The sequence below is a fragment of the Notothenia rossii genome (genome assembly GCF_949606895.1).
Source record: "Notothenia rossii genome assembly, chromosome: 7".
Lineage (NCBI taxonomy): Eukaryota > Metazoa > Chordata > Actinopteri > Perciformes > Nototheniidae > Notothenia > Notothenia rossii.
In genome coordinates, this window is record NC_136905.1 from 38,814,594 (window position 1) to 38,958,772 (window position 144,179).

Genomic DNA, 144,179 nt, shown 5'->3' on the forward strand with positions numbered 1-144,179 from the left:
CCTCCTAGATGGAGAAAATAACCAACATCCCACGCTTTTTGAGACAAATATGCAACTGCGTGTGTTAATAATTGCACGTTTTCACTGCTCATATATATATGCGGGTTCGGGTCGGGTGGCGGATCCTGTGCCGACGGGTCGGGTCGGGTTGCGGAACTAATTGGTAATATGTGCGGGTAGCGGGGCGGGTTCGGTATTGCACGTCGCGGATGCGGAGCGGGAGCGGGTCTTGAAAATCAGACCCGTGCAGGACTCTGGTGCAGATATCACTCTAAAATCAATTGACAGTAAGGGGAATACTTACTTCCGGGTGTACAATTCTCCGTTATCCAATGGGAATGGACGCTCACATTGCCTTTTAAGTGCAGCCGACACAAACGAATGCCGTGCTTCCATGAGCGTCAAACCCCGCAGCAGATGGGAATACATTGCAATCAGTTGAAAGCTATTTTCGTCCCTTTATGAAGCTGAAGGAGCCTAGGAGCGTCACAACCGCACGCCACGGGACCCTGACCAAACATCACTCCTGGACGATTATGGAGTGAGAGTGTGTTGGTCTGCAATGTGGTCTCTTGTCTTCCTTGTATTATTTTTCATGTCCACTAGATGGCGATCGGTAGGATTAAAGCACTGATATTCAGGATCTAGTCATCTTGAAAAATCGTAATCTGGATCAGGCTGATCCTATCCTGAATTGCTTTGAACTCCAGGGACAAAATCTGGCCGATTTGTCTGATCCTTGATCACAAAAAATTGGATTTCAAAATCTGATCGGATCTGATTGAGATTAAAAGTTTTGAACTCCTGGGCCCTGAATATCAATCCCAAGGGAAAACACCCCCATTGAAACCTGTTGCTTTGTAATACATGACTGTAGACTGATTGTATTGTTGACTCAAACAGACTCAATTGAATATGATTAGATAAGATATACCTTTTGATCCCTATTTGGGAAAATGTTTTTGTCACAGCAGCATAGATAAGACATTGCACATGAATACAAAAACATAAAGTGTATATATATACACATATCAGGAAGATAAACAAAATATGCAAATCAGTGAATATCAATGAGGATATAGTTTATATATAAGTATATTGATATAAATAATATTAATATATAAATATACAGAAAAGACAATATAAATATACAAATATACAGAATATTATTCTAATACTAAACAGACCTCAAGCAGTATGAACATATAGAAACGGTTGGGTGTCCCAGCACGTATATAATATTACTGCATGGTATAATGAATGCAGTGAGAACACCTGCTAAACATAGTGTGTGTGTGTGTGTGTGTGTGTGTGTGTGTGTGTGTGTGTGTGTGTGTGTGTGTGTGTGTGTGTGTGTGTGTGTGTGTGTGTGTGTGTGTGTGTGTGTGTGTGTGTGTGTGTGTGTGTCAGCGATCAGCAGGAGAAGTGAGCCTGCTCTCCCGTGGCACAGACCAGCTGAGGGCAGGAACTCTGCCAAGTGTACTCTTTCTCATTTACATGCATAGATGGCATAGTATTAGCATAGTAATAGCGTGAGAAAAAAAGAGGCGCAGAGAACTAACAGGAGATATTTGGCAGCTGATACTCAGGGCCCAATTACAAGCTCTGCCTGCATTCTCTTTTACTCAGGGGCTTTCTCATCTCACAGCTCTGCGCTCGGCTCGGCACAGTGGGCCTATCTTCAGACTGTCAGCCTGTTTAGAGCTGGAGATTGTGTGCGCTTGGAAATATACATATTTATATATATATAGAAAGAGAGTGGAGGCAGCTCTGCGCTAATGAGGACAGGGACACAGACAGGATCCTCGCCTATGCAGCTCTTCCTGCAGGTGGGAGGAATGATTTATTTTCACATTCTGAATAAATGGGCAGGCTGAGGTCCTGGAAGGTGATCCAGGGAGGAGGTACCAAAGAGAGGAAGCTAATGTGGAAGGTCAAACTTCAGGTAACCTGTAGGTCGTTTTCAACAGTTTCAGCGCTGAAACAAACATCTAATCCCAGGGGTTACAGTGAAGAGGACCGATCTGAAGGAACTTTAACACAGAGCACTCAAGCTAAAGCCTACTGATCGACATGGTGACACACTGAATCTGTAGCTTGGATATTTAAAGTTCCCTCTCATAGCAAACTAGTAAACTGCAACTAGTGTGTGTGCAGTTCAGCTGGCAGAGGTGTTCACACACAGGCTTAACGACTACCGCCCAGTAGCACTCACCTCCATCATCATGAAGTGCTTTGAGCGGTTAGTCAAAACCTTCATCACCTCCTCCCTCCCTGACTCTCTGGACCCCCTGCAGTTTGCCTACAGAGCAAACCGGTCCACAGACGACGCCATAGCCCTCACCATCCACACTGCCCTCTCACACCTGGTCCAGAGGACCTATGTGAGAATGCTGTTCATTGATTACAGTTCAGCCTTCAATACCATTGTGCCCTCCAAGCTGGCCATCAAGCTCAGAGACCTCGGGCTCAACAGCGCCCTCTGTGACTGTATCCTGAACTTCCTGACGGGCAGACCCCGGGCAGTGCGGGTGGGAAACATCCCATCCTCCACCCTGATCCTCAGCACCGGAGCCCCGGAAGGCTGCGTGCTCAGCCCTCTCCTCTACTCCCTGTTCACTCACGACTGCGTGGCCACACACAGCTCCAACACCATCGTGAAGTTTGCTGACGACACGACCGTCATCGGCAAGATCACCGACGGCGACGAGACGGCGTACAGAGGAGGCAGAAAACTTGACATCTTGGTGCCAGGATAACAACCTCCATCTCAACGTCAGCAAAACCAAGGAGTTGATTGTGGATTACAGGAAGTAGCAGAGAGAGGGACACGCCCCCATCACCATCAATGGGACTACGGAGGAGAGAGTCAGCAGCTTCAGGTTCATCTGTGTCCTCATCACTGAGGACCTGACATGGACTCTTCACACCATCACCATCACCAAAAGAGCTCGACAGCAGCTCTTCTTCCTCCGCAGGCTGAGGAGGTTCAACATGGACTCCAGGATACTCTGCCACTTTAGGTGCACCATAGAGAGTATCCTGACCTTCTACAGGTGCTCCATAGAGAGTATCCTGACCTTCTAGGTGCACCATAGAGAGCATCCTGACCTTCTACAGGTGCTCCATAGAGAGTATCCTGACCTTCTAGGTGCACCATAGAGAGCATCCTGACCTTCTACAGGTGCTCCATAAAGAGTATCCTGACCTTCTACAGGTTCACCATAGAGAGCATCCTGACCTTCTACAGGTGCACCATAGAGAGCATCCTGACCTTCTACAGGTTCACCATAGAGAGGATCCTGATCTTCTACAGGTGCACCATAGAGAGCATCCTGACCTTCTACAGGTGCACCATAGAGAGCATCCGGTGGAACGGGTGTTGGCAAGATTCTCCACGGAAGAGGACAAGGAGTTGGCAGGACCCCCGGCGATACAGGTGATGTCGGGGCCTCCAACGAGACAGGACATGGGATTGGCAGGGCCCCCAGTAGAAGATCAGTCGGTGGGCCCTCCAGTGGCACAGGACATAGGGCTGGCAGGACCCCCGGCAGGAGAGTAGTCGGCAGGACCTCCAGTGGCACAGGACATAGGACTGGCAGGACCCCCGGCAGGAGAGTAGTCGGCGGGGCCTCCAACGGCACAGGACATAGGGTTGGCAGGACCCCCGGCAGAAGAGTAGTCGGCGGGGCCTCCAAAGGCACAGGACATAGAGTTTGCAGGACCCCCGGCAGAAGAGAAGTCGGCGGGGCCTCCAACGGCACAAGAGTAGGGACTTGACCGGAGACTCAAGAGGAAACTTGAGAGATGACTTGAGCGGGAACTTGAATGGAGACTTGAGAGGGAACTCGAGAAGAGACTCGAGAGGGGACTCGAGAGGGGACTCGAGAGGTGACTCGAGAGGGAACTCGAGAGGGGACTCGAGAGGGAACTCGAGAGGAGACTCGAGAGGGGACTCGAGAGGAAACTTGAGAGGAGACTCGAGAGGTGACTCGAGAGGTGACTTGAGAGGGGACTCGATAAGGAACTCGAGAGGTGACTTGAGAGGGGACTCGATAAGGAACTCGAGAGGTGACTTGAGAGGGAACTCGAGAGGTGACTTGAGAGGGAACTCGAGAGGAGACTTGAGAGGAGACTTGAGACGGTTAGTTCGCCAACAGAACACGAGGGGCTGGAGTCGGCTGGAGAGCCAACAGGAGACGAGGTGCTGGAGTTGGCCGGTACGCCGACAGGACTCGGGGAGCTGGCGTCGGCTGAACAGCCAACAGGAGACGAGGTGCTGGAGTCGGCCGGTATGTCGACAGGACTCGGGGAGCTGGCGTCGGCTGAACAGCCAACTGGAGACGAGGAGCTGGAGTCGGCCGGTATGCTGACAGGACTCGGGGAGCTGGCGTTGGTCGGTACACCGACAGGACTCGGGGAGCTGGCGTTGGCCGGTAAGCCAGTCCTGGAGCCGAAACTGGAGTCGGAACCATGGGTACTGGGGCCGGTACTGAAGCCAGAACCATGGCTGTAAGGTCCGGTTCTGGAGCCGGAAACATGGCTGTAAGGTCCGGTTCTGGAGCCGGAAACATGATTGCTGGGGCCGGCACTGGAGCCGGGACCATGGCTGTAAGGTCCGGTTCTGGAGCCGGAAACATGGCTGTTAGGTCTGGTTCTGCAGCTGGAAACATGACTGCTGGGGCCGGCACTGGAGCCGGAAACATGGCTGTATGGTCCGGTTCTGGAGCCGGAAACATTGCTGTAAGGAACGGAGCTGAAGCAGGGGCCATGGCTGCTGGGGCCGGCACTGGAGCCGGAACCATGGCTGCTGGGCACGGAGCGGAAGCCTGGACCCTGGCTGTGTAAGCCAGGTAATGGAGTATGGAAGCATGGATGCGTGGGCCAGTACTGGTGCACGGATCAGTGGCCTTGTGTGCCGGTTCTGGAGCAGGGACCATGGCTGCTGGGGCCGGCACTGGAGCCGGAACCATGACAGCTGGGCAAGGAACCGGAACACGGGTCCATGGCTGTGTGGGATGGTACTGGAGCCGGAACCATGGCTGTTGGGCGCGGAACCCTGGCCTTGCGTCTCTTAGGAGTTTTTTGGAGGCTTCGTGGAACTCCAAACGCCACACCAGACCCCAAGAAAGGGTTAGAAAATGAGGACTGGCTCTCAGGGCTATGTGAAAAAATCCTAAGCCACTCGGGCAACAAGCTCCAGAGCCAGGGCTTGCGAGCAACCTCCTGACGTGCCTCCTTCAACGCAGCCTCTCTACCCCGTCTAGATGAGGCGCCTTTCCACGTATAAAAAATATACTCCAGAGAGTATCCAAGACGTTCCGCCTGTAGCATCAAAAGGTCTGCTGAGTCCATTTTTGGTCAGTTCGTTCTGTTACGATTCCAGGCACTTAGTATGTAGTACCCATATGCAGACAGGGAGGCAGAGGTAAAGTATTATGAGATACTTTATTTTCCCATGATTTAGCAAAAATGAACAAACAGGTAATCACCAAAACTCCAGTCGAGATGACAAAACAAAACAGAGGACAAAAAATGAAGGCGCTCACGCAGTGAGGAATCAAAAACCAAAGAGTTCCAAAAGCATAGACCTGATATTACAATAGACAAGACGAACTGACACTGAACACTGGGAGACAGGGGAATTTAAACACAGGGTAACAAGGCACAGGTGGGAACAATCACGGGCGGGGCTGACACTGATGGGCACAGGAGACACACGAGGAGTGACAGGTGAAAACAATCAGGGAATTAGACACACCAGGGAACTAACGACAGACATGAAAAACACAGGGAAAAGGACCAGACAATAACCCAGGAGGAAAAACATGACAGCAAACACCCAAACCTAGACAGACAACACTAAAACCCGTGACATAAACCTGTGGGTGTGACATTCTTTCCTTTACACGGATCAGTCGTCCTGGTCCCTTTGCAGAAAAACAGCCCCAAAGCATGATGTTTCCACCCCCATGTTTCACAGTAGGTATGGTGTTCTTTGGATGCAACTCAGCATTCTTTCTCCTCCAAAAACGTCTAGTTGAGTTTTTACCAAAAAGTTATATTTTGGTTTCATCTGACCATATGACATTATGACATTCTCCCAATCCACTTCTGGATAATCTAAATGCTCTCTAGCAAACTTCAGACGGGCCTGGACATGTACTGGCTTAAGCAGGGGGACACGTCTGGCACTGCAGGATTTGAGTCCCTGGCGGCGTAGTGTGTTACTGATGGTAGCCTTTGTTACTTTGGTCCCAGCTCCCTGCAGGTCATTGACTAGGTCCCCCCGTGTGGTTCTGTAATTTTTGCTCACCGTTGTTGTGATCATTTTGACCCCACGGGGTGAGATCTTGCGTGGAGCCCCAGATCGAGGGAGATTATCAGTGGTCTTGTATTTCTTCCATTTTCTAATAATTGCTCCCACAGTTGATTTCTTCACACCAAGCTGCTTACCTATTGCAGAATCAGTCTTCCCAGCCTGGTGCAGGTCTAACATTTTGTTTCTGGTGTCCTTTGACAGCTCTTTGGTCTTGGCCATAGTGGAGTTTGGAGTGTGACTGTTTGAGGTTGTGGACAGGTGTCTTTTATACTGATAACAAGTTCAAACAGGTGCCATTAATACAGTTAACATCTTTTTTTTTTAAGTGGGAGAACTTGCACAATTGGTGGCTGACTAAATACTTTTTTGCCCCACTGTATATATAAATCGCAAAATACATTTGTGAATCCTTCTGTGAGCATTTATTAATATTGAGACTGATCTGACTCCATACGGATGTTAAGTTCATCTAGGAATGGTATCATTGACTTAAATGTTCAAAAAATTGTTGCTCTTCTGTCTATATTGGTCATATGATGCCCCTTGACTGAAATGTTTCCTGTTCAATATCCCCACTGATTTCCTTAGAATTCTGGGATGAGAGTCCACATCACAATTTACTCTAAACTGTCATTTCCCTTTCATCACTCACCTCAGCAATGGACCTCTCTCCACTGTCCCTGTGTTCTGTCTCTGACTCACTCTCAAGCGCCTAGATGTCAAGAGAGGTGGTGAAGTGATCATTTTTTATTGAGCAGTATACTCTTTCACATTGAATCATAACAAGTCATACTGAATGTAAATACAACTGACTCTAAAGTAAGTCCCAGTCTGTGACATTGGACATTTTGAAGACTCAAAGTCCCAAGCAGTAGGTAGAATATTAGCTAGTCTATGTAATGTGCACAGAAAATAAATAGTTAACTGAATACTGGAATGGAAACTGCCTATAAGCACTCAGTAAAACATAAACACACACAAAAAGCTTCTGAATGATAAGGAGTATAACTAGAGAGTGCAATTCCTGAAGAAATTGCTAGTGGGAATGCTTTATGCTGAAAATCTGACGCTAAACTGCTATGATGAAATGTAATGTGTAAGAAGAAAGTGAAGAATTTAGATTGAAATGATACATGAACACAGGGGGCTTGAATGTGTGATGAGAGAAGAAAATAAAGTAAAAAGGCTTGGAAAAGCAGCAGAATATTTGAACAGCAAACTTGTGAACTAACTTGATGGCGAATGATCTGTAGCCATGGCAACGGCATTTGACGACACCCCATAATACGCTTAGATGCGTTGATGGCTGCATCGTTATCAAACCTGTGAAGTTCTGGGCTGTTTGGAGTATTTTCACTGAAGTGTTTTGAAAACCGTGTTTCAATGCGAGCATTGTGTTGCAATGGCAACGGCATTTGAAGAAATCACAAAATTGTCCCGTAGATGTCTTCACGGCTGGACTGTTAGTACACATGTGAAGTTTGAGCACTTTTTGAACATGTTCATAGGAGTTATAGTGACATCATGTTTTATGGCCAGGGATACGCATCCCTGGCCATAAAACATGGTGTCACTATAACTCCTGGAAACGGCATATGGTGAAATCTCAGATTTGGCGTAGAGCTGTTGAGGCATGGACCGGTGATATACAAGTGAAGATTGGGGGACGATTGGACCGTGTCGATGGGACTTACAGCCACATCGTGTTTCATGGCGAGTGGTCCGTCGCCATGGACACAGCATTTGATGACACCCCATACTACGCTTAGATGCGTTGATGGCTGCATCGTTACCAAACCTGTGAAGTTCTGGGCTGTTTGGAGTATTTTCACTGAAGTTATGAGAAAACCGTGTTTCAAGGCGAGCATTGTGTTGCCATGGCAACGGCATTTGAAGAAATCTCAAAACTGTCCCGTAGATGTCTTCACGGCTGGACTGTTAGCACACTTGTGAAGTTTGAGCACTTTTTGAACATTTGCATAGGAGTTATAGCGACATCATGTTTTATGGCGAGGGATGCGTTTCCATGGAAACGGCATATGGTGAGATCTCAAATTTGGCGTAGAGCTGTTGAGGCATGGACCGGTGATATACAAGTGAAGATTGGGGGACGATTGGACCGTGTCCATTGGACTTATAGCGACATCATGTTTTATGGCAAGGGATGCGTTTCCATGGAAACGGCATATGGTGAGATCTCAGATTTGGCGTAGAGCTGTTGAGGCATGCTACCAGCTGATGACTTACTTTCCTCTTCTTTGACATTTTTTTTCTTATGTCCATGTTGTCTGGGGGAGAAAACATATCAAACCAAGAGATCGTCAGCTTTGATTTTCGCTGTATTAACCATTTCCTGAACATTTGGTGTGTGTGCCTTACAGTGTTGGGACTAACAAAGTAACGCGTTACTGTAACGCAACTACTTTTTGGGGTAACTAATAGCGTTACTAGTTACCTATTCCCATTAAGTAACGCCGTTATAGTTACTGTGATTTAAATGGGTGCGTTACTGCGTTACATTATGTGATGGCACTGAACCGAATCTCCCTGCGGATGTAACTTACAGGCAAATACAGTGATGTCTTCTCACAGTACCATGGAAAAGTGAAAGTAACCAGAGAGGAGTGATGATTGTTTAACGTGGGGTAACATTTCAGGGTAAGCCAATCAGAGACAGAGTTGGGCGGGTCTTGCCTTATGGGGAAAATACACACACACACACACACGCACGCACGCACGCACGCACGCACGCACACGGCAACGCTCACCACCAGCACACACACACACAATGGCAGATGCAAGTATCAGTGAGAGCAGCAGCGCATTTGCAACTTGGAAATATAACCACTATTTTCAATTTGTGGGGATAAAGGACGCAAAAATATTACGGTAAAACTTTGCCATTTAAAGAAACATGTCAGTGGCCCTGCTCACAAATGCCTTGAATGAACATTCTATCGAAACGATGAACAGGCATACATAGATGCATGGAATAAGCTCAATCAACGCTTTGGGCAGCCATTTGTGATCCAAATAGCTCTCAGGGAGAAGCTGTCAAAATGGCAGAAAATAGAACCCAAAGACGCTGAAGGGTTAAGAACATTCTCTGACTTCCTAAATGCCTGCCAGCAAAGCATGCCCCATGTGAAGGGTCTATATATTCTAAATGACTACGAAGAAAACCAAAAGCTAATCCAGAAAATTCCTGATTGGCTAGCAGCACGTTGGAATCGCCAGGTTACAATCGCTATCATGGAAGGTAAAGAGTTTCCCACCTTTGAGGATTTCACTCACTTTGTGTCATTAGAGTCAGAGATAGTATGCAACCCAGTCACTTCTCTACATGCTCTCTACTCATCGAACTCATATGACAAAAGAGGCATTAAGGAAACAAGGGGAAATAAAGCAAATGTCTTCAGCACGCAAACGGCCATAAACAGTGAAAACCCAAGGACCCCTGCATGTGGTGCAAAGATGATAAGCATCAACTGCCCAAGTGTACAACCTTCATGGAAAGGTCCCTGGAGGATCGACGAACATATGTAAAAGATAATAAGCTGTGTTACGGCTGCATGAAGCCAGGTCACGGTGCAAAGGAATGTCGTCACCGCCACACTTGTGATGTATGTCAGAGAAGGCACCCTACCTGTCTCCACGATGAGAACTTCAGAAGACATGGAAATCAAGAAAGATCTGTTTTCACTTTGAACACAGCTCTTAATAGTGAACATGAAACCAAAGCAGCTACGGTACTCAACGTCACTGGAGGCGGTCAGACCGGCAGCACTTCCATGATCGTTCCTGTGTGGGTGTCCTCAGCTAAAAACCCATCCAAAGAACAGCTTGTCTATGCATTATTAGATACTCAAAGTAACAGTACCTTCATAGACCAAGAGGTAAGCAAGGAACTACAAGCCGACACCTATCCTGTGAAACTGAAACTTACCACCATGCTTGGAAAGAACATGATCACGACGAGTGAAAGAGTGTCTGGACTCCGTGTGCGAGGCTTTAATTCCTGCTTGCACATCGACCTTCCTCATTGTTACACAAGAGACTGTATTCCTGCAAATTGTGATCATATTCCCACTCATGACACAGCAAAGCCATGGTCTCACTTAACAGCAATCACAGATAACATGCCACCTCTCCTCAGCTGTGATGTCGGATTCCTAATCGGGTACAACTGTCCCAGAGCACTGACACCCAGAAAGGTGTTAACAGGAAAAGACAAAGAGCCCTTTGCTATCCTGACAGATTTGGGGTGGAGCATTGTAGGCTGCTCAACACCGTCTCACGAGAAATCTGAATCCAGCCTGTGTCACAGAGTTAAGGTAAAGGAACTCCCTCCAGTTACGCCGATGGATGTGATAGGCGCCCTGGAGTCAGAATTTAAGGACACAAAAGGAGATGAGAAAACTGTCTCACAAGAGGATCTTGTTTTCCTTGGAAATTTCAAAGACGGCATAAGGAAAAATGACAAGGGACATTATGAGATGCCTCTGCCCTTTAAGCAACGGCCACAATTACCTGATAACAAAAAACTTGCTGAAATCAGGCTCTGTCATCGACAAAAGTTCTGCAGAGATGAGAAATACAGAAAAGACTACACAACATTCATGAAAGAAATCATTGAGAGAGATGATGTCGAAGAAGTAAACGAAAACGGAAATCATGGTGAAAAATGGTACATTCCCCATCATGGCATCTATCACCCTAAAAAGGCACAGGCGCTGCAAACAAAGACCACAGAAACGATGAGTCTTGTCGTCCGTCTGTCAAAGTTTTCGTCATGGTCCCGAGCCATCAAAGCTGTTGCCCGCCTTCTGCGACAAGCTAAAAACATCAGGTCAGGTGGTCATGTTGCAGTGAGCGAACTGGAAATGGCTGAACGTGTCATAATCCAAGATCTGCAAAGTCAAACATATGAGAAAGAAATAAGACTGTTAAAGAAAGGAAGTCAACTACAGTGTTGCAACAAATTAAACAACCTTGATGTTTTTCTGGACACAGATGGTATCCTCAAGGTGGGAGGAAGACTCCGCCATTCATCCCTCGCTGACTCATTCAAGCACCCAAAGGTCATCCCTAAAGAGCACCACGTGACGAAGCTGATAATAGCTCACAACAATGAGAAAACAAAGCACCAGATAAAGACTGTCAGTAGTGTTTTGAACACTACTCTGTCACTTTCCCATGATAGACTCAATGACGCTTCACTACCGACTCTACTCTATGAAGCCATGGCCATAGTCAACAGTCGTCCTCTCACTGTGGATAACTTAAACAGTCCCGACAGCTTAGAATCACTCACCCCAAATCACTTGATCAACATGAAATCCGGCACAGCACTGCCCCCACCTGGTGAGTTCTCAAGAGAGGACTTGTACGGAGCAAAAAGACGGCGTTGTGTACAGTATCTGGCAGAGCAGTTCTGGAGTTGCTGGAAACAGAAATATCTTTACAACATCACCACAAGACAGCGCTGGCACACGCCAAAGAGAAATCTACTAGTCGGTGATATAGTGATGGACATGGATGAACTGTCACCAAGAGGTGAATGGAGACTAGCAAGAGTCTTAGAGACTGTCAGCGGTAAGGATGGACTTGTGAGGAGAGTGAAAATCTCAGTTGGAGATAAGAGACTGAACAAGAAGGGTGAGCGCCTTGGTAAACCTTCCATATTGGAGCGCCCAGTGCAGAAGCTGGTTCTTTTGTAAGAAGCTTCTTAAGCTGATGACGGCAAAGACACATTGACATTCTTAAATGTGAAAATTCTTCATAGTTAATGTTTTGAAAATGAAACATTCATAATTTTGGTGGGAGTGTAGATAACCCAATTTGTGTTATTTGAGACTGAAGGGGATGTTGCATTTTTTTTTGTTGCTTTTTTGTTGCAGTTTTATATATATATCTTATAATGTAATTTAGGTGAACTTCCTTTTTCATTTGTATGCTTTTATTTTGAAGGCGAGTTAACAAGGCTGACAGGAAGTGGTTGTAGCTTTTGAAAACAACGTGACGGAGAAAGTAATATCTTCTATGTAACGGCGGAGAAAGAGAAGAACGGACTGTATATTTAAATGTTGGCACCCCCCGAAGAGGCACAAGCTCTTACGTTGGGTCTGGAGTTTGAATAAATTCTGGTTCATCAGTAAAGTCTACGACCATTATTCGGAGGGAAATGCTACACAGATGACTTGTATTTCAAAATGACGCATTTATTTATTTCAGGTGACTTGTATTTCATGATGAGACATTTCATGATGAGACATTTCCATTCCTTATATGCAAATGAACGGGGCGTGGTTAGCTCACAGATCCAGAGACCCAGAACAAAGCAACAGCACCACACTGACTACTCGATAAGAGGAAGAAAATGGAGGAGAAGGACTATAACGCAAACTACTAAATTCTCAGAGTCAGACATTGCATGTAATCTGATACTCTAAATTTCGACGCCAGAAATGTTCGCTTCTTCTTCTTTGGTGTAAATTGTCCGTTGGCAAACCAGTTGACTTCTTCTTCTCTCGGTTTTTTGGCGGATTGCAAACAACTTTAAGGTGCATACCGCCACCTACTGTACATGAGTGTGAATAATCATATCATTCCATCTCTTAACTCATGGACGTATCTATGATCTAATCCAAAAATAAATAAATAAATAAAATAATAAATAAAACAAAACAAAACAACAATCTATGATCTTTCCTGACCTAATGTTAGATAATAGTACCTACCCCAGTTTCACTAAAGGTAAACAGTGCCTTTCTGGTAGCTCTTTCTCCCTCTCCTTTTGTTCCCAAAATACCAACCACACTCCATTCCCTCTCTGCCTCTAAAACGTTATCCTTTAGTTTTTGTCTCTCAGCTTTATAGATGTTCCACATTTTCTTTTACTCCACAGTTCCTACACGTGTCACTGTTACTTTTCCCCGTGACATGCATCGTACCATTCAAAGCTGTGTGATTTATTCTGAGTGTAGCTATCATCATTTCCTCCCTTTTTGTTTCTTTCTTTATAAATATTTGTCTGCTGGCATACCAGCAGACCAGCATTTATCTATCACCAGCTTATGTTAGTATTACATATACAATGTATTCCGGTAACTATCAAAAATAAAGACATTGTATAGTGTTCATAACAGTATTTTTATTTAATAAATTATACTTAATACAATAATATTACAAAAAAAACCTACATCTAAATAAATATATCATCTAAAATAGATGCATTTGATTTAGAAATAACAAATATAATTCAAAATGTAAACAGCAACAAAGAAATTATAAACATTATTTTTCTTTTTCTTGTTAATATCCATTATCTTCTCTGTTATGTATCTTCCGGTCTTTGCCAGCATTTTTGGTCCTCCATGTCTTTCTCGTACAGCCACTGCTTGAAGCAAACTGAAAATAAGAAACAACAATGTTTTAACAAATTGTATTAAATTATGTGATGATAGAACTGCAAACAGAATAGCTGTAACTTTAACAAAATAAATAACTCAGTTACCTCTAATCATTAACCCATGTTTGTATCATTGAGTTAACTCCGTGTGTTGCTGCTAGCATACATAACACCTGACGTGGAAACGTTACTCAAGGTGCATTTCTCCGTCTGAATGTGGTGCACTTTTGCTAAATGTTTAGACAAATAGCTCGTGTTACCGCCCTTACATGCTAAATTCTTATTGCACTTTTGGCAACGAGCATTTTCCACCTCAAGACCAAGCCCCCAGGAAGTGCGCCGGACTCTGAGGAAAATATTCGTTGTGTCCAAACGGCGGTACTACAATTTCCTTATCAGTCTATGACGTCGACCGGCCCAGAAATACTTTTCCCCCTTGACTAACATTGGGAAAGAGACGTCTGTAAATCGGTGGATACTTTTTTTGAAACTAAATAAACTACCCAGTATGAACTATTGTAAAGCCCTAGAATCATGAAGTCCTTAAAGTTGTAAAATGCACTAAAAGCCGAATCTAGATTTATTCTCTCTCTCCATTCTTTCTAGTGAGCCGAGAGTGTGTGCTCGGGGGGCGGGGCTTAAGGGGCGCATGCTCTGTGAGCGCACAAACGGGTTCTTCTGCTCTGACAGCCAGGCATGCTGGGTAATCTGTGACATTTCGCTCTCTCAAAAGTTGGGCCATTTTGACTTAATGCGCCAATGAGCAGCTCTCATAGGAAAGAACGGGACCCCTCCTCCGACGCTGTATCCAGTTCTTATTATACATCCGTGCTCAAGACGGGTAACATAACTACCCTCGGGACGCTTAGTTCTCTCCGCCATGTGTTTGTGTGTGTGTGTGTGTGTGTGTGTGTGTGTGTGTGTGTGTGTGTGTGTGTGTGTGTGTGTGTGTGTGTGTGTGTGTGTGTGTGTGTGTGTGTGTGTGTGTGTGTGTGTGTGTGTGTGTGTGTGTGTGTGTGTGTGTGTGTGTGTGTGTGTGTGTGTGTGTGTGTGTGTGTGTGTGTGTGTGTGTTGCATGCATGTAGCAGGTTCTGTGTGTAAACTGCCCCACCCCCTCGAACACCGACCGGGGAGAGAGATCTCTCGTCTGGATTGGAAAGATCGAAAATAAATCATAGACTTTGTAGTCTTATTGCATATTAGAAACTGAGTTGGCGACAGTAAGACTGCGATATAATGTTTATGTAGATATAATACATATGACATCTATTTTTTAAATGTCTCCAGTACCGATAAAAAGATTGATAACGTTGGACCTTAACTGTACCACGGTCTTTAATAATTCAGCCCCGGGGCCCGTTAATACTGGGGCTCGGTACCCATCCCTAGTTTTAATTATTACATCATCAATATTACATTTCAAATAACCAAGTACTTGGTATCTCACAAAGAGCAAGTTGCTAGTGATGCTAAGAACATACCTGGTGATGCTGATGATGGTGGCTCTTCGCTGCAGGATCTGGTCGATGTCCTCCTAGCAGAAGCGATTGCCTTCGTCGTTCTCATCCATGATGGCGGCGTAGGCTCCTTTCCTCAGGAGGTCCTCGATATCGTTCTTGGAGAACTGCTGGACCGGCTAAAGGCGACGCAGAGAGACATTTACACAAGTGGATTTAGAAAACTCTTTTCGAAAATAAACTAAGCGTACTGCAACAGCGACTGACCCAAAAATGACTTGGCATCTAGAAATATGACAGATTTTCTTTTTCTCACCCCGTTGTTGTTGCCTTCTTTGTTCCCACTCATGCTCTGCAGGACGGCACGGTCCAGCCCGAGCTTCAGACTAGCTTTATCCAGCATTTCCCTCTCATAATTTCTAGTGATCAGACGGTACACCTCCACCGCCTTAGACTGGCCAAAACGATGACACCGAGCTTGAGCCTGAAATAAAAAATTAAAAGAGGGGTCAAAAGAGCATCATGTGAAGCTGCTGTTCAACGTTTTTAAGCATTAAATGGAAAAATATACACTTAAAGAACCGAGGGAATAAACGGAAAGACTATTGTTGTTGTAGCCCGATAGAGAACCGCAGTGACGCGTCGTAAAACCCGGAAGTAAGTTAGCATTTTTAGCACTTCCGGTTCCTTCCTCAAAAAGCAATGCATTTTTTCCATAGGGTTTTGGAAAATAGCTCGAAATAAGGTCTGTGGTTGACACAAATTTAAGAGGTAATTGACGTTTTGTTCTACGACATTAAATACATCAGCAGTGACCCCACTGGGGATTTTTGAAGAGTTTACGTGTCTGAAAAACGATGGTTGTTACCGAATGGCTGAATAGGACGACAGAAATTGTCGAGGCCGTTGTACGTCATTACGCCGAACACGTAAACACTCCCGCTAAGTTTGTTTTCCCCTGTGTTCTGCTTAAAAGCAAGTACCTGCCTATCTTTAGTATCTGTATATCTATATCTGACCATTAGAATCTGTATTTTTGAAATTGTCGTTTTTAACACCGTAGTTTTACAAATTATAGAATAATTAATTACCAGTGTTTTCCAATTTTACTCGGCAGTTCGTTTCGTTGGCTAACGTTAGCTAAAGCTAGCGCTACTAGTTGGCTACGCAATGGTTTGTTGCTTTGCTCCTGGTTGCAGCCACAGGTCCTCGCATGAAACGTGCTTGTTCTATCGTTTCCCGGCCAATGTTTTCCAAAGGAGAGTCTGGATTCGTTCCATGAGGTAAGCTGACATTACATTTTTGTCCATGTCACGTGAAATGTAAATAATGGGTAGTGACTGTATCGCCGTTATAGAGATGGCGCTGCTGAAAAGACCGCAACATAAGTAAAGATAATGAATACATCCTATTAAAACCTGTGTGGCTTATATGATAAGTCTTATTAGTACAAGCAGCATAACGTTTCACCATGTAACTAAAGATTGTAGTCAGGGAAATCAATTCGACATATTGAACTAATAACAAATCACCTCTGGCTGGCAGAGAACTCTCTGCTCCATAGCTTCTCTTGGACGTAAAATCACATGTACATTTTACATTTATATTCAATTTAATATTCCATCCCTCACATACTTTTGTATATATAATAACTTATATTTTGTTTTTCTTGTTATGCTGCTGCAACACAAACATTTCCCAAATTGGGATCAATACAGTAATATCTTATCTTAATTCATTAGGAAAAATATAACTATTATAATTAGTGTAGCAGCTGACACCTATTTTCAATATGGATTAATCTACCATTTATTTCTTTAGTTCAATTTTCATCTATAAAAATGTCAAAATAGTGAAAATGTTCACGAGACTTATCAAAGTGCAAGGTTATATCTTTAGATGTTTTGTTTTAGCCTATGTACTGTATGTCTTAATGCTCTTACAGTATATGTGACGGTGTGACTTCCATGAAACTATATTTTATATCTTCCCAACAGACGAGCTGACAGGAAACCTAACTCTCTAACAACCACAACATTGCAAAGGCGAGTAAATGTAAATTAAAAACAATTCACCATTTTTTTATTTCTTCTTCCTTGCAGTGAGGTGAAGCTGACCTTGCACTTGGTGCCAGTAAGGATGTTCCTCACGCAGGCTGAATGTTTCTCCTTCCTTACTGACAAAGAAGCCCTTGATTTGCAATGCTTCACTAATTGTCATTTCCCTGGCTCTGTAGGGACACTTTACCTCCAGCACAGCGGAAGACCCTACCAGACCATCCGGAGATGTCCCCAACAATCCTGATAGGGAGAGCCACAAATCTGACTCATGGACCTGCATCTGAGTTGCAGTGGTGAATGCCCTGGCGCCCTAACATTCATTCATAGTCCCCCACTGTACAGACAAAACACCATCAAGGGCCTGTTGTTGTCTTAGCACCCTGGAAATAAAGGAAGCAGTCACACGCTTTGACCTCAGGACAGCTCCAAAGTTGCTGGCAGTAAACCTTCTTTTCCTGAACAAATGCCAGTTTGGGTTGGTTCGCTGACCAGTGGTAGCCACCTGAATTGCCCTCTGTTGCTCTTCAGACAATGCCATGCTTGCCACAATTGCCTCAGGTCCCTGATGCCCAACAGATTTGATAATTTCAGGAACAGTAAGTGTTTCCAAGCTGTAGTGTTCCTCTTCTGGCTCAGGGGAGAGAAGCCAAGAAATTCCTGAAAACCTGCCCCCGAGTCTGTCCCTCAGCCAGTCACGATCTTCGGACGTGGGCTCTCTTGTCAGCGGGTTAAATTAGTTATTGGTTTCAACAGTCACATTAAAACAGTTACTACATCAGATTACTATCACCTAAAGAACATATCTAGGATTAAAAGACTAATGTCACAGCAGGATTTGGAAAAACGTGTCCATGCTTATATCTTCAGTAGACTGGACTACTGCAATGGTGTCTTCGGTCTCACTAAAAAATCTATTAGAAAGCTGCAGCTGATTCAGAACACCGCTGCTCGAGTCCTTACCAACACTAAGAAATTGGATCACATCGCTCCAGTTCTGAAGTGTTTACACTGGCTTCCTGTGTGTCAAAGAATAGATTTCAAAATACTGCTGCTGTTTATAAAGCACTGAATGGTTTAGGACCAAAATGCATTTCTGACCTCCTGCTAAATTATGAACCATCCAGATCTCTCAGGTCTTCAGGGACTGGTCAGCTTTCTGTCCCCAGAGTCAGAACTAAACATGGTAAAGCAGCGTACAGTTATTATGCTCCAAATATCTGGAACAAACTCCCAGAAACCTGCAGGTCCGCTGCAACTCTGACTACTTTTAAATCCAGGCTGAAGACTTTTCTTTTTGTCGCTGCTTTTAATTGAACTATTCATATCTTCGACTGCACTGTAACTTTTATCCATGTATTTTTTCTTTTAATGTTTATTTTATTAGCTTTTCTTTTTAATGACTGATTTTAAATGCCATTTTCTTAATGTCTTTCATTTTTTGTAAAGCACTTTGAATTGCCTTGTGTTGAAAAGTGCTATATAAATAAACTTGCCTTGCCTAATAAAGATTTCATGTGACACATACAATTGATTTGTTGATGGGAATTAATGTGAATAAATTAACTCGGTCTTAAAAGGTTAACGGTACTCTTGCTATCACTACTCACCGACACTATAAACCTTGTCCCTCATGCTAGCCCTGACAAACCCGGTAAGCACACCTTCATCTAGGCTGCACTGTAACGTGTCCTGACTTGTAGTGGTTCTCTCCTCTATCTACACTCTTCTTGTCATCTTTGTAAAACGAAATCAGACTGGTAAGTAACACAGCCATGACTTCTAGTTAAATTCAGTGTGGCTAAAATGAAAATCTTTGTTAAAATATGCAAGCACGCGAAAGTCAAATTCAGCTTTATTGTCAAAAATTCTACATGTGTTATACATCCAGAAATATCGAAATATCGTTTCCCACAGTGTGACATGTATACATAAAACAAAAAGGGCCTAGATAAACGTGGTATACATTAAACAAAACGGGCCTAGATAACCGGGGTATACAGTTTAAAATGTTCAAAGTGCAGTTTCAGTGCAAGTCAGTTAAAACGATCTTAAGTTGGCGTGACGTTGAAGTCGTGCGACCCTGCTGCTGTAGTGGCTTGTAGTTCGTTTATAGCATAACATTAGCATTTTGCTTCTGCCGACTAGATTTATTATTCAAAAATTATAAAAGTAGGGTTGACATGTGGATATTATCCGGCTGAACAAAACGTGATCCATCTCTTAAATATGTGTCAACCACAGATCTTATTTCGAGCTATTTTCCAAAATCCTATGGAGAAATTGCATTGCGTTTTAGACGAAGGAACCGGAAGGAGTTTACTTCTGGGTTTAAGGACGCGTCACTGCGGCTCTCTATTGAACTATCTTTAGGACAGACAGAGCAGATATATATATATCGTACCTGCAGGTCATTTTGAGGGTTCCAATCAGAGTCGAATATCACACAGGTGTCCGCAGCAGTGAGGTTCACAAGCTCTTGATCAGGTGTTTGATGTGGGCTGGCATGATCCTTTCTGCAGCGATAAATAAAGAAAACAAAGAAGACATTATTAATAATAGTAATGATGGTAACAACAATAATATTAGCATAACTATTTATATGGCACTTACACAATTGCAAAGTGATTCTCACAACAAAAATAAAGAACAAAACAATATCAACAATAAAAAAACTAATGATTATAGGAATGGTACGGAGCCCCTAAAGGGACATGAAAAAAAAAAAAAAAAACAGAGAAAAAAAAAAGTCAGGATAACGGGTTAGTATCTCGTGCGCACGAGATACTTTCTCGTGCGCACGAGATACTAACCCGTTATCCTGACTTTTTTTTGGGGAGAAAGTTACCGGTGCGCCAAGGAGGAAGTGAAGCGCACAGGACACAACCATTTCATTGCAGACTGTTATGTTTACGTGGGGAAATGTTTGAGATATATTTCTTACTCAGACTTCACTTTAAGGACATTCGGCCAGGGATGTGTGGTCACTCCAGGAGGCAGCGGGACGTGTAACTCAGAGAAGAGCAGCACCAGCGCTCAAAGAGCTTTTAAGCACCACCTTCTGTGTTTACCTTCATTGAACAGCTATAAAGAGTGACCACAGGCCGTTTTAACCACACACACCTCTACACACACACACATTGTTTCCCTATAAAAAAGCTGCGGGGGAAGCAGGTACTCTGCGAGTCACGGACATTAATTCATAGATCAAAGCAGACTGGTTTACAAACTCTCCTGTTTTGCCAATCCGGTGCTTAAACCAATAGCTCTACACACCTGGCCGAAATGTCCATAAAATTAAGTCTGACCTCAAAATATAGTCTATCTCAAATAATGTATGCTCTGTCATTTCCCCACCTAAACATAACAGTCTGCAATGAAATGGTTGTCTAATGTGTGTTCCACTTCCTCCTTGGTGCATCGGTAACTTTCTCAAAAAAAATAAAGTCAGGAAAACGGATTTGTTTCTCGTGCGCACGAGAAACGAATCCGTTTTCCTGACTTTATTTTTTTCTCTCTCCATTTTTTTTTGCAGGGCTCTCGACTAACTTTTTTCACCATCCTCCCGGAACCTCCCGAAATACAATCTAATCCGTCCCAAAATTAATGTGGACCGTCCCGAATTTAAAATATAAATTTTTCTACATTATCATTAGTTAAAATCATTCAAAGTGACCTTAAACATAAATAAAACATCATACAAATCATTAGATGATAATTCATCAACCTTTTTATTTGAGTAAATCAGTCAATCACATGAACGAAGGCCAAATATATTTAAACAAACACACAAACGAGAAAATTACTCTAATATTGAATCAAATCAAGTCCCATCCAATTAACAAAAAAATCCAACACTCTGTCCTGAAGACAGAACCCAGAGTAACCACTAACCAGGATACACTGTAACACAGTCAGGAGACCTTTACAAACTTCCCCGCCCCCTCGCTCACAGACGGGAGAGAGAGATCTCGTCTGGATTGGAAAGCTCGAAAATACATCATAGACGCATTTTGCATATTATTGCATATTAGAAACGAAGTTGGCTAAACTAAAAATGCGATATAATGTTTATGTAGCAATAATACATATGACATATTTTTTAAATGTCTCCAGTACCGATAAAAAGTCAGATAATGTCGGAGCTTAACGTTACCACTGTCTTTAATAATTCCGGCCAGGGTGGAGCCCGTTTAATACCGGGGCTCGGTAACCATCCATACATGGGGAGAGGCGCAGCATATTGCTAAGGACTAAATACGATGGAGGGTTCTCCTCTCAGCCTTATTACCCATAGAGAGGCGAAGTCCATCCCCTTCCGGGAGCCTCCATGGGACCCCGGAAGCGGAAAATTATACATTGAAGTCAATGGAGAGAGAAAATTTATCTTTTGATCCCGTTTGAATTGTGCCACGAATGACACATGATTTTTGTCAATCTTAAACAATCATTTCCATCTAAAAAAAGTCACAGTTTGTCGTAAAACTGTTGAAATATAAGACTATGAAAAATACGCAACTAGAAAGACTACAAATCCCAAATGCATTCTGGGTCGCGTAAGTGATGTCATAGGCGATAATGCTCCAAGACTGGTTGCGACGAGTGGAGTGACCAGGCTTTTTGACCAGACTCTTGGATCCCTTGGACACGTGCTGAGACTGAGTAGACGGAGATAGGAGTGAACGTTGAAGTGAGTGCGAGATTGAGAGCAGCTGGTGGAATGGCTTCTTTGAGTCCTGGAGAGGAGGATATGGAAAGTGCATCTGAAGGAGGATGGAATGAAGTAAGGAAAAAGACTTCAAGAAAGAAGATAGACATGTCAAGTGACAGTCTTAGTAAATCTGATTCACAGAATGAATTGAAGAGAGTAAAGAAAAGGATTGAGTATGAAGAATGGAAAGTGATTGTGGAGTTTGGTGAGCAATCCGCAGCTAAGCTACATCCAGTGGCCCTGACTAAAGCAATTCACAAAGAAATTGGATCGATAAAACAAGCAAGATTTCTGAGCAAAGGACGGATGTTGGTTGAGTTGATTAATGCAAGACAACAGGAAAAGTTACTGAAAATGAAGACCCTGAATGAAGTTCGAATTAAATGCCATGTTCCTGGAGCAAATCGGAAAATACTTGGAGTTATCAGTGGAGTTCCCATAGAAATCGGCATAGAAGAACTCAAGAAGGAAATTAAAGGGGGGAATGTGACTGTAGTAAAGCGTCTTCCTACTAGGTATCAAGGTAAGATAGTGGATAGTTTGTCTGTTCTTCTTCAGTTTGAAGAAACAATACAACAGAAGATAATGATCGGTTGCATGAGCTTTCCAGTAAGAGAATTCATCCCTAAACCTCTGCGGTGCTTTAAGTGCCAAAGGTTTGGGCATGTGGCAGACAAGTGCAAAGCAACTAAGCCCAGGTGTCCAACATGTGCGGGGGAACATGAATATGGTAGTTGTACTGCAGGTGCTAAGGTGAAATGTTGTAACTGTGGTGGGGAACATAGTGCTGCGTATCAGGGCTGTGAAGTGCAGAAAAATGCCAAGGAGGTGCAGAGATACAAAGTGCAAAATAAAGTCTCATATGCTGAAGCAACAGAAAACGTTTCACTAAACATAGCTAGGAAATCCCAAGTAGCATCAAGTATGTTCTCTTCAAAAGATTTTCCCAAACTCCCACAGGCAAAGGAAAGCTCCACAAAGTGTTCACATAAGTGTGTGATAGGAGAGGATGCATTGATTGTTAATAAGTACAAGTTTGTGGTCTTTATTGGAAAAGTGGTGAATGTTGCTTTACAACAGACAAAAAAGAGGTCAAGACTGAAAACAATAGTGGAGGCAGCAGGTGAATTTTTGGGGATAAAGGATATAACCGTTGAAATGATACATGAAATGCTAGCCACCAATAATGATGATTCACAGATTAGTGAATAGATTAATGGTTTTTCTCATTCTGCAATGGAATGCTAGAAGCCTTATTGCAAATGGACAAGAATTCAAGACCTATATATATCAGTTAAAAGAAAAACCAGACGTTATTTGTATTCAAGAAACATGGCTGAACACTCATTTGGACTTCATAATTGGGGGATATACTGCTATAAGACAAGATAGAAATGATGGCCAGGGAGGGGGATATGCAATCTTTATCAGAGAAGTCATGTCTTATAGTAAGCTAACTTTTAAGAACAGTCATGATTTGGAAATAGTGGGTGTAGAAGTTTGGATTAATAAAAGGAAAATTAGTGTCCTGAATTTTTATAATCCATGTAATAAACTCAAAATAGAGGAATTAGACAGTCTTTGCCAAGGAAATGAAATAATATGGTGTGGTGATTTTAATGCACATAATACAATGTGGGGAGGGAGATCAACAGATTACAACGGACAGGTGGTGGAGGATTTAATGGAGGCAAAGGAATTAGTTTGTTTAAATAATGGGCAAGGTACAAGGATCAATTTTAGAGATGGAACAGAGTCTGCGATCGACCTAACTCTTGTAACAAGTGAATTAGCTTCTGGTAGCAGTTGGGAAGTATTGGCAAATAACAGTATTGGGAGTGATCATCTTCCGATTATAATCAAGTTTGATATAAATCATGTGGTTGAGCTAGACGGTATCATGAGATGGACTTTTTCTAAAGCAAATTGGGAGATGTTTGCTAAATTGTGCGATAATGAATTGGATCAGATTGATATGTCAGAAAGTATTGATGAAATAAATGAGCAATTTACTTCAAATATAATTAAAAGCGCTAATCAAACTATTGGGAATAAAACTGGGAAACTTGGTACATGTGTTAAGATGGTACCGTGGTGGAACAAAGACTGTAATGATGCAATCCGAAACAAAATCAGGCTGTTTGGAAAGCTAAGAAAGACACATTCATTACATAATTTATTACAATATAAAAAGGCACAGGCTCAGGTAAGGAACATTGTTAAAAGAGCAAAAAGGGAGTGCTGGAGAGGATTCTGTTCAAGTATTGGGAGAACTACACCATTAGATAAAGTATGGGGAATGATTAAGAAGATGAGGGGAATAAGACATCAGAGTAACCTGCCAGTATTAGATATTGGAGGGGAAGTTGCCACTGGTGCTTTGGAGAAGGCAGAAATTCTAGCTGAAAATGTTGTCAAAGTTCATTCTTCGGAAAATTTGACAGAAGAAGGTAAGATCAGGAGGCAGGAAGTGTTAGATGAGCATCCTAATGTATATGAAGAAAGACATTCGTCGCAGAGTGTTGTAAATATACCTTTCTCTATTCAAGAGTTGAGAAGAGCATTAAGTAAGTGTAAAATGACTGCTCCTGGGAAAGATAATGTATGTTATATAATGTTGACCAAATTAAGTGATTTTGCATTAGGAAAGCTGCTGGAGATGTTTATTTTTTATTTTTTTATTTAACCTTTATTTAACCAGATAAAAAGCATTGAGATAAAATCTCATTTACAATGCTGACCTGGCCAAGAAGGCAGCAACGTTACACATAACACATAACACAAACATATAAAATACAGAGAACATAACTAAGAAAACAAAAGACGAAAAAAAGCAGTTACTACATTGTGCACATTAGGACAGTAAGAAAGGCACTACTTATTACTGCAAGAGCAGCTGGTGGTAAGGACTTCTGACAACTTCAATTTAAAACAGGCTATAGAAACAAGTGCCGTCAGTTTGAGGCGTGATTGAAGGTCATTCCAAGACCAAGGACCATAATAAAAGAGACTCCTTTTTCCAGCCTCAGTCCGCACAGCAGGAACCTGGAACCGTATCAAGGCACTGGATCTGAGGTTGTAAAAGTCACAAACTGGAGCAAATCTGGCACATATGTAGAGTGGAAGATTTCCTAAAATGGCTTTATACATTAATAAAAACCAATGCTGCATCCTACGCATAGTGAGTGAGGACCATCCAGTTAGGCTATACAGTGTGCAATGATGAGTCCTATAGGGTGCATTTGATATATAACGCAGTGCAGCATGGTAGAGTGGGTCAAGTTTGGCCAAGACAGTGGGACAGGCAAATCTATAAATGGTGTCACCGTAGTCCAGCTGGGACAGGAATAAGCCAGAGACCAACCTTTTACGGGATGAAGTTGAAAAACAACATTTAAGTCTGTAAAGGAAGCCAAGACTGAATTTCAATTTCTTTGTTAGAACTTCGATATGGTGTTTGAAGTTCAGATTACTGTCCAACCAAAAGCCAAGATATTTGTAGATATCAACAAACTCCACAGAGACGCCATCAAGGGTGTCAATGGAGAGGCAAGAGGACGCTGACTTGGGACCAAAAAGCATTGCTTTGGTTTTCTTACTGTTCAAAAGCAGTTTGGAATCAAGAAGTGCATGCTGCAGCGTGATAAAATCAGATTTTAAATTGGAAACGGCCATGTCCAGAGAAGGAGCACATGAATATACAATAGTGTCATCAGCATACATATGATAGGTAGAAAATTGCATCTGATTACAAATATTGTTTACATATAATAAAAAGAGCAAAGGCCCCAAAATAGAGCCCTGTGGAACGCCCTTCTCCAAGGTGACAGGGTCAGAGACAGTGCTACCCAACCTGACGCATTGAGTACGGTCGGTTAGATAACTCTGAAACCAACAAATGGCATTATGACCGAAACGAGACACCAACATAACATTAGACATAATGTGGTGATCTACAGTATCAAATGCTTTGGCTAGGTCAATAAACAATGCAACACAAACAGATTTGTTATCCAAAGCAGCCTTGATATCATCTAAGACTTTCAGACTGGCAGTCACAGTACTGTGCTTTGATCTGAATCCAGATTGCATAGGGTTAAGGATGTTGTGTGAATTTAAAAAAAGTTTTAGCTGAGTAGAAACTAGGGACTCAAGAATCTTTGATAACACAGAAAGATTTGAGATAGGACGATAATTATTTAACTCAGTGGGATCACCAGCTTTCAAGAGGGGCGATACCAGAGCTTGCTTCCACAGAGCTGGCAGTGTGTGAGTGGACAGGGAGAGATTACAAATATCAGTTACTGGTTGTGCTATAATCTGAGCTGCAATTTTGAAAAAGAATGGGTCGAGGCCGTCAGGCCCGGCAGACTTTTTAGGATCAATTGAGTGCAAACCCTGTAAGACTTCAGAGACCGAGAAAGAAGCAAAATCAAAAACAGGGGAGCTCATCTCTTGACTAGGGCTGTGAGTACGACCATTTAGAGCAGGGATGGGCAACTGGCGGCCCGCGGGCCGCATGTGGCCACCGCCCTCACTTTGTGCGGCCCGCGAGTCAATTTACAAAAATATATTGGTTTCACAGTTGTAAACAAGCAAATCATTTGAACCAGACCCCACTTGTAATTAATAATATTCACCGCTAGAGGGCGCTCCCCCCAAATTCATGAGGCCTGCAGCCAAGTGTATATTGTCTTCTGTTTACCTCGCGGCTTTCCTCCGTTAGCGGGAAAAGAAACATGAGCGCCCAAAAAAGAAAACTGGACCTAGAAAACCGTCTCTTTCAGCCAAAATGGGAAATAGATTATCTGTTTACAGAATTCAAAGGCAAACCTATGTGTTTGGTGTGTCTTGAAACTAAATCGGCAATGAAGGACTACAATTTAAGTCGCCACTACAACAGCACCCATAAAGACAAATATGAAAAGCACACAGGAGCTGCCAGAGTCGCCATCGTTGCTGACCTAAAAGTGAAAATATGCCAGCAGCAGAACTTTTTTACCAGAGCCACGACTACACAGCAATCGTCTCTCACGGCGTCTTATGCCGTTTCCCTTGAGCTTGCTAAAGCTAAGAAGCCCCTGTCTGACGGCGAAATGGTGAAGAGTTGTGCAGTCCAGATGGCTAAAGCATTCGGAGATGACAACATGGCTAAAAACTTTGAAACCGTCTCTTTGTCCCGTCGGACAGTGACACAAAGAATATTTGATATATAAAATCATGTCGAACAAAAGGTAAAACAAGTCATGCATGACTGTGCATACTTTTCCTTAGCGTTGGATGAGAGCACTGATGTGACTGATGTGAGCCAGCTTCTCATCTACACACGGGCCATTAACAGTTCCTTTGAAGTGCACGAGGAGTTATTGAAACTGGCTTCTTTGCATGGCACTACCAAAGGACAAGATATTTTCGCCGCTGTTGAAAATGTTGTAAGTGCGCACGGAGGATTTCACAAGCTCTCAGCTGTTGTTACCGATGGTGCGCCAGCCATGCAAGGAAAGCGCACTGGATTCGCCGGCCTCCTCCGCCAGAGTGGCGTTGACTGTCCAATACTGCACTGCATCATACATCAGGTGGGTAACATTATTGTTAGCTATTCTAATGGTTTTGAATCTGGGCATTCTTTATAAAAAAAAAAATCAGGCTAAATCAAATTTCGTTTTGATGTTGCAGGAGGCTCTGTGTGCCAAATCAATGAACTTTAGCCATGTCATGGATTTAGTTACCAAGACTACTAATCTCATTCGAGGAGGGAACCGGTCTCTCAATCACAGGAAGTTTATAGCCTTTTTGGATGAAGTGAACGCCGCGTACGGTGATTTACAGATGCACACAGAGATAAGGTGGATGAGCCGTGGAAAATGCTTGGAGAGGTTTTTTGCGCTACGCGCAGAAATCCCTGTGTTCTTGGAGGACACCATCCAATGTGATACAAGTGCGTACTGCGCAAAACTCAGGAATACAGATTTTCTTCTCGACATGGCTTTCCTTACGGACATTACCTCGCATCTTAATCACCTGAATATGCGGTTACAGGGAAGATGCCAAACCGTGTCGGATCTATATGCGCACATGAACGCATTTGTTACTAAACTGACTCTGTTTAAAGACGGATTTTCAGCCGACCGTCCTAATCTGGCGCACTTCCCGTCATGTGAAGAGATGCGCAAAGATGCCCCCGAATGTGAGAAAACATTACCCAAGTACAGAGCCGACATAGAAGCACTGCAGCAGCAGTTTAAGAAGCGCTTTCAAGATTTCCACACCATGCAGCCACGCATCGAGTTATTCACTAACCCCCTCTCGGCTACAATCATCGAGCAGCCCCCTGAGTTGCAGCTTGAAATGTGCGAACTACAGTCAGACCCCTTTCTAGCAAAGCGCCAGGAGAGGGGAATTTCCTTTTGGAGACTGCTACCCGAGTCCCGCTTTCCACTCCTCAGGGATTTTGCGCTCTCAATGGCCAGCATGTTTGGCAGCACTTACATCTGCGAGAGCAACTTCTCTATGATGAAGCACATCAAGTCAAGGGAGAGAAACAGACTGACAGATGAGACACTGTTCCATCTCATGCAAATCGGATGTACAAATGTTGAGATTGACATTCAGTCTATTGTGCAGCAGCAGGAGAGGCCACAAGTATCTCATTAAGAGTATAGCTCACTGATCCAGCTGTGGGTGAAGTTCAGAAAAATGCATATGTTCTTGGTTTTATGTATGGAATGTGAGGGAAGCATAGAAACACAATACAAAGATGAATATTCGTTGTTAAACTCAGTGTTGGTGTTTGGTACAATAAACATTTATTGCTTATACATATTTAGTTATTTTCATTAAATTAGTAGCTAAAGTTGGTTATTTAAATGTTGTGGATATAGTATCCTGCCGATGGAAGTGAATGGTCACGAAGTGGCCCTCTGGTAGTGAGGACATTTTTTTTTGGCCCTCACTATCCTCAAAGTTGCCCATCCCTGATTTAGAGAGTCATGACTTTGCTCATCAAAAATGTGACCAGCCTTTTTGAAGTGAGCATTGAAAGCATTAGACATACCATCTGAATCTGAAATAAAATAATCACTGACCTTCAGTTTTTGTGGGAAACTAGAAACTTTCTTGTTCTGAAGTGATTTAATTGTTTTCCAGAACTTAGAATGGTCATTAAAACAATCAGTGGTTAAGCTCAGATAGTAATCAGTTTTAGCTTTTTTAATAAGGGCTGAACATTTATTTCTGAGGACACGAAAAAGAAGCCAGTCATCACTAGTGTTAGACTTTCTAGCTAAAGACCATCGCTTATTTCGATCATGAATTAGATCAGATAGTTCTCTAGTAAACCATGGAGTGTTCCTATTCTTGACTCTGAATTTTCTAAGGGGGGCATGTCTATTAATAATCGATAAAAAGTGATCAATAAAAAATTGGACGGCAACATCAACAGATGGAATTAACGCTATGATGTGCCATTTAACCTCCGCCAGATCGTGTAGGAAAGCCTGCTCAGAGAAGTGTTTGAAGCAGCGCCTGAGGACAATAAGGCCCTTGGCTTTGGGCAACTTAGTGCTCCTAACGCAAGCAATAGTGCAATGGTCACTGATATCATTAGGAAAAACACCAACAGACACATACTTATGAGCTGCATTTGTTAGAATGACATCTATAAGGGTATCGTTATTGGGTTTGGCAGGGTTTATTCTAGTGGGACTATCAATAAGCTGAGTTAAGTTCAAAGAATCACAAACCTGCTTAAACTGTGAAGATTTATCACTCAACCAGTCCCAATTTAAATCACCCATTAATATGATTTCAGAAGAAAACATAGACAACAATTCAGTAAGGCTAGTAGTTGCATCCATGATGGCCGATGGAGGCCTATAACAGCCAATAACAGTGAGAGGAGCATTTGCTATAGTTATTTGGACTGCTAGCAACTCAAATTGCCTTGGAATTGAAATAGAGTGAAGGACTGAGCACTGTAGTTTCTCAGCAGTGTATATTGCAACACCACCAGCTCTGCCCTTACGATCCGTTCTGAATACATTATATCCATCAATGTGAATAACAGTGTCAGTGACAGACGGTTTTAACCAGGTTTCAGAAACTACAACAATATCAGGTTTAGCAACTAAAAACCAGGTCTTGAAAACATCTAATTTGGGCACTAGGCTTCTAGCATTAACATGCAGAAAACCCAATCCTTGCCTACAGCTAAACTCATTCGGAGTTGGCAAATTATGCAAGGAAGCAGAGAAACACTCAGGACTAGGGTTAATGTTAACGTTACCAGAGAGTAGTAGCAGTAACAATATTAACAGTCTGGAAGATGACTTTTTCACATGGGCTCTGGACGCGTCGCTCCTCGGGGGGGCGGGGCTGCTCCAATCCTTCGATATTAGCGAGTCCAGAGTAAATAGGGCAAACGGGAGAGCGCATTTCGTGCCATGAAACATCAGCTTTTGGTAAAAACTATCCGATGGAGTCAGCGCTCCAGAGGTTCCACCATCTGAAAGTCCGAAGTGAATAGAGATATTGCTGGGAGGCAACCCGTCAGTTTTGCCGACATGCGGTCTGACAATTAATCCCAGGAAGAAAGCGAACACAAGGGTAGCTTTAGGCAACATAGTGCCTTAACACACCCAATTCAGGATCCGCAGCTCAGGTGAATCCGCAGCTCAGGTGCATCAGCCCCCGACAGCACGGCAGGACAGACAGCAATCCAGAGTCCGAAGGAGCGAAAGCTCAGGCAGAGAGCAAACAATCCAGTCACAGCGAGGCACCGGCACAAAACAGCCCAAAAACTCAAGCTTTTAAAACGTTTTTAAAAGCGCAGCAGACCAATTTAAAAACGGGTCTAAAAAGCTAAATAAAAATTATAAAATGTCAGTATGCACAAGAAGAAAGAGGATGAGACAAACACTAACAGAGACAGAAAACAAATCAACGTGCTGTCATCTTGGTGCCCCACAATGCATTGCAGCCGCAGCATTTGCCGTCACTTATGTACAATAAGATCTGGGAGAAAGGGAAGCTGCCAATAATATGGAAAGAGTCAGTCATTATTCCTATTAGGAAACCTGGGAAAGATCCAACCAGTCCAGGCAGTTATAGACCTATAGCTCTGACATCACACTTGTGTAAAGTTATGGAAAGAATGATAACAGAAAGGCTAACATACTACATTGAGAAAAATGAACTAATGACTCCTTATCAGAGTGGGTTTAGAAGAGGGCGGAGTACTTTAGATCCACCGCTGTGCCTGGAGTCTGAAGTCAGGAAAGCCCAAGCGAACAAGGAGTGTGTTGTAGCTGTATTCTTTGATGTGGATAAAGCTTACGATATGATGTGGAAGGAAGGATTATTAATAAAACTGGACATTATGGGTCTGGGAGGTAATGTATATAATTGGATTATGGATTTTTTGTTTGGCCGTGCCATCAGAGTCCGAGTTGGCAAGTCATATTCTCGCAGGCATGAAGTTGAAAATGGAACCCCGCAGGGGAGTGTCATCAGTCCTCTTTTAGTTTCTATCATGATCAATGATATATATACACAAGTAGGATCTGATATTGGTAAGTCACTTTTTGCAGATGATGGAGCTATTTGGAAAAGGGGCAGAAATGTAAAATATATTGTAGCTAAGATTCAGGAAGCCATTACGGAAATTGAAAAGTGGTCTGTGACATGGGGGTTTAGATTGTCGGTGGAAAAAACTGAAACTTTATTTTTTACGAGGAAAAGGATAGGTGAGGAGGTTAGGTTAAAACTTTATGGACAAGATCTAAAGAAAGTGAAGACATTTAAATTTCTGGGAATATGGTTGGACGAGAGAGTCACATGGAGAACTCACATTGATAAAGTAGTAGATAAATGTAAAAGGGTTTTAAATGTTATGAGGTGCTTGGCAGGCACTAAGTGGGGGGCTGATAAAGCTGCTTTGAGGAACGTATACACGGCCTTAATAAGATCAGCCATAGAATACGGACTAATAGTGTATGGGTCAGCTGCATATTCTTCTCTTCAAAAATTAGATAGAGTCCAGGCACAAGCACTAAGGATATGCTGTGGGGCAGTAAGATCTACACCAGTGTCGGCACTTCAGGTAGAGGTCGGAGAAGTACCTATTTCTTTGAGGAGAAAGCAGTTAATTGTTAATTACTGGGCAAATCTACAGGGTCATAAAGATACTCACCCTACTAAACAAACTGTACAAACAAGTTGGGAAAGTAACAAAATAAAAAAAGAAAGTTTTAGTTTTTGTGTTTCGGAAATATGTAAGGAATTCAAAGTTACAGAATGGAATATTAGTCCGACGGTGTTGTTATCAGCTGTTCCACCATGGTTGCTACCTCAACCTATAGTAGATTTGTCACTAGTGAAACGGGTACATGCAATGAAAAACAAATTCAATGTACAGGCTTATGTGAACACTATTCTACATGAACAATATGGGCAGTTTATACAAATATTTACTGATGGATCCAAAAATCCAGAAAATGTTCGAACTAGTTGTGCATTTTATGTTCCTGAGTTAAAAGTCAAAGTGGGAAAGCGTACAAGTGATCACATTGCAGTATATACAGTAGAGATGATGGCTATCTCTCTAGCACTTCAGTGGGTAGAGGAAATACAGCCAATGCGAGTGGTCATTTGCTCTGACTCCAGTGCAGCTCTGGAGAGTATAAACAACTTCTCTTCAGAATGTCGTCAGAATATTTTACATGAAATTTTACAAAGCATGTTTAGGTTAGTTCATCTGGGAATTGTTGTTCAATTTGTGTGAGTTCCAGCACATGTGGGTATTAGAGGGAATGAAGTAGTGGATCAACTGGCAAAATGTGGTTTGAAAGCAAACCAGATTGATATTATGGTACCCATCAGTAGAGCAGAAGTCAAATCTTTTACAAAAGTGGTTATCAAGCAACAATGGCAAAAACTATGGGACAGTAACACCAAAGGAAGACATTTATATCAGATACAAAGGGAAGTAGGAACAGGAAGCACGTGGGGGAGTAGTAGAAGAGAACAGAGCATTAACAGCAGGATAAAATTGGGACACTCTGGACTAAACTCATCACTGCATCTGATTGGAAAACATCCAAATGGCAATTGTGATAGTTGCCAACAACCAGTGACAATACATCATGTATTTTTTAGCTGCCCGGATTATAACAGACAAAGATTAATTCTGAAAACTGCACTGGAACAACTCAACATCAAGGACATGGATTTCAAGGCAATATCTGAAAGTAAATCAAGAAATGAAGCAAACAAGCTGATCTTCAAATTCCTCAAAAGCACTGGTCTGAGGACAAGGATGTAATATGAACATGTAATAACTAGACAGTAGGTGGCGATATATGCTCCACGTGGAAGCGATTCGCCATTAAAGAAAAGAAGAAGAAGAAGAAGACTGGTTGCGACTCGCGAAGCAAAGAGGAAGAAGAAGACTGATTTATTCCCTCCAATAAATATAAGAGATTGCTCCAATAAATGCACTTTTACAATATGCCTGTGTGCTTTGTACCAGGTTGTAATCACAAAAGAGATCATACCACTTGCTCGTTCTATCGCTTCCCGTCTTATGAAAGGACCAGGAGTCGTTGGACCAAACATATCAGGTAATATACATGTTTTGCATGGAACATAGTCAAGTTAGCTACCTAGCTATAGCGAGCATGTTAGTTAGCATTACATTACATTACTTAGCCTTGTCATTTGTATTAGCCTTAACATGAAGTAAACCAAAAATGTTAAACAGTAAGAGTAGTCATGATGGTAAGTATTTTGTGAAACATTTGAAGAGTAGCCTATCGCCCCCTCCACCAGGTGCTAAGGGGGCGGGAGGTAGGCTAATGCTACATTAGCATATTTTCTACTTAATGCTATCTGCACAAATGGTTAACATTGAACATTAAAAGATCAGGCAGTTCAGGGAGAGTCGAAGGAAGGAAGACAGGCAGCTTTGTATGACATTCTTCTGGACGTGTTTCATTGTGATGATAGTGAGAGTCAATCTGTTTGTTGGAAAGACAGTAGTTGAGAGATTACTGAGAGAAAATTATTAAAATAGATAATTATTCAGTGTTGTTACTTTAAAGTGTTGTTACTGACCTTTTTGTCTTTTATTTTCTTTACCTCACCTGTAACTGCTGAGACCCTGAGGAACATGCACACTGGACTGACCTGCTCTGGCAACCTGATTTCCACTGTACGTAATAGTATTTGGTTATGGTATATTATTTATATACATCAAAGGCACAATGCACCCCCCAGAGACACACATGTATTGAGTGTGATATTTTGCATTGGTCATGTGAAATCATCTTTACATACTAGAAAACTGTAGGAGTGGCAACTTGTTTTGAAATTGAATTTTTAATATCCGATAATAAAGTTGATCTGTTTTCTTTATTCTTCTCTCTTCCCAGCTCCATCCATCACCATTCTCTGTTCCTGCAGGTCCTTCTTGCTAATCAATATTCATATTTTTTTACACAATTACAAATAAAGTCAATGTATTGTATGACATTAAGTTGTGCTTCATTCTGAGTCAATAATAAATTCATTCTGCCTTCAACTGCAAAATTATTGTGGACTGCACCGACATCCATGTAGCTGCCCCCCAGTAAGATGAACCAAGCAAAGTTGACACTCAACATACAGCTGTGCTCTTAAGTTTACATGAAGAATTTGTGAAATATTGGTAATAACAGGTTTAAATGATTATTAGTAATTAATTATATAATTGTCTCATTGTAGATGAGCAGACAGGGAGCCAGACGAGAAAAGCAGAATATGCAGCTGCCATTTTCCACATGGAAAAGAGAAAGGGCCAAGTGTATTTGTGTGAACAAAAGAGAAATCCCAAATACGAAAAATAAAATTATACAATTTACAGATATGTATACAAATATATATATCCTATATACACCATCATGTATAATGATGGTGTATGATGTAGAAGGAAGTGTGGTAGATAACAAGTAAATATAGAGTTACATACAGATCCATGTTACAGCAAAAGATGGAATAACTAAGAAGCACGCAGTATAATAATAATTACACGCAACAATTAAATAACTGCTCAGCATCTCCACCACAATCCCAATCTGCTGTGTCCTGTTTTCCTCCCCTCTGCATAACACCCCATCACACATACGAAACACAACGCAGAGTCCAAGGGTGTTAAGAGTATGTTTATTTAAATGTCCTCCTCTCTACTGGCCAACACAGGGAGCATATGCTGGGTGTAGAATTGTTCCAGGAGGAGGAGATTTCCATGCCATGCAGGGCCTTTGGGGATGGGGATGATGATCGCCTCCTTCGTGGTCCACAGTAGCAGAGACTCCGGTCTGTGATGTGCAGCTGTTATATAATATACAATACATTTTTGAAAAACATTTGATCAACAAAAAAGGATTTGGTCAGGATCTAGAGTCAGTGTGTAGTTTATTAATTAATCAATGCTCTCTACATTAGGAAAGCACATACCAGTGTATCAGAGGGAGTCACACACAGCTGTGCCTAGATCAGTGGTTCCCAACCTTTTTTTTACCAAGGCACCCCTGAAAATATTTCTCGACCCCAAGGCACCCCAACTTTTTGTAGATTTAAAAACCACTTCAGAGCTTAAACTAAAAACCATAAATACACCATAAATTGGTTTTCAAGTGTGTATTTAATTGAATAGAACATTTTATAGAACAAATAATGTATTCACACATAATAACAAGAACCAGACTAAAAATGTCAACACCATTTCTATGATGAATTCAATATTATAAACAGGCCTACTAAGTAGGATCTTTGTTTTGGCTGAAAATAGTAGGCCTACCTGTGTAAAAACACGAATACATATCAATGCAGTTATTATTTTACATTTGGATTTCAAAAGAGGCAGGCCTATGATCACTTAGATTAAATAATAACTTAATAAAATTGGAGGGATGAAACAATGCCCTCTGACCTGACTGTGGTCATGTGACTCATCAACCACATCCCAAATATGAAACATTCTGCATTTCGCTATCCAGATAATACTGATTGACTAAATCATAAATCATACATTTATAAGAAAGGCACACAAAATAACATCCAAACATAAACATTTCTCAGACCGTTACACGGTGCTAGTGCGACACTTGTGCCTGCTTTTGTGAGCAGAGTCTCTTGATGCGTGGGGGGTAGTTGACAGCGCAACACGGAGGTCCTGCTCCACTGACAGCCGGGTCCGGGTCTTGTTTTTGACATATGCGAGTGAGGAAAACGCCAGCTCGCACAAGTCGGAGGTTGGAAACTGTAAAAACACCTTGATGGCACTCTCTGACAGGGATGGATACTCATGTCCCACAAGCAGCCAAAATATATCCAGACGTAGTTCCCCGTGCTTCAGTTTCAAGGAGCGGTCCATAGATAGCTCTGCGAGTTCATCCTGAGCTCTGCTGTTTAACTTGTGGCTGATATTAATGTTATTTTAGACTTCTTTTGCACTGCTGTTCCATCATGTTCTGTCATCCCTGCCTGTGTTGTTGAGGGCTGGGGTGCTTCTTTATTTATTGTCACTACGTAACAATCCATCTTGACATTATTTGGCGCGAGGATAAAAAGCTGCTCTGCACACCGTAAACAATGACGGCTGATGTAAATCATGAGAATTTAAGCTGTTTAATATTTCTAAATCTGAGCAATATATGTTTTATTAGCTTATGAACTCCATTGTACATGTAATAAAATAAAGTGTATATGAAGTGAAGTTTATTAAGTGAGAAAAAAATGTGGAACATAAAAATACGTTTTTTTGCAGCACACTTGGACAATGCTCGCGGCACCCCAGTGTGCCGCGGCACACCGGTTGGGAACCACTGGCCTAGATAACCAAACAAATTGACAACAGGGATGCAAACTCATCAGGTATGAAAAAGGTGACGAGGATCCGAATCCCCTGACCCCACAAAATATCGGCTTTAAAATTAGGAATAACAGGATTTTAGCAGTCAGAACAACTAAAGCTGCAGTGTTAATAATAACAGAAACGCCATAGAGTCACATCTAATAGAAATATATAAAAAGCATTTATTTTAATTGTGTAGCAGTCAGTTTATAATATTGGCAGCACTGTTGAGCATTTTGAAAATGTATTTTCATGCCCCTGTGCAAGGCTTAGTCTTTCTATCTTTATAGCCACTGGTGTAAAGTAACTAAGTTCATAAACTCAACAAGTACTATAATTGGGCACAATTTTGAGATACTTGTACTTTACTTAATATTTCAATGTTTTGCTACTTTGTACTTCTACTCCACTAAAGTTCAGAGGTACATGCTGTACTTTTACTCTTCTACATGTATTTAATACCTTTAGTTACTTTACAGATGTGTATGAATGATGTGAAATATAATCAAGTGTTAAATCAGACTTTAGTTCCACCTGGAGTAAATCCACAAGCCACCCTGCAGTATACAAAGTCATTCAAACTAGCTGCACCTTTACCAGCTTTGATAACACTTTAATGATCAATCATTATAAAACATATCATATTATTCTGAAATGGACCAATCTGCACAATGACTACTTTTACTGTCGCTACTTTCACTATATTTTGATAATAATACTTTTACTTGAGGAAAATTTGGAATGCAGGACTTTTACTGTAACAGAGTATTCCTACACTCTGGTACTTCTACTTTTACTCAAGTACAAGATCTGAGTACTTCTACTTTTACTCAAGTAGCCTACACGATCTGAGTAGGCTACTACTACTTTTAATCAAGTACAAGATATATACTTATACCACCTCTGTTTATAGCCTATGAAAAAAACGATTAGAAAACGAAGGCTAAAGCTAACGTTAGCAGATAGTGTAAATGTATGCTAGTTAGCTAGCTCAACGATAATATTGCGACGGGAAAAAACAACTTTTCAGAGCACATCACGCTCTGCCGCTCCGACTGGGAGCTCTACTCTGAACACCTGAACGGCCCGTTCTAACAGCTGTTCACCAGCGGTCCAGTCTGTGCCACAATGACTCCGGACGCACAGTTAATATTAACGAACGCACCGTAGGTAATGTAGGTGCTGAAGATAGACCATCATAGCCGAGCAGCAGAGGCTTATTATAGATCATGAGCAGAGTCGACAGGCAGGAAGACTCGAGCACACAGCTCGCGCTTCATTATAATATATAAAAAAAGCTCGCAGCCGCACATTAATCCGGGTCCCAGACCCCCTCCCATACCCCAAAAATATTTTAATTGCAGATCTACATGAATCACACAAACGACCTATTTTGGATTCAAAACGGAGAATTTTGCCGAAAGGTGACAAGTTTGCATCCCTGGACAAGATAACCAAAATCCTTGAATCTACACACAGCAAATAAACTCAAATGACACAACGAGATGTAAAAAGGAGATCACACATATAGTCGATATAAAACTGGCCACTTCAATCTGAAGAGCAACTAAAACAAAACACGGGAGTGTATCTTGTTCTTGTGAACACTAATGTTATCCACAGCATACATAGACACCACGAAGTTCGAAAACTAGTTGCTAAAACAAAACACGTTAGTGTACCTTGTTAGCTAGCTGACATTAACCTTAAACATTGCACTCATATTATTCACTGAAACCTTGTAAAGCCGGTCCCGCATGCTGGCTCTTACAGAACCGCTCCCTTTCGTGTATTTACAGCTCTCAACATGCCCAGACTTGTAGTGATTTTCACCTCGTTTTATACTTTTTCGCCTCATTCTGAAAGAAACAGGTGAAATTAGCTAACGTGACAGCCATCTTTGTGATGGTGAAGTGTATTGTGCGAGACCAGAGACCTGTAGTTCACTGAGCGGTTTCACACAAAAAAAATTGTAACTTCACAGTTTTACGACACATTTTTATTTTTTTGACTTGCAAAATGTTCTTTTAATTTGACAAACATCATGTGTCATTCGTGGCACAATTCAAACGGGATCGAAAGATGACTTTTCTCTCTCCATTGACGTCAATGTATAATTTTCCGCTTCCGGGGTCCCATGGGTCGGAAGTAGATGGGCGGGACTTCGCCTCTCTATAGGGGATGAAGAGGAGTAAGTAAATAAAGAGGCCGGCGCTCCAGGGTCTGGTTCTGCTGTGCGTTTTTGTGATGTAACTTTAAAACATTTCAGAATTCCTCCACGGGATACCATTGTCATTTTACATCACTCAACCTGCAAAATACACACACTCAGTACATAGCTAGACCCGCAAATTTGCGGGCCAGGAATTTGCGGGCACAGCTGTAGCTACGTGTGTGTGTGTGTGTATTTCGCGGGTTGCTAAATGTTTTGTGCGTGTGTGTTTATGTTGACAAGGAGGTTTAATAACTGTGTGCTACACAAAACGTGCAGTCGGTTTCATTTTCATCGCCGTTTGTAGTAGAGTTAGCAGGGTATTTTTATTTTAACTCTCGTCCCAAATTCGTCCCAAAATTATTTTTTATCCTCCCCGACACTATTTTTTTCGGCTCCGGGACGACGGGACGTCCTTAAGCTCGAGCCCTGGTTGGATGATTTGTTGTATTGATTGCTGATGGATGTTAAGATATGTTTTACAATTAAAACAAAAAGATTATTGTATTTGGAATCAAAAAGTTTACAAATCGTAGTTTTGATAAAATGACTAGCAATATAGGGTTTATTCAACAGCGGTAAAGCATTAAGTTGCTCAATTAACGTACACTGAACTGTAAAACTTACCACTATTTAGGAAATGACCTGATCAGAAGGATTGACTAGCAAGACAGCAAAGAGGTGGAGGAGGTCTCTGTCATGTACAAGCATTGGTAGATGTTACACCTGAAAGAAAGATAAGGAAATAAGACAACACAGGAGGACAAACACCTTCTTAAGTAAAATACCAAATCATGTCAAGCTTTACATCTTTCAATCTTTATAATGCACTGTTGGAAATTACATTCCAAAGGCTAAATTCAAACTCAATACCATAAATAACTGGGTACCAAAGCGCTTTACCTGATAGAACACGTTCCACACGGAGCAGCAACCATCCGCTTGGGCCTTTTGCTGCATATCATCTCCTCCCTCTCCACTGTTTCCAGTAGATCTCTACTGCCTCTGTCCAATAAAACAGAAATGCCCCAAAACAATCATATTAAAAAAGTTAAAAACAATAACTTGCTTTTGGCATTCAAATGTATTAGAATCTCACCTTTTTCCTGGATTTCAGGAAGGCGTTCCCTTCAAGTCCGCAACCAGTCATAGCATAGGAGTTCAAATGCAAAGCCTGAACGATGACAAGAGCGAGACTTACATTTTACAAGATAAGTAATACCAGAGCAGTGTGTACGACATGCAGAGAGCAGATCAAATCCCTGACAGACTCACACACTTTGCTGATGTCCTCATCTGATAATGATGTTTCATTTTTAGCAGCAAAGTAACATTACTCAAGGTATATGTTGGACCCAACTCATGTACAGTATGTTTTGCATCTCCTCAACAATGGTCTGTATAGTTGAGTAGAAACAAACTGTCCCTACAGTTTCAGGTAGATTAACAAAGAAAAGTTTGCAATGAAGCACAAAACCCCTCTTTGTATTAAGCTAACTGCCACAGAAAGTACAGCTTAACATGCTAACCTGGTAGAGTTAGCTAACGTTAGCTAACTTCATGTCCAACTAAAAACCTCTAACGTGCATTACATTGACGATTTTAAACACAACTTAACTCTCTCAACTTGTAAAATAACGTTAATTTAACATACCCTTAATAACTACATCACGTTTTTCAGGGGCAACACAAACTGCAGAAAACGTTAGCTGTTAACTGTTGTTAGCTAAGATAGCTAGCTCGTAACAATAGCCTCCTAGCAAACTTAAGGTTACGTTAACATTAACTTAACGTTGTAAGAAAGCAAAAGGAACCTTCGAGAAATATTTTACTCTCAGACTGGGTGTAATTGTGTAGCGTTGCTTACCTCCAGAAGGACTTTTAGCTGTTTCCCAGTAGAGACTAGAGAGAGCTGTCAGAGCGGTTGCTCTCAGAAGAGCAGCATTGGGCGGACCAGATAAGACCCGAGAAGAACCAGTTAAGCACCAGAAAAGCACAAGAATGGTTCTTGAACCGGTTTGGTTTATTGGCAGTTTGCAAACCACTTAAGAGTACTGGAGTGTGAAACAAAAGCTATTGAGTCAGTGTTGTGGTGCTGTTGCTTTGGTCTGGGTCTCTGGATCTGTGAGCTAACCACACCCCGTTCATTTGCATATAAGGAATGGAAATGTCTCATCATGAAATACAAGTCACCTGAAATAAATAAATGCGTCATTATGAAATACAAGTCATCTGAAATAAATAAATATGTCATTATGAAATACGATTCTCTTGAAATAAATAAATGTGTCATTATGAAATACAAGTCTCTTGAAATAAATAAATGTGTCATTATGAAATAAAAGTCTCTTGAAATAAATAAATAAATGTGTCATTATGAAATAAAAGTCCCATGAAATAAATAAATGTGTATTTAAATGTACATGTATACATATTTATTGCCTCATTTATTTATTTCAGAATTTATTTCATAGGCATATTTATATATATATATATATGTATTTATTTAATTATGTATGTATTTATTTATTTAATTTTGGCTTAAATGGCATTCGATTCGTTACTGTAATAATATTACTTTTGTCGGTAACAGAGTAGTGTAACGCGCTACTTTTATAATTCAGTAATCACACTACAGTTACTAACATTGCCCCGACACGCGTTACTTCGTTACTTACTAAAATCAGTCATAATCACACTGACAGACAAGAGGGGTTTCGGCCGCAGGTTTATATGTACGTAATATGCTTGTCCACATCTCCGTGTGCAGTGCTGCATAAACATGGTTGAGTCAGCGATAACTTTCGAGGGGAGGAGTTATGCCCATTATTTTGAGTTTGTCTGAAGAATAGACAGGAATGTGACGGTGAGGTGCAAACTGTGTCCAGGCCAGAAGCTGTTATCCACTGCTGTAAACACCACGTCAAACCTCAACAAACACCTGCAAAGAACACATGCTAAGGTGAAGCTAACGCACACGCTATTTGTTATTTTTTTATATCACGTAGTCTGTTCTTCTTCTCTGTCTTCCGCTTGTTGCCTGTTTTGAATGACGAATACACACTACCGCCGCCTGCTGGTAAGGACAGTTATTGCCACTCACGCATGCGCAGTTCGTACGTGCTCGGCGAGTAAAGTAACGAGTAAAGTAACGAGTAAAGTAACAAATTACTTTATGTAGAGAGTAACGCAGTAGTGTAATGTATTACTTTTTTTTTAAAGTAATGTGTAATATGTAATATATTACATTTTTTTAGTAACGACCCCATCTCTGGTAAGGATTTAGGTCTTTAATGTATCATGTCTTTTTGTATATTCTATTAGTATGGAGGACCTTGTAGTCCAGTATTATGCTAGGTAGTTTAGGGGGGACGAAGTTCTGGGTCCTACGGCCACTGGTTGGCTGGCCCATGATTCTGTAATCGTTTTGTTCCTTCCTGCCAGTCCTCCAGGCTTGTATCATTTAAGTTAGTTTGAATTCAAATGTAAAATATATCATATTTTTGTAAACTCTATCGGGTTTGGTGTTTGAAATATATGTTGCGGGTGACAAAGTGAGCTACAAATGTTGTTTTAATGCTTTGGCCGTTACATATTTGGGGGCGCATCCTTGTTCCTCCCATCATTATACCTTATCTTCCTTTCTATTGTAAAATATTAACACTTCACCTCTGTAGGGTATATATGCAGACTTTTGAGCTGAAATTGAATTCAAAGCTCATCTCATGCAGTTTCACATATTGACAGACTAAATTTGATAAGAGACTCCAAAAATAAAAGCTCTGTCCTCCACGTCCTTATACCTGGCTTTACATTTCTCTTGGTTGTTGGACAGGAGCTGTGGATATATGACCAGAACCTGAAGCAGCAGGGTGGTCTTTAACAAGATACTGCTATACTTACAGGTCAGTCAGAATCAACTCTTTTGGGCCCAGTCGCATTCTGTCACGTTAATGTAGTCCAGAATAAAAAAGGAACGAAAATGGGTTTCATATTACACTGAGGGTCTGGGACAATCAGAAGCAGAACGTCTGTTCTCTTGTTTATTGTAAGTCGCTGGTCTACTGCTTCTTCTTGCCTCTGGACTTGTTCTGCTCCGATTCCACCAGTCTCATGCTGCTGCTCTTTATCTCGTCGCGGGAGGGACAGCACTCATCTTCATCATCGCTGACTTCAGGAGAGTCTGTGGGACAAAGGAAGATTCTTAGTCAAATTCCTGATTCCAAGACAAGTTCATGTTCTACGCCTGCCCCGGATAGCCTGCTGTATCAATCAATCAAATTCAATCAATCATCAATAAACCTTTTTTATTTTGCCCAATATCACAAATTACACGTGTCTTTATAGTGATTACAGCATACGACACCCTCTGTCCTTAGACCCTAGCATTGTACAAGGAAAACGACCAAAGGAACTCCACAGTTAACGGAGAAAGAGGATAGAAACCTGCTACTTACGTATCGGGGTGCTTGGTCTTTTGACGTTCCTCGACTCCATCCGGTTGAGCTGCTCAAGCAAACTGTGAACCTTTGGAAGGAGACAGAGAGGTTAACACATTCAGCACTTATCAAACTACTGGCAAGTACTTCCAATGAGGCTGGAAGCAGACAAGTGAGGGAAACATCAGGCATTGAAACATTACAAAAGAGAAAGGATGGCAATAGATGGAAAGCATGAGAGGATTAAGGCACCCTCTCTTGGTCCAGGCAGCTGATCTCAGCTTTGTGCTGCGATGCTCTTTGCAGTAAGGTTGGCAGACGGTTGCTGATGTCCTTCACTTTGTCTAAGCTCTCAGTACAGGATGCACTGGACAGTTCCTAAAGAGGATTAACACATTTGTTAAACACGTCAGTTTGTTTCTCCTGTGCTTTCTCTGTAATGACAGGTCAAAATGTGTGATGTGACATTTTTTTATAAACGACAAGCTAACAAATTTGACTTGAGAAAGTGATGAGAAACACATGGAGACATACAGTCCCATAATGTTATTTTTAAGCACTTCTATTAAATGTTTGTCAGTCCTGTAAGACCATAAGGTCAACTTTTTTACATCTTAATAATGTACCTGCAGAGCTAAGGACTTCCATCAGCCTTTTCACTTTGTCTTTGTGAGCATGTTAGCATGCTGTCATTAGCATTAGGATACTGTAGTTCTAAATGACATATAATCCATATAATAAATCCTGCTCTGACTCAAAGTGTGTACACCAACCACTGCTGATCTTTGGAGATTTCGTACGATGGACACTTTACAGAAGTTCTTCACCGCTGAACTTTTTCAAATAAATTGTGAATGAAGTGAGAATCCTCAATAAAGATCTTCATGAAATGTTTTTTATTTCTAAAGAACATGTTCTATTTCTGAAGAGAGAATAGCTTTTCATATCCATATTGGATCATTTCGGTATGTTGATTTTTTGTTGTTCCATTAAGATAAGTATGTATTCTCTGGATATATTATGTAGAACAGCTTTGGCTTGTACGTGCAGTCCCTCGTTAAGAAAGGAGAGGAGGAATGATTACAGGTGCCATGTCAACACTGTTTTAAAGACAGTACTAAACAATCTTTAAACAATGAGTTTAGAGAGGACCTGGACGGGCACGCAGCTCATTCTGAAGTAGAGGTTGTTGACCCCCCGCTCCACAGTGGCCAACAGGTCCTGGGACTGCTGCAGAGCGCCAAGCAGGCGTCTGACACGGAACACTTCCTGATTCAGCTTGGCCTCCATTTCTCCCTTCAACCCGTCAAACCTTGAACAAAAATTCCGTTATATAGGACAGCCACACGTCCCCCAGGGAGAAAAACATGGCAGTGAAATCGCTGTGCAACATGTCTGAACACTGAACATTGAATACTGTCATTACTGTAATGTATACAGTATTTTTCCATTCTACTGTTAAGTATTTCATTTTATATTGCAGTATTTTATTTACTTATTTTATTTCTTTGTTTTGTGTCTTATCTATTGTGTTGCATTGTTGTGCATATGACAATAAAGCATTTGAATTTCTACAACGTTGTACTGACTGACTTAACTGCAAGTGAGCACAAATGTAAAGGTTCTATATAAAGTATCCAGAGAAACAGCAGATCAGTGTTTTCAATGTAAACATCCAGTGTAGTAATGTCTAAATGGGCAGAATGAAGTCTCTCTCACTAAGGACTGACATTTGAATATGACCCTTAAATATGACACTAAAGACTCACATGTGAATATGGGACTTAAATAATACACTAATGCCTGGTGCTTTTGACCCCTGCGTAAATGGTAAATGGACTGTACTTATATAGCGCTTTATCCAGTCTTTAAGACCCCTCAAAGCGCTTTACATACTACATGTCATTCACCCATTCACACCCATTCATACAGAGCAGTGTACCTTACTCTAGGACCTAACATTCACACACATTCACACACCGTTGGCCATGCCATCGGGAGCAACTCAGGGTTAAGTATCTTGCCCAAGGATACATCGACATGTTGACTGCATGGGCTGGGATCGAACCCACAACCTTCTGGTTGAAAGACGACCACACTCCCTCACAGCCACAGTCGTACCTGCTAGCTGCAGGTTTGCTGCTGAACTTGAGCTCAGCGTGCTGCAGGTGCAGCTGGGTCAGAGCTGCGTCCTCCTGCCGAGTTAGCTCCTCACAGCGGGTAACCTCAGAGAGGAGGAGCTTCTGGGTGGCTTGCTGCGACACCACCTTGCTGACCAGTTCCTGTTAGGACAGGCATACATTATACAGCCAGACAGCAGAGCACAGGCCACGATCAAAAGAATGTTGATTATAGGAATGACCTTGACTTCATTCACCATGCACCTGTTGTGGAAAATAGTCACATCTGCAGTGTGTCACAATTCAAATGAGAAGTCTTAATAGATGAACAAAGAGTTACAAAACAAAAGCATCTAAAATATTTAAAGAAGCAAGACTTACTTAAGTTGATATGATGTATCCACACACTTTTCTTCTTTCTTTTAATTTCTTATCAGGGGCAATATAATGAGTTTTAAATAGATATAAAAAAACTAGGGCTGTCAAACGATTAAAATGTTTAATCAGATTAATCACAGCTTAAAAATGAATCATGATTGATCACCATTCAAACTATGTCCAAAATATGCCATTTATTTATGTATATTGTTATGGGAATGGCCAGATAAATGAAAGAAGGCAGATATATCCATTTAACATACAGTATGTATGTTTATTATAACATTTTTCTGTGTGTCAAAATGAAAGACAGCCCAAACACCTATCAATCATCAAACCGTGGGGTCTTAATTCAATACGTGTTGATTTCTATCAACGGGGGAGTACTTCAGGAAAGTCGACGCGGGGCTAGTGGAGTACTCCTTGACCACAGAGTGTGAACGTTGTGATCAGCTGTTTTAGCGCAGTTCTCCGGTGAAGGGGGGGAGTCTCACTCCACAGCCGGTTGGCGTAGTTTTGGCACAATTCCGTTGTACAGACCGACGTTAACAGCAGCCCTGTCTGTGCACATGGAGACCGACTCTGTTGTCCGGTGATCTAACCGCCTTCTGGAAAAGCTTCACAAGTACGTCGGTACACAAATGCGCTTTGTGACACAAGTGACGGTACGCATTTCAGATTACGCACATAACCTGCGTACCAGTTATGTGCACCCCTGTACTACAGCAAAAGTATTCTCCGTCGGGATTTCCTGCAACAACACCACGCCGTTATCTTGATTCTGATTGGCCAGAAGACATGATCAAATATGTTCTATTGAGAAGACGATCACTACGTGACAAAAGTTTTCAAAACCGTTTGTGGTCTTCGGTATTTCCAGACAAGTGGCTACTGAAATCAATCTTACTAACTGCTGTCTGTGCAATTTACTCCGCGCGAGTTGGCGGACTTTATTTTGCTTACTTTAACATCATTTTTCATGGTGGGGCTAAGCCATTTCTTGGTATGGGTGTAGCCTACCCCAGCCATACCCTGGCGCTGCCACTGGTGGGATGTATGGGGCGGGCCATTCTGCACATGCGTTAAATGCGTTAAATATTTTAACGCAACTAATTCAAAAAATTAATTACCGCCGTTAACGCGATAATTTTGACAGTATTAAAAAAACATGTTTATGTTGATATTGTAAGTCATATAGTTGATTCAGTAAGTAGCCCTATAATAAGCAGGATAATGTGCATAACAACATTATCCTTTCAAACTGGAAACTGGAAACAGTTAGCCTGCTCTGTCCTAAAGTAGAGGATTCAGTGATTGTGATTGGACTTGTACCTGCACGTCAGCGCAGCCCAGAGCCTCCCTCAGAGCCTCCATGTCCTCCATCAGCTTCATGTCACTCCGAGAGGCCCCACAGACGTCGTAACGCTGCTGGTCTGCAGGGCGGAGCACAGAGCAACAAGAAAAACACCTCATTACTTTTTGAACTGAACAGGCATTTCTATGTTAATTTGAAGTGATAGAAAAGTTGAGCACGCACCAGATATTTTTTCTTATTTGTAATTCTTTGTATTTTGTTTTTTTCTAAATGATGCCGACGTAACAACATACGTAACAACAAAATACGTAACAACAAAATGAACATATTTTACCGTGATTAAATTGTAATACACGTTTTTAAATGATGCCGACGTAACAACATACTGATACCTGTTAGTAAAAACCATGAATTAATGCTTGACAAGTCTGCAGACAAGACGGCAGGTGAAAAACCTTTTAAAATTCTTGTTTTCTGAATGGAGATTGGGTCGACCAGGCTAAGCTAACGTTTTATATGCTCACTCCACACTCATAACAACGGCCTACAGGCATAAATAAACCAGCGACTGTATTCGCCATGACACAGACAGTCTGTGGTTTGTACTTGTTTAACTTCTGTACAGTTTCTGAACAGATATGAGGAGCTGTGATCTCTGTGTGCTAACTGCTAACAGAACGTCAGTAACGGCAGGCTGAGATCCTCACCGCTGATTGGCCACCGCGAGAACGCGTCACGTGAATTTGACGCTCGAGTTGAAAAAATTGAACTCTCGCGCTTGACGCGGCCCCCTTCAATCGCCTCAATCGCGTGATTCGCGCCGTGTCCACCGCTTCATGCGCGCTGTCGGAGCGAATTTGCGTCTGATCGTGTCTCTGCATTGACTTTACATGTAATCGCGCCGCCCCCAAACGTCGCATCGCGTCCGGTGTGAACGTAGCATTAGGGTCAAAAACACTAAACTCACAACTTAAAATGAAAGCGTTTAGTTTATTTAATAAAAGAGCACATGTTCAATGTGAAAAGTGACAGTAATTATAGATTATTTGCAATTTGGTGCTATATATATACTTTTTAAAAAGAAAATATATATATTATTTATATAAGGTACACCGTGCAACACTAGTCAGGAGTCAGTGTCTCTCCCCCAAACTCACACATATAAAATTCGATATGAACTGAAGAGCCGCATGAAACTAGGCAAAGAGCCGCATGCGGCTCGAGAGCCGCGGGTTGACCACTCCTGCTCTACGGCATACCATCCAACCTCCTCAATAAACTCCAACATATCCAGAACTCTGCTGCCCGCCTCCTCACCCACACCCGCTCCCGAGACCACATCACTCCCGTCCTCCAGAACCTCCACTGGGTCCGTCAAAGAATCAACTTCAAATTCCTCCTCATTACTCACAAAGCCCTCAACAATCAGGCCCCCCCCTACCTCACAGACCACCACACCCCTTCCCGCTGCCTCCACTCATCAGAACCGAACCTCCTATCCATCCCCACCCGCACCAATCACCGGACCTGGGGGGACAGAGCCTTCTCCGTTGCTGCCCCCTCCCTCTGGAACTCACTCCCCCAACCCATCAGAGACTGCACTGACCTCACCACCTTAAAAAAACTCACAAAAACTCACCTCTTCAATCTGGCTTTTAATGTGTGATTTTTTTTGTATTATTTGACTTTAACTTTAACTATATATATGTATTTGTTGTTCCTTTCTTTTCTTTTCTCTTCACTATATCTGTAAAGCGTCTTTGAGCACCTGTAAAAGCGCTAATAAAATTAAATCTATTATTATTATTATTATTATTATTAGACAAAACCCCCTCCCACAAGTAACCATCGCAAATTGAGTCATGTTCAATGTGTAAGATATGAATATGTTCAGCATAGCAGAACATCATTTGAATATACAGTAGATTTGTTTGTGACACATCTTTGAGTTGTTTTGCAATAGATTGTGAAAACGATTAATAATTGCAAAGTAAAACAAGCGTGTTAAATAACACTTAAAAATGCTGCAAAAGATTGATGTACTAGGAGAATCCACATGTTTCACTTTTAGCTTTTAAAAAAGCATGAGCCCAGAGTTACTGCCTCACTGGTGCCATTTAAATAATAAATAAAATGAACAACATGATGGAGAAATGGGAAGACCATAATACTAATGAGGAAAAGGGAGGTTCAGCAGTTGTAGTATAGTTTTTACATCTAGATTTAGGTATAGTTTGTATCTAGTTGTAGATCGTAGCTTCAGTTTCAGACCAGATTGCTGACAGTGGAAAAGGCTGTTGGTCAATCTCACCTACTTGCCACTATTAATATGTCATGTTCTATACTTTATACGCGCGCAGTGACCAAATTCAGTTTTTCACTTCCAAAATCGTTCAAATGTATGTAACGACTGCAGCAGACATTTGGTTGATAGTAATAAGATCATCTTCTGCATGTTATAGCATCGATGCTGCGGCAGGTCTTTGTTACATTACCTGCAGCAGGAAGTGCTGCTTCTTCTTCTTCTTCCTCTACTTCTTTTTCTTCTTCTTCTTCATCTTCTTCTTCTTCTTCTTCTTCTTCTTCTTGAATGTCCTACATGTGAAAATGAAATATGACAAGAACTAATAAACCAAAACCATCTTGTTCTACCTCTCAGATGAGTCCCCTCTCTTTCTGACCTGCTCTCGGAGCCTCTGGGTGCTGAGTTGTCCCAGAGTTTCCATTTGCCTTTTCAGCTCCTTCTCTTCTGCACTCAGTTCACACAGCTCAAGATCCATTTCTCTTTTCTTTCCCATTGTTTCACATTCCATCTGAAGCACCCTGCCCTGATGGGTTAGGAAAAAATAACAGACAAGATCACATTGAAAATCTTTAAAAGACCCGAGCACCTCTTGGAATTCAACACTGCTTGACTGATTTACAGTTAATCCACTATGTTTAAACAAGGCTACATCAAGTCAAGTAGGGTTATACATTCCCTTCAATCCATACTGTGTGAGATCATAAATCCTTTACATGCAAAAGTTACACTTTTTATGATTTTAAACCACATCCCTTTATCAGAGGGGGGTCCTGTGGGGGGGAACAAAAAAACATTCAACCAAAGACAAGAAGACGAGTGCGTACAAAGAAGGCGTTTTCGAGACAAAGAAATACGCTATATGGACACAAGGCCTAAGGTGTGTGTTGGTGATGGTGTGTGTGTGTGTGTGTGTGTGTGTGTGTGTGTGTGTGTGTGTGTGTGTGTGTGTGTGTGTGTGTGTGTGTGTGTGTGTGTGTGTGTGTGTGTGTGTGTGTGTGTGTGTGTGTGTGTGTGTGTGTGTGTGTGTGTGTGTGTGTGTGTGTGTGATGCTTACCAGTGTGCAGCCTGCAGCAGCGGCAGCTGTCTGGGATTGTTTGCTTGCTTTGTTCAGCTTTACCTGTCCAACAGCAACTGCCTGCTCTTTCTGCTCCAGGACTCCGTATATATCACGGACCTCCTGATCTCAGAACACATTCCAAACATCAGCTGAATGAGTCACTGCTTTTTGATTACTATGTTACTTTGCTGCTTGTTAAAATACTGCTTTCATGGAGTGTATTGGTAGCTACTGATAGTTATCATCAGTTGTGTCCCTTTTAGTTTTGTTATTGTATCTGCTAAAGTAAAGGTTTGATGAGCTTCACACAGTGGTTGACAGTGTAATAAAAGCACTGTTCAGTGCTCACCTGCTGCAGGTTCTCACGAATGTGTCCGTACGCAGTCTGGATTTCCCTAGCCTCAGTGATCTTCACCTTCATCTTGTCTAGGTTATTCTCAAGCTGGCGTATACGCTGACATTAGAGAGAGAAGCACAACATTTAAGTATAGGGTGAATGAAGAAGACATGATGACCTTCATCCAGCATTAGCTGTTCCTGTCTATGTTGCAAATAATTGACACCTGTGTTCATATTATCAGAGACATGAGCTACAGGAATAGTACACATTAATAAACCTATAGATAGATAGATAGATAGAGAACAAGATAAAACATCAACAGTGATCCTAATGAAATTCCCTTGAAGTAAAGCTGACAAGAAATTAAAATAGATTAACATAAACCAATTTTTTAAATAAAATAAAAAATGCAAAATAAAAGCAAAACAGAAGAAATACAGTAAAGCATGGACAATGATACCAGTGAGAATTGAAAGTTAACACAAATTTAAAAAAAAAAGGTTTTTAATTTTAAGATCTATACTTTATTGGTCCCAATTGTGTTGAGACCATCTATGCCACATTTACACTGCAGTCCCTGAGATGGTGTAAGGATAGAATATGAAGACAATACTTTATGACAGACACAGCAATACTCACACATAGTAAAGCACACCCCAAATGAAAACCAAGGAAACACTTTAAAACAAGGACTGGAAAACTATACATAATACAAAAAGAAGCATGTTTCAGGTAATGAACCACTTGTTTGCCTTAAACCTGAAGAATAGTGATAAATGTTAGCAGACTGATCTATGTGGGAACAGATGCAGAGTGTTAAAGGTCACTTATTTTTCTCTTTTTCAGGGTCATACTTGTATTATGGGATTTCACTAGAACATGCTTTATTGTTCAAATTATTTGTTTTGCTCATACCGTCCTTTTGAATAAACTGTATTCACCATCTATATAAAATGCTCACTATAGAACATTTCAACTGAAATTGTTGCTAGGCTGCAGCTTGGGTTCATGTTTTTACTTCCTGTCAGTAGATGTCACATAGAGTACATGCAATTGGGATTGAACGGCTAATACATTTACAGTATTTAAATAAGACTTAGAGCCATTTTATAATAAAAAAGTCATCAAAAATATTACTATTTATAATATGGGACCTTTAATGACATATTCTTCAGTGCAATATGTTTTGTGCATTATAGTCTATAATTTAAGATAGAGGTGCTGCACTAATCAACATTTTTACATTAATGGTGCACCAAAGGACCATTTTTTCTCCGACAGCTGTGTCTGGGTGTGAGTCTGTGATGCCCCCCACACACTCACCTGCCTACATGCGTCCTCAGTGTTGGAAGCTGCAGGCTGGGCATCCATTGTCTGCAGGGTCTTCTGCAGCGTCTTCAACCTGGCTTCTTTCTCCTTCACTGAAAACTTGAGTCTGTTGTGCTCGTTGATCAGGTCATTCCTTTTCCGCTTCTCTAGGTCAATTTTTGTCTGAATGGAAATAAAAAACAAATACAATAAGTTAAAGTTCCCAATTACAACAATGATTTGCTCATGAAAGTGTAGTTGGCCGGTTTGTAGACTTGTAAAATGGTGCAAGTATCAATTAGTAGTGGAAATTACATTTTTTAGATACTTTAAACACTTTTGTAGAGATTTACATTTTATGCTACATTATATTTCTACCTCACTACATTTTAGAGGGAAATATTTGACTCCAATACACAAGACCGGATTAACCATAATGGCACACTGGGCACATGCCCAGGGGCCCTTGAGCAAGAGAGGGCCCTCAGTGACAAGAGCAAAACAAATAAATATAATTATATTTTTATGCACAACCTCATTCATCATAATTTGTTTTAAATGAAACTCACTCTCCTCCGCAATAAATAACTCGGTTTTACTATAGGGTCAAATTAATATATTTTCTAAACCGTCTCTGTACTGTAGGTCTCACTATGTATGCGCTCAACTTTATTACTACACGGCGGCAGTCTATAGCCGAATCACAACCCCACCTTCACTCATGTCACACTGGCATTGGATGGTGCCGGTAGCAGCCGAATGCTCCGCGGGGCAGCGGAAAGAAAGAAAAAGAAAGAAAAGGAAGAGAGAGTCGCGGCTGCATTAAAACATTTCTCAACAATAAATAGCAAAAGCTAAAAGTGACGAATTGAGCCAGCAACCATAAGGAACAGTGATGGTCACAGAGCCTGAGGATGTTGTTGAGCTAGCGAGCAATGTTAGGATTTTGATTAACTTATCAAGAAAAGGGCAAGGAAGAAACACTTCCATTGATTTGAGGGATTGTCTTACAAACACACATTAACTCTCTATTGCTTACATAGACACACTCGCTCACTCTCTCTCTCAAACACACACACACACACACACACACACACACACACACACACACACACACACACACACACACACACACACACACAGGCTCCTGGACCTGAAGGCATCCCTGGCTGTGTTCTCAGGGTGTGCAGTTCAGCTGGCAGAGATGTTCACAGACATCTTCAACAGGTCCCTGCTGCAGTCTGTAGTCCCCGCATGTTTCAAACACTCCACCATTACATTACATGTTACTTGTTAGACACTTTTATCCAAAGAGGCTTACATACTCAATTTGGGGTGAAGTGTCTCGGGGACACAACGACATGCTGACTGCAGTGGGGTCCAAAAAGTCTAAAATCACCAGCCTCAATGACTACCGCCCAGTAGCACTCACCTCCATCATCATTAAGTGCTTTGAGCTGTTAGTCGAAACCTTCATCCCCTCCTCCCTCCCTGACTCTCTGGACCCCCTGCAGTTTGCCTACAAAGCAAACAGGTCCACAGACGATGCCATAGCCCTCACCATCCACACTGCCCTCTCACACCTGGACCAGAGGACCACATATGTGAGAATGCTGTTCATTGACTACAGTTCAGCCTTCAACACCAAGTGACAGCGGCTCTTCTTCCTCTGCAGGCTGAGGAGGTTCAACATGGACTCCAGGATACTCTGCAACTTCTACAGGTGCACCATAGAGAGCATCCTGACCTTCTACAGGTGCACCATAGAGAGTATCCCGACCTTCTACAGGTGCACCATAGAGAGCATCCTGACCTTCTACAGGTGCACCATAGAGAGGATCCTGACCTTCTACAGGTGTACCATAGAGAGTATCCCGACCTTCTACAGGTGCACCATAGAGAGCATCCTGACCTTCTACAGGTGCACCATAGAGAGCATCCTGACCTTCTACAGGTGCACCATATAGAGCAGAGGTGGTCAACCAGTCAGAGGTTAAGAACCACATTTTGTCTATTTTACTGCAAAGAGCCACATCAAACACACAGTCACTGATACCGCTTGTTTCAGTGTTTTGTTTTCTGGAGACAAGATTTCAACCACGTCACTGATGCATTTTTGTGGCATTGGGATATATCTTTTTTAAATCCTCTGGAGCAGAGAGGAGCTGTGGATTATTGTTATTGATTAATGCATCAGTGTTTCTTAGGGTCAAAAACACTAAACTCACAACTTAAAATGAAAGTGTTTAGTTTATTTAATAAAAGAGCACATGTTCAATGTGAAAAGTGACAGTAGTTATAGATTATTTGCAATTTGGTGCTTTATATATATTTTTTTTAAAAATTATATATACACCTTGAATTTCAGGGGGGGCGCGGGGCTCCGTTGGCGGGGCGTAGCGCCCCTCCAAGACAATGGTTTGGGAAACACTGGATAGTGTTTAATCAACGATAGGTTTTCCCCCCCTCAAAGGTGATTGGTTCACTGCATCGCAGGTATTATTGTGATTGGCTTTTGGGCCACATCAAAATTAGACGCGCTGTCATCCTCTCATACTGACACCTGAGACCACACATACACACATAGGGAGAGCCGGGACGAAAGTAACGGAGCGACTTTATCCGAGCCCAAACAACTTTGACCGGCCAAATTAGTCAGAATGATCAGCATTCAATACTTAACAGACCTACTAAATATCAGGTTTAACTGTCAGCAGTAGTTTTGTCACGATTCCAACATTTTGGTTTCGATACCAAGTCAAGAATTGCGATTCCGATTCTTTTTCGATACTTTTCTTAAAAAAAGGGAAACAGTCTCAAATGTAATTAGTGTGCTTTATTTCACACCAGAACCATAACACAAACTTTTAAACAATGAGAACAAAAAATAAAATAAATGACAAGAATTCGTATTAAATACAATTAATACATTTCTTACAGACAGGCCTCGTGGTGTCCGTAGGCTTGCCCTCACTGTCAGAGATATAGCTAAAATACATCAACATTTAGCTTCTGGCGTCTTTTTTGTCAACAAGCCGAGGCACAGCGGCAGTTGCACTCCCACTTGCAGCCATGCTTCTCATTTTCTCACATGCTCTGGCAGCTAGCGCATGCACGAGAGAGTGGAGGGGCTTAGAGCGTGCTTGAGAGGGGAGGGACTGCAGGCACGGCTGCAGTGCAGGGAGTGGAAGCAGAGCGCTGAACACACACGGCTCTTATAAAAACTGCGCTTTCTCACCGGAGTACTTCCCCCCGTCATTCTTAAAGTACTGATACTAATGAAACGGAGGAATCGTAACGTTTTTAACGGCAGGGTATCGCGGTATACCTTTCAAGTATCGGTACACCGTGCAACACTAGTCAGGAGTCAGTGTCTCTCCCCCAAACTCACACATATACAATTCGATATGAACTGAAGAGCCGCATGAAACTAGGCAAAGAGCCGCATGCGGCTCGAGAGCCGCGGGTTGGCCACCCCTGATATAGAGGATCCTGACTTTCTACAGATGCACCATAGAGAGCATCCTGACCTTCTACAGGTTCACCATATAGAGGATCCTGACCTTCTGATGCACCATAGAGACCATCCTGACCTTTTACAGGTGCACCATAGAGAGGATCCTGACCTTCTACAGGTGCACCATAGAGAGCATCCTGACCTTCTAGGTGCACCATAGAGAGCATCCTGACCTTCTACAGGTGCTCCATAGAGAGTATCCTTCTACAGGTGCACCATGGAGAGCATCCTGACCTTCTAGGTGCACCATGGAGAGCATCCTGACCTTCTACAGGTGCACCATAGAGAGCATCCTGACCTTCTACAGGTGCACCATAGAGACCATCCTGACTGGCTGCATCACAGCCTGGTACGGCAGCTGCACCGCCCTCAATCGTAAGGCTTTACATAGGGTGGAGAGAACTTTGAAACCACATCCATAACATTAATCTGGCTGCTACTTAGAAATTATTTATCTAATAAATCATATAACTTCTTTAAATACTTTTATTGCACTATTTCCCTTTTTGTTTTACAATTTTTCTTTTTGTATTTACTATTTACTTCCACTATTTTTTCGGTTTTTCTGTTTTATTGTGTTGCACTATTGGAGGAGCCTGTGACCTAAGATTTTCATTGTCATAACCACACTGTAGCTATGTTCGCATGACCAATAAATGCCTTGAGCCACACACACACACACACACACACACACACACACACACACACACACACACACACACACACACACACACACACACACACACACACACACACACGCGCGCACACACACACAATGTTCGTATTTAGTCTCTTGATTTTAAATGGGAATTAAATAATTTGAGCGTTCCCAAAGCGCCAGTGTTCTGCAGTTTGTGTGGGCCTACTGTACTATTGCACAGTCAGTTTTGGAAGATTCATAGCTAACCACACTGAAGATTATGGATTATCTCATATTTTTAAGCCTCAATTTTTGGCCCTCTAACATCACCAGGAGTCATAATTTAAGGGCAAATATCTCAAAAAATTATTCCAGGGGAGGATCCCACCGGACCGCCCTCGTATGGTTTGGTCACATCCATTTCCATAGCCCCACCAAAAATATTTTCCACCAGCCGCCACTGAGCACCATCTACAAGCCTGGCATGTACTACAGCGTCTCCAGCGCTTTCGAACGGCAATGTCCGTTGCTGTCTCCTCCTGATTGGTGGAGTTGGCCCAATAGCCGTAGCGCAACTTCTGTGACGTCATAGAAGTGTTCAAATCTGGATCAGTCTGTATCAGATCCGTTGCAGACCCTTTTTAAGAGATTTGGGTATGGAGGAAAATAGAGAGGGTTGGGTTTTCAGACACTTGGTGAGTTCCCTGGAACATCGGGGACACATATTCATGTATAAAAGACGTACAAAAGTGCATTTTGCATGATAGGTCACCTTTAAGTAACAACTTTGAATACAAGACATTTACTTGTTACATAATACTTCTACACTATCTCTTAAGTAAAACAATCTTTATTGAGCTTTACCTCTAGAGAGAGTCCAGGCTTTTTTCTTGATAGAAGTTGGTCAGGGCTGTCCAGCTGTTTTGCTGCACTGGAATCAGCTTCGGTGTGTTTTCCTGGAAATCAAAATGGAACTGCATTGATCCTTTTACAGATTCATTTGGTAAAGGCTTTGTATCAAAAACATTTAGCTCTTAAATATCCCTACAACTTCCTAACCTAAAGGTAGTGTCTGTGTCTCTTTGAGATGGATTTCATAATGGAGTTTTTTTTTTAAACTATATTGTTGTTTTATGATGATACAACAAAGGGTAGTTTTAAACTTGGAAACACTATTGTCAATATATTTTCTGTAATGACACAAGCTTGTTGTTGAATGTGATTTTAGCTCTAGTCACACACATTGGGTCACCACCCTACAGGTACAAGGTTCCAAGAGGGACTTTGATGTGTTTGATGAAGTTTTAAATAGGCCGACTAGCTAACCAAATTGACGGGCATAACTATCTGAAATATTCATTATAAGATCATATTTCACTTACCTGATGTTTTGATTGGATGATGAGTGGGACTCCTTGAGTTTTTCATCTTCGTAGAGGAATTACAATCCATGTTTGTTCCAACCAGATTATCATTCACTTGTGATTTAAATTAATGTAATTTAAATAAATCTGCTTTATGTTTTGGTAGCTGTTACTATTTCCAAATGATTCAATTTCCCTGCTGTCCCCCTTGGTTACTGTTGCTAACTATTGAGCATTCTATTCTAGGCACATTATGCAGTTAAAATGTTAACTGACAAATGTACCACTTAAACTTATTCATTTTTTAAACAATAATGCTAGACCCTAGAAAGGACAAGTCTCACTGCTAGCTAACATTCGCCCCATTAGTTACTCTAATATTCTCTCAGGCGGACCTTTTCTTCTTGTTTTTGGTTGTAAACTATAGGCCAGGACCCACTAACTTCCCTTTTCAAGACTCGGGGTGTACATTTGTATAACTCACACTGGATGCGATGCGAATATTCGAGTTTCACCCATAGACTGTATATATATAAAGGTTTCACCGCAGCTGTCAGCTGTGTTTACTCGCATCATTCAAACAAGACGCACTGGCCAGGGGGCGGGGCTTATATCCATGCAAATAGAGAGACAGCAAGCGCATTTCATGGCATCTGCAGGCAGTGGCAAGTACTTCCGGCAACTGCCACTGTCAGTACCAAGCGGCAAACTCTGGGGAACAGCCGGCACGCCAATACGGAAATGCAACACACTGCAGTTCATACATGGGCCGCTAGGGACTGACTGCAGAAAGGAACAATTTCCATAGACCCCATGTTAAAATGCCCAACTTTACAGCAGAAAAAAACATGTTTCTACCCATGGATGAAATAAATATTATTATCGATATAGTTAGATTCCACCTTCATGATTATGAATCTGTGAGTGAATTGTTTTCTAACACGACCCTTTTATTTATATAAGGTCTTTTAGTTTTTGCATAAATTAGGGCGTGGTCACTTTTCGGGTAGTTACAGCCACAGAGTAGCGGCCTCTGTGGCTCATGGGGTGTGTGATTTGGATTATGTAGACCTCACTCAAGAAAACAGTGTGTAAACTTTGGGAGGCTGCTCGGGAAGATGGCGGAGTAAGAAGCAACAACGTTGCAGGCTCGAAGAAAAAGTTTAGATTTGAGTCCTTGACTGCAAAACCGACAGGCAATAGCTTATTCATGATACACTTTAAGTTATTATAGAAGTTTAAATAGTCACATTTTACTTTAATTCTCCAGTTACCAACACTTTTGACATAAAGTGCCTGCTAGCATGACCGACCACGATTACAACTTAAAAGTTCTCCGTGAGGCGTGTGACGACTCGGTTATTGAGGACATGGAAGCGGACCAACTCTAAGGGACACAAAATAAATTGGGACCACACACCAACTAAAGGACCGAATCCAAAGAAATCAAAGGTTCATGGCGAAACACAAATGGCAGAGGATAGCAGCATCACCATTCTCCAGGCGATACAAGTCTTATCCGGAAAAATGGATGAACAGACAGAGCTGTTAAAAAAAGTTTGAAAAACGCATTGAAGCAAACACTGAAGCAGCTAAAGAAAATAAGAAAGACATTTCTGCTCTTCAGAAAAAGTTTGATGATCTTCTGAAAGATAACACTTTACTACGTAAGTCTGGCGAGGAGCAAGCCCGCTAGAAACGGAGGTGGAATCTGAGGATGAATGGTCTGCCTGAAAAAGAAGGAGAAAACACAAGAGAAGCTGTGATCGGGATACTCACAAGAGTTGTTCCACTGTCTGTGGAAAAGCTGCGTGACTCAGTAGACATTGTCCATCGGCTGGGTATGAAGGGTAATGCTGCTACTTCCAACAACACACCGCGGTCAATCATCATTCAGTTCGGGATGAGGACTGTTCATGACGAGATCTGGAAAAAGTCCAAAGATGCGAGAGTCTACAGCGAGATGCACATTTGTTTCAAAGAGGATTTCTCCAAGGAGGACCGGGAGGCTCGCTCCAAACTGTGGCCACTGATTCAAGAAGCCAGGAGAAAGGGGAAGAGAGCTTTTCTGAAGGAAGGCTTCGTGCTGATTGACAACAAAAGAGTGGACCCGGAATAACGTGAAAAACACCGCAGTAATTAACTGGAGGGACAGGGAGCAGGTTTTCGGTCCTCAGTATGCTGAAGTTCTCAGTTTGATTGTGTTTAGGATTGGACTTGTCTCAGATTATATTCAAAATGTTGTGAGCTATTGCACGAAATATGTTTGTTAAGGGCTACGTTACTCACTCCTGCGCATCGATATAGCATTCCTTTGCGCATTTTCTTAAGGATTCTATCTTTGCTCTTTCAATGTTATCGTTCATATCCTTAAATGCTAGGGGGCTAAAAAACAATGTGAAACGTAAGGCAATTTGTGTTTTTCTGCAAAAAACTCATTCTGTAGAGGCAGACACTAAGTTCTGGAAAGTACAATGGGGAGACAACATTTTTTTCAGCCATGGAACATCACATTCGGCTGGAGTGATGATTTTATTTAACAGGTTACCTGGAAATATAATTGACCACAGGAGTGATACAAACGGGCATTAGCTAATGGTTGTGACTGATGTTAATGGGACTAATTACTGGTGTGTGTTTATGGATATAACAGAAAGATTAAAAACAATAATTTTCTGGAATGGAAAGTACTTTTTATGACTCATAAGATTGTAATAGGAGGGGATTTTAATGTAGTTCCTGATGAGTGGTTAGATCGTCTTCCTTTAAGGGGACATTGCCATAATTTTAATGATTCTATTATTCACTTGGCCTCTAAACTTAATTTAACTGATGTTTGGAGAATAAATAATCCCTCAAAGGCACACTATACCTGGTTGAACTCTTCTAACAATGGTCAGTGTTCTAGGCTCGATTATTGGTTAATCTCTATTAGTTTAACTAATAATGTCTCAAAGTGTGACATTTCAGCATCACCTCTGACTGATCACTGTGTCATCTCTTTGTCCATTTTACTTTGCAACTTCAGTCCCAATCTTAAACCTATATGGAAATTCAATGATAGTCTTTTGGAGAATGCAGATTTTTGTAAAAAGATCAAACAACTGATAAAAGAAACTCTGGCTTTGGATATGTCATCTCTCAGTAAATGGGAATGGTTTAAATTTAGTGTGAGACAGATTGCGATAAATTCCAGTAAATACTCCTCTAGATTAAAGAAACAAAAACAACAAGAGATGACAAGTGAAATTAATAATTTATGCCTTAAAGCTGAGTTATCATTGGATGAGCAAATTAAACTGAACAATTTACAAACTCAATTAGACAATATGTATTTGGAAAAAGCTAAGGGAGCTTTTATTCGTTCGAGAGCCCGATGGATTGAGCAAGGAGAGAAAAACACTTCTTATTTCTTCAATCTTGAAAAGCAAAGACAAGTGAAAAAGAAAATCCAAAAACTGAGTGTTAATGATGTCACTATTGAAAATCAAGACCAGATAAACTAATAAATTAGACTTTTTTATAGCAATTTATATAACTCAAAGTTTTCTAAAGAAAATTGTGATAACTTTTTTAGTAAAATTACAGAATTCAAAAAGACAATAGATGATCCTTTTAAACAGTATGGTCGATCGACTAAAAATTGAAGAATTAGATAGTGCATTACTGCAAATGTCTGGTGGCAAATCACCAGGACTGGACGGTATAACCATAGAGTTTTACAAATGGTTTTGGTCAAATGTGCGAGAAATGCTTTATAAGGCTTTCACAGATTGCATTTCAGCAGGAAACCTTTCGCCAACCATGAAACATGGCCTTATTACCTTAATTCCAAAACCAAATAAAAATAATCTTTTGTTGGATAATTGGAGACCTATTACCCTACTATGTAATGAATACAAACTGTTAGCACATGTTTATGCTAACAGGTTAAACTCAGGTCTGAATCAACTAGTAGATGAATGTCAATCAGCCTTTATAAAGGGCAGAAGTATTCATAACCATACCAGACTGATTTTGGATATGCTCGATTACCAGGAGTTTATTGATACTGAAGGTCTCGTACTATTTCTGGATTTTTATAAGGCTTTTGATACTGTTGAACATTCCTTTTTAATAGAAACTCTGACATTTTTGGGTTTTGGTGAACATTTCTGCAACATAATTAGGATGCTCTATTTGGACATCTATAGTTCTGTATCTTTGAAACCTGGAATGAGCCCTAGGTTTCAGGTTTTACTTGGTATTCGACAGGGTTGCCCTATTTCCCCCAAATTATTTATTCTGACCACCCAAGTATTAACAACGCTTATTATAAAGAATCACAAAATATTAGGCATTACCCTCTTTGACAAAGAATTTAAAATTAGTCAATTTGCGTATGACAAATCCATTTTCCTAAAGAATAAATCCATGGTAAAGGAAACTCTTAACTCAATTTCAATTTTTTCAAAAGCATCAGGGTTATCTCTTAATCTTTCAAAATGTGAATTACTCCCTATCCATTCATGTGATGATTCCATTATTGACTCTATTAGAGTGGTACCTGAAGTGAAATATTTAGGAATAACATTATCTAAAAATTATATCAGGAGAGAAGATCTTAATATTTGTAACCGTATCACAGATATGAAGAAATCTCTCAGTCGTTGGTTAACTAGAGATCTTACTATTTTTTTGAAACGTGTTCTTCTTACTAAAGCAGAAGGTATATCTAAACTTATTTATCCATGCCACTCATGTTTTGTCTCTACGGCTAATATTAAAAAAAAAAACTCAATTATTTTCAAAGGCCATATTTAAACTTCTAGGATGGTTTGATTTGCTTTTAAAATGTGATTTTGAGGTTAATAAGATTCCGACCAAATTATAAAATTTTCAAAAGTAGATGGAAAATGATATTTACCCACAATTTTTCTCCTCATGGATCTACTTTATGGAACAATAGAGTGATTATTATAAACAGAAAATCGTTGTTTAGGAGTGATTGGCATGAGAGGGGTATTTTGTTTGTTAATGATTTACTAGATTGCAATGGTAAACTGCTAGATGTTTTGGCTTTTTCCACGAAATACAATATAAAGTGTACTGCTAAAGATTATAACAAAATCTGTAAAGCAATTCCTGTACCACTTATTGAAATGATTCATAATACTTTACTCAAATGTTGTATCAGTTTTACCGAATTTAGAATTTATTGGCGATACTCTTAAGAATAAAAAATCTATTAATGCTTCTCTGAAATCCCACATTTTTCACAATTTCAACAGAGGCTTATTTCCACAAGGGACCAATTTAGACACTTTATCTGTATTGGAAAAAGCTCTATCTTATTTTATAAAATGGCCTATTTCTCCGAAAGCAAAATAAACTCATTTTAAAATTGTTCATAAAATCTACCCGGTTTCTACTTTTTTAAATTCATTTAAAACATTTATTTTTCTCATGCCCTTTTTCTGAATTGTTTTGGTCGAATGTGAGAGATTGGTTGTTACTTAAATTAACAAATATTCCGGCCTTCAAAATATATCACATTTTATATTATATTGATAATTTGGACTCTCCTATATCTGATTTAGTAAATATAATTATTATTTTGGGTAAATACCATTTACATTGTAGTAAATGGAGAGGAGGCAAGCCCTCCTTTCCCTGTTTCATAAAGCCCCTGTCACACTGTCCCGAAATTGACACCCGATGGACACACGAATATGGAATTGTGAATTTCGCAAGAAGATGGCCCCGAACCACACACGAAGGCAACATTTACATTACATTAAAGACACACAACTGCAACGAAAGTAACACAAACAATTATGTTAAAGTATTATGATACTGTACTGATATTTTCCGACTTTGTTCTTTACTTTCTCCGTCTTTATATTTAGAAGATATTAAGTTTTCTCCGTCATGTTGTTTCCATAGCAACAACAACTTCCTCGCCTTCAAAATAATATATTATATCCTTTTCACACGTTAAGAAAATAAGTACCGATACATAGCAGAACAATACAATCTTGTAACATGTCTATAAAGATTTGCAATGACATTTCAAAATGGTTATTATTTTAAGTAAGCTTAATGCCTCTTAAATGTTTTTGTGCCTTTATGCTTTTTTCTCTCCCCCTGGCTCTTATTGGATGTATTATTTATGTTTTTTTGTCTTATTGTGAATGAATGTCTTGCACTTATGTTGATAAGTTGATGATATCCTCACCAAGCTTTTGTATGTTTTAAAAATGTTCAATAAAAAAAAAAAAAAAAAAAAGCTACTCTGTGGTATATGTGGCAAGTACTTCCGGCATATGCCACAGATGCCACAACTTGCCAAGGCATCTGCCGCTGCTCAACGGGAGTTGCGACAAGATGCCAGAGTTAGAGAAGGTTTACTGTCTCTGCCACTCGGCTTCCGTGGCAAATGCTGCTATTTAAACCCGTATTTGTCGTGTAAAATGTCGCTGCATGACTTTATCGAACTGATCTGTACACAGGACTGATGATCTGTACACAGGGTTGGGTTGTAACGGAATACATGTAACGGCGTTACGTAATCAGAATACAAAAATCAAGTAGCCTAACTGTATTCAGCTCGCGTTTGCATCTGATTACAGTTACTTTCGTAAACCTGAAGTGAATACATTTTGGAATACTTATTGGAATTATTGGTGGAAAAGTTTCCTAACAAAATGTAATATTCATTACCGGCAGAACTGTGTGCACAGCACAGCAGCATGTCTGTGAGGCCCCGCCCCCGCACACAGATGAGAGAGAGATCTCTTTTTAAATATTGAAAGTTAGAAACGGAGATGGTTCGATAAAACGTGCAAGATAACGTTTATGTAGCATTTCTTTATTGTCGAAATGATGACATTTCATAAAGGGATCAAATCAATGTGAATGGGCTGCTGCTGAAGGCATGGGGCAAATATAACTGCCAAGTCTAATAACACCAGTGTACACGTTGCTGTGTCAATACAGATATTTATTTGTTAATTATTAGTCTCTTTACTAGTCATAATACACCTGGTTTATCGTAGCAAGCAGTGGAAACTCCCCTCAAGAAGCGACAATTGCCAAGGGCGTTGCAACCCTCACTCGCCAATATTTCATCATAAATATAGCACGTTTGTTTATTTTAGCAAACCATGCTCCAAGTAAAATTGAATAGAAATGATAATGTATAATCTTTTTGAAAAATAGAGATCGCACATCAGTCCTGTGTATAGATCAGTTCGATAAAGTCATGCCTAAACAGCGACATTTTACACGATAAATACGGGTTTAAATAGCAGCATTTGCCACGGAACGCGAGTGACAGCTACAGTAAACCTTCTCTCACTCTGGCATCTTGTGGCAGGCAACTCCCGTTGAGCAGCGGCAGATGCCTCGGCAAGCAGTGGCATCTGTGGCATATGCCAGAAGTACTTGCTACTGCCTGTAGATGCCACGAAACGAACTATGGTAGATACCAACTGCAACAAAATGAACATATTTTACCGTGATTTAATTGTAATACACGCTTAAAAATGATGCCGAAGTAACCTCATACTGATACCGGTTAGTAAAAACCATGAATTAATGCTTTGACAAGTGTGCAGACAAGAAAGCAGGCGAAAAACCTTTTAAAATGCGTGCTTCTCTGAATGGAGATCGGATCGATGAGGCTAAGCTAACGTTGTATCTGCTCCGTTCTCTCTCAAAACAAAGTGATATAGACACCGATACAACAGTGACTGTATTCACCATGACTCAGACAGTCTGTGTTTTGTTCATTTATAACTTTTGTCCAGTTTTTGAATATGAGTAGCTGTGAGCTCTTAGTGCTAACAGCTGATGTTTTGGTTTTCTGATTCAACGTCAGCGATGGCAGACTGAGATCCTCACCGCTGATTGGCTGCCGCGAGAACGCATCACGCGAATTTGACGCTCGAGTTGAAAAAATTGAATTCTCGCGGTTGTCGCAGCCCCCCTCAATCGCCTCAATGACGCCGCGTCATTCGCATCAAACACTTCATTCACGTCTGTCCACGTCTTTGCATTGACTTTACATTTAATTGCCCCACCCCCCAAAATTGCATCGCGTCCGGTGTGAACACACCATAATGGGTTAAAAGTTAGCTTGTGAGCTGCAGTAGCTAACCAACATGCTAGTTCCACCACCTAGCGTCTGGCACCAGATATATTTCCAGGCTGGGGAAAAACTTCCCTGTACCATTAATCTGTATGACTGAAGCTTTTTTTTTTAAAACCTATGCCTTTAAAAAGTATAATATAACTTCCTTTCCATTAAACCCTTAATTCCACTTCAAATACATTCAAACCTCTACACGTGCAGTTCTATCTGTGTCAATGAACATGCAGCTCTTGCTAACAAAACTCTGCTAAACCAGCGTCATATAGATAGAAGAGTTACGACAGCGGAAGTCCAAAATCGGTTATCGTCACGTGGTTCATGTAGACGAGGATCGTTCCCCGGAAGTTCATGGCGGGCAATGTGAATGCTTTGATAACAGGAGATAGAACTACGATTTTTGGTAATTATTAGTGAATAAAGGTTTTGATTTGCAATATTTATACAACAAATCGATATGTGTATGGATTTACATCAATATGTTTTAAAAAACAAATAGAATTTGCTAATATTAAGTGATAATATTAGGATTAGTGTGAACAACTAGTTTACATGTTAGGCTAACAGTGCCTTGGTTAAAGAGCCTGTTGCTGTTTATTTATAGCTTTGAATTCTTTAAAAACAATATTATCTTCTTAAACTTGTATGGTAGTCAGGAGCATCACTTTCTAATGTTTATTGATATATTTAGAAGGAGGGGATCTAAAGGAATGCTTCAAAATTCAGATTAGATTAATTTCTACCATTTTCTTAAATTCATGGTAGTTTCAGTAATCCCATGGTAATTGAGGACACAAGTTATCGAAATGACTAATGTCATCTTTATGGCTTTCAGAAAGGACAGGAGACCGACAGGTGACTATCAAAGGACTAGCAGCAGCAGCAGCAGCATGATGATGATGTTAAATGTGTTGTTTTAGGAACATCCATTGCAAAAACATGGAATTCAATAAACATTGAATAGCATATCATACAGTTTGTCTGTGCCTTTTCCTCCGTGTTGTCCTGATTTGCTGTGCTGCCTCCTAGTCGCCACCATGGTTTGCTGTGCTGCCTGGGGATGCTCAAATCGCTCCGAGAAAGGAGTACGAATGTACGGCTTCCCCACTGACACAGAGCGGAGGAAAAAATGGCTGGCTCAAGTCAGCAGGAGCAATTTCACGACCAACAGCAAACAAATATGTGAGGTTATTATATACAAACACTGCATTTGCACTTTTTCACAAAACGAAAACCACACTATTGGGAAAGCTTAATGTTTTGTTTAATACAAAAAAACAGGGAAAGGCTTGAAAAACACTGAGAGTTGAGACTCAGGGTGCAGGGTGAGGGTCTCAGTGCAGGTATTCAGGCTCCATTGAATCCCCCTCTGGTTCTTGTGCTGAAAGAGGGAGTAACAGACAGGAGAAAGGGTTATACACACCTATATAGCACACCTATTGGATGGGAAATTGCCTTGTGGAGATAAGGTGTGGTCTTTGTTCCCAACTGAAGTTATGGAACTTTACTATTTGTGAGTTTAACAAAGTATGACAAATGGCATCAGTAACAGATGTGATATGAATTTCTATAAAGTTGTCTCACATTCTTGGTCATATTTTATATACAGTATGTAATGAGTATAACATGTCCAGTAAGTATAAAGTGTTTCCTAATACTGTGTATTCAACCACTATGGTATAGTAGTGTATATTAGACCCTCCAGAAAAACGCGATTCTGCGATTTTTAAAAGGCCGCATATTTATCAAAAGGCCGCATAATCACCGCATTTTTCCACACAAAGTTGAGAAGAAAAAAAAGTTAACTCGTCTTGACATGACGTCATCAGCTCGCGCATCACAGAATGTAAACAACACTGTATAGAGTGAACGTGTGGAGCTCACACGATAGAGAAAACACCAAGATGAAAAAATCTAATCCATCTCATCACGAACATTTCTACTAAAGACCGGGCAAAAAGTGGGGGGAAACTATTCTGCACCCCGTGCAACTGTGTGTTGGAGCATAAGAGAACATCGACGTGACGACCCACTTTGATTCATTCAAACATTCGAAAATGCTTTCTGCTGCTGCGGACAAGAAAGCCAAACAACTCACATTCACCGTGGCATCAACCTCCAAAACCCTTTCGAGGGCTACAAGAAACGAGGTGAGTAGCCTCCAAGATTGAAGCTGGTCAGATAACGAACGAGTAAATAAAAACAGAATGAGGCGGAGAAGTGTGTGGGGTGGGGGGGGGTGTGTGTGAGATTAAAATAGCCCAATTGCTTTTACAATAAATAAACATTGAATGTGTTTCATTGAATAGTAAAGGGGTTTAACGTTAGTGGCAGGTTGTGTGTGAGAGAGAATAAATAAGACAGCCCAATATTTTAATAAACATTTATTATTTTTTCCCGCATATTTCGCAACTTTCCGCATATTTCGCAACTTCCCGCAATTTCACCGCATAAAATCACATAAAAACCCTGCATGTTTAATCGCATAATCAAGGATTTTAGCCCGCATAATCAAGGAATTTAGCCCGCATAATCAAGGATTTTTGCCCGCGTTTTTCTGGAGGGTCTACTATATGTTACTATGGTATGGTATCCTAGCTTAATCTGTTATCTGTAAACATTCCCTAAATCTACTAATTTAGGGATAATCCACTGACATCCTTTAATACACATGTTAATTTGAATCAGATGTACTGATAATATCCGCAATATAAATCTTTAAACTTCTTCTTACCTTTAAAAGTCTGTCACGAACGGTCTATTATGCTGCAACTCTACAGCTCTGCTAGCCTTGGCGCTAACTTTCGGGGAACGATTGAGAGGCTCCACGATCCGCCATTGCTGTAAAAAAAGTGGTCCATTGGAGTGAACGGAGATGACGTAACTCTCAGTCTATATGGCGCTTTGCTAAACCAAAGGCAACATATTGACTGGCTAAGTCTGATATGAGACTCTCTGCTGCTCTCCAGTCCTGGCACCTGGCTCTACATTCTCTAGGTTTTTGGACATGATCTGTGGCTACATGAGAAGAAGCAGGGTGGTCTTTTCAACACACGGCTATGGTTAGTCAGAATCAACTCTTTTGGGCCGAGTCACATACAGCATCTTCTCCATCTCTATTTGAACAACAAGCACAACCCTTGCAGCTCCAGAGAGGAGAGACAAGATTGAGTCACCTGGGATCTCAGTAAAGAACAGGGAGAAGCTCCCACATGCCCGCAGGTCAATTTCAAAACAGACAACTGCAATGGCTCTTATTGACACACCATCACCCACAGGCAACATCAAACCGAAATAGAAAGAGAAAGCTGGAACAAAGGAGTGGAGAATAAAATATTGAGTGGTATTCAGACTTACGGCTCTGTTTTAATGAAACTGGGAGCAAGTACAAAGACAAGTAAATAGCGGCTAATGGCTTAATGGGGGAATTCAATTTCAAAAATGTTGGTCGCAAGATGCCGAAGTGCTGCTGTTGATTCGAATAAAGCTAGAAAAGAGTTGCTGACTTCTTTGACCTATATTTATTTGTTCAAAACTTTGATTTATGACCTTATGATCAGCCTCAGCTGTACATTGTGTTTTCTGCTATGGCAAGCTAAGGGATGGTAAATCAATCAATCAATCAATCAAAATAGATTTTTAGTACCAGGAGGATAAGGTTTCATGACTTTGCACTATATACGAATAAAAAAAATATATATACTTTATATAAACATGAGTTTAAGTAACAATGTGCAATCAAAGTTCTTCTTGCCAAAGGGACACAGCTTCTTTGGCAAAGGAACGAGGCAGGACGTTCTCCACAGCACAGAGACCCTCTGAAGACGCATGGTTAAGACATGGAGAAGCTATCGGTGCAATCCTTGTCAGCCCAAACAGCACGAAATCCATCAAAGGAAACGCTGTTGTCAGAAGGTGCAGTCATGTTTCTGTAAAGCACGTTAAACTACACTCAGATTTTCCGTCTGATTTCTTGCTAACGTAGTTAGCTCGTCCATTCCCATTAACCAGTGATCTTATGTTGCCCATGTTGAAATATGATCTACAAATATTTACCCAGTATTCTCTTTGTGTCCTTCACCAGATGTTTTGTGGGGATAGCCGTTGTTCCGATCACTATGCTAGTGGCTCAGCAGCTGTCCCTGCTGTAAGTCAGTCATGGCCTGCGCATGAGTTGTGGGAATGTACAACAGCAGCAACTCAACAGTGTTAAGTTAATAATAGAATAAAATGCGTAAAGTTGAAAATAGTTCGGTCCAACAGAAGCAACTGCAACAGGCTGCGTGTTTGGTTGGTACACGTGCACTAGTAAACAATTAATGCAATTAATGGCATATCAGCGTTGTCATTGTGAGCATGTTCGCCATTGTGAGCATGTTAGCTTGCTGAAATTAGCATGTAGCTGAAAGCACCCCTGTGCCTACCTGTTAAGCCCCATGCCCACGCGGCTGAAGGTTAATCCAATGTGTTTGTGTCACTTTGAAATGATTACTGATAATCCATCATTCCATTTTTATGTCAATAACGGAGTTTTCATAGCTGCTATGATAGCTACTAGAGTGAATGACAGCTTCCGGTTTTGGGCATTCTGGCTACCCATCACTCATTCACCAATGGGTAATGTTTAGATGGATTTTAGGAACTTCCCCTCGATTCTATTGGCTCTTACGGTTAAAAAGAGGTCTCAATCATCAAAATCGACCGAGAGGGGCCAGAAGTGTTTTTGTTGTTGTTGCTAAACCTCTCTAAAAAGGTAAAATATCACTTGTTTTGCATCAATCTTGATACAGGGTACTTATTATATGTTATAGTTTGGATTCCTAAAGCTTTTAGTCTACCATCCCATCATTCAAGGGTGGTTTTCACTATATGTAATGTTTTACTTTTGGACGGACACTATAATTAAAAATGTTTTACTATGTTCAATCTGAATTTACTTTAAAATTAAAAAAAGTCTATATTGATTCTGACTCTTCTACATCCAACTCACAGGTTTATCATTGCTTTGACAAAAAAGATTATTCATTTACCCCTTTTGGAAGTGAAGTTATAGTCATTTGTCCTGGGAATGTCATTTTCGAGCCTGAGACCTGGAAAACAGGCTTGGGGCTTAACAAAGCTACGGACTCATCATCTTTTTTGATCTTTTCCCCTTTAATGATTGTGATGTGAGACAGCGATCTTTACTTCAATTCATGAAAAGCTGTATACCAAGTTACTTCAGGTGTACAGTCTAATATCTGCTATATTTGATGATATACTATTTTAATTTTAAGTCTCAATTTTTATTAAGAAATGGTGATAGCATAAATGTTGTCCTGTTCATGATGTGATTATAAATCTGGGCCTACAATATAAAAAGATGGAAGTAATCTTCAAGATCTGTTTACTTCCCTCAAGGCCCACGTTGGGAACTATTGTGCTAATAGAAGGCATGATTGTTTTTGTCCCATAACATCTCTGCAACCTGATAACATGCACAGACTAGTACGTTGTCAGGCATGATAGCCATCCCTCACACAGGAAAAGAAGTACCAAAATCAAAAGTATAAAGTTATGCTGTTATTAATTACGTAATGAGGAGGCTTTTATAACAAGACATTCCTTATTTCCCAGTACATTTCTGCCTTTCCCCTTTGGCCTGTCCCACATGTAAAGTACACTATATACACAATAGGATATTTGGTCTTCCACTGCTATTTTGATATCCCTGTATGATTAGGAACAGATCATATTTTAATGTAATATTGGGTTTGGCATCTGAGTGTCACATATGTACATAATTAGCCCGGAGACTAAGGTCAGGCTGCGGTCAGCCTTTGGAGAGGAAATCATGAGTTCATGATCTTGTAGGGATTAAAGCTGCATCTAGGGGAGGTGTGTGTGTGTGTGTGTGTGTGTGTGTGTGTGTGTGTGTGTGTGTGTGTGTGTGTGTGTGTGTGTGTGTGTGTGTGTGTGTGTGTGTGTGCGTGCGTGCGTGCGTGCGTGCGTGCGTGGCTGCGTGCGTGCGTGCGTGCGTGAGTGTGGGGGGGGGGGTGTTTGTGTTGGAAAGGAGCTTCCATCTGTTTCCACATTAGAGTGTCTGAGTTTTTCCAGTCTGTGTTGTACCTCATCACAGCATGTAGTAATTCACATGGGCCACAATTACATGTTACTGTATGTGATTGTATACATGGACATACCTATACAATACATATAAATATATATATTTATGTGTTTATGTGTGGGTGTGTGTGATGACATTAATTCCCTGAGTCTAATGGTATGTATTTGTTATTGTTTAATATGATTATGTATGTATGTATGTATGTATGTATGTATGTATGTATGTATGTATGTATGTATGTATGTACTGTATGTATGTATGTTGTTTTAAACAAAAGGGGGGTGTTTTGGGCTTCTTAAAATGCTGGCATAAGCTTTAGAATGGGCAAAAATGAATTTCTGATATGGGTCTCATGCTCATGTGTGCAAAGTCCAATAATCGGGAAAATGCAGATCTGTGTTGATGGACCAACAGTTGCACCAAACACAGAGCTGCACAGCGGTGCGAGGGCCCGCCCCTCTCTGCAACTTGGATTACATTTTTTGTGTTACAGTATAAAATGCCCCTGCAGTAACAAACATCAGAAGTCATAGTTTACTTTTTAACTTCACTTATGTCACTCCAATGCTGTAACAAAAAATCTTGTTTTAAGCAAACTAGGATATTCCTCCTTAACCTAACCAAGTAGTTTTGTTGCGTATGCACCACGTATTTAAAACTGCAACCATAATCTGGGACATTCCCTGGAAACGTGATTTTAAATGCAGTTTTGCTGTAGGGAGTGCAAATGAGTAGTAGACCGGTTTAAAATGAACTTATTTGCCATAATCTATTAATGAACGTAAAAATGAACAGGTGTTTAGTGGAAGCTAAACCAATCATAAGTTCCCCTGAGACACTGCGCTGTCATAACTGAGTTACCTTCAATCTTTCATCACCAGCGTGCTCATCAGGGGAAAATGTAGACTACATGGTACCAAGTTCTATACACAGTAATCCCATGGCAAGCCTGTGTGTGCTGCCTCTATGTTTCTTGTTAAAGGTCACCTTTAATAGTACATTCAGGAGGATACGTCCCCTACAGTCCCAGGAGGCCACGCTGGTCCTGGTCCAGGCTCTGGTCATCTCGTGCCTGGACTACTGCAACTCCCTCCTGGCTGGTCTCCCTGCAAATGCCATCAGACCACTACAGCTAATTCAGAATGCTGCATCCAGACTGGTCTTCAACCTCCCCGGTTCTCCCTCATTACACCCCTCCTTCACTCCCTCCACTGGTGGAGCTCGCCCACCGAGCTGTGAAGGGAACAGCTCCTTCCTACATCCAGGCCTTGCTTCAACCACACACTCCAGCATATGCTCTTCACTCTGTGTCAGCCAATCGGCTTGCTACTCCATCACTGCGAGGGGGACCCAGACCCCCAAACATTTAAAAAAAAAATACTTTTTTGATATCGACTAAGGTTTGTTTTCGTCTCCATATTAACGTGGCCTTAGTGGCCTCAATGCCAACCAAAGTTGTTCCAACCCTGAAGGTCCTGCGTTACACAAAGCCTGATCTGAAAGTGACACTCAGATAGAAACGCCCTGGGGGGGCAGTCAACTGGGAATACTGGGCCTGAGAGTCTGAATATCATATTACCATTTCCTTGTCTTTAACTTCTTACTGCTGTCAAAAGAGAGCTGCTTCAACTGGATGTGCGGAGGCTACTAACTCATATCTGTTTCAGCTCAATGTCAGACTAATATTTCATATGAGAAGAGTTAGATTCAGCAGGCTCGTCAGACAAGTCGTTTCTGTCTTTACATTTCTCCTAAACAGATAGTAAAGACTTTCACATTCAGAGTGATTCAACTCAAAGGTGCACATTGTTTCAGACCCTTTAAAGTTGAGAATGTACTGTATATGCGGCATGAGCCATACAATGTTTATATGAAGTGCTGCCTAATATATTGTAGCAAATTGAGACATCTATAACATTAGGGTATAGAGAACCGCAGTGACGCGTCCTAAAACCCGGAAGTAAACTTCTTCCGGTTCCTTCGTCAAAAACCAATGCAATTTCTCCATAGGATTTTGGAAAATAGCTCGAAATAAGGTCTGTGGTTGACACACATTTAAGAGAGAGATCAAGTTTTGTTCAGCCGGATAATCTCCACATGTCAACCCTATACTTTTATAATTTTTTACTCATAAATCTAGTCGCCAGAAGCAAAATGCTAACGTTATGCTATAAACGAACTACAAGCTAGTACAGCAGCAGGGTCGCACGACTTCAACGTCACGCAAACTTAAAGAGCAACTTGCAGGTTTTTTTTTTTACTACATTTATGCTTAACCTTGCCTGGAAATTTCAATTCAAAAAGTTAATGCAGGATTTTATATGTTTTACAAGACATAAGGTTAGGAATTCAGAGGGAAAGGAGCCGTTTTGAGCTCTGCTTTGCTTTTTTTAACGTCATATGTCAAACGCGTCATATTACGTCACATGGGGGAGCAACTTCCTCAGACTCCTTCTCTGCCCAATCCGCGGTAGTAGTTTGTCGTTGGTTTGAGTGGTTGTGATTTAGTGAGCTGGTATTTTTTCAGTAATTTTACATTGCATTTCACCATTTGTAATCATGGTGAGCTTGTGTTTGTGCAGGTTGCACAAACTCCAGCCTGCCAGGACATCGAGTCCAAAGTTTCCCTCACAAGAAAAGGACCAGAGCTAGCTTTCGTTCCTGGGTGCGTTGTGCGACGTGCATCCACCTCCCTGCAGCACATACTCTCCACAGCTGAAGCCTATCAAACTAAACGTTTATCAGGAAACCGTATTAGATCTCTCTCCCCCCCTTCGCTCCTCTCTCTAACCCCTCCGGTACACAGCACCGTAAGACGTAGTGTGGAGTTGCATTAGGTAACGCTGTGGTGGCTGTACTGCTCCAGCCGTCTCCTTTGTGTTTGTTTGTTTGTTTGTTTCCCCCTGTCTGTGTTATTTGTGTGGGCGTGGTGGCTGTCACTCCTGGCTCCCGGCTCAACCTCCACTCACCTGCTGCAATCAGCTGTGCACCCTCCCCGACTACAAACCTGCTTTCCATTAAGCTATTTACAACGGCATATCAACGGAGGCTCCACAACCTTTCTCCGCCAGATCGTCAAGTATCAGCCGTATCTCTCGTCTCCCCTCCGGTACACAGCGCTGTATGACGTAGTGTGGAATTGCATTAGGTAACACCAGCGGCATATAGATAGAAGAGTTACGACATCTCCGTTCACTCCAATGGACCAGTTTTTTACAGCAATGGCGCTTCGCGGAGCCTCTCATTAGTTCCCCGGAAGTTAGCGACAAGCTAACTTCCAGGGAACTATTGAGAGGATCTGCGGCTAGCAGTCTATGGTTGCAGCATAATAGACCGTTCGTGATGGACTTTTAAAGGTAAGAAGACGTTTAAAGATTTATGTTGCGGATATTATCAGAACATCTGAATCAAATTAACTACACATGTGTATTAAAGGATGTTAGTGGATTATCCCTTAAATCAGTATATTTTACGTTTACAGATAAGGCTAGGATACCGGATAAAGTTAGCAACACACGTTAACCACGAACAGTCTATTAATCCATTCTATTAATCCGTTCTCCTAATGTTATTTCCTCCAACGTTGTGGAATTAGAGAAAATGGGCTTCTAAACTTGCTTTTATCCGGGGTGGAGGGAGTTAAATATTAGTTAAATATAACATTGGGGCGTGTGATTGTAGTGGGTGGACGTGGTGAAATGAGGATATCCATCTTGGAGTTCAAGCTAGTATAATATAGTTAACGTTACACAATAATAAGGAAGAGAGCTATGTTTGAGATACATCGCTATTGATATGGATTTAGAGTGGATATTTGAGACTTCCAAACAGTCAACAAAAACATAACTTATGGGTGAGTGTTTTTAGCAGAGTCATATTATGTCTTTGTGATTCTGTTGATTATTACACGTCTGTATTATGCTGCAGCTCAGCTGATTTTGGATTGATGGCAAAGGGAGAGGGACTTAAGTGAGAGTGAAAACCCAAGGTACGTTTAAAATAGGTCAGCAATTTCCCATCGTATAGGTTGCTAGATGTAGAGGGATCCCTAGAGGGATTCAATGGAGCCTGGAGACCTGCAATGAGACCCTCACCCTGCACCTGAGTCTCAACTCCCAGAGTTTTGCAAGCCTCTCCCTGTTCCTTATTTTGATTAAACAGACATTAAGCTTCCCAATGGTGTGGTCTTCGTTTTGTGAAAAATATGATTACCTCACATATGTTGTTGCTGTTGTTGTCTTTTGTGATAGTTAAATTGCTCCTGCTGACTTGAGCCAGCCATTCTTTCCTCCTCTCTGTGTCAGTGAGGAAACCTTACATTCATACTTCTTTCTCTGAGCGCTTGGAGCATCCCCAGGCAGCACAGCAAACCATGGGAGAGACGATATGCCAGGACAACACAGAGGAAAAGGCACAGACAAACTGCATGGCATGCTATTCAATGTTTATTGAATTCCATTTATTTACTGTCAGTTGACAATCATTGATAGGCACCTGTCGGTCTCCTGTCCTTTCTGAAAGTCATAAAGATGACATTACTCATTTAGATTACTTAGGTCCTCAATTACCAGGGGATTACTGAAACCACCATGAATTAAAGAAATAGTAGAAATGAATCTAATCTGAATTTTGAAACCTTCCTTCCCATCCCCTCCCTCTAAATATATCAAACATTAGGATGTGATGCTCCTGACTATCATTCAAGTTTAAGAAGATAATATTTGTTTTAAACAATTCAAAGCAATAAACAACAGCAACAGGCTCTTTAACCAAACATGTATATGTTAACAGGTCAGAAAGCTGTTCACACTATGTATATTTTCTGCTATTTTATTTCTATTTGAGATGTTTACATTTTCGATTGTTTGATTCTAGTCTTTTAGCTGTCTTGTGTACATGTACAATGCCTTGTCTTTTGCTGCTGCAAAGCAAACATTTCACAAATTGGTATAAATAAAGTACTTATTATTTTATACCTCAAATATTAGCAAATTTAACTTTTTCAAATATTGATGTAACTACTGTTGGGGCAGAACCTCTGTCCCGCGCGTTCCTTTATGAATGGGTCAGATTAACAGAGGAAGAATTCAAAGCAACCACGATAAGGGTTAAACAATAATATTTTTAATGGTAAAAGATAAAATACATCACCTAATCACCTAATCACGAAGCACTCTGCAACAGCAGCTTCAAAATGCAGAGTACTCCGGGCTCAGGTTCTACCACCGCGTGAGACACTTCTCAGGAACAGCCAGGCAAAACAAGAGTGCAGAGCACCAAAATCATCACAACATGTATACACAGGTGGGGAGGAGTTTTATGGCTTGCCCCTAGTTATTTGTTATTGGCGAGTTCACTTCTGAGCATGGGCGCGGGAAGGGGGGTGCTGAGGGCGCTGCAGCACCCCCTAGCGGCAGGCAGGGGGTGCGGAGCTCCCCTGTCTGAATTATTATTTGACGGTTATTGCTGCTCCCGCTGTGCATAATCTGTGTAATATGTAGCCAATAAATTCCACATTGTTGGTTAAATAATATTTTGGCCTGCCCCGAATGTTTTTTCTGTAGCCCCGGACAATTCTACCTCAATAATATAATACATTAACCGTGCTTTACGTGAACCTCATCAAGACACTAGAAAGGACGGCAGGACTGTAATTTCCCGTGTTCAGTGAATGCAACAGAGGCAAGACACCAGACCAATCAGAGAGTTGCATGGAAATAAAAGTGTGCTTGTGTCATTCAAGCTCGCGGCTCTGTGTGTGTGCGGAAATAGCGCATTTAGTGTGTGTGAGAGAGGGGGAGAGAGAGAGGGACCGGTGCCAGCAGCAGGGAGCGTGTTGTTAGCATCTGGTTAGCTAGCTGCACTAACGGACATACGGATCTGTTTGTTCCACAACAAGCTGAGGAGAGCTCTCCTCTCAGACTGAGAGGCTCAGGTGAGCTAAAGGACTCTCTGAGTGTTTAGATAGTTAACTTTAGTCTAAGTTATCTCAGTGGGTCTCAAACGGTTTGGTCAAAAAGTATTCAAAAGATTATTTCCGCGGCACACCTTCATATGATCATTATAGTTGTAAAAAAAATAAGAGAATAAAGGAAAAACAGTTATGAAATACTATATGGCAGTAAAACAAGAATACAGTTTGAAAGGGGAGTGATTTGTAAAATATCCATAAAGAAAAAGAACATCTGCTTACAGTTGTGTTTCATCTGGGTGTTGAGAGATGTATCCATAGATCTCTTAATGTTGCTCTGAAAGTGCACCAGATTGACGCTTTAACTTCAATATTTAAAAAAAATCTTCCCTGGGGAGCATCCCCCCGGACCCCCCTAGAGTAGGTGAGGTCCGCTCCCCACTCGTAAAAAATAGCACTTTACCCCTGCCTATATGCCGGGAGCTGATTATCGAGCCTTCATTGTAACAGTCGCGGGTTTACTGTGTGTTTGCGTGTGGGGAGTTTTTTTGTGCGTGCTCTATAGTGCCCGTAATAATGTTCACTGGAGTCCAGCACCTCAGCACCCCCACTCAAAATACCTTCCCGCGCCTCTGCTTCTGAGCGAGCTAGCCAGTGAGTTGGCAGTGTTCCATTGGCCGGTTTCACTCCTGGGCGGGACCCCAGGCAGTGAGTCAGCAGTTTGTCGATTCCATCTGTTGCTTCATCTCTTGTGCGTGTGTGTGTGTTTCTGTCCCTCTGCCCTCAGGCAGTCCCCCAATCAATGATTTGGAGTCATGGCAGAGGACTCTTTGACAGAACGCACACACATTATCCCTATGCAGCCCATCATACAAATGTCACCTGTTTTTCTTTATGAAAGCCATACTTGTAAATATCCAAACGCCATCGTCGCATGACGGCCACAGAATCAGTCAACCAACAGAAGTTAACTGTTCCCATGCCCTAAGGTCTTCTCTGACCTTCTTCTCACCTAAAAGTCAGCTATCTGGAATGAATACATTTAAAAATGAGAACAAAGGACTATGGTCTCGTTTACTGTGTGACCCAATTCTCAAGGCCTCTTTTGGGGTCTACAGGAAATGAATCATTAATTTAACAAGACTTTAACTGCATTATATCTGAGGCAAATCTCCCTTTGGGTTAATCAATAATGGTTTTTGCAATTAACAGGGGAAGCCAGAGACTCAGGGCCTCTCCATATGTCTGGGAACTGCAAGGCAGAGGTCACAGGTCACTTGTATTATACCTACCCCCAAATAGCCAAGAAACCCACCCTTTTGATTACACACAAAAGTGGAAGAAAAATACTATTGCGCTAATCTAGTTTCACTAAAAATGGGACATCGTTTCAGGAATTTAGGAAAAAACCTCTCTAAATTTAAGAACAAAAATGTACTTTGTCCCTTCAAATTTAACACACATGAATATATAAGGTGACATTAAAATGAATATACCGGAAATACGCTGTATCAAACTTTCTGCCTGCCTCACTACATACACCGATATGTTGTATAAATATTGCAAATCAAAACCTTTATTCACTACTTATTACCAAAAATCGTAGTTCTATCTCCGGTAATCATGCATTCAAATGTCCCACCACGAACTTCCGGGGAACTATAGACAAGTTTACGCGACAAACCACGGGTAGCGCCATAACCCTACACAAATGCACTTCATTTCCGCCGGAAGTCTTTTGCACAGCGTCTGTCGGTGTAAACCGGTGTAAACAGTCAGACGGGCACTGGTGTAAACACAGCGATTTCGATGTTAACAGTGATGCTAGCTTGGGAACACGATTCTACTTCTTTGACTGGAGATGGCGTTATTCTCCCCCACCCGAATTCAGTGCAAAACTGGGAGGATAACATGACGACGTGGCCCAGCATAACGTACAGCAAAATTTGCTCCTACTTCATTCAATCCATGGCAATAGATGGAAAAGCAATGGACAGTCTGAAGGCATATCATAAGGCTGCGCACATTCTACTTTGCCCACATGCTCCCGAAAATTGTTGACGATTTTGTTGAGGGAAGGTTACAGTTCTGCAGTAAATATCTCAGCATTTTAAAACCAAAATAAACTGCCTTATTTAGGTCATGCCCACAGGAGCCAACAGTTGTCTGTTGTTTACATAATGCACAATTTACATGATCTCTTTATGCTGTGCAATATATCATATGTGCCTGTACTGTTTGAGTGAAAATAAAGTTTGATGTAATTTAATTTCATTATTGCACTGTTATTGCATTATTGCATTTCATATGTTCCTTAGAGTGCTACAATTTCTTTTAACACAGTTCATCATTCATATTAAGCTCATACTGTACATAAATAACACTGAATTAATTAATTGTTGAGAGGAAACTAAAGAAATGGCTTCAACAAGAAAGATCACATGTTTAATCCTAACAGGTATTACAAATTAAAATATAAAAGCAGCCCACACAATTACATCACTATGAAAATATTCATATATAATATTAAAAAATACAATGCATGCAGTATTTGTTGTGTTTATCTGTATTTAATGAACAACATGGCTGGGTGTTGGTAGACAGGGACACGAGGCAAGATTCTAAACCTCACGAGGCACTCTGATCAGTGGACTCTTCAGGTTAACTAGGCCAGCACAGATGGTTAAGATGTTGTCCAGTTTCGGTGCCATGCTGATGGGAACGGTCTGGGATAAAATCTTAAAGACCTTCAGTCTCTGGATTGCTCTTTCCACGTGTATGCGGACATTGGCTACTCGCCTGGTGCGTGTCGTCTCCTCATTGGTCAACTGATTGCGCCTGTAGGTGAAAGCAGGGATGTTCAAACTGACCCTTCTCTCATCAAGCAAGTCTCGAATGGTGAACCCACGGTCCGCCATGACCTCATCACCAGCCCTCAGATAGTCTAGAAACCCACTGTCCATGGTGATAAACTTATCGCTGCTTCTGCCAGCATAGGCGTCAGATATAAACATGATTAGCCCATTAGGGGCCACAGTGACAAGATATTTCACAGTGTTGCGTGATTTGTACTGGCTGAAAGTGTCACTCCTTGAGTCGTGGTTTGTGGCTCTCTGCATGGCACTTTCGGCACAGTCAATGATGCAGGTGGTTCGAGGGTAGTTCCTCTGAAACGACAAGGGCATGGTGGCACGAATTGTCTCTCTTGGAAGCCAGGGGATCAGGACTTTGAACTGTTCACCCATCACGTCAATCCAGTGACTAATCACAATGCTTGCCATTGATGTAGACACATTGAAGCGGTGAGCAATATCTCCTAATATTAGGTTTAGTTTTAGCTTCATCAAGGTCATCAGGATTTGGTCAACAACAGGGAGGGTAATTGATGGCTTACTGAAAGGCAACAACACCGTCACCAGGGTGAAAAATTGAACCATACGCACTCCTGTATACAGCCGGGACCTAGCATCATCAATGACCGTGGTGCTAGTCACAGTAGGACCCATTTCTGCCTCGCACTGTGTGGCCTTGTCTATTTTAACAGACTGTGTTGTTGAAGAGTATGTGTGGTCAATATGTGACGGATCCTCCCATTGGGTCTGGGCATCTTGAAATGTTGGTGTAGCAGGCTCAGTCTCACAGGCAGGCTGACAGGTTTCAGGAGCATCTAAAAAGGGAAAGAGAAAACATGGATGGAGCTAAATTAATGCAGGCATAGAGTCCAGGCAGGCATTTGGGGATCAATAAAGTATCTATCTATCTATCTATCTATCTATCTATCTATCTATCTACACGCAGGCGCACACACACACATACATACACACACACACACACACACACACACACACACACACACACAGAGACACACACACACACACACACACACACACACACACACACACACACACACACACACAATTAATGAAGTAGCCGTCCTGGGCATTTTTTGTCCCATCTCCAAAACAATCAACTGCCTTAGCAAAATACCGGTAGCAATGTTAGTGTATGACAACTTATTCATAATTAACAGTATTGTCAGCTTCATAGCTAAAGTTGCTGAACTTACCCTCAGCTTCAAGTCTGCGTTTCTTTATCTGGGGGGAGGCAGTGGTCCGCTGGGTGAGTTGACGTCTCTTTGGCTGGGGAGGGCGATTGTACCCCAACCACAACGCTGGGAAAGGATTATCCTTGGTTGGTTTTTGGTCAACAAAGTGATAGGAACAAACAAAAACGTTGCGGGGTGGTTTCTTTAAATTCAATGCCTTCAGCCAGGTCCTTGATTCCGAGTCGGTATCAGGCTTGCGAAAAAATGTCAACAATGGAGCGCATGGACATTGCCTCTTCGTAGCTGGTTTGTGGTCGTAGCACTCTCTATCTAACCACTCGTTCAGGTGCTTTCTCGAGTGATTGCAACCAACTACCGCACACGTAGTTCCCGAACCACTTTTCTTCATGTTGTAATTGTTATATCCTCTTTGTCTCTGCGATATCAGTGCTTTGTCGGCACAACGGAGCTAGCTAGCAAAACAAACCCAGTCCGCCAAAACGGAAGTGCATTGCGTCGAAGGGAGGAGTTCAGGATGTAGAGCGGAAACGGCTCAATAACTTGTGTATAGAGTCTCCCTGAACCACGTGACGATCAAGCATTTTGATCCTCCGCTGTCGTAACTCTTCTCTCTATATGGCGCTGGGTAACGCGAGATACGGCTGATACTTGCGCATTAGTTTCTGTTATGGATCAGTATCAACAGTCCTACCGGTAACGTTACTATAGTATCAATACTACTTTAGTTATAGCCTGATATATGATAGCTAACTTTACAATGTTGTGATGTGACTGACGTTAGCTAACATCAACTGTTGCTAACGCCGGTCACTCACCAAGATAGCTGCCCTGTTCTCCACTGGTTCTCCTCACACCACAGCTCCATTTCTCTCCAATGGCCGTTATTTTTTCTAATCCTTGGCTGCTCCTGGTCTCTTGAATGCCTAGCAGGCTCATAATTATAATCATATGCATTCGAATATATATTTTCAACCTCTTCTGTGTCAAAACTAGCATTGTGATCTATGTTTATTCATACTTTAGACCGGCCGCTCTCCCCCATGTTACGTCACACGCGGGAGGTCACGTGGGGAGGCGGAAGTAAAAATGTCTTACAAAAACAACGCCAGATGTCAGTGTATATTTCTGTATATTTTTTTGAAAATCTAGTGTATTCATCATTTCCCTACACATTTATTCAATGGTGTCTCTGCAAGTTGCTCTTTAAGATCGTTTCAACTGACTTGCACTGAAACTGCACTTTGAACACTTTAAATATATTATTAACATTTTAAACTGTATACCCCGGTTATCTAGGCCCTTTTTCTTTTGTTTTATGTATACATGTCACGCTATGGGACTGAGGGAAACGATATTTCGAGATTTGTGGATGACACGCGTGCTTGCATATTTTAACAAAGCTTTTCATTTTAGCCACACTGAATTTAACTAGAAGTCATGTCTGTGTCAATTACCAGTCTGATATCGTTTTACAAAGATGACAAGAAGAGTGTAGATAGAGGAAATAACCACTACAAGTCAGGACACGTAAAATAGATGAAGGTGCGCTTACCTGTTGTCAGGGTTAGCATGAAGGACAAGGTTTATAGTGTCTGTGAGTAGTGATAGCAAGACTACCGTTAACCTAGAGTTAATTTATTCACATTAGTGACATTAATTCCCATCTACAAATCCATTTTATGTGTCACATGAAATCTTTATTACAAATATTACACACCAGAAAACACATAAATATCCATGAAATAAACATACAGTAGGCTATAAACAATTAAAGGGATAATTGGGAAGGCATTACAACATATATATATATATATATATATATATATATATATATATATATATATATATATATATATCAGTGGCGAGCCGTGACTTTTATACCTAGGCCCTCTGACCCCCACCCCTTCCCTCGAGTTATTATGTCACAGCGTATACTTCAGCGGAATATCAAAACAACGGCCCGGGGTGCAAAACGCATCAATGAAAGCGACCCTCTACCACACAAAACAACACCTGTAAATAACCCTATTTGTGTTCTTTGAAATTGAAAAGGATATTGCATTGTGTTTGTTACTTTCGTTGCAGTTGTATGTCTTAAGTGTAATTTGGAATGCTTTTATTTTGAAGGCGAGTTAACGCTGTTGACAGGAAGTTGTTGTTGCTATGGAAACAAGAACAGTTTCACAGCGGGCGGAACTTGTCATAAAGTCCGCGATAATAACACCCATCCATTTAGAGGGAAGATATGATTGGTCAATTGTACTGTCATTTGACATTACTCTCTCGTTCAGTTACTATAGCTGGGCCATCTGTGGGATAACACCTCAACCCTCACATCAAAGGACAGACATCAAAGGCTAATTAGATTAGACAACAAAGGGCTGTGAGGGGACGGGGGCGAGACAGTCTCACGCACAACTTCAAAGAGACTGCCTTAATCAACACCTAGATTAACATCAGAGGCTTATAACACACCGGTGTGAAATCACACCTGCCTGTTATAACAGCTCAACCCCCACATCAAAGGATTAGACAACAAAGGCACTACACAGGGGGGCATTTCACACCTATTTGTGATGACACCTCACCCTTCACATCAAAGGATCTCACACCTAGGTGTGATATCACACCTAGGTGTGACATCCACCTCGTATAAAGGGAGGCGAGACTTAGCTCATTAGGATAAGTAGGGACCTGTCACTTTTCATGCATACTAATGTGATTGAAAGGGCATGTGTACTACTACTTACGTACAACGGGCTCGACAATTTCAATTTTTCTAGTCCTATTCAGCCACTCGGTAACAACCATCGTTTTTCAGAAACGTAAACTCTTCAAAAATCACCAGTGGGGTCACTGCTGATGTATTTAATGTCGTAGAACAAAACGTGATTTATCTCTGAAATTTGTGTCAACCACAGACCTTATTTCGAGCTATTTTCCAAAACTGAAAAAAATGCATTAGAAAATGCATTGCTTTTTGACGAAGGAACCGGAAGTGCTAAAAATGCTAACTTACTTCCGGGTTTTAGGACGCGTCACTGCGGTTCTCTATATCTGTTAACTTTAAAATATACAAATGAATAAAAACATTTGTATATTTTAAAGTTAACTAAGCAGATACCTCAAGATAAATTACACATGTTTGAGCAATGACTATTGTAAAGCCCCTTTCACACCAACGTGGTTCCCGTTCTAGCTCCGTGCTTGCGCTCTTCTGGTTCGGAACCGTTTTTTCTTTTCAGCCCCCGTTTTGTTCACACCGCCCAGAGCCCGACTGGTGCTGCCTCGGCTGCGTGATGACGTAACCGTTTACGTCGCTGATTTTCTCCCCAATGACGCTCACAACAACAACAATGGGGGACTGCGTCGGGTCAATGATCATGTTAGTTTTAATCATACAAAGCCAGATTAAATTAAATAACTACTTCTCAACCCTTGTACTTTTCTCCAGAGTGCCGTGGTTCATTGTTTATTAATGTGTTTCAGCTGCATTTACCGACCGCTGCAGTGCTGCCCGCTGTTTGGCATCACAATGCTGTTATGAAAGTTTATTTGGTATAAATGGGTGATGTTAGCATAGCAACCGAAGCTAAACTGACTATCTTGACTACTTGTTGCTATCCTATTGTGGCAAAAGCCGTTCTTCTACAGGCACATTTTACCGGCGTATCTTTCATTATGATTCTACTTGTGATAGTCGGACATGACAACCTGTGCAGCCCATGTATTGATTCCATCCGATAGCTGCTAAAACAAAACGTCTGCCTGCTCTCCACAATGATCAATAACAGAGAATGGATGGTCAAAGTAAGGCACAAATAAACAGAATCACACGAAGCCTGGTTAGTGTTGCCTGACTTTATAAAGTGTGTTTTTTTATAAGTGTGTGGTTGCGTTCTGGTTACTTTGCTGAACGAAACTGCTTGTTACAACTTTGATTTGCTGTACTCGCCATAAACTGTTGCTGCCCCCGCCTCCCACGTAAGCGTGACGTATGCGGTTCTTGCTTCTAGACCGACAATTTTTTTGGAGCTTGGTAAGAACAGGTTTTTCGGGGAAAAGAGCTGGCTCCGCTGCGGTGTGAACAGGAAAAAATTGTGCTTATAAGGCTCTAGCTCCGAACCGGCCATGGAACCGCGTTGGTGTTCAAGGGGCATTTTATTCAGCTTGGCCTCAAACAAACCCAATGTTTGCTGAAGTGATCGCCTAGAGCTCGATTTATTTGATAAGTGGACCTTGAGTTGATATTTTCTTTTGCAACAGAACATTGTCACGATTCTCATGTTATGTCACGTTTATAGTTTTGTAAGTTTGGGTGTTTTTGCCGTTTTCCATGTCATGTTTTCCTTTGGGTTATTGTCTTGTCATTAGTTTCCCTGGTGTGTCTAATTGTCTGATTATGTTCACCTGGGCCCCTGTGTTTTCTCCTCCCTCCTCACCTGTGTCTTGTTGTGTGATTGAGTCTTGTGTGTATTTAAGTTCTGGGTTGTCTGTCTGTCTTGGTCGGTTCGTCTTGTTCCTTGACTAGTTCTGCAGTGAGTGTTCTGTTTTGTCATTGTACATATATATATCTCATAGCCTTGAAATAAAGGAAGTTTCAGTTTATATCTGCATTTGGGTCCTGCTTGTTTCACAAACCGTGACAAACATGCCCTATTTTCATACTTTTCTCTTTTCTCATATAAAGTAACATCCTTTGTGTACTCTGTTAACTGGCTATAGTGTAAACAAACAAGACCATTTCTATAAAAATGTGCATTATTTGCATTTTTTTATTTCACAAATAAAGATTATTAGCAGGGCAGACTGCAAGATATGGCTTTGAAGAACGCATTTGACACTAATTTGACATTTCTGGCAATTCACAAATCTCGTTACAGTTTCCCCAGTCTAACTGCAGAGTTTAACTGGATGTACTGATTTGAGTCCATGCTATCAAATGCTGTTACAGTTCAGTTTCCTGGATGAAACAGTGGGAACACTGTGCTGCAGTGTGTGAGCGCAGCAGCACAGTGGAAGCAACTATTTATTCACCAGCAGTCACAGTGGCCGGCCACAGCTTTGTTGAGCAGGAACACAGTCTTTTTCTACATCTTTAACATCTTGAGAGTCAATGGTATGTCTTACACACATACACTCAGTGGAGTATGTTGACAGGATCATCGCAGTCCCTCGCTCTGCATGCAATTACACACTTCTTGGAACCCCTTCAACTTTGTTTGTGTGAGTGCTGGCTGGGAGTGCTCAAACACCCTGCTAATGAGCAAACATTGGGATATGGTGCTAATACTGAAATGTGAAGCAACACACACTCAAACACTGTCTCTCTGAAGGCTCCCATCAGAAGCCTAATACAGTTGAGAGCTAGGATTTCTGTACCATCCGTGTAAATGTGCACATGTTGCTTGTATTTCAAGCTATACCTCTGTGATTGGGGAGTATGCATATTATAATTTTGTAAGAAGCTCGCCGTCAGCATAGGTAAATGATACCCTTGACATAGTCAATGTTGTTTGGTAAACTTTGAACCCAATAGGCTACTAGCTAAATGCTACTCTGCAAAGCAAATTATTGCATTATTAGTCAATTGCTAATTAGCTATTTTTCTTGGAAAAAAGTAGTTAGTTGTTAGTAATTTCAATTAATTGTATTCTGCAATTAGCTAAAAGTGTGCCACGTGTAATTATGTATGTTATGTTTCAAAATAAAACACTTTTAATCTCCTTAGCTTGTTTCAGGCATGTACCTAAACCAAGCGGCAAACTCTATTGAAGAGCCGGGACGCCAATACGGAAGTGGCACACACTGCAGTTCATATATTGGCCGATAGGGACTGACTGCAGAAAGGAGCAATTTCCATAGACCCCCATGTTAAAATGCCCAACTTTACAGCAGAAAAAAACATGTTTCTACCCATGGATGCAATAAATATTATTATGAATATAGTCACCTTCATGATAATGGATCTGTGAGTGAATTGTTTTCTAACACGACCCTTTTATTTATATTAGTTCTTAAAGTGTTTGCATAAATTAGGGCGTGGTCACATTGAGTGAGGGCTCTGTGAACTGACTGCTGCTGTTAGCTTCTTGTCTCTCTGCAAGCTGCTCTGTGAAGCTACAGGCACTCTGCCTGTTCAGCTCATCCAGGGAACACAACTTGCCCCCGGCCGTGTTTGTTTGTTCTTCATGCTTATATATCGAACTATTGTGAGTCGCTCTGCGGTTGAAACAGACGGTGCATGAATGCGGTTTTGCGGTAAGTGAAATTTGAGTACTTATTTATGTGTTCATGATTTTAATCAGCTACGTAATGAAGGATTATTTGAATTATTTGAAGGATTAAAGTAACGTGGTATGGCAGGAAAGTTCAATCTGGTATATTCCTTTTTATGTCACCTTATATATATTCATGTGTGTTAAATTAGAAGGGACAAAGTATCTTTTCCCTCCCCCAATATATTGAGGTGAAGTCCTTGTGTTTGGAGAGAGGGGAGCAGGGGACACCCTTATTTGGAGATAGTGCCAATACGCTGGAATGTTTCCCTCGTAAAAGAAGGGTGTGCGTTACACATTCTTGTAGCAGATGTGTGTGTGTTTTCATTGCAGTAAATATAAGTGCTACATGATTACTGGTCAACTATACCTCTGTTCTTATTCTTTCATGTGTGGGTACTAAATGGCTACAAACATTGTGGAGAAATTAGCTTAAACATCTTTTATTACTCTATATGAAATGGAAGCAGCTTTTTATGACAGGGACGAGAGAGTTGGGGGAGGGGACACATTCCGAAGAGTTTCAGCATGTCAATTATCAGGGGAATCGACTTGTTTTCAATAGATATGTGTGGTTGGTTACTTTGTATTAATAATAACAGTATGTGTAAAGGAAGCTGGAAATATACAATGTGAAACCTTTTATTTGAAGTAAAGATGTGAACAATAGCTCAAACAAATGGAAGGGCCATAGGTAGGCCTGTGTGAAGTTTGACTATTTGAAAAGCATCTCTAATACTGCTTAAGAGCATAGGTAATGTGTTCCTCGTTATTATTGATATGAAAGTAATTAACATGTATTACGTATATTTAGCCAACTATAACAACTATATCTTAAAACATACTTTTAACTTGTGTGTGGCAGCCTGAGGCGGGAAGATGGACTCAGGGACAAAGGGCCATAAAGGAGATGTGTGTGTGCTGGCTACAAGATGTGAAATAAGATAAGGAAACTTGTTGTTTAGAGCAGGTTCGTACCAGACACCAAAAGGTGTCTGGTCTTCGTCAAACTGAAAGAGACTTTTTGTTTCCGGGTTTCTTCTGCTGTGTCGCACTGATTGGGTGCGACAGGCCATGTGTTGGTCTCTCCCAATAAGATGACCTTTGGGGGAAAGCAGGCACACACCTCCTCCTGTGTTTTAGTATGAAAGCCTGTGTTTTCCTTTGGTTCGCGCTCTTGTTTTTCACCGGCCGTTCCTGAGACCTGTCTCACACGGTGGTAGAACCTGAGCCCGGAGTACTCTGCAGAGTGCTTCGTGATTTCTTTGTATTTGTATCGTTACTGTTTATCATTAAAGCAAGATTATTGTTTAACTTGTATTCTGGTGTTTCTTAATCCCTTCCTTTTCACGAATTTACCCAGCTTATCAAACGACACGCGGAGACGAGGTTGGTTTTCAACATCCTCCAAATCTCCAACAGTAATTAATGTTACGGCTTGGGTTAGCGCGTAAGCGAGTGGTAGCTACATCGGTGCTAACCATGCTAATAGTAGCCTCCAAGTTAAAATCATAGACTATATTTATAAAGGTTAAAACGAAATAGACAAGTGTTAAGTGGGATAATACTGTACAACAAACGGCTTCTGTTTGAGGTTGATAAAATAAGGTCATCCTTGTAATTTAGAGAGATTATTATTATTTAGGTAGGAACTGTATGCATCGCTAAGGTTAATTTAAATTGGCTATGCTCAAGTAGGTAGACAAGCTAATGTCGAAGTAGTGTATGTGAAATCAACCCATAACAAGATGTGTGTATATTACAATTATTAATGTCATATTTCAAGATGATTACTTATATATTACAATATGGTTGTTTGAGCTGGAGTTCATTATTGAGCTTACACGTTAACATCACAGTCATCTGAACAACAAACCCAAACCTTGTTGTTTTTATGAATTGCATTACCAAATGGGTATCAAATAAACAGTAAGCATTGGTAACACAACTTCCAAAGTTACAGTAGAATAAAAAGGACCCTGACTCGGACAATACACAATCCAACATGTTTAACAGAAGAGAATCAGTTATATTGTTTGTACACATGGTACTTTACATATATATCTGTTTGTTTAAGGTGTCCAGGTGATGCAGACAGGCTGGACCAGAGAGTGAGAGACAGAACTGGACTCCTCACAGCAGTGAACTTCAGCACAGGTACAAATACTATTTTTTTCATACTGTACAAAGAATCAAGAAAGTATTGACTTTAATACACTGATATACATTCCATTAAACAATACTAGATCACCTACACACCAGTGAAGTTGAGGGTTTTTTCTGTGCAAAAAGTTACATTTAGATGTTAACAAGCAATAAGATTTTGTCAGCTTTCTAATTTAATGTATTAAAGGCAAAGATATTTAACACATAGTGAGAACTGCTACTATTTATCTCTCAATATTGTCTGTAAAAAAACGTGGTAAAAGTTATTCTTTCAGTGAGACAACAGAGCAAGCTTCTACAGTTGCACTACGTTTTGATAACAGTTCAATATTATTTTGATAATAACATATATTTCAATGTTGATGAACTTCATACTTTTCATTCATAATCTAAATGTCTTTATAGCTCACTGTTGATATAAAAAAAAACATTACAATTACAAAATAATTATATCTAGAGCCCCTAAACACACAAACACACCGCTTTCATAAATAACACACTTGTTCTGCAATAATGTTTTATGTTTCCTGTAATTTTTGTTAGGAAAGGACATGCCTGAAAGACACAACATTTTCTCCTTCTCTGAGGGCCAAGAAGAACATCCAAGAGGAAAATTAAAAGCTGATGCTATGAGATTTTAAGACCAGTACACTAAGAAACTACTTTTATTGTAAAAACAGTCAGCTGATCGAATGCACCTATTTCCACATCTACATTCCATCAGCTGATTATTTCTATTTGCCTCGCTTAATGAGCTTCACATCACTTGTGCCTTGTACCGCAGAGTTTGCAACGTCACAAATAAATAGGGCCAATCTTCAGTCAGATGTGAATGTGTAATCTAACATTTTCAGTAAGAATAATGGACAAAAGGAGTGCAAATACAATTTATTGAAATGTGAACCAAAAGTTAATCAAATGTTTTAAATTAAACGCACATATGGACAGAAGGTGTAAACCTATTAAATGTATAAGTAAACACATTTAGTCAAATAAAGTGACGGACTAGGCCTGTGCACTTGGTATCAGCTTTGCCCGGCATGGGCTCCTCAATCAGTCCCTCCCCCCAGTCCCCCTCGCAGAGGAAAGACCCTCAGTCCTCTCCAAACCAACAGACAGGACGTCCATCACACAAAGGTTTCTCCCTGAAGTCTCTGCAACTTTCTGGACACCACGCTGTCTCAATCCGTCCACACTGAATATGAGAGGGGGAAAATGAAAATAACAAATGCTTTAGACAATAAGAAACATAAAGTTGACAGTTGAGTTGCTCAGTTTTTTTAGATTGTCAATACTATTACTGTATAACTAATATATCAGGTTAAGAGGCACATTCAAATAAAGATTGGTCTTTAAATACATGTTATCTTTTGAATTGTTTGTCTAAAGTCAAGGACCTAGAACTGGTACTTAGTTTTAATGATACAGTCTGGTTATTATGCTGTTTGGAGGAGGCCTCACAGGCAAGAGCACTAACTAGCTACCATCACATGTACCTTAGCTTGACTTAAATGTATTAAACGTATAATTAAGTGATATCAAAATATAAATAACTAATGTCATGCAAACATATTCATATTTGCTGGATTCCAGTGTTGAATTTAGCACAATTGCATACAAACGTTAAGGGATTTTAAGATTCTGAAGTATTATGCTAAAAACTCAATAACTTAGATTGTTATTTATAGTTTTGCTGAATAGTTTCATGTCCGCTTACCTTAGAAACGTAAAATACCACGGCAGTGTGCCGATGGGGAGCATGTTAGCTTACCTTGGTAGCTTCAGCTAGCTCTGGAACTTTCAGCTCGGTGGCAGCAGGTCCCGCCTAGGCTCCGCCTCTTTGCCCTTATTTGGAGCAGGCGGGAGTTGAACTCTGACGTCACTGTCGAGCCGTTAGTGGCCGACTCCGCCTACTAAGGGCTTCTCGGCAACTCTGCAGAATCCTATGGGTGACGTCACGGACCCTACGTCCATTTATATATACAGTCTATGACCTAAACAAACATTTTTAAAAGACTAATTGACTCAAGTTTACATTTGTGGGCTGAACAGTTCTTTTATATTTTTACAATGTTTTTATTGGACTGATTTCAAAGTGGCAGAAACTAAATGCTGCCCGCCTCTTAGCCCCACCCTCCTTAATTCCAGTTATCAGTATCAATCAGAAACGGACTGTTTCCAGAATGACTTACTATCACCTCTAGAGCAGTGGTTCTCAACTGGTCAAGCCTCTGGACCCACTTTTTTCCTTTGTCAACAAATCGCAACCTGACAATTTGAAACACTCAAATCTATTCAACAGAAATATCGTACTTAAGCAATAGCTCACGACAGGCCATGGTATATGCTCATTATATCACAGCTAAGGGGCGTGGTTCGGCCCGACGCGAAGCGGAGGGTCGACAACCCCCTTAGCTGTGACCATCAACCCCACAACACACTCCACTCTCACCAACTGTCTCTCAGAAATAAAAGCATGGATGCAAACAAACTATCTCCAACTGAACAGTGCCAAATCAGACATCATCATCATCGGCCTCCCATCCCGTATCAAAGACATCCAGAATTTCAACTTCACCATTGACAGCCACACTCTATCTCTCTATCTCTCCCCCCCTCACATCCGCAACCTCGGAGTCATTTTCGACAGTCAGCTCAAATTCGACCACCACATAAATCATATCACCAGGACCGCCTTTTTCCACCTCAAAAACATTGCCCGTCTCCGCCCATCACTCTCCTCCTCTGCTGCTGAAATCCTGATTCATGCATTCATCACTTCACGACTCGACTACTGCAATAGCATCCTCTATGGCAGTGGTCACCAACCTTTTTAAGCCCAAGATCACAGACCTCGGTCTAGGTGAAAGGCGAGATCTACCTATTGCAGAATTGAGGGAAAAAGACGGCCCAGACAATGCTTCCAATTTGAGGCCTTTTATATAGGCTAATTGCATCTGAATTAATGTTACAATGAAGGCTCCATAATCAGCTCACGGCATATAGGCAGGGGTAAAATATTATTGGGGGGTGGATCTCACCTCCTCTAGGGAGGTCCTCACCTCCTCTAGGGGGGTCCGGGGGGATGCTCCCCCGGGAAGATTTTTTTTTTAATATTGAAGTTGAAAGCATCAATCTGGTGCACTTTGAGAGCAACATGAAGAGTTCTATGGATACCTCTCTCAGCACCCATATGAAACAGAACTGTAAACAGATTTTCTTTTTCTTTATGGATATTTTACAAATCACTCCCCTTTTAAACTGTATTCTTGTTTTACTGACATACTGTATAGTAGGCTATTTCATACCTGTTTTTCATTTATTCTCTTATTGTTTGTATAACTATAAATGATCATATGAAGGTTGCCGCGGAAATAATCTTTTGAATAATTTGTGACAAAACCGTTCTAAACACTCAGAGTCCTTTAGCTCACCTGAGCCCCTCAGTCTGACAGGAGAGGACTCTCCTCCAGCTTGTTGTGGAAACAGCTCCTTATGTCCGTTAGTTAGTTAGTGCAGCTAGCTAACCAGATGCTAACATCACGGTCCCCGCTAGCACCGGTCCCTCTCTCTCCGTCCCTCTCTCCCTCTCTCTATCACACTAAATGCGCTATTGCCACACACACACAGAGCCGAGCTTGAATGACACAAGCACACGTGTATTTCCATGCAACTCTCTGATTGGTGTGGTGTCTTGCCTCTGTTGCGTTCAGTGAACACGGGAAATTACAGTCCTGCCGTTGTCTCTTGTGTCATGATGAGGTTCACGTAAAGCACGGTTAATGTATTATATTATTGAGGTGTCTCAAATATACGTCAATCAAGTGGCACCTGCTAACGGGGTGGTGGATGATAGGTTTACATCTAAAAACGTATTTTTCAAACATAATTATTTTAATTTAATTTTTCTTTCTTTTGTTACTTTTTTTTTTAACGGTCCGCGATCTACCCGCACCACACTCGCGATCGACCGGTCGATCGCGATCGACTGGTTGGCGACCACTGCTCTATGGCATACCATCCAACCTGCTCAATAAACTCCAACATATCCAGAACTCTGCTGCCCGCCTCCTCACCCACACCCGCTCCCGAGACCACATCACTCCCATCCTCCAGAACCTCCACTGGCTCCCCGTCCGTCAAAGAATCCACTTCAAAGTCCTCCTCATAACTTACAAAGCCCTCAACAACCAGCCCCCCCCCCCCCCCTACCTCACAGACCTGCTGCACCACCACACCCCTTCCCGCTGCCTCCGCTCATCAGAAGCCAACCTCCTATCCATCCCCAACCGCACCAATCACTGGACCTGGGGGGACAGAGCCTTCTCCGTCGCTGCCCCCTCCCTCTGGAACTCACTCCCACAACCCATCAGAGACTGCACCGACCTCACCACCTTCAAAAAACTCACAAAAACTCACCTCTTCAATCTGGCTTTTCATGTGTGATTGTTTTTGTATTATTTGACTTTAACTTTAACTATATATTTATTTGTTGTTCCTTTCTTCTCTTTTCTTTCTTTCTTCACTATTATCTGTAAAGCGTCTTTGAGCACCTGTAAAAGCGCTAACAAATTAAATCTATTATTATTATTATTACTCAGGCAAACAAGGGGTCGTTTTTTTACTGAAGGAAAACGTTATCAAGACATGATTTCTAAGCTGGTTTATAAACTTTAATCTTTGACGGACATACTTATGCTGTTATACCTGGAAATAATGACTTGTGCTGAGGTGATATAAGCCAATGTTTATTCCATACAGCCATCAGCTATGGATTTTGGTAAACATCCATAGCATCTGCTGTTGCTTTGCTTTTGCTCTTTGGACAAGCATGACCACAGTTACTAACACTAATGTAGTCTCATGCTAAACTGAGCTATTTAAAGTGAGATCATTACTGTGTACGGGTATCTGATGGTATCTAGATTACAATTGGGGGGATTTTTGGCCCTTTCATACATTGGTTAGGAATACATATTTGGCCTCAAATTTTACCTTGTAGTTTTACACAATCTTAAACAAAACACAGTTATATTAATGTTTTAAATGTGAGTGGTCTTGTGGTGTGCACATGCAGGGTCGTCTGAGCTAGAGAAATCCCAGATTGAAGAGCATAAATGTCATTGTTTTTTTTGCATGTGAAGCAATGGCGTGAAAGAAAGGTAATATTGGTTCTGTCAGTCTGTTTTATCTAGGTCTCTTAAATGGGGAGTAGTGCTATAAATGTAAACATATATCTCACATTTCCCAGTAAGGTCCAACTCTCCAGGTCTGTGTGTAGCCTACTGTATGAAAATATGAAGGATAATAGCATTTTGCAGAGGTTGCATTGACTAGCAGTAATGACAACTACCCACAATAAAACATGGAATTGAGAGTGAACTGACTATATCTGCAGCTCACTCTGTAAACTAGCTGGAGTGCTTACTTTTCAAGAAGATCTTCTTAAAAATACACTGTGATAATGTGTAAGACAGCGTTTCAAAATTAGAATGTTTAAAATGTGAGTCACAATGTGAGTCACAATATGATATATTATTATAATAAGTTTAGTCAGAGATGTCTATGTATTGTGCTGCAGAGATCTACTGATTTGATCATGCTAGCGGACTGTCTTGTAATACCAAGTGTTCTCTAGAACAGTGGATCTCAACTGGTGGGTCGCGACCCAAAGCGGGTCGCGGACCCGTTTCGAGTGGGTCGCAGTCAAACTTTAATTTTGAAGGTCTGATTTTCTAACGCTGTGCATGGAGTAGGCGTTGGACTGGAAGTACCGGATACCATAAACAGTTTTGAAAACTTCTGTCACGTAGTGATCATCTTCTCAATAGAACATCTTTGCTGATGTTTTTTCTAGTCTTCTGGCCAATCAGAATTAAGATTGTTGCCGGAAGTCCCCACGGAGAATAACTTTGCGGTAGAACTATTCTTTATACATCCATCGGTACAACTTCAGATAAAAATGAACACGTAATGAGATATTACCCCCGCTTTGATGATTGACAGGTCACAGAACAATGGGAGCTATCTACCCTTACCCACAATTTAAAGTAATTCACACAGACTATCTCCTCTTTGCTCTTCTCTCTGTGAGGAGCAGCAAGCTGTCAGAACAAAGTGAAAAACAAAAAATGGCATAAAATATTATTAATATGTCGGGTAGTAATAGATTTATTTATTTTTCTTCTCCCAGTATGCGTAGTTTATATGATAGTATTTCTAAAAATCTCCCCCAGACCCCCCTGAGCATGAGTGCCTTTTTATGTTACACAGTTCAGCTTTGATTCCATCATCTCATTAAACCTTTTTTAAAAGCATACTTTCTGTGAAGGGATATAAGGGATATATGCACTGTACTTCACTTTAATTAATATTTTATGCTGAAAAGCATATATTTAAGCAATAGCTCACGACAGGCCGTGGTATATGCTCATTATATCACAGCTAAGGGGCGTGGTTTGGCCCGACGCGAAGCGGAGGGTCGACAACCCCTTTGAAAATTTGACTTGTCCGTTTTATAAATTACATTATAAAACGGACAAGTCAAATCAAGCAATCTGATTGGTTCTTAGCCGTGATATACTGAGCGTATACCACGGGTAGAATTGTAAGTTACTTTTCACAACAAGTCAGTATCCCTCCGCGTCTGAGAAAAACTCAGACAGTATGAACGTATACCGTTCATACTGGAACAAGAAAGCAGCGGAGAAGTAGCGGAGAAGTAACGGGCAGAAGCCCTCCTTTTTGACGCAGCGGTCCAGACATAGACATCAAACGGCAAAACATATTCAGTGTGCAGTTCCTTTGGCATTAGGGCAGGGATATCTAAATACTTTTGAAGGTTTAACATAATGAATTGTGCTACTTTTAAAGCAAGCAACGATGTTTTCAAATCTGTAATCAAAGAGGTCCGCAAAAACGCTATCGACCAATCAGATTGCTTGATTTGACTTGTCAGTGTTATAAATATATTTAAATTTCTTCCGTTACGAAACAAACTTACAAAGCATAAAATGGAAACATTTAAGATTAACTTCGACCTCAGGGGGGGTCTTACTATAGTATGGAGGAGTGGATTGAGCAGTGCTATCTCCAGAAAAAAAAGCACCTAAACTACTACATGCAGAGCTACGTGAAGAGCAGGTAGACCAACTGGAAAAGTACCACCATTCAAAAGCTTTCTGATGCGGGTCTTGAAACAAAGCAGAGCAATTATGACCGTTAGTGGCCACAGGTGCGAAAGCTCTCTCCAGAGCTACTGGAAGCCCAATCTCGGGGACCGGAGAAAGTGGAGCAATATTCTCGCCACGCCAAGCAACAGCCTCGAACAACCTCAACCTATACAAGGGACCACGTAAGCCATGCTACTGATGCTGGAAAGTTTTTCAGTGGATGCACAATAAACAGCAACATACGCATTAATGTAAATAAACAGCCAAATAATAATAATAATAATAATAATAGATTTAATTTGTTAGCGCTTTTACAGGTGCTCAAAGACGCTTCACAGATAATAGTGAAGAAAGAAAGAAAAGAGAAGAAAGGAACAACAAATAAATATATAGTTAAAGTTAAAGTCAAATAATACAAAAACAATCACACATGAAAAGCCAGATTGAAGAGGTGAGTTTTTGTGAGTGTTTTGAAGGTGGTGAGGTCGGTGCAGTCTCTGATGGGTTGTGGGAGTGAGTTCCAGAGGGAGGGGGCAGCGACGGAGAAGGCTCTGTCCCCCCAGGTCCAGTGATTGGTGCGGGTGGGGATGGATAGGAGGTTGGCTTCTGATGAGCGGAGGCAGCGGGAAGGGGTGTGGGTGGTGCAGCAGGTCTGTGAGGTAGGGTCGGGTCGGGTCGTGGAAGACCGGAAGCTGTGTGGTTCATAAAAACATGTTCTTACTGAATATCAAGCCAAAATTATTGCTTTTATTTTAAATCGTATAATTTTGGACTTTTGTTGCCGTCTGTGAGGAAAATAAATGGGGCTCAGAGCCTCAGAATACTGAAATCTGTATTTTTAAATCTTTTTTTCCTTCTAATTTGTTATTGTTTTCAAAATAACACACTGTTATTTACTCACCAATAACACACAATTATCCTTGCTTTTATTTATTGGTTTAATTCCATAATGTCTGGCTTTTTTGGTGTCCGTCAGGAACTGAATTTCAAAATAAAGTTAACCGGAAACAGACGTAGGCCTCTAGGAGTTTAGGATGGCCGAAGACACTACACTATCCATAATCCCCAGCTATCGTTTTGGACTACAGTCCCCGTGATTAATCTTCAAGCGCTGGGATTGGATGTTGGAGTGGCAGTGCGCCAAGGTTACGCTGAGCGTCAAACAGCTGTTTGAAATGGAACAAAACCACGCCAGACTATCCAAAACTGGAATCGAACGCCCCCCCCAGAACTACACATGCTGGCTATTGTGTTTCGCAAAATGTTCCATGGGACGTCTCTACTGAACTTTTTCGTTTTTCCCACAATTAGAAGTTGCCAGTATTAAACACATTGGCATTATCAAATGTAAAACATAAAATTAATAAATGGGTCAAAATCGCTTGTGTCCATAATGCGCAGCATTAATATATACCCACATGACAGCTCATTGTTACTTTGTAATTCTACTCCACAATTCAGAGGTTAACCTGATTGCCAAGTGCCAACAATCAGGAGAGATATTTGATAGTTGGTGCTTGAGAAGACTAAACATTTATCTGCAATTGACATGAATGGAAACGAGTAATAAAGTATATTCATTACTCGTTATTCGCTACTAATAGTTAATTAAAGACTGTATAATGGCTATTTTGCACATCCCTTTCAAGATTTCAAGATTTTCAAAGGTTATTGACATATAATATACAAAACTACGGTGTATGCAATGAATGCAAATCTTGGGTCACAGGTTCCTCAACAGCACATTACAAGACATCTATCAACATGGGTTTGTACCTCCACCATTAAACTGTCATATTCTGCACATTTCTTATACTATCTACATACATAAGAGTATAATTCATATGTATAATATCAGTTAAAATAAGTGCTTCAACATAGTTAACATTGCAGGAAAGCAATATATTAGACGTTAAGTACTTTGTCAGGCTTAATATTTATCTGTAGATACCCCCAAAGTTTTTTTCTTATTTAAAAGAGGACCTTAATCTAAAGTATTATTTAATGTTTAAATAAAGGTTAATTCGTTTTTCTGTTTTGCACATCCTCCTATTAATATCTTTGTACATCTGGCACTAAACTGTTTTATTGTAGAGATCACTTACAGTATCTTCTGGATTTTTTATATTCTATATTTCTATCACAGACCTTCTACTTTCCCCCTATGAAAGTATGTACTCTTAATATTTTTTTAATCAAATATAACACATAAAAACAATAATTCAATAACGTGCTTTAACCACTAGGCGGTGCACACAAGGTACACACAGCTATACCAACTTTGTATTATTAGTGTAGGAAACTTATCTATGTACAACATCTGAAGATGTGTAGTTTTATTCATGCTTTCACATAATTTTATAGCATATTGCTATACTATTTCAGACTCAGTATTTACATTCTTATATTCAAAGAAAATCAAAGTCCTTTTATATCAGCTGTGCACCGTTATGGTGTAAATATAACCTATCTACGAATTAGATCAAATATAAAAGTCAGCCGAATTAAGGTTGACACTGCAAGGAGACGTATTGTGTGAAGAGAAATTGAAGATGTTGTTTAATTGTTGATATATTTATGATCCACGTTAAGTATTCAGTTTCGGCGGCATTTCTTCCAGTTTTTCCAAAGGTCTTCTCATCAGGGCTCTATAAATAAAGAACTACGGCAGATCTGTAATATGTAATGCAGCCGGACCGTGTATTAAAAGGCCGTTATGTGATGACTTTCAAAGAGAAAAGCAAGAACACTCGGAATTAAGTATTATTTTATTCTTTTAAAAATGTTTTCCGGATTTCATATCATATAAACACCAAATCCCAGCATGCATTGCGGTTAAAACATCCAATCAGCGAGCTTAAACCATAGCTGAGGATCTTGGGTAAGCGCTCGAAATGCCTACGTCTGTTTCCCGTTATTTTTATTTTGAAATTCAGTTCCTGAAGGACGCCAACAAAGCCCGAGATTATGGAATTAAACCAATAAATAAAAGCAAGGATAATTGTGTGTTATTGCTGAGTAAATAACAGTGTGTTATTTTGAAAAGAATAACAAATTAGAAGGAAAAAAAGATTTAAAAATACAGATTTCAGTATTCTGAGGCTCTGAGCCCCATTTATTTTCCTCACAGACGGAAACAAAAGTCCGAAATTATACGATTTAAAATAAAAGCAATAATTGTGGCTTGATATTGAGTAAGAACATGTTTTTATGAACCACACAGCTTCCGGTCTTCCACGACCCGACCGGAGAAAAAGACGTGGTGCAGGCACGAAACACATTACCAGTAGAAATACATTGCTTTGAAAATCGTGTTGGTGAACACGAATCAATAGATTAAAACTCGTGTTGGTGAACACGAAATGTCATGAGACTGGGTTGGATAGGCGGCGGGTGAGGCTTAGGTTAGGGAAGGCTTGTATTTGCAACCCAGTCTCACGGCATTTCGTGTTATAGTCCCAAAATTAATCAATTGATCCCCATTTTCTTCGCGTCACACAGAACGTTTTTAAAAGCAATGTAAATAATAACAAATTAAAAGGAAAAAAGTATTTAAAAAATACAGATTTCAGTATTCTGAGGCTCTGAGCCCCATTTATTTTCCTTGTGGATGGCAAAAAAAGTCAGACATTATACGATTTAAAATAAAAACAATAATCGTGGCTTGATATTGAGTAAGAAAATGTTTTTATGAACCACACAGCTTACGGTCTTGACCCGACCGGACAAAAAGACGTGGTGCATGGCACTAAACATACTACCAATAGAAATAATTGCTTTTAAAATCGTTCTGTGTGACACGAAAAAAAGGGGGAAATCGTGTTGGTGAACACGAATCAATAGATTAAATTAATTTTGTGACTATAACACGAAATGTCGTGAGACTGGGTTGGTATTTGACATAACTGTCATACTCGTTTTTCTCCATTTAACCTCTCCAATCAACAATTTGGTATCTTCCTCAGCTGGAGGGCATATGCCACCTATTGGACTTATATTATTTTCAACAGTAACTTTGTTGTTTTGAAACATGTGGACTCTCCACAGAGAAATCCAATGAACTTAAAATCTTGAAAATAAACGTTTCATAAAACTTGTCCCAGAACTGTAATATACCACTGACAAACCAACTAATAACATTCCTGCGTATTCTAACTTATTTCTCCTAACCTAGCCAAGACCTGTAATTAAGAGAATAAAGAGGGAGAAAACATGTAGGTTAGGAGTGGTAGTCTCTTATTTATGCTACTTATACATCATCTTTATTTATTTATTTACTTATACCCAAGGTGCTTTTGAAATCATTTTTCAGCCTTTCTAACCCTGCTTTCCGTGTTCAGGGAACTTCCAGCTTCTTCAGGCAGAGAGAAGTGGAGCCGGGCTCAGTTCACCTTGACAGCCCAGCCCCAGAGAGGGGATCTGGGTTCAGAGAGCTGGAGAGGAAGACACTGGGCCAGCAGTGTGAGAGAGCTGCGCGGGGGGGGGGGGGGGGGTAAAATAAAGAGGTGTACTGAATCTTTGGCTCGCATTTGACAGCTGGCAAGCTAAAAAGAAACACGATACACACACGGGAAGACCTCAGAGGGCATGCGATGTGTGAATGCACATGGGTGTAATGCACCTTAGTGTTTTTGTACAACAAACCCTTAGAAAATGGTATGCTAGTGCAGAAACTGATGCATGTGCAAAAAGCTAGATTGATAACTAGATAGATTCTTGTCATGAAATGTACATGGCCAAAGAGAGCTGGCATCCAGCCGCAACGCTGCGTGCCCTGACACACCTTTGAAGTCTGAGCTCTTTCCTCACCGCTGGAACATCTCCCAGCCTCACTCACACACACACACACACACACACACACACACACACACACACACACACACACACACACACACACACACACACACACACACACACACACACACACACACACACACACACACACACACACACACACACGCACACGCACACGCACGCGCACACACACACACACAATCATCCCTCTGTCTCCCTCACGTAGTGGGAAGTGGAGCAGTAATGAGAGTTGCTGCTCATGTGAGACACATGAATCCTGCAGCAGCTCGGGCTGCAGTGCATGTGTAATCATTGCATATTATTATCTATCTACAGTCAGAGCTCCAGCAATGCCCTATTTATATCTGAGGACTGTGGTTATTTTGTGAGTTCCTACTCCACACTCCTGTGGGCATTGTGATGTAGATTATGACCCTGGTAATGTCACTTTTTGACAAACACAGCTTCACATTTGGATTCTCCATCCTCTTGTGCAGTGTTTACTTTGTTTGTTTCCTTATAGTTTACTATTGTTCTCTATGATACTGCCATTAGCTTTGTTCATTCTTTTTTCTAAACACAGATATGCATGGGTAAAGAGCAGAACTGCAGTTGGCCACATCTTTATACATATTACAATTTGGAATTAAAAATATCAACAATCGCAGATTTGCCAGAAAAATCACCAGGAGCTGATTATGCTGCAGGTTTATATATATTTGATCATATGGATCAAATTGTTTATGCTGCCTTCATTTGATTTCCAAGCATTTTTGGATTTAATTACAGAAAATGGGATACTTAATCTGTCAGGATTTTAGCAACCCTATTTGAAGAAAGTGTATTTTTTTAGATATTAATTGAGTTCTAATGTTATACATCCTGTAACAAAAAAACCTTTTATAGGCCAGCATGGGTTCATTTGTAAATAAAGATAAACCTGTGCTTATTAATAATAGCCCTTCCAAGGAAACGCACATTATTAAAGTAAAAAGATCAGAAGAAGAACATCATTATTAACATCAAGCAACAGTTGTATTATCACCTGAAAGTAATACTGCAATCATAACTATTCTGAGGCTTGCTCACACATTTGACTAAATGTGTGTCTCTTGGCTGCTGAGAAATCAAAGATTCATAAAGGAGTTGTGGTGCTCACCTGGGAATCAGCTGCACCATCCTGAGCAGCGCTCAGTGAAACTCATGTCATTCTAATAGCTGGTATACATTTAACAACTTTTTCACAGCTGCAGCCTCAGAGTTGGAGCCCACACATCTAACACAGAGTTGGAATTACATGCCGTCACTCTCTGGAGGTATTGCAATGTGTTTGAAGTTGAGCAACCTCAAATTGTAATTCTGTACCGGAGAAAATCCTTGTCCCTGACACCTCTTTAACAGTCTCTTAAACCAGTTTTTATAATTCCGAGCATTATAAGTGAGCCATGCGCCTGCATCTCTCCCTCTCACCCACAAAATACAACCTGTAATTTATCAGCTTTCTACACATATGCCCACCTTTTAACCTTTCTGAGCACTACCACTGAGAGTCATTACTCAAGACGTGAACTGCCTCCCCCAGCCTCCACACACCACCCCTCCCCACCCACCTCCACATTTAGCCCTGGGGCTTGATATCTATAATTCATCTTTTATCTGGCACTCACAGTCCTGCTTGCGGTTGCACACAGCCGCTGCCCACTTCACAGGGCAGAGCCGACTGCTGCCGCTCGCTTTAATACTAATCTCACAGGGCACCTCGATATTGATTGTAATCCAAGGTAAACAGCCTGGTTTGCATAATCATGCATTTCACAAGTGAGCATGGCGGCAGCCGGAGCTGCAGCGCTCAGGCTTTGGTTCCAGGGGGATATGGCGTGCCAAACTGGCAGCAGCGGCGCTGCTTTATAGGGTCTTAATAGCGACAGGGGGCCAGACCCGAATCATATCAGAGGGAAAAATATTGTTAAAGGAAAAACTGTGAAAACATGCATTTGTGTGTGGAGGTTAGAGCTGGAACAAGAAAAGGCACAAAGCTTGACCTCCCTGTGAGCAGCAGTTTATGAGTTCTCCAGCTCCGGAACATGCAGGGCTGAGATCCAGCCAAACATGCAAATCTACACAGGGTCAGGATGTGCACTGTGGATACATGCTGCACAAGGGAAACACCACATCATACAGGATACACATCAAACAGGATACATTTTACAGCTGAAGGTCAAAACACCACCACCAAAAAAATCCACGTAGTTTATGTCGTAGAACAAAACAGGAACATCTCTTAAAGTTGTGGTTATTTTGCGAATCTAACCAAATACTAAATCACTTTTGTTTTGTTTCTGTTTTTCAGGGCCACCTTTACATAAATTATATAATAACTATAGTGCATATATGTCAGCCAACAACGAAATGCAGGTCCCAAATGCTAATATGCTAATATTAGTTTCGCCATCACTGGTTTGTTCTCCTGGAAGCACTGACGCTGTAAATATGTAATATGTAAATAAGATGTCCCGCTTAGTGTTTCGGTCAAAATAAAAAATTAAATAAAAAATAAAACCTAATAGAATTCTAAGGATTACGCAGCCTCGATCTGACGATGGTGCTGAATGGTAAGATAAAGAAACACTATAGTTATGGAAGTTCATCCTGAGGGGGAAATTAATAGAATCTAGCTAGCGATTAAAATCAATAACAGAAGCCTGGCCTTGATTATTTTCTCCCTATCTTTTAAAAGTGAATGAGCTGATGGTCACTAAAGACAGCCGTCCTCTGTGCTTCCTTTCTTTCCTTAACAACTGAGCCCATGCATTGGATTCATTACTGAGTTTAGTATTACAACACAGCACTGACAACAGTCCATCTCATGGGTCTGCCTGCAGCAGTTGGGATGAATAATCTGCCATAGAGCTCTAGTGAATTTTACAGACATTGATAAACATGATGAAATTACAACTTTTTATTTAATATAACCTGTGTTTTTTAGACACACCAAAAGAAGATCTGATGTCTTAACAGTCCTTGCTTCTCTATGTTCAAGTGAACACTCAGTGAGGTGAGTTCTGGATCTTCTCCTCACTCTGCAATGGGAAACACACCCACACATCAAAACCTTTATGAACGTTATTTTGATTTTGGTTTTCTAACATCACCATCGTTAGGCCAGAATTTAATGGACATTAATGGTCCAAAGTCAGTTATGTACACCAATAACAGATATACCCACATAATGTGCGTTTTACACATCTAAACAACAACATTACAGCTTTGTGTGTACTGAGTGTTCCCACCTCCGGGGGCAGCGTGGCTCTCTCTCTGGGGCTGACGGACTGGGCCATCACTTGTGTGTCACCCTGCTCTATGTTTGTTGTGGTGTGTGTGTTTTTGGGAAACTGCTGCTTCACTCTTCATCTCACATCATCAGTCAGGAACCACAGCCAACATCAAAGACAAGTGTCCACTGACCGGGAGCTCTACATCCCATTATACAAGCCAAAGCATATGGAAACAGAAACTGTAATGAGAAACCACCCTACTGTAGGGTTAGGATTCCAAGTAACATGAAGGGTTTGACCAATGTTACATAAAATGGGGAGACGTGAGTAGCCGACGCTTTATGCAGCATTTGGAACTCTCCATTGTGTAACTGAGTGGGGATTAGAAAGTCGGATTGTTTAGGTTTCATGCTCAAGCTGCGTAGATGCCCTGACCTTGGGTGGGCTAAATTGGTTTCCGTTAGGCTGCTTGGTGGCAGGGATTGAGTCTCTCTGAACTCCTGCCAGATCAGTTTGGCACCCTAACCCCTCCAGTGACTCTGTTTTTGTCCTTCTGCTGCCCTGCGAAGGTTAGATGAATTAGCACATACTTTTCAACTCCACAAGGGTATAAGTCCTGGCCTCAGGGCTATTTCAGTACCATGCATTGCTGCCATTGTCACAAGGACACTTTTGGAAACAGGAGCATGCACTCTGACAAGTTGACACTGGATATCTCAAAACCTTTAGACTAAATATTTTTGCTATTCGAGCACAAACTCTGAAACCCTATTCTGAGTAAATGATGTGAAGATTTATCCAAATAACACATTTTATTTTCACTTAATTGTTGTCAAAGGCTTGACCTTAAACAAAAGAAAAACATAAGCATAAGCATTGAAATGTATTTTTGATCAAAGGAATGAATGAAATAAGTAAATACATTGTATATATCCATGTTTGTTTTGACCGGTGTACTCGGTTAGAAATATTCTTGACAAAAATAAGACATTTAAATGCTCTGATATATAAAAGTCAGTGATGCACAGACTGCCAGCATAATAATAATAATAATAATAATAATAATACATAATATTTATATAGCGCCTTTCACGAAACCCAAGGTCGCTTCACAAGTTGGGCAGGGGGGGGAGTAGGGGAAAAGAGGCAGACAGGTCAGGGGGGGGGGCAAGCAAGTAGCGGAAAAATAAACCTATCAAACTAACTATATAGTGGGGAAAGCCTTGGTGAAAAGGTGCGTTTTGAGAGCTTTTTTGAAAGTGTCCAAGGTTGGGGCGCTGCGGATTTCGGGGAGGAGAGAGTTCCAGAGGGTGGGGGATGCTACACTGAAAGCTCTGTCACCGAAAGTCCGCAACCTGGTGCGGGGGGTAGAGAGGAGATCCTGTCCAGACGATTGGAGCTTCCGGGATGGAGTGTGGTGGCGGAGAAGGTCAGACAGGTATTGGGGGGCGAGGGCATGGAGGCATTTGTAGGTCAGAAGAAGGAGTTTATATGTGATACGGTGCTTGACTGGGAGCCAATGGAGGTGGATGAGGGTGGGGGTGATGTGCTGCCAGGGCTTGGTGTGAGTGAGCACCCTGGCAGCCGAGTTCTGCACATACTGGAGCCTGTCCAGGGCTTTACTGGGAACCCCAAACAGGACTCCGTTGCAGTAGTCCAACCGGGAGGAGACGAATGCATGGATGAGGGTCTCGGCCACGGAATCGGAGAGTGATGGTCGTAGACGGGACATGTTCCTGAGGTGATAGAAGGCAGACTTGGTGACGGATTTGATATGTGACTGAAATGAGAGAGTTGAGTCAAGGATGACTCCCAGGTTACAGACTTCGGGAGACGGGGAGATGGAACAGCCGTCAATGTGGAGGAGGAGATCCCCAACCTTCCGGAGCAGTGCCTTGGGGGCCACAACCATGAGCTCAGTCTTCTTACTGTTGAGTTTGAGTAGATTTGCTGTCATCCAGGTTTTTATGGCATGGAGACAATTGACCAGAGACTGTGGAGGGAGCTGGGCAGATGGTGAGGTGCTGAGATAGAGCTGAGTGTCATCACCGTAGCAGTGGAAATTGAGACCGAAGTGACGTATGATCTGGCCAAGGGGGATTATGTAAATGGTGAAAAGTAGGGGACCAAGCACGGAGCCTTGGGGGATACCATGGTTGACTGGGGCCGGGGGGGAGGATGAGCCGCTGATGCTGACAAACTGAGACCTGGTTGAGAGATAGGACTGAAACCATGCAGTTCATCTGTGGATCATCGGGCCAGGCTATACAAATAAACAGTTGTAATAATAGAATAGTATCAGATGGTTGAGTAATGGGCGTACATCAAGGAGGAAACACAGTAAAACTAAGGCTTTGTCTTTGGCTTTAGTCTACAGGTAAATTGATTACGAATTCATAAATAAATGCGTTGCAAAATAATTATTTGGGCAGCCATTCCCTTGGCGGCCCGCTCATAAAGAGTAGGTGCAGGAGACACTGATTAATGATCATGCATTTAACCGTCTACTGTAGAGTGAGGTCATGTTCACACTATATTACAGGGAATGTTGGGGTGTTCTCGTGGGTAGTGTCAGGGTGCGTGGAAAAGGTAGGACCCGAAAGCAGTATTAACAAAAAGCAAGCTTTAATTTAGAAAAAAGCCGATGACAAAAGAAAACAAGAGACAAAGTTAGCATTACCAAAAACAGGGGAGCACGAGTAAATAATCCGGGACCAAAACTTCAAGGACAAACATGGAGCGTGACATGAAGGGAAAGACTAACAATGAACCAACACCGAAAACAGGAAGAGACAAGATTAAATACAGGGAGGGGTAATCACGAGATGAGAAACAGCCGGGCAGGGAAGGAGAAACACAAGGGCAACAGATGAACACAATCAGACAATCAGACACACAGGGAAACTAACGACAGGGAGGAAAACACAGGGAGAAAAGAACAGCAAAACAAAACCCATTACCAGACACACAAAACTAAAACCGTGACATGACATAAGAATCGTGACAGAACCCCCCCTTCAAGGGACGGATCCCAGACGTCCATAATAAAATCCAACATCTCCAAAAGGATTAGGGCGGAGGGGGTCTGGAGGACGGGTTTGGGCTGACAGCCCGGGGGCACGGCAGAGGACCAGGAAGGGGTCTCGGGCAGACGGCCCGGGGGCAAGGCAGAGTTCATTGTGGGGGTCTCGGGCGGACGGCCCGGGGGCACAACCCAGTCTCATGGCATTTCGTGTTCACCAACACGATTTTTAATCTATTGATTCGTGTTCACCAACACGATTTCCCCCTTTTTTTCGTGTTGCACAGCACGATTTTAAAAGCAATGTATTTCTATTGGTAGTCTCACAGCATTACGTGGTATAGGAAGACCAGAAGCTGTGTGGTTCATAAAAACATGTTCTAACTCAATAGCAAGCCACAATTATTGCTTTTATTTGACATCGTATCATTTCGGACTTTTGCTGCCGTCTGTGAGGAAAAGAAATGGGGCTCAGAGCCTCAGAATACTGAAATCTGTATTTTTTTAATATTTGTTTCCTTAATTTGCTATTCTTTTCAAAATAACACACTGTTATTTACTCACCAATAACACACACTTATCCTTGTTTTTATTTATTTGTTTAGTTCCATAATCTCTGGCTTGTTTGGCGTCCGTCAGGAACTGAATTTCAAAATAAAAATAACCGGAAACAGACGTAGGCATTTCGAGCGATTACCCAAGATCCTCAGCTATGGTTTAAGCTCGCCGATTGGATGTTTTAGCCGCAATGCATGTTGGGATTTGGTGTTTATATGATATGAAATCGGAAAAAACATTTTAAAAGAATAAAAGAATACTTAATTCCGAGTGTTCTTGCTTTTCTCTTTGAAAGTCATCACATAACGGCATTGTAATACACGGTTCGGCTGAATTACATATTACAGATCTGCCGTAGTTCTCTATTTATAGAGCCCTGATGAGAAGACCTTTGGAAGAACTGGAAGAAATGCTGCCGAAACTGAATACTTGACGTGGACCATAAATATATCAACAATTAAACAACATCTTCAATTTCTCTTCACACAATACGTCTCCTTGCAGTATCAATAGTAATTCGGCTGACTTTTACATTTGATCTAATTCATAGTGTTAAATATGTTCTTTATTCTCACGTCCAGGAGAGAAGCTTTAAAATGAGACTAAATAGAGTCTCTGAAAAGATTCAAATGGGATAGTTTAATTAAAAAAGGCGCGGTAGTGTTACAGACAGAATATTGTTCCGGCAGAAAACAGCTGTAATCTGGCTCTCCTGAGCAAGAAGAGATGCACGAATCCCCCGTTCGGTGCTTTATATATCCTCTGCTGGCTCCTCCCCGCCAGCCGGCTCGCCTCGCCTCTAATGTCCGTTGTTGCATTTAAACTGAGGATTGGTACTTTTCACCTTTAACATATGCTTAACACGCCTTTTCTCATCATATTCTCTTTCATCACTTTTCATGTAACACACTCTAAACGCTGTAATCAATACTCTAAATTTTATAGTATTTATAGTATTGATTTAGAGTCTAAAACATACAGAAAATGCTTCACGGCTGGTTTGGTTTCCGGTCATTCCGGATGTTGTCACATGCTACTCTCGTCTGTAAACAATAGTGTATTCAAATAAACTGTACTTTCATTTAATATTCAGCATGGTAGTATCTCGACATCTATAGTTGTAGTGTTAAATCAGTAGGTTTCAGTTTTCACCACACCACGTCATTTCGCTACTCAATTCACCTCTTTAGGAAATCGTATATTAGCCACATGCTAAATGCTAACCGTAGATGAAGGATTTTCAGAATAAAAGCTTAACTGCTTGTGCACAAGAATTTCTGGTTTGCAGTATAAAAGAGCGTTTAAACTGACGGTATTTTTAAGCTACATTATACCATCGAAACATTGATTTTAATTTCTAACAGTCCCCCCTTACACACCTAAAAGGTGTGTATAATACTGAAATCAATGAGTTCTTCATCTGAACTTCGCATAGTAAATATCTCATATTACAAACATACAATCTAAATGGAATGGTTCAAAAGGCTTAACTTTACAAAAATACAAAAAAAATTATTTGCCTGGTTCAAACCTAAAAGTTTTCCCTTGTGTATAACTTCTAGTGTTTGCATTCAATACCCTTCTTCAAAATAGCAGCAATGGCTTGGTATCAGAACATTTCTTCCTCCCTCCTTTCACAGAAACCGTTCTCATACCACGCTCAGTGTTAAGGCACTTGTTTTTACAAAGTGAAAAGAAACAAACCATTTTAGAATAGCAATGATTTATACAACATGAAATCTACCATATTAGAATAGTATAAAATAATAAAGTCAAATACAATGGACTATCTTAGAATAGTGTAAAATTAATTGGAATAATACAAATATACTATCTTGGAATAGTATGAAGTAAATTGAAATGGATTCACTCCATTTTAGCATTTTATTTTGCTCACTTCTTCACATGATTTCATAATTTAAAGAATCACATCGGCTGGACATTCATTGATCAATCTCATCTCCGAACATCCATATAATTTAAACTAACTCATCATTGTCATCAACATCTGTATACGGGGTGGGTCGTCTTGTTCTGCTAGCATTTGTAACTGTCTCCTCATGAGAAATGTACCCTCCCTCCTTTCATACCATTTAAGGCATTAAAGTAATATGTTCTCTAGAAGGGGCCGTTGTGCGTTCTACTCTGGGGTATGGCATTCTAGACAGTCATTTCTGGGAGAAGATTTTGGTCAGTTACAACAATTGTAGAATTTCATCACTTAAAAGTTCCTACTAAGTACCTTTGGGTGGTCTGTTCTAATGCAGTGATAAAGTCCCTGAAATGTTGTGAGAACCGGTGGAATATCAATAACTAATTATACTAATTATCTTCAATTATGGTCTACTTAAATAGCTATGCTAACCCCTTTAACAGTGTGTGGAACCTTGGGTGCCCGAGCATGTGATAATTACTCCCTCCTTTAACAAGGATTTTAAAAACAGAAGTCATTTGATTAATGGTTTGTAGTTCAATTCCGGAATTTACACTTATGGCAGATATGTTTCTCCTTTAAATAACATCTCTAAATGTCAGGTCATCACTGATTGAATGGATGACCATTAGGAGCTGGTGGCGCTTGTCTTTTAAAACTCATACTCTGGTGCCGTGCGCTCCCTCTGAAGCTGCAAGTAAGATTTAAAACATCTGCAGGGTGGGTTGAGTGACCCCTTCTCCCTGAACGATGTTTGTTGTAACAAATATGCACCATCACAATGAGTGACCCAAGGCCCTGCATGTATTGCTCCCAACTACATTAGTTTAAAAAAAATTAAACTTTGCTATCGCTCTTTGCCCAGTGTCTTTTTAAAACTCTACATCTTGGACGACAAACAAATGTTATTTGCACCTTAACAGTTATCCTGTGGTAATAACCATGCTACAATGGAGAAATCAATACTTTAGATTTGAATACTATCTTTGGCTTGGTACTAGCTCTACCTTTAACATTTTCCATACAAATAAAGATTTGTCTGCTTTTATAGAGTGGTTACTAAAACCATCCCTTTAAACTGTAGGTCTATACTGTAACAAATTAAATCTCCCCCAAATTCAAACATGAATAAAAATCTCTTAAAGAATAATTTGTTCATATGATGAAAAGATTGAATAATATGTTCTACCCTCAGTGTGTTTTTAGGGTTATTTAATAGTTTCCTCTTTCTTTCTTTATAAATTCACCAATTGATTAATTCATGGCTAATAAATATTTTTCTTTACGTATTTCTCGTTGGTGAATAAGTGTGTTTATGTGTAAACTCACTCACTCCCGTTTTCCTTCTCTCCCCCTCTGGTTGTCAAGCCACAACCCCCTCACGTTCTGCCGGACCATGCCAACTCCTCCGTCCTTTCCTCTTCTCCGTCCACCTTCTCCTCAGTCCATCTGCTCTTGGATCCTTCCGCTGTAACTCTTTTCAGTGTCCCATCTGCTTTGCATTTCATCTCCTCCTTTACAGTCTCTACTGGTTGCATGGAGGGCGTATTCCGCTCTCATGTCCCACACTCTGCTCTTGTGCCCAAATCTTGTGGCTCAGCTTGGAACTTCATGTCCTGTGGGGGACCGATGACAGTGTGCCTTCTTATGTCACCTGTCGTTCTGGATGCCTCAGGTGGAGATGGTTCAGCTCTGCTTCTCTGTCTGTTCGATGGAGGAGGAGGAGTCTTCCGTGGTGAGGTCTTTTGTCTGCTTGGAAGTTGGGGTCGTAGCGTTCTGACAGGCGGATAGATAGAGAGAGAGAGAGAGATCTCGTGACGCATTATCTATAGTTAATTCTTACACACTTGAGGTAAAAATAAATCCAACCTTTTCCACTCTATTTTCCTAATCTTACTATCCATCTTAGTTGTTAAATGTCATCTAAACACAATTCATGTCTACTAATAATTTTACCATATCCCTAAACATTGCTTTCACCCACTGTAACATGTATACTCCAATTAACTCTTTCAGGAAACCATTTTCTTCTATAAATTTAAATACCTACATGTTTCAAGCACCACATATTTCACACACTATAAAAGAACGTCTCCATATTTTCTCCATCACTTTAAATCTCACTGTTATTTAGAACCGTAGTAACTTTTGTGACTGGACATATCTGCAATGTCGCCACTATCTGCTGGGGAATCTTGTTCATAGAGTTTGTACATACAAAGCTGTACTTGTGGGTTAGTAGCCTGTATCTAACAATCATTTTCAATAATTGTGCTCAGGTCACCGATCGGTTGTTCATAGCTTAACAGGGGGTGTTTCTGGTACAGACTAAAACATGGATCCAGTATATTTAGAGATTCCCCTAATCTCTAAATCCCCATCACTTACATATCCCGATCACTTAAACCCATCTCATCATTTGATACAAGATCTGCATATAGGGGGGGTGAATCATCTTGATTATAACCGCCTCACCTTTGGGAACGAGTATTTCTAACTCCTCCTCTTGTTGCTTAGCTGATCTTTTGGCTCTGGGGATAAGTGAAAGTCTCTGAAACACAGCTGGAGTCTTGTTAGTGATGTGGGCATTCTTTATGAGTGAACTAATGGTTCCATGTTTTACTTGATATTGTACTCCCCTTCCAACCAGAAAGGTGCCAAGTGTAATGAGCACAATCGACAATGCTATGCTAACTCTTATCCCTAGGGGACCCCACAATTGGTTTGGCTTTGTTCCTGTCATCATCTCTATTTTATCCCTGGTTGTGTCCTTTACAGAATTTAAATAATGAGTACAAAAATAACATATTCAAAAAATTGGACTCTTTTTACAGATGTAAAACAAAAAATAGGTTTTCACACTAATGTACAATCTATAAAAATCTATAGACAATTTGTCTTTTGAGCTGTTTCTATCTTTATCTTATTTCTATTTATTGTTTTGTTCCAGCTCTGCCAAATCAGTCCTAACTCCCAATAATGTTCTGGAAGTTGCCAGTGAAGGGTGACAATGTATGAGATGGTGTCAATTTGCTCCTTTTTCTTTACCTTTAAACCGGAGCCCGTGTGAAGTTCGTTACAACTTTTCACGCTTCCGTCCACCGGGGATGAGCCCACTGTCTTTTGTGAACCTTCACCCTCACCCAATCACCTGGCCGAACAGGAGTCTCTTCTGGTGTCTCGTCTGGTATCTCTGTAGTTTTCCTAGCCTGTGTAGACAAAACTTGCATAATATTACTCAGAGTTCTGACATATTCATCCACTTCTATTTGTCTAATATCTAAAACTGGACCACTCCCTCCTTGGAGAAGGCCCAGCTTTGGCATACCTCTTGTTGTTATGAGACCTATTTTGTTATGAGACCTATTGTTAACTACATGTTATTATTTATTAACTACGTCACTGAAATCAACATATCTGTATAATCATGACACTCCCTCCTTTGAGCATAAAATGCTCAATTAATATTGCAATGATTACCCTATTATGAACAGGACATGTAAAACCCATAACGTTGCATTAAATAAATATAACTTCTCCATGTACCCATAAGGCGTACAAAAATATCGTATGATGTATGGTTTTCTGACGGTATAAATGCATATTCACTAAAAATCTGCCATTAGCACAAAAAATAGTTTGCTTCTTTTAATAATGGCTCTTGTCTTGGTATTATGCATCATCGTTGCTGCGAAAAACCATACCCCTGGTTCCGCTAATGCGTCTCAATAATTCTAGGATTAGAGGATTGGTTGACACTGCTGAACTAACATATGATAAAATAATCTGTCTCCAAACTGGAGGGAAAATATGAACTATTCTCACAGAGGCTGACCTGCATGAAGGGCTGGTGCCCCTCACTCAAATGAGATATTGCCTTACGCACTACACTATAAATCAGTAAAGTTACTCAAGAATAAATAAATAAAGACTGATTCTTGAAACTGTTGCAAAAACCCTACAACTTCTTCATCCAAGCTCTTAATCAGTGTTATGTTATTTAATCTGCAGCTCCTGCCTTAAAACAGATACTTCAGACCGATTATAAAATTGTGTTTATGAGAAAAATGTAATCTGACTCCATAAATCACATAATTGTTTGATTAAAAACTGCACTTCTGGCTAAGAATAAATGAAGTTCCCCTTTAAACACAGCCCCGGTCTTCTGACGGGGTCTACCTATGTACTGGCTGGAAAATGTTGGGCCAGTCTCTGTCGCTCCGTCACAGTTCTCCCGCTAACAGTCACTCTCTAGTTCTGCTGGGTTCTTGTTGACTTCTTCACTGGTTTGAGACAAGCGACCCTATTGGAACACCTCCCTTTGTAGCCAGACTTCACCACAGCAGAATTTCTGTTTTCAGGTCTGGACAGCTTCACGTCAGGTGTATCGCGGCCCCTTGCATATTTTGGGTGGAAGCCCATCGTCTTGACCTCACTCGCTGTGTCGACACAATAGTTTTCTGTGTGGGGGAACAACATCACTTGTAATCTGTATCCTTCTCATAATTACAAAAATAGTCTGCTAAATGTTCTACTCTGCTACTTCTAATCTGTGGATGCTCTGTGTAAATGTAATATTCTACTCACTATCTTTTAAATAACATTCAACCTCTCCCTCCTGTGGTGACATATGTGGCTCTATGTAGCTGGATTTCAAAATACTCTAGTGCTGAAGATGCATCACCTGATGGTCTGGTCCTCTAAGCTTCCTCATTGTTGTGGTTTATACCAGGCTGTCTGTGGCATTTGGTTCATGTTTGGAAATCCTATACGTCTTTGACATCTCTGGGTTGCTTGGTATTTCATATCGTGGTAAATGAGATGTTGTCTCCATTCTTCAATGGGTATAGCGTCTAATGCCACCACATCTCCCAGGCTTGCCTGCACTGATTGGGGAAGGGCATTAATGACCGCATTCTTCCACAGCATTACGACAGACGGTGAAACGTCATGTCGTTCTCCAGTGCAGTCCTCCCTCACTCCTTCACATCTCTTCAGGAAGGCATACATGTTTTCCCCCGGTTCTTTTCTCAGGCTGTTGAGGGCATGTAAACTCCGTGTTGTTGGGTAGATTTGACGAATGGCAGCCCAATACCTCGACCTGACTTTGTTGAAGAAAATGTAATCTGGAGAGTTGGTGCATTTGGCCTTGGAATCCACTGCTCTTGTCTCTAGTCTTCCTTCTATCCGTCCAAGCAGTGCCCTCATGTCTCCCAAGCACAGGTGGTCTTGGACTGTGTATTTCTCCAGATCATTCACCCACTTCTGACCTCCTTGTGTAAGTGGAGGTAGTTTGGCCGCTAATGCTTCCATGTCTCTGTGAGTCCATGATTGGTATTTCAATCCTCCTTCTCCAGCCGCTATCACCGGTAGCGTGAGTGTTGAGCAGTTCTTGAGTCTTCCAGCTTCAGTTACGGTTGTGGTGTCTGGAGAACCTTCGCCTTCTCTTCTCTTGAGTTGTGCTTCCATACGTTTGCTGAGGTCTTCCATCTTTCTGTTGAGCTCCTCTTCCATTCTTCTGCCTAGTTCTTCCCATCTTCTGTTGAGCTCACCAGATAGGAGTCTTACCTCATACTCCAAGTCTTTGACACGTGTAGCTGTGGGGAGACCGTCCGACTCCAATACTCCTCCTAAAACACCTACACTGTAAAAAAAGTCAGTGAAATTAACAGGGAAAAGCTGTAAAATCACGACATAAAAAAACTGTAAATAGAGAAACAATGAAGCAGTGTTTAATTTACAGTAATATTTCGTAAAGTACTGAACCAAACAAAACTGTTAAATTCACATTAAGAATATGTTAAAAATAATGATATTTCATTGTATAATTTACAGATTACTGTGGTTTGAACACAGAAAAACTGTAATACATAAAACAATACAATACAGTTAAAATGACAACATGACAGTGTTAAAATCATGTTTTTTAATATTTTTTCATTCTTGAATATACTATAATATACTTACTTCTTATTTCTATTTTTTTAATACATATGTTTATTTTGAAATTGGAAATAACCCAGTACTGAGACATTTTTGGAAATTAAATGAGAATCCATAAAACAGCTGGCGTTTGGATTCTCGGGCCGCCCGGCTATTTGGAGTGGAACGCAGCCCACGGCAGACAGCCCAAACAGTAATCGAACGCGCCACTAACGGCCCGTCCACACAGCGGTAAATCTACTTTTTGAGTCTTGTATTTTTTTTAAATTGGGACAGCCTCTCGGCGGAAGTGACGCAAGCGGTCAACGAACGCAGCCTCCGAAGGAAACGGCCGCTGAACTGAGACACGCCTACTGAGCAGTAGAGTTTGTTTCTGTTATTTCATTGGACTATTTAATTATCGCGGGAGCAGCCACTTTTTGCAGGTTAACGGCTCAGTGCGCGGCCAAGTCTGTCTGCCACGGACCACGGAGCTATGTGCAGGTGCTCATGAGCGGAGGATCACATCTGTAGCACTGGTAAGCTAACCGTTTATTTTCTTCAAACTTCAATTATAACACGGTATGTTGTCAGGACAATTCTGTTTGTGATTTATTGCATTTTGCAGTCATAGTAGTTATAACGTCTACTAACTGGGAGTTCATTTAAATAGTCTGGTAACGTTATTGAAGTATCATGCTAAAAGCTGAACTCTTTATTTTCGTTCAATTCATACTGTTGTGAAGCGGGGGGTTCGAAGCTACATCTGAGCGGGTTCAAATTTAACGGGCAGTTATATTATTATTATATTGCTAAATATGATTACCTACCGTTTTTGCAGGTTAACGGTTACGGCTCAGTGCGCGGCCAAGTCTGTCTCAAGTCTGCCTGCCACGGACCACGGAGCTGTGTGCACATGAGCGGAGGATCACATCTGTAGCACTGGTAAGCCCCCTATTGCCGGCATGGACATTCTTCCCATTGGGATATAACACTCGTGGGCAATATATTGAGGCCATGGGACCGACTTGGCTTTTTACCGTCACTTGGCAGTCTAAATGAGTACACAAACAGCATATGAGTGTGTATGCATGCATTGGACCATAGATGGCGCTCTTATCATGCTCTACTCATGAGTGTGTACTTATACTGCATGGGGGGGTGTCCGTCAACCCAATATGGGGTCCCACTTTCCAAATATTACAGAGTAACACGAGTATTCACTTACTGTGTACTTATACTTATGGGGGGGGGTGTCCATCAACCCAATATGGGGTCCCACTTTCCACATATTACACAGTAACACGAGTATTCACTTGCTGTGTACTTATACTGCATGGGGGGGTGTCCGTCAACCCAATATGGGGTCCCACTTTCCAAATATTACAGAGTAACACGAGTATTCACTTACTGTGTACTTATACTTATGGGGGGGGGTGTCCGTCAACCCAATATGGGGTCCCACTTTCCACATATTACACGGTAACACGAGTATTCACTTGCTGTGTACTTATACTTATGGGGGGGGGGTGTCCGTCAACCCAATATGGGGTCCCACATTCCAAATATTACAGAGTAACACGAGTATTCACTTACTGTGTACTTATACTTATGGGGGGGGGTGTCCGTCAACCCAATATGGGGTCCCACTTTCCACATATTACACAGTAACACGAGTATTCACTTGCTGTGTACTTGTACTTATATGGGGGGGTGTCCGTCAACCCAATATGGGGTCCCACTTTCCACATATTACACAGTAACACGAGTATTCACTTGCTGTGCACTTATACTTATGGGGGGGGGGGGTGTCCGTCAACCCAATATGGGGTCCCACTTTCCACATGTTACACAGTAACACAAGTATTCACTTGCTGTGTACTTATGGGGGGGAGGGGGTGTCCGTCAACCCAATATGGGGTCCCACTTTCCACATGTTACACAGTAACAGTAACACAAGTATTCACTTGCTGTGTTCTTATGGGGTGGGTGTCCGTCCACCCAATATGGGGTCCCTCTTACCAAATATTTGTCATGTCGGGGTGTCCGTCAACCCAATATGGGATCCCGCTTACCAAATATATGTCATGTTGGGGGGGTGTCCTTCAACCCAATATGGGGTCCCACTTTCCACATATTAGACAGTAACACAAGTATTCACTTGCTGTGTACTTATGGGGGGAGGGGGGTGTCTGTCAACCCAATACAATATGGGGTCCCACTTGCTGTGTACTTGTACTTATGTGGGGGGGTGTCCGTCAACCCAATATGGGGTCCCACTTTCCACATGTTACACAGTAACACAAGTATTCACTTGCTGTGTACTTATGGGGGGAGGGGGGTGTCCGTCAACCCAATATGGGGTCCCACTTTCCACATGTTACACAGTAACACAAGTATTCACTTGCTGTGTTCTTATGGGGGGGGGTGTCCGTCAACCCAATATGGGTCCCACTTACCAAATATTTGTCATGTCGGGGTGTCCGTCCACCCAATATAGGGTCCCTCTTACCAAATATTTGTCATGTCGGGGTGTCCGTCAACCCAATATGGGATCCCGCTTACCAAATATGTGTCATGTCGGGGGGGTGTCCGTCAACCCAATATGGGGTCCCACTTTCCACATATTACACAGTAACACAAGTATTCACTTGCTGTGTACTTATGGGGGGAGGGGGGTGTCCGTCAACCCAATATGGGGTCCCACTTGCTGTGTACTTGTACTTATGTGGGTGGGTGTCCGTCAACCCAATATGGGGTCCCACTTTCCACATGTTACACAGTAACACAAGTATTCACTTGCTGTGTACTTATGGGGGGAGGGGGGTGTCCGTCAACCCAATATGGGGTCCCACTTTCCACATGTTACACAGTAACACAAGTATTCACTTGTTGTGTACTTGTGGGGGGAGGGGGGTGTCCGTCGACCCAATATAGGGTCCTAATTTTTTCTTCAGCGGCTTCTAAATAGGGCCCAGATCAGGAATCTGACATATGGGAACCCTAACCCACCCAGAAATGTTTATTCAACTAAATGTCAAAGGTTATGGCTTAAAATTGAACAAAACCTTCGGTTAAGGCCTTTTGAAAAGCTGCTGTGTTGCATGACTTTCGAAAGGGCTAAAGAGATATTTTTTTCACGGGGGGCCTATAAATAGGGCCCAGATCAGGAATCTGAAGTATGGAAACTGTAACCCACCCAGAATAATTTTTTCAATCAAACGTCAAACTTTCTCACATAATGCTGTCTGGAGCTTAGAATCTGACAGGCTTGTGGTGGGGGAGGGGGAGAAAATGAAAAAAAATGAAAAAAGGTGCGTGGCGCTCCGAGACTTTGAGAGATTGTTGCTTAACTTGTGTGGAACCCGCTTGCAAAATTTGGGGCCCCTGCGACCTTCAACAAGGTCAAAACTGAGGTCAGAGGTCACGTTTTGATGCCGTACGGTGACCTTTATGGCACAAAGGAATGTCCGAGAGCTTGGAACTTGGTCTCGTTAGAACAGGCTCGGAAATTACATGCAGATTAGTGCCTCTTTTCCAACTAAATGTTAAAGTTAACGGCTTAAAATGTAACAAAGCTCCAAGGGTCAAAGGTCAACTGTGGATGGTAGACGCACTGTATACGCCACTTAGGAAGGTCCGACGGCTTTGAGCTTGGTGTCGTTGGAACTGCCTCGGAGAGTAGATGCAGATGAATTCCTCTGGTACCGCTAAATGTCAAAGGTTATGGCTTAAAATGTAACAAAACCTTCGGTTAAGGCCTTTTGAAAAGCTGCTGTGTTGCATGACTTTTGAAAGGGCTAAAGAGATATTTTTTTCACAGGGGGCCTATAAATAGGGCCCAGATCAGGAATCTGAAGTATGGAAACTCTCACCCACCTAGAATTGTTTTTCAATAAAATCTCAAATTCCTCTCATATTGCTGTCTGGAGCTTAGAATCTGACAGGCGGGGTAGGGGAAGACAATGAAATGGCTCTTAGTACTGTACACGGAACAAAGGAAGGTCCGACAGCTTTGAGCTTGGTCTCGTTAGAATCGCGTCGAAGACTACATGCAGATTCTGGGAGTACTTCCATTCGCTTCGTGTTGATCTGTAGATGTGATTTCATTCATCGTTTGCCTGTCTTCAGAAAAGACAGGCAAATCTCCCGTCATTCTATTGAGGAGTCTATATAACAGAGTTATTCTCATATAGATCTAAGTGGCTCTGTGGCGCAGTGAGATAAGCATTGCTCTTTGGGGCAGGAGAACTGGGTACGATACCTGTCTCAGCGGTGTCAATGAAAAGTGTTTTAGGTGTCTGGCTCTGAAAATTATATGTATTATTAGTTGAATTGAGAGAGGGAGAAAGGATCTTTACTTTTAAAGTTAGTTATTACAGGTTCATTTATTATGGACTTATTAAATTAAAACAATTGTGTTGAATGAAGAGAGGGATAATGTCAGGGTGAACAGTGAATGTGTGAAATCCGAATATTATGCTAACTGCTAGTTGCTAAGCTAACGGAAGCTATTTCAGTGTATATTTCCATTGGAAATGCTAACCGCTAGCTGCAAAGCTAGCATCACCGCTATTGACTTTGCACACGTGTTAACAACAGATTTCCAAACGCTACGAGGCTGGGAGTACTTTCATATGCTTCGTATTGATCTGTAGATGTTATTTAATCCATCGTTTGTCCGTTTTGATGGTGGGAAAGCCAGGGAAATGTCCCGGAGATATACTGAGAAATCTTTATAACAGCATTTTCCTGCGATCACAGCCGTTCAAAATTTCCACACGCTACGAGGCTGGGACCGCTTCCATTAGCTTCGTCTTGATCTGTAGATGTTATTTAATGCATCGTTTGTACATTTCGACTGTGGGAAAGACTACTGTCTGCACGAAATCGGAGACCCGGTTTTTGAGAGGACTCAGAAAAAAAAGCTCTTAGAGGATAAGTCTATTATAAAGTAGAGTAACGGGACATTTCACTGTCTTGTTCACCATTAAAATGAACAAACTAGACATCAAATGACATCTACAGATCAAGACGAAGCAAATGGAAGTACTCCGGGACACCTGGCGTGTGGAAATGTTTGCGAAAAACGTGTGTTTGTGTGTGGCTGTGAATGTCATTGTCACATGTTCCTTCTCTATAAAACAGCGCGGACCGGGGATTTTGGGAGGGAAAGTTAGAGGAGAAGTGTCCGAAAAAACGGACCAATGGCTGTGAATCTCATTGTCACATGTTCGTTCTCTATAAAAGAGCTTGGACCGGGGATTTTGAGAGGGAAAGTTAGAGGAGGAGTGTCCGAAAACGGACCAATGGCTGTGAATCTCATTGTCACATGTTCGTTCTCTATAAAAGAGCTTGGACCGGGGATTTTGGGAGGGAAAGTTAGAGGAGGAGTGTCCGAAAACGGACCAATGGCTGTGAATCTCATTGTCACATGTTCCTTCTCTATAAAAGAGCTTGATTTTGGGAGGGAAAGTTAGAGGAAGATTTGCAATTATGGTGAACACTTGCCTAATTTGTCTGGAAGACTACACGGCCCTAATCAACATTTAAAAGTCACCCACAAAATGATAAATAAGGAGGAAAAGATTAATTTAGTTTTGTTGGCTGGTGGGAGGCTCAATGTGAGGCGTGAGCAGTGCCCAGTGCCGTCCTGTAACGCGGAGAAGGGGAGCCGGCTGGACCGTCACATGTTGAGCCACACAGAGCTCTCCCCTTCAGCCCGACGCAAAATGCTGGACCGTCTTCAAAGGCGGCTCATATTGGCCACTTTGGGGAGGCTGAGGGCAACACAGCCAACCGTGCCAATGGTTTCCACACTAGACCTGGATCAGGCGGAAGGTATTGTACCTTATACTTTTTATGCATGCATGTATGCAGTGTTCGAATGACCCATTTGCTTTCGGGGGAGCCCTATTTTTCAGTGCACATCCTGCTCAGGGTGTCCGCGGGGTCTTAAAAAGTATTATTTTAGTATTTATATATATATTATATTATTATATTCAATTTAGCGAAAATTAAGGCTATTAAAAAGTAGTCTCTGCACGGAGGAGCCGCGGAGGAGCTGCAGAGTTCCTCCAAGGAAGAGGCACATGTTCACCAGAGAGGTTGAAGTTCATGTGGTAAGCTAACCGTTTATTTTCTTCAAACTTCAATTATAACACGGTGTGTTGTCAGGACAATACTAACTTCTGTTTGTGATTGAGTGCATTTTGCAGTCATAGTTATAACGTCTACTGACCGGGAGTTAATTTAAATAGTCTGGTAACGTTATTGAAGTATCATGCTAAAAGCTGAACTCTTTATTTTCATTTAATTCATGCTGTTGTGAAGCGGGGGGTTTGAAGCTACATCTGAGCGGGTTCAAAGTTAACGGGCAGTCGTGTTAGCGTGCTAAAAATGATTACCTGCCGTATTTGCAGGTTAAAGGTTACGCGGCCAAGTCGGCCTCAAGTCTGCCTGCCACGGACCACGTGGAGCTGTGTGCACATGAGCGGAGGATCACATCTGTAGCACTGGTAAGCTAACCGTTGAGGGGTTATGTTCTGCATTGCATAGGAACCCCTAAAAATGATTACCTGCCGTTTTTGCAGCAAAACGCTACAGACTTTGAAGGGTTATGTGCTGCATTCTAGAGTGCATAGGAACGAACCCCAGTGTTTTTTCAAATGTGTTGGCACGAACTGCAAGCGAACATTTTGTACTTACGCATCTTTTAAAGCTCACTTTTATCGGATTCACAATGTGCCTGCAGCCACTGCTAGAGCCATTGTTACAGATTTGAAATGTGCAATTTCGTTATGTGCGCGCCAATTTCAAACAGTGAAAGAACTTATATCCCACTTAAAAGATCATATAGTGGAGGGACGACCTGTGTTATGTCCAGTAACTGGTTGTACAAATACTTTCACTGTGAAATCGTCATTTACTGCTCATATGTCCAGAAAACACAGAGCATGTTCTGTTGATAGCATAAGTGACATGTACAGGGAAGCCATTTCTCCGTGTTCTGCACATAAAGATGCTTCCCAGAGCCCAAATGATGCAACAACAAATGAAAGCACTGATTTGACACAGCATTTCAATGAGACCTATCTTAGGAATGTATGCTTATTCTACTTAAAATTGCAAGGGCAGCTCCTTCTTCCAGTTTCAACAATACAGACCATTGTCGAAGAGATGCAAAATGTGCATGAGTTGGGACAGGATTACATTTTAAGTAAACTACGTTCACTTTTAAAAGATGACATGTCTCTAACTGATGATGCTTTTGCTAAAATCTGTGATTGTGTGAAGGATTCCGATCTGTTCTCAGTCTGTCACCAGGGACCACTGAGAACAACATATTCAAGAGCTCAGACATTCAAAAAGATGTTCAAATACATAGAGCCTAAAAAAGTAACATTAGGAAATGATGAAAATATGACACAAAGGTTTGCTTACTACATACCTCTGAAACAAACAGTAAGTGGCTTATTAGAATCAGAATTTTGGAAGAATTCAATGTCACAGCAGTCATGTGAAACAGACTCAGATGTTTTTGGTGACATAAGTGATGGACACAACTTTAAGTCCAACCAGTTCTTCATTGAAAATCCAGGATGCCTGAAGCTAATTCTGTACCAGGATGCTTTTGAAATTGTCAACCCCCTTGGCTCTGCTAGGAAAAAACACAAAGTTGTTGCAGTCTATCTTTATGTGGCAAATCTACCTGCTCATGTGCGCTCTAATACTGATCACATGTCCCTGGTTTTATTGTGTGGAGAGAATGACCTAAAACAATTTGGATTTGCTAAGGTGTTCTCAGAGATGTTAGTGGATTTAAAAGATTTGGAGGAAAATGGAATAGTTACAACAGTTGGAGACATGGTCAAAGGGGCTCTGTACTGCATTGCGGGTGATAACTTGGGTTCACACGGTATTGGTGGGTTCACTGAAAACTTTAGTCGTTCAAAGTACTTTTGCAGGTACTGTGAAATCACACAAAGTGAGTTTAAGAGTGATGATCCAAATGTATGTGGGCCACAGCGCACACCCGAAGGTTACGATTCTGCTGTTGCTGATCTACAAGTTGAAGACAGTCCACACATCAAAGGCATAAAGGCAAACTCTGTCTTCAATGCTCTGACATCTTTTCATGTTTGCAAGTCAGGTCTCCCACCTTGTTTAGGCCATGACATATTTGAGGCAGTGTGCGAAAAAGTACACGTCCCACCGTCCGGGACGTGTTATTTACAATATCGGACAAGTAGATATTTCAATTGACTTGTCCGGCGGACAAGTGACGTTTTTCGCCCTGATTTATTGATAAATTCAGTTTACAAAAGGCAGAACTCATTCGCAAATTGTCAGTGTCCGCCATTGTTCGTTTAGAAATGTTAGTTTCGGTTCTGCTTGTCGATTCCTAAGGAAATGCATCTCGCCGCTTTCTGTACAGACGGGGGCGGGGCGGGGCAGCGCTGGAAGTGTAGCACAGTGGCAGGGTTGGGAAGCAAAACTCTGTTCCGAGTAGGAACAAATAACAATTGTCCGGTACCGGGATTAATAAGAGTTGTGAGGATAGGAGGCGAGGCCGAGCCCCGCGGACCACAGCTCTCTCTCTATGCTCCGGATCAGCTGTTCGCTGCATGGTGCAGCTCAGCGTCTCTCTCTCTTTCTACACACAGCGGATCCGCTGCCCGTTTAACAGCCTCATCTTTTTCAAACTTTCTTATGTTCTTTCTCTGACACGTAATGAAGGTTATTAAGCGTTTTAGCTCATGTGTTGTTAATATTGACCGCCATTTCCTTTATGAAGTGAAGCAGCCTCCCTGTGTCCTCGCGCTGTCCTCACATCCCCGGACCCCCAGACTCGGAGGAGCAAAGGGATGTCAGTGTTGTTTATGAAGCAGGGTATAGAAACTACATTATTGAAATGAAAATACTATTTATTTACTTTTACAAACAGTGAGCAGCTGGGCAGCTGCAGCATGTAATACACATGCGTAAGGACATGTGTAAGCGTGCAAGCGTCTTTGAGTTGTAGAAAAGCGAATAATTAATTATTACTTATTATTATAAGCTATTATTATTAGCCTATTATCGTTATATTTAAGGCCTAGCGCTTTTCTACATAGGCAGGTATCAGGCAGGTTGCAGTGTAACATCAGAGGAGACTGGGCCAATTGTACATTCTCAAACTGCACCACTTAGAACTAACTAAACAATGCAGAGATTATTTTTATATAATTGTATTCAATAACCATAATAAATTAAACAGTATGAAGTGATTTGTAAATAGGAATACAGATTTGACTTAATGTTTTCATAAATATATTTTTCTCCCACTTTATCATGGGACTTATTTTTACCCTCTCAAAGAACCGAAAATAACCAGAATCGAAAAGCAGAACCGGAATTGTTCGAATCCAAACGATACCCAACCCTATGTGTGAAAATGTAAAATACGATGGCGAAGAAGAAGATTCCAGTGGCCCCAATTTTTGTCCATTCTGGACAAGTGAAAAATGTATTCGGACAAGTAAATTGCCAAACTCACTTGTCCATGGACAAGTACTCTCTAAAAACTTTTTCTCACACTGTGAGGGTGTCTTATCCTACGATGTTGCACTGTACTTAAAGTATTTTATTAAGAAAAAGAAATGGTTTACATATTCACTTTTGAACCGGCGCATAAAACAGTTCAAGTACAAAGGATCTGATGCTCTCACTAAGCCCTGTGCTGTCAACTCTTGACGTATTCAAGCTCTCAGGTCAAGCCATTCAGAACTGGAATTTGTTAAGATTGCTGCCTGTATTAATTGGAGACAAAGTGCAAAATCCAGAAGATGATGTGTGGCAGTTGACTCTCCAGCTTAAAGATATTGTTGATCTGATTTGTGCACAAAAGATTTCGTTGTCACAGGTAGCCTATCTTGACATTACAATCCAAGAATATTTGGAAACAAGGAAGTGTTTCTTTCCTGAGAGTCCACTAAAACCAAAGCACCATTTCATGAGACACTATCCAGCACTCATCTTGAAATTTGGCCCCTTGATTAGAGTATGGACAATGCGTTTTGAAAGTAAACACAGCTACTTCAAGAGATGTGCCATGCATTTGAAAAACTTTAAAAACATCTGCCTAACTTTATCCGAAAGACATCAGATGTTTCAAGCATATCTTTCAGCTGGGCCAGGATGCAGTCAACTTCTGCAACTCAAAGACAGTTGTACTTTTTACTCCAGTCTTTACAGTGATTCAATCAAACATGCAGTGAGAGAGTTTGGCTTTTCAGAAAACAATACTAGTGTTTCCACAGACATACAGTATAAAGGTACATCATATAAAAAAGGGCTTTTCCTTGTGTCCAAAAATGACGAGTCCATGGAGTTCGGAGAACTGCTCATTATTTTAATTCAAAATGATTCAGCTGTGTATTTTGTGATGGATATACATAAAACTGACTATCATTCTGAATACCACCTGTACTCTGTGACAAAACAGAATGCAAGGTTGCAATGTGTTAACATTAACGACTTGGTAGATTTGTATCCGTTACCATCCTACATTGTTAACGGGCACCAAGTCATCCCGCTGAAACACAGTGTGTTGTCAAAATAAACACGATATTGGCTACTGTGGTGTTGAAACCATTCTAACAATGCACATGTATGCTTAAGGAAAATGATAAAATACTATTTGAAAAATATTAAAGTGACAGCAGTTTTTGTTCTGCAATGTACAGAAATAAAAAGTATACATCCTCAATCACACCCTATACTCAAATTAGAGGTTCCTCTTATCTGTATATAATGTATGTACAGTATTACTTGACTAAATGTCTAATTATCTTTGTCTTTCATTTGTAATTTTGAAAACCGAAAAGTGTCGTTCTTCCATGATTCCAGAGATGACAGACATGGAGCAAACATTTATACGCAGTGCCATCACTGAGGTCTTGCCTGACCTTCCAGAGATGACAAAAGATATTCTGGAAGAGACTTTACAATCCCTTGGGGTGGAGACCTATGAGGATTTCCAGTTTGTTAATGAAGCAGATTTGCTGTCAGCTTTGAGGCCAATTAAAGCCAGAGAAGTCCTTGCTGCTTGGAAGCTGAGATGTATGTATACTTGTGACTATTTTAGTACAGGATGCAACCAGTGCCCAAAGTGGCCTGCATAAAAGATACATCAGAAATATAGAAACATTAAAACTGTGTTCCTCATAACTCTTTTTGTTAATATGTGTGTGTTTTGCAGGCCAGACTCCTGAATCCAGCAGCTCATCTGTTGGTGGCTCGCCAGGACCTTCTGCATCCTTGATGTCCTATTCACCCAGAAGTTCATCCTCAACCTCTTCCGACAGCTGCAAAAGGCCTGATATAGACTGGATGGATAGCTTTGTGATACCGTGGGATAAGTTCCCAGAGGAACTGATGCAGACACTGGACAGAGGAAAACGACCTAGTCCACAAATGAGAAGAGAGATGGTACGGATTCTGGTGTGTGAAATTAAGCGAAAAAGTACTTGCTTAAGTAAAAGACACACTATTGAAGTTGCAAAAAAGATAGTGGCAAAGTATCCTACGTCTCTTCAAGACATAATAGAGGGAGACGTGATCGGGCCAGGGTATCACTCTCTGGTCAAGCAATTGCAAAATAGGATAGAGAATGTGAAGCGATCCACGACCCCAAAAATAAGAAAACGAAAGAATGGCACCGACGAGTCAGACACAGATGAAGTCCCTCCAGAACAGAGAGCAGCAATCCAGGACACTTATGGGTGCATTAAATGGGATTTAAAATTCCTGCCCCTTGGAGAGACCGAAGAGAGCCAGCAGGAGAAAAAGGAAAAACTGAGGGTGATGTCTAAGCAAACTGATGTAAATCCAGAGGAGGTCAAACTTCTAATGAAGTCAACGTTCTACACGCAGCGTAAACAAGTCAACCAGGGGAAAAATATAAAATCCCTCCTGCAAGAGTGGCCGTTTTGGTTCGACGACCTTGGCATGGCAGTCCACTTCAAGGAACTCACAGGAAGTGAGCTTCAAGAAACTTTCACACGGAATTTGGATCTGAAGGGGAAACGACTCCTGAACTACATGAATACGGTTGCTGTGTACAAGAGCAAAAGGTTGCTACAGGCTTTAACCAAGTTCAAAGTGATGAGAGGAGAGCTAAGTGGTTGTTCTGAAGACGTCAAAGACATGGTGCTGCTTCTACTGTCCTACTTTGATGAGAAGGAAGACACGATGTTCTGTTATGTTGAGGACACATGCCTGGCAGGGGAAGTACAGATGGACCAAGTTCAGTTGACTCCCACCATTGTTGTGTGTGGTAAGTAAAAACGTTCACTACTTTTTTTCTGTTCTTTCTGCCACTTCTTTCTCTCTTTTCTGTCTAATTTGAGACGTTTATGTTGCACAATGTTTTTTGTTACTGTAAGCTCGTAAAGGGCTAGTTTGGATGCTTATGGATACTTATCCATAGTCAGTGTATTACTTGCATGTCTTTGGAGGAACAGGCAGGAGTACGGGTACGTATGTAAAGCTGTGGATGGGTGCAGCAGCGAAACGTATTTTAGCCACCTAAAAATTCAGTTTACATGTACGCTATATTTAGAATATTGTCACAAATGTACCCTGCTGCTTCAGTCCCTATCAGAAACAGACTGTATAGCTGTCTGACAGCAAGGTAGAGCTTTGAAAATATTCTTTAATATAGCATACACTAAGAGTAATATTGTTTTAGTTTTTTTGGTGGCTTAACTATGTCCACAGCAGTGCATTGCTTAGCTGTCTGCTGGTTCTCCTCTCTGTTTCTCCAAACTGTAGCTCCTACAACCCCCCTTCAAACAATATGAACTATCCCCTAAACCAGGCATCCTCAAAGTCCGGACTCCGGTCCGGATCCGGACCGAACCACAACTGTCTCTGGACTCTGAGCAAATTATACTTTTCATATGTGTTATCTGCGAGACATCGCCACAACGCAACGAGTCAAAATGTTCCGCTATGTCCAACAACAAACAGTGCTCTGCATGTCCGACTGTTCCACTGTCTGTGTGTGTCTGTCAACGCATTGGTCCAATCACATTCAGCATCCCGTCAGCGTTTTTTCCCCCCACCAACAGTCTGCGAATCAGAGGCACAGTAGGGCTGGTCTTCGCGGAATGCGGGTGGGAAAAATGCGTGTGTTTTAAAAAGTCAGAGCGAGAGTTAACAGCTCATCTAGTTGCATCTGTACTGTAGCTAGTAGCCTAGTTTCACCTACTGGGGTGGCATGGGGCCTTGCCACCCCAGCTGCCACCCCAGTTGGCAGCTTTGTTTTGAAAGAAAAGTTGTGGCTCATCGGACATTTATGAGAGAAAGTCTCTAATGTCCGAGTACAAGTGAATGCAGCACCAGACGCACGCCTTGTAACCCCTCCCCCGGCCCTGGCGCGAGCGTGGAAATATGATAGGCGGCGATTTCATTAGAACGGTACGGCGCAAAACGAGAAGCATTCGGACCCAAGTACTGAAGGAATGAGGTATTTGAGGTCTACAATGAGAGACTGTCAGGTTGGCTGTACTCAGCATTGAATGAAAACGCACTAAAGCTGTTGATCTTAATCAGTTTGTGAGGCGTTTTGCTGAACAAGATGGTAATCGCCGCATTCAGCTGTAATAGACATGTCAACTTGATGCTCTGCTCACGGATGAGCATACAAAACTGTTAAGATGATGACCTTACGTGTGTAAATATATGTTTTTCTTTGTGGGGGTCTGCCCCCAAAAAACAGTTTTAAGTCCTGAGAAAGTCAAATAAGACGGTGTTTAAAACTACACTGCCCAGCCAAAAAAAAGTAACCACTTTGATTGAACTAGGCCAGTAGGTAAGGACTTTCCACTGGATCATAACTGAAGTATAAAAGAATGCATGACTGAAGTGATGGAGAGTAGAGACCATGTTTGAAGGCAAACAAAAAGAGGAAATAACAGGTCAAGCAAATCCCCCTCTCAGATTCCACAGCAACCAGAAGAACAGAAACACTGGCTGGTGATTTGATTCACCAGCTTTGTGATGGAGTACAAAATGCACAGTGCATTTCCTTAGCGGTGGATGAGTCCACTGACACCACTGACAATGCTCAGTTGCTGGTCTTTGTGAGTTTTTATGATGAGGCAAAGGGGAAGTTTGTTGAAGATGTGTTGGGCCTGACGAACCTCAGTGGACACACAAGGGGGCAAGACATTTATAAAGCAATAATGGGAATGCTGAATGAAAGAGGGTGCGGCTGCCTTTATTCATAACTGTGCAGCTCTTACACTGCGACTCTGAGGGATCAAACACAGACACAATAACAATGAAAATGCTGCATACAGATTATTTTTGTTTTTGCAACCTCGTGTTAAGAATCTTGTTATAATTTTTTTAAAGTTTGAATGATCGTAATAAACGGACCTTTGTCTTATTGAAAAACTTTTTTTGGACCTTTAAGATTTGTATTTGAGTACCCCTGCCCTAAACTATCCCCTTTATCTCCCCTTAACCTGCAAATACACATACATACATTTTTGTATTGATGGTGAGAGCAATTTAACAGACCTTAAAATGTAATAACATATGTGCTAAAATTGTTTTGTGAAATGTTTCAGGAAGACAAGTCTTGTTTTAATTGAGTTTGAATTGTGTTTTTCTTCTTTTTTAGGACGGTCATGCTATTCTTCAAAGCGATACATGCTGAGTGTGGATCGAAACATAGTACAGGACAACATCCCCTCCTTGGTTTCTGCCCTGTCCATGATGTTTGGGAGCTATTATTGCTTCAACATCGCCTACCCGTCAGAGCTGGCATCCACCCTGGAGTTTGTCCAGAGGTATGTGTTTTTTGGGATGGGTTTTATCCAACAATTTATTTTATTAAACTGCAACAAATCTAAAGCAGCTGCTTCAGTGAATTGGGGGTTAAGATAATTGTCATTTTGGCTTCAAAATAATAAGATTGATGTGAATTTTTTTGTTGTTAGGCAAGCTATTTCATTATTAATTCTGTTGTTTGTTTGTTTTTCTATTTTAAGGGGTTTTTTCTCCATCAACCCAGAGAAGGGCACCAAAGTGGAGAAGACACGCGCATCCCGTCTTCAGGTGAACCCGAGAGTCCTCACCTTGATACAGGAACTTTCGGACCATGAGTGGCGTGATGTCTGAATATGGACAGTAAGATCAATGGCATGTGGCGATGTGCCCAAGTTACAGTTTGTTTGATTGTTTAAATCGTAGTTAAAATTTGAAGTGCCTTTTTTCTAATTCAATTGTTCTTTTAACTAATTTTAAAAAATGCAATATGTAACTCTCAAAATGTCAAACTATTATTTTAAGGTCATTGTAGCCACTCTTGGGGTTTGCTTTTACAAAGTGAAGTTGCCTAAACAATCTTCGGTTGGTTTATGTGGATGTAAAAGCTCAGGACATCACTGTTGAGTGTAAAAATGTTGACGTGTTACACTCCACTGGGTGGTTTTGTTTTGTTTTTTGTTTTATAAACATTATTTCCCATAAATCATTTGTAAGTAACCTCTCAACTTTGTTCAGCTTGAAGTTTGTTTATTGTGCAGCCTTAGTTTGTATGTTTTACCAATATGTATGTTGAGAAATGACAGATGTTTTTGATCACTGCTATTATATATATATATATATATATATATATATATATATATATATATATATATATAATAAATTCTTGGAAAGGCAAGTTCTTGTTAGAATTTTTTCAATTTTTAATACAGTGGCTCTTGAGGTTTATCTAGCTTTGCATTTTTAATTTTAAATGCTTAATCTGTGTACCCTGGATTACATTCTTCACATTTCTGGTAATAGTCAAACATATATACAGTATACGAAGGCAGTGTAGTTTAAATGAAATCTTTCAATCTGACTAATGTATAGGAAAAACATTTTTTTGCCACTGAGCAATAATCCTTACAGGCGCTTTTATACTATATATTTGAGATTGTTATTCATAAAACAGTTTTTGCTGCATTTTAATTGTAATAAATACATTTTACAGAAAATTAAAATTGCAGTAGTTAGAGGTTGCTTTCACCGTAAAACTCGTCATTACTACGGCAAAATACACTAAATTATACACAACTTTTGATTACAATTTGCGGGAAAATTCAGTTAAATTACAGCATTACACTGATGCTTTTACAGTTAAACAGTGTTATTTGTTTGGTATTTTTCTGTAAAATTGAATGGGATTCAATGTACAATAGACAACAACTGCATGTAAATCTTACTGAAATAATCAGTTTAATAGCAACGTGATCATGCTAATTCAGCAGAAAAGGGCTGTTGAAATTACAGATTTAAAATGTAAATTACAACTGTTTTAAACTGTAAAATATACACGTTGTTCTGTAAAGTTGTTTACCATATTTTTTACATCATTATTCTGGCAACAAAGCTGGTTTTTACCGTAAAAACAACGTTTTTTTTTTTACAGTGTAGAGTTGGAGCTTGTATTGGGGGTTGAAAGAAACTGTATTCTTCTGTCATGTAGGGAGGAGGCGCATCTTTCAGGCTTGGAAGGAGCTTTGAAGGTTGGATTACTGGAGCTTCTTCTGTCTTTTCTTTCTTATCTTCCTTTGCTGTGAGCTCTGTTCCTTGAGCCACATACATGCTGTTCGTTGATTCTTGGCTGACATATTTTAGATGGAGTACCAGACTTGTAACTCTAGATTTTCTTTTTTCAGCTCTGTTTATAGCGCTTTTAGCAGGTCCATACCAAGGGGGTTGTCCGGCTTTGATCCATGCTTGTTGTTCTCGCAGGTATTTTCAATTTTCATGGTCAATTATTGCTTTTCTATGGGCTTTCGTTGGTGTTGGTTGATCATCAGCTGGATGCAGTCCTCTCGTTTGCCATTGTTCCAACAGTTTCTCCATGTGGTTCCATGTCTTTTGTCTAAGATTTGGAACTGTTATAGCATCTGATCTGATTTGTATCCTTCCCTTGATATCTGCTGTTGAGCCTGTTTTGGTGACATGTTCTCTAATTATTTATTAACTTATCAAAGATGAAGCACTAATCTTCTGACTAGCACCTTCGTTGCTGTTCGTCCGAACTTTAAATCTTTTTTTTTTTTTTTTTTGCTCAAGGTTTTATAAAAAATTTTTAATTATCAATTTTTTTTTTTTTTAACTTTAAGGTAAAATATTAATACATTTAATTAATATATAAAACATATGCAAAATTAAAATATGAAATGTTAAAATAAAGTTGTACCGTGTATGGTTTTGACTTTGAAATATGAATTTGGTTCAAATCCAAATCTCCTGTGTACAGTGCATACCGAAATGTATGAAATTATGCTAATGTCACCACTTGTGTTAGCTTCAATAAATTGGTGTTTGAAAAAGTATTATGTAAAGTTTCTTCTCTTATTATTAGAAACCACTTGCAATTCTGTCTTGGCGATCCAGCATGTGTTTATTTATAACACTTAAAATTATACTTCACAATGTTATGGTGTTTCTTCTATTTGGGTAATAATTCTGTACTACCACCAGAGTGCGCTATTTTAATTTCCAGCTTAATCCACTAGGGCAGGGGTCGGCAACCCGCGGCCCTCGGGCCGCATGCGGCCCTTTAAGCCCTCTGCTCTGGCTCCCTTGAGTTTAGACAAAAATAAGAAGGAAATAAAATAAAAGTATTTGTAGGACTATTTATATTTTGTTGCATGGTTGAAAATGTTTCGTATCTTTTATTTTGAGGTGATACTGGGTCAGTGACGTGACGCCTAGATATCTGTTTCCACAAGCAGTTAACTTTATATTGTAATATAAAAATAGTTAAATATTGTATGAAGGCATTAATCTCACATCACTTTACTGACCACTATTCGTAAATAGTGTAAATAATACTAAATTGGGTGATTTATCTAGTATTAAAGTGGTAAGATGTCATTCGGTAAAACGGTTCTCACTTAAAGGCCCAGTGAAGTGCATGTTTTTGCACCAAAATGAAATGGCAGTTTCATTCCTTACATATCATTGTGCCTGTTCATGGCTAAAATAATTTTTAATAATTCATAATTAATGAATTAATGAATTATTAATTTTGCCGTCTGAGCCGAACGGAAGTTGCAGACGATAGTGGCTGTGACGTCACAAGATGTACCCAGTTGCGATTGTAAACATGGCGGAGACTCTGGAAAGTGATACTAGTGTGAGAGAAATGATTGATTTGGACAGCTTTTCGGACAGGATAGATGAGGAAAGTGATCAATCTGGTGCACTTTGAGGGCAACATGAAGAGATTTATGGATACAGCTCTCAACACTCATATGAAACATATATTTCAATAATCAAAAAACATTGGAAGGATTTCTTAACCTATTTTATACAACTAATATTACATAGATGGAAATATTTGTTTACATAGATGACCAAACCCACTGAGATAACTTAGGCTACAGTTTACCTCCCTGAGCTGACGTTATCTCTCTCAGTCCCACAGGAGAGCACTCTCCCTCTCCTTATTGTTGAAACAGCTAATCTCCGTTAGCTCCGAGCTAGCACCAGATGCTAACAACAACCCTGTAACTCTGTCAGTCTCTCTTTCTCTCTCTCTCGAATCGACCACTGGCCTTTATTTATCATGATCAATCAAATAATCTACGAAACAATGACACCAGCCAGGCTCACCTTCATCTTTTGGGAACAGAAACATCGCCACTTCGGCAGACTTGACATTACTACAGCCAGCGGCAATGCATCGTTTCCCCTGTGTTTTTCATCCCTCTTTCTTAACTGTCGCCTCCATTGTCAGGTTTTCTCGATTGGCAATCACTTCCAGTCGACTCCGACACACTTTCCAGGAAAATACTAGCTCAAAAACGTTGAGAAATTCGACTTTGAAAAAGAGAAAAAACGAACGGTGGTGAATGTAAACAGTGCGGCGGCGTCCATCTCGTGACGTCACGCAGTAGATCGCAAGCCACGCCCACGAAGGCGAAGGTCGACTGCAGATTTCCCCGGAAAATTCAAAACTCGTCAAATTTGTTGCTATTCCAACATTTTTTGATATGGGTTCCAATGGACAATTTTGGTCATTACTATACGTATTAGCATAAGAGATCATGCACAGGTGCACACTTCACAGGGCCTTTAAAGTCAATGAAGACAATTGTTTGTAAAATGATGAAAATAATTTAAAATCATGAACTATTGTATGCGGCATATTTTTTCTTGATAAACATTTTAAAGTTTTGATAAGATGCACCTTTAAAAACATAAAGAAATATCTAAAAGACTTTGTTCCGCAAAGAAACATTTTCCTGTATGTCATTCGGTAAAACAAAGTTCAGAGGCCATTTTGAACTATAGTCACATGACTTTAGTCAGGCCACATGTGATGACATCACTCAGAGGACCCTTGAAGACTGCCCAAGTTGAAGGTAAGTTTACATTTTGCTCCTAAATTTGAGATGATTACACCTTTTCCATGTGTGGTACCATGTGTCACAGATTTGAATGTCATTCGGTGAAACGTCAAAAAAGTGTTTATAAAGTTTTTAATTTAAAAAATATTAAGTTATAGATGAAATTTGAAGTTTACAAATTGAGGTCAAGGTCATTGTTGCTAATAGGCGACCAAGCAACTGCCTGTTAGGAATGAATTTCTATGAAATTTGTCATTCAGCAAAACAGAATTTGTCATTCAGTAAAACCGTTTGTCTGAATGACATCTGTTATCCCGAATGACACAGTGGATTTAACTGATTTATTTCTTTCTTTATTGATTGTTTTAACATGCTATAGAGTTTGTATAACTGAATTAATTGTATTATTATTATTTTTTTTAAATTATTATTAAAAAAAACATTTTAACAGATGCCTGTGTCCAACAAGGAGAGGGGTGCACACTTCCGTGCAAGGATAAGGGCAGATCCTGCTGCTAGAGAGGAGAGACTAGCAAAGAGAAGGGACAGGCAGGGCTTGACATTAAGGCTTGTCCGATTGTCCGGGACAAGTAAAAAAAATGGTCGGACAAGCATAATACAGTTTAACTTGTCTGAACGGACAAGTGCATTTTTGGGGGGGGGGGAAAATCACCCAAACGAAATAGTAACGTTATTCCATCTGAAATGCCTGTCTCGCAGTGTCGCAATCTCCGTACCTGTACGTCAATATTATGACTGCAGTGATTGGTAGAAATATTTGACCCGCGGGAAATTGGTGTGAACACGAACCCGCGAGTGCCTGCTTGCGCGGCTGGTGTGTATGCGCTGTCACGCTCGCGACTCATCTATCCTCGATATCCAGTCAGTGAGTAATGAGTTCAAGATGTCCTGGCTGCAGGCGCCAAAAGCGAACCAAGCCCCAGGAAAGCGACCTAGGCGAGATCCTGAAAAATCGGCTGCCTCCAAATTAGATTATGAAACAAAACGCAAAAGAAACTTCCTTCCATCATGGACCAAGAAGTTTCCTTGGCTCCGGTACACCGAAGAAGCAGGAGAAGAGCATATGATGTACTGCTCAACCTGCCGCAGTTTGCCCGACATTGCAGACACGTAAGTGACAACTTTTATTTTTGCTAACGTTAGATAATTGACTATTTATCTGATGTGTGAAGATGATGAGATTCGAAATAAACTGAACTGTGTAGTCTAGCTAGTTATCCTGACTGACGTTCACAGTTGACAAACGTTGTGTAACATTTTTTGCCGTGCAACCAATACATTTTTGAAGAACGTTTATTTTTCATTTCGTTTTGTAAACTCATTTGGAGGCAGCCGAAATTTGCCGCCTTTCAATCGTTCTGAATGAATGGCAGCGGAAGGCCATTTTGGAATTATTGCGGTACACACATTACAAAATACACAAATTTTCCATGGGATTTTTATAGACTTTGGACCTGTATGATTAAGTTTTCAGGCTATGGAACCGTTATGTTTTCCGGCTCCTACCTCTCAGAACACAAAAGTAAGGAGCAACTATTTTATTTCAGGGTGTTCAAACCTGTTTCTCTTTTACATTAGCACTCAAAGTGATATTTTTAAACATAAATGTTTAACATGATTACATAGCATGATATTTTTTATTAGCACCCAAAGTGATTTTTCTTTATTGTGTAAGAAACTTCAGAATGTTACCTTTCAAAAGAGACCATCTTATGCATGTGCTATAAGTATAAAGTATTATAAATAGCTAATTACTTTGGGTATGCAATCGAATGGCGTTTTATGCCAGACTGTTTATGTTATAAAATGTGCCTGATTAAGTTATTAAATCATATTAATTGTCCAAATCTCTTGTCGGTTTTATTCATTTTTTTTAATAGGCTTTTATTTTCACAAGTAAATTTCGGACAAGTGGCTCATGCCATACCTCCATCAAAAAGTTAATGTCAAGCCCTGACAGGTATAACTGTGAAGGTGTATGAGAGCAGTAATGGCAGTAAACAGTATAGGATGCATTGTCTATAAGCCTGAATTTGTTTTCCATATCTACAGTACCACTACAAAGTGCATTTGGCAGTTAACTTGGCTTAAATCTTCATTAAAAAGAATAAACAAATGAATATCTAATAAATAAATACATGACTAAATTAATAAATACTTTGTAGGTATAAACAGAGGATGCAAGCTGGACAGCATGATCATCCGTCCGTCACAGAACTGACAGCATCTGCTGCTGAAAAGAAGAGGGAACAGTGGAGGCTCAATCAGAGGCGACGTAGGGAAAGAAAGAGGCAGGTGGAAGCTGTGATGAACCTCACACCTCTGTCTGAGGACTCTTTTGAGGAGCCTCCACAAGTTGCCCATCCTGAACCATCCCAGCCATCTTCACCTCCTGGACCATCCCAGCCATCTTCACCTCCTGGACCATCCCAGCCATCTTCACCTCCTGGACCATCTCATCCTTCCTCACTTCCTAGGCCATCTGTTTCTGCTCAGCCATCCTCACCTTGGGAGGGACCACTCTCATCCTCAACACCTGATAAGGCTTCATGTGGAAGCAAGAAAAAAAACTCCAGCCATCGAAGTGAAAACCGTACCAGGAAACTGAGGGAGGAAATAGAAGAGTTAAGAAAGCAACTTTTAAGAGAAAAAAGAAGAGCAGATGCATTCCGCAAGAAAGTACAGAGACTGAATAGAGCAAAACATAAAGCAGTGAATGAAAAGTATCGACCAAAAGTGTTCAGAAAAGGTCCAGAAAGAAGAAGAAGTGTGATTGAATTTCTCACACGTGATGAAAACAGTCGTCTTTACCAGGAAAGAAGGACACTGTCACTAAAAATAAGGTCAAGGAACAGCGGCGTGTTCTTACCAAGTCTCTTAGAGAGCTTCACTCAGAGTACAAGACGGAGGTAGGAGTGGCACATTCCATATCCTACAGGCAGTTTGTCCGTCTGCGTCCATTTTATGTCACAGAGCCAAAGGCAAGTGACCGCAACACCTGTGCGTGCATTGATCATGAGAATGTCAAGATTCTCATTGACAAATTACATCAAATTGGCATTTTAGGAAGCAAAAGCATTTCGGAGACACTCTCTCAAATTGTGTGTCATTTGAAAAACAAAAAATGCATGTTCAGGCAGTGTGCAAAGTGTTGCTACTCCGACATTGAATCAGCCATCCCCCAAAACACTGAGCAGATTACATGGCACCAATGGCAGAGAGAGAGGGTCTGCTCGGAGGGGAAAACCTATTCCCATTTTGTGAAGAAAGCTGTAAAAGGAACATGGGAGGATCTCCTGAAAAGCTTTAATGAAAAGCTGGACGCACTGGCAAAGCACCAGTACATATGGATCCATCAAGTGGAACAGTGCAGGGCCCTCAAGAACAGCCTCCAAGACCATGAGGCTGTAGTCCATATGGACTTTTCTGAAAATTATGCCTGTAAGCTGAATGTTGAGGTCCAGTCTTTTCATTTTGGGGGTAGTAGAAAACAGGCAACAGTTCACACATGCATGGTCTACACAGCTGGGAAATCTCAAGCCTATGCCACCATTTCCGACTCCCTCCGACATGACGAACGGGCAGTATGGGGACATCTGAAACCTGTGTTGGATGAGGTCCTATCCAATACAGGGATAACTACAGTGCACTTCATGAGTGACGGCCCACTCACCCAGTACAGAAACCGAAAGAATTTCTACTTGATGTGTACCATGCCTTTCCTTAGAGGCATTAAAGAGATAACATGGAACTTCTCAGAGAAGGCCCATGGAAAGGGTGCACCAGACGGTATTGGTGGTTCAGTCAAGAGAGGTGCTGATGCATTTGTGTTGCAAGGAAGTGATATTCAGCAGCCTCAAGATTTGTTTTCCTTTCTGGAAAAATCGAATTCAAATGTAAAATTCTACTGGGTATCTGAAGATGACATCACCAGAGTGGATGAGGCTTTGCCGAATGACGTGCCGGTTGTTAAAGGCACCTTGAATATTCACCAGGTAACTGCAAACACCGCAGGGAAGATCATGTTTAGAGATGTGTCCTGTCTTTGCCATCGAATGGGACTTACCTGTGAATGTGAATCACTCTCTGAGGTAGACTTTCATGCCAAAACAGCTACACCCTCCACCACCATTTCAGAATCTGATGACATGGTTGGAAAGATGGTAATAGTGTCTTATGACAAAAAGCTATTTGTAGGGCAAGTCCTGAAGGTAGTTGGTGATGACGTTGAGGTGTCCTGTATGCAACAGTCTGGCACAAAGAATTGCTTTGCATGGCCCCAAAATCCCGACGTCATCTATTACTTTCAATCAGATGTGAAAACGCTTATCTCAGAACCAGAGCCATCTTCTAGTAGAAGCTCCAAATTGTCAGCTGATGACTGGGATAAGTTCTTATCAGTCTGAAACAGTCAGTAAATAACACTGACCAGCCTTCAGTGGTACTGTGTATTTCTTAACACTAATTAGTTCATTATTTAGTAAAGTATAAATTGCAATAAAACAATGTTAAATTATATATTTCATATGCAATAAGAAAAAAAAGAATTGCCGCTATTGTTGCCTGTTCACTTACCTGTTGATAGCAGCTGAAATAAAAACAGGAGTTGTTATTGTTATTATTCTGTTGTAGTGATAAAAAAGAAACTTTAATCAGATACTTACTGGTTCATATTTGACATCATTATTGTGTTAAGAGAATGGAGAACGATGTTATGAGACTGAGTCTGTTTTTTGATGTCAATAAATGTAAAGTTCAATTATAAAGTCTTTGGTATCCTTTTTTTAAATGTAGGACTAAATCCAGTTATTGGATCTATGTGCAATGGCATATTGCAGTATGTCATTCAGTAAAACGAAAGACGTCATACAGTAAAACAATGAATTTTACAACAAATATATAAAATAGTGTGTTACTTGACATAAACAATTAAATTAATAAAGTTAATTTAATTATAATAAGAGGTTTCATATGATTTGAAAGCATTTTTACCTGTACTGGAATAATGTAGGAAAAAAATGTTGACGGATGAAAAGCTATTGCCTTAAAAGACAAAATATTTAATATTTGTAGTTTTGCTGTGAAAATGTTATACCTGGATATAGATTCCTTATAGATCAATAATTACATTTTTCACTATCTGTGACTGTGTCATTGTCATTGATTTTAATATCATATGGAAAATAGCCTTGTTTTGCCGAATGACATTTTCAAGGGGTGTATCAATGAAATGCATAAAAATGCCTTATAGTGTTACATTTTTCAGTGGGCACATGCACAAATGAAAAATACATATTTGAATTCACTCAGAAAATGTTGAAACTGACTTGCTGTTTCATTTTTATTTTTTTGCCATTTTGAAAATATAAAATGTCACTGACACTCAACTGTGACACATAAATAAAAAACAAAACGGTTTTAATTAGGTCAACTAAAATATGCGTCACATCCTGCTACGGTCCCACGCGAGCGCCTTTTCTTGGAGGCGAATAACCTGACCCCCGGCTCGATGAGCGAACTATGGATAAATCAAAGAAAAGTACCGGAGGAACACAGGATTTAATTCTGTGCGGACAGAGTTATATGCTTTCACAGCAAACGATGCTGGTTTACCGGTATGTTTGATATGTGGAGAGAAGTTGTCAAAGGTGCTGCAGCCTTTACGTGTCGAGGAACAACACGGGAGAGGAAGACAGCTGACGATCTTCAGTCATAATTCAATGGGGTATGTCATTTATTTCAGAAAACAGTTTTTGTTATATTCCATGGAATGCTCTTAACGTCCCGATAGCAATGAATATATTAAATGCTTTGACAATAAATACATACAAAAATTAATCTGTGGAAGCCGTAGCGCTGTAAAAAGCACGACCAATCATTTTAGCTGGCCGGGCTAAAATGATTGGATGGCCTACCTGCCTGTCAGCCTTCCATCACAAACTTATCTCGTGCCCTCACTGGTCATGTGCGCGTTCGTGTGTGTTGGAGGAGGGGCTCTGTGAGAAAGTCTGAAGGAAGAGGCATATTTTTTCCGGTTGTGTATTTTCAAATTCTAGCGCACTCGAGCTGGTTTCTCCATTCTTACCTACCCTACCTTTAACTCTTTTTAGGGTGCAGCTATATGTTTTATTTATTTCAAAGTGGGCCCATTTTAATAATATTTTTTTTTCCTTCAAATGTGCAGATGACTCCTCAAGTGCTGTGTTTAATTTATTTTAAAGTAGGCCTGTGTATTATTTCTAAATCTCCTTATAGGAGTTCTTTGTTTCTTATTAGAGGTTAACAGTTTTATATAATGTAATAAATAGCCTAATAAATGCAAAAAAAAAATAGTTTTGGTCTGATATAACAATAAATACAACTTTATTAGCTATCAAGTTATGAAATATGTTTTGCGGCTCCAGACAAAAAAATGTTTGGGAAAAAGGAGCAAAATGGCTCTTTTGGTCAAAAAGGTTGCAGACCCCTGCACTAGGGAATAGCTGTTGCAAAACTGACTCGTTTTTAACAAGGAGAAACTTAGTTTCCTTAAAAATATCTTTAAAATAGGAAGAACATTACACTATGGTTAAACAACACAGCACATAACCGCCAAAACACATTTGCAAACAAGAATATTCACAAAACCGTCAATACACATTTACCAGCAGAAGTACTTCCAATAGTTCTAACTCTAACAAGAAGTATGATGTTCTTTAGAAGATGGAATGCCTAGCCTCAGTGTGTTAAAGCAAACAGAGTACTTCAATTAGCATTTCATGAAATGGCGACTGCCGTGTGGCTCACTGTGAACATGAGGTCAAGACAAGATGGCAACTGGTTTTCCAACCTTTGACCTGAAGAACAAAGGGATTTGAGAAAACAGCTGGAGTTGAAATAATGGTGAGGTGATATTTTGTCTAGTAAATTCAACACACAACACTGTAGTTTAAAATAACATTTCTATTTAGTTTACAATGATAAATGGGCCTTATACCCTTACGTCAGGGGTTGCCAACACGTCGATCGCGAGCTACCAGTAGCTCGCGGAGGTTTTCCGAGTAGCTCACCAGAGGGCGCTAAAGTGCAGTTGACATGTTGAGACATATTTATTTATGTAGTATATTTTGAGAGTAAGAAAGATAGAGAAAAAGAGATGTAAGATGCAGTCATGACAACTGAGGAAGGTCCGTCAAAGAAGAAATCTAAAATATACTACTTTCATGACGAGTGGGAACATGAATTTTTATTTACGAGCATCAAAGACAAGTGTGTGTGTTTAATTTGTGGCTCGAGTGTTGCGGTGGGGAAGAAGGGAAATGTCGAGCGGCACTTCACAAAACTTCACGAAAACTTTTTAAAGGAGTATCCCGCCGGCAGTTGCCTTCGCGTTGAGAAGGTACAACAATTAAAAGCTACGCTACAAAGGCAGCAGTCATTGTTCACGAAGCCTGCCAAGAAAGCTAGCCTAGCTACAGAAGCATCGTTCAGAGTCGCTCAGTATTTGGCAAAGAACAAAAAAGCTTTCACTGATGGCGGTGTTCTTAAGGGAGCGATGTCTGTTATGGCAGAGACTTTGTTCAGAGACCACAA

At 40.9% G+C, this 144,179-nt stretch overlaps 4 protein-coding genes across 19 annotated transcripts; 2 read left to right on the top strand and 2 right to left on the bottom strand.

The window, feature by feature from the left end:
- Positions 1–13,453: 13,453 nt before the first annotated feature.
- Positions 13,454–64,060, bottom strand: LOC307013011 (coiled-coil domain-containing protein 183-like). 10 transcript variants are annotated; one of them, XM_079640245.1, is made up of 17 exons: positions 57,862–58,709; positions 57,344–57,435; positions 52,338–52,505; positions 51,024–51,128; positions 50,672–50,794; positions 49,994–50,140; positions 49,808–49,907; positions 47,330–47,430; positions 45,621–45,781; positions 44,652–44,811; positions 43,752–43,877; positions 43,518–43,587; positions 43,139–43,243; positions 19,652–19,763; positions 15,507–15,674; positions 15,215–15,369; positions 13,541–13,732 (listed from the first exon to the last, which is right to left on the bottom strand). In XM_079640245.1, exons 1-14 carry the CDS (start codon positions 57,929–57,931, stop codon positions 19,717–19,719), a joined length of 1,575 nt encoding a protein of 524 aa, XP_079496371.1. In that variant the 5' UTR covers positions 57,932–58,709; the 3' UTR covers positions 13,541–13,732; positions 15,215–15,369; positions 15,507–15,674; positions 19,652–19,716. The 10 variants fall into 10 exon arrangements, with proteins under 10 accessions (XP_079496378.1, XP_079496371.1, XP_079496369.1 ...); XM_079640249.1 differs by adding exons at positions 39,688–39,786; positions 39,964–40,065 and having other exon boundaries at positions 13,543–13,732; positions 15,215–19,763; positions 40,160–43,243; XM_079640248.1 differs by lacking the exons at positions 13,541–13,732; positions 15,215–15,369; positions 15,507–15,674; positions 19,652–19,763 and adding exons at positions 34,873–39,020; positions 39,688–39,786; positions 39,964–40,065; positions 40,160–40,234 and having other exon boundaries at positions 40,928–43,243.
- Positions 25,025–31,603, top strand: LOC307013887 (general transcription factor II-I repeat domain-containing protein 2A-like). The gene is made up of 2 exons (XM_079641491.1): positions 25,025–27,534; positions 27,635–31,603. Exons 1-2 carry the CDS (start codon positions 27,205–27,207, stop codon positions 28,610–28,612), a joined length of 1,308 nt encoding a protein of 435 aa, XP_079497617.1. The 5' UTR covers positions 25,025–27,204; the 3' UTR covers positions 28,613–31,603.
- A 16,362-nt stretch (positions 64,061–80,422) lies between the features above and the next one.
- On the bottom strand, positions 80,423–82,553 carry LOC307013396 (uncharacterized protein). The gene is made up of 2 exons (XM_079640785.1): positions 82,058–82,553; positions 80,423–81,658 (listed from the first exon to the last, which is right to left on the bottom strand). Exons 1-2 carry the CDS (start codon positions 82,443–82,445, stop codon positions 80,613–80,615), a joined length of 1,434 nt encoding a protein of 477 aa, XP_079496911.1. The 5' UTR covers positions 82,446–82,553; the 3' UTR covers positions 80,423–80,612.
- Positions 82,554–117,396: 34,843 nt separating this feature from the next.
- Positions 117,397–132,815, top strand: LOC307013009 (uncharacterized protein). Of its 7 annotated transcripts, XM_079640237.1 has the most exons (6): positions 117,397–117,716; positions 118,019–118,122; positions 128,046–128,280; positions 128,420–129,496; positions 131,852–132,020; positions 132,222–132,815. In XM_079640237.1, the coding sequence occupies exons 3-6, from the start codon at positions 128,058–128,060 to the stop codon at positions 132,349–132,351; spliced, it is 1,599 nt and encodes a 532-aa protein (XP_079496363.1). In that variant the 5' UTR covers positions 117,397–117,716; positions 118,019–118,122; positions 128,046–128,057; the 3' UTR covers positions 132,352–132,815. The 7 variants fall into 7 exon arrangements, with proteins under 7 accessions (XP_079496363.1, XP_079496367.1, XP_079496365.1 ...); XM_079640241.1 differs by lacking the exon at positions 128,046–128,280 and having other exon boundaries at positions 117,398–117,716; XM_079640239.1 differs by lacking the exons at positions 117,397–117,716; positions 118,019–118,122 and adding an exon at positions 122,660–123,695 and having other exon boundaries at positions 128,068–128,280.
- Positions 132,816–144,179: the final 11,364 nt, after the last annotated feature.

Coding starts and splice junctions, on each gene's coding strand:
- LOC307013887 (XM_079641491.1), top strand. CDS start 27,205: ATGCATGACTGTGCATACTTTTCCTTAGCGTTGGATGAGAGCACTGAT. Junction 27,535..27,634: donor TGCACTGCATCATACATCAG/GTGGGTAACATT, acceptor TTGATGTTGCAG/GAGGCTCTGTGTGCCAAATC.
- LOC307013011 (XM_079640245.1), bottom strand. CDS start 57,931: ATGGATTGTAATTCCTCTACGAAGATGAAAAACTCAAGGAGTCCCACT. Junction 50,795..51,023: donor TTCGTGAGAACCTGCAGCAG/GTGAGCACTGAA, acceptor TTCTGAGATCAG/GAGGTCCGTGATATATACGG. Junction 43,878..44,651: donor TGAGCTGCGTGCCCGTCCAG/GTCCTCTCTAAA, acceptor AATCCTCTTTAG/GAACTGTCCAGTGCATCCTG.
- LOC307013396 (XM_079640785.1), bottom strand. CDS start 82,445: ATGAAGAAAAGTGGTTCGGGAACTACGTGTGCGGTAGTTGGTTGCAAT. Junction 81,659..82,057: donor ACGCAGACTTGAAGCTGAGG/GTAAGTTCAGCA, acceptor TTCCCTTTTTAG/ATGCTCCTGAAACCTGTCAG.
- LOC307013009 (XM_079640235.1), top strand. CDS start 127,998: ATGTCTAATTATCTTTGTCTTTCATTTGTAATTTTGAAAACCGAAAAG. Junction 128,281..128,419: donor TGCTGCTTGGAAGCTGAGAT/GTATGTATACTT, acceptor TGTGTTTTGCAG/GCCAGACTCCTGAATCCAGC. Junction 129,497..131,851: donor TCCCACCATTGTTGTGTGTG/GTAAGTAAAAAC, acceptor CTTCTTTTTTAG/GACGGTCATGCTATTCTTCA.